Source organism: Lontra canadensis, unplaced genomic scaffold (assembly GCF_010015895.1).
Source record: "Lontra canadensis isolate GAN:19392208 unplaced genomic scaffold, GSC_riverotter_1.0 scaffold8, whole genome shotgun sequence".
Taxonomy (NCBI): Eukaryota; Metazoa; Chordata; class Mammalia; order Carnivora; family Mustelidae; genus Lontra; species Lontra canadensis.
This window is the reverse complement of record NW_022631002.1, coordinates 34038832-34142634: the sequence shown is the minus strand read 5'-3', so window position 1 is coordinate 34142634 and position 103803 is coordinate 34038832. Positions and strand designations below refer to the sequence as shown.

The window sequence follows — 103803 nt, the reverse complement described above, 5'->3', positions numbered from 1 at the left end:
GGCTTTAACCTTCTGAGCCACCCAGGCGCCCCTCCCATCCTAGTTCTAAGAGAAGAACAGGTTTCCCCTTCCCCTCAGCCAATGGGTAAATCTGTAATGGGGAGGAGAAATGAGTCTTCCATCTTTGGTCTGAAGTTCAGAAGCCAGAGCCTTCCAGCAAAAAACAAATCATGGCTGACTCTGTCCAGGGGCCACTGAGAGATACAGCTAGTGCTAGAGATGCTAAGTAAATGGAGAAACTAGATATAAATGCCCTGGCTTTTTTATCTTCCTGCCCTCCAATCCTAGAGGAAGAATGCAAATGAAGACTTCAAAATAATACAAACTCAGGGCACCTGGGTGGCTCAGTCAGGTAAGCATCTGACTCTCAGTTTCAGCTCAGGTCATGATTCTCAGGTTTGTGAGATTGAGCCCTACATCAGGGCTTCAGCTGAATGTGGAGGGCTACAAATATCTCAAAGACCTACCCCCATCTCTCCTACATTGAGCCCTACATCAGGCTCCAGCTGAATGTGGAACCTGCTTAAGATTCTCTCTCTCCTTTGCCCTCTGCCCACCCCCCTCTCTCTCTAAAAATAAAATAAACAAAACTTAAAAACCATAAACTCAGAGCCCTAATGCCTGGCCTTCCAACAAATATCCCCTCCCTAAATATTCCCTCTCCCAACCCCACTACCCCACCCCAACCCCACACACAAACAGAATCCTGATGCTGCTTTAGAATGTGTCCAGCACTGGGAAGGTCACTTCCCTCCATCCTTTTGGTGGTGGGTCCAGCCACTACACTTATTCCATTCACTGAGCCAGATATGTCCACTGCATTCTAGAAAAGAAGGGCTCGTTTGGCTTCCCTGCCTGGAAACATCTCAAAGACCTACCCCCATCTCTCCAGTATCTTCTATTCTCCTGCTGAAAAGCCTGTGAAGCACTATATTCAGCTCTGATTTTATGTCTACCTATTAAGTATTTGAGTCAGTTTTATTCAAAATTTGTCACAGTGTATGAATTGATGATCTTTGGCAGATACCGTCAGCATCCACCCATATCCCTCCCTCTCCCTCCTTCAGGGCACACCAGCCCCACTTCCATGGTCAATTGCACACATTTCTATTCCTGAGGGTCTTGTTTGATCCTTGGAACCCACTTTGCTTAGCCAAAGCAAGTAAGAGGTACTGAGGAATGAACCCTCTTGAGGAGGAGCCCTCAAACAAAGAGAGATGGAGTTGGTGTAGAGCTACCCCAGCTCTCCTGCACCCCCCTCAGATGGGATGACAAGCCCGTGTTCTACTGGCTGCAAAGGTCTGCAGTGGGATTAAACTTCAGTTCACAGTGGTAGCTGGTCCTCTAACTCATCCTTTACGGGCTGCTTTCCCTTTCCTGACTCACTTCCCCACTCTTGTTCTGCATTTCCAGGAATCAGGAGTCTATCGCAGTAAATGCTCCTGGGGAGCCCAAGTTAAAACACAGCCAGCTTGCGCTGTAAATCTCCATAGTCTGAGGCCTTTCCCAAATGTGTTTAATCGAGGAACTCTTTTCTCACAGTTCACCTTAGGGACCAGGGTTCCTAAGAACAATCTTCTTCGGGAAGCTTTGTTCTAATTCCTAGGTAGCACACACCTGTCACCTGTTGTCGAGAGGAAAGAAGTTGAGGATGGTTGCATAGGACAGGAATGATGCTGACTAGGGAATGTTCAGCCACCTAAAAATGCCTGAGATTAGGACTCCTCAGGGACAGAGCCCAGTCTGCCAGAAAGTGGCCAACGTGGTTGTTAAATAGGTTCATCTGTTGTTACAAGACCTGCTTGGAATTACTGTTCTCACACTTAAAGTGCAGGGGTGGACTAGGGTAATTCCTAGAAAATTCACACTTCGTGAAAAAAAGTTATATTTTCACTTTCTGTGAAGGAACTAACCTCCTGCTCTGCTTCTATCTGTAAGGAAATGGTACCAATCTCCTCCAGCTGCGAGACGAAGAGGCAGAGACACCCCAGGTTTGGGCAATTATGTCAGGAAATTTAACATTTGAGATGAATGGAAAATGGCTGGGGAGTTTTTTTCAACAACTTGGCTTGAGCAGGATTGATTCCAGGACTGAGAAGCAGTCAAGCAATACGGTGCCTGCAGTGTTATAAAATAGGATCATTTTATAGTTGGGAAATCTAAGGTGTGCCCTACCATCAAAGCACAGGCATTTAATAATGCTGCTTGAGAATGTGGAAGCAGTGAAGGGGGAAATCAACCATGAAACACTTGGTCAAACCTACATCTGGACTCTGAACCATCACAGGGGCACAGGGAGACATCCTCTAGATTTTGACCTGAAGTGGGAGCCTTAATTTTGGCCTAGAAGGACTGGAATGTTCTTTTTGGGACACTTTACACCACTCTCCCAGGAAATCTCCATGACTCAGGAGTGCTGTCTGAGCCCACACAGGTCCTTAGACCTCCACCAAATATTGGCTTCTCATTGGGCATTTGGTGATCTGTCCCATATGTGATGGAATATAACATTTGAAAGATCAAAGTTCCCAGTCTTCCCTGACCATTTACCCACTAATGAGCATTCTGGCTGAGCCTGCTCCCCATCCTTTAAGAAGGGCACCGCTCAGCAGGCCAGCTCTGGAGACTCAGTAGTGCAGAATCTGGAAAAAGGGAGAGAGAGGAAAATCCAAGGGGTCTTGGGGAGGCAGGGTTGAGAGACTGAAGATTTTCAGGGTGGCTTGGAAAATAATAAGTCTGGAGTGCTATAGCACATGAGCAAAGTAGATGAGAGAAAAAACAAAAATGTGTTAAGAATGACTGAGGTCAAACAAGTGCCCTCCTTGATGTCTGAAAAATCTAAATCAGGGATAGGAGTGCTTGCTTTGAAATTTCTCTTGATTGTGGTTTCTCAGGTCCTCTAACCCACCCTGGCACTGGATTTTGTGAGTCATGTCTTAAAGAACTACACAGATGTATACCCAAACCCTGAGCCTGTAAATAAACCCACCCACCCACAAAAGCTTTGGCTAACGACCAATAAAAACAGATATTGGGACCTCCAGCCTAGTTTACAACTTAAGTGTCTTGGATCTTCTCTCTCCTCCCATCCTATTCCTCTAGTCTTTTACTGTTTAGTCTTTTCTTAACTTCTGACTTTCAACAATTTTCCCATTTTGGCCCTGCCCTTCCTTTTTGAACTTGAGCACAGAAGTTGACTTCCCTGATATTGATCCTTCCTGTCCATAGGAAACAGCTTTTTTGCCTTTATGGCTCTGTCTTATCCTAAGTCTCCAGTGTGAGCACCAACCCAGCCTGACTCCAGTCCCTGGGCCACTATGACACCTGGTATTAGCTGGGCTTGCTCCACGCCCCACTTTGGCCTTGAGGGATTATTAGATAGTGTAGAACATGGCTGTTTTCCCAGCACCCTGTAAAGATTAGCTGTAGTACTGTAACTACTGTTCAAGATCCCAGATAGGTCTGCTCTATCATGGTGTCCTCCCCACTCCTATCCCTGCACCTTGTCTAGAGCAAAGGCTTATCAAGTAGCTGTTGATTCCCAGACACAGGATCATCTTTAGATCTCAGCCCAGGGAAAATGCCAATAACAGCTGTGACACTTCAAATTTACCATTGAGATGTTTACATGTGTTAACAGAAATTCCAGAATGCCAGAGAGGTTCCTGGAGAAATTAGAAATTGTAGGAAAGAGAGATGGTCTTTTCTGGTCAATAGTCAGTACATAATGACTGAACAAAGTTAATAGCTTGTGACATCTCCATGACCTTACCTCACTAAATTACTGCCCCTCCTCTTGCTTTTAAAGATTGGTCCTTTCCTGGTTCAGCTGATTTTTCCCAGCTGGACTGCACCTTCTCTGGGTCCCTAGACTCCTTCCTGCCTTGTGTCATCCCTCCCCTCTGATCTCCTCCTTCTCATTACACCTAGAACTTGGAGCCAGACAGAAGCCAAATTTCCTTAGGTCTGCTATGAAATCTTGAGTTGTTTCTGATTGGATTATTCATTTTTCCCTGTTTTATTTGCTTTTCAAAAAAAATTTTTTAGTATGATGAGTAAGCCCTCTGCTGAACTCTTGGAATATAGTGACAGACCCTGACATCAAGGTTCCGACACACTTGGGAAGACAAACAAGATGGTGGAGAATTACGAAATGCTATTTTGGTGGGGCTGGCATGTTGCAGAAGCAAAGAGAAGAGCCACACAACCTGGCCTGGGGTTGGGGTTCTGTATGCGGTGGTGGGTGATGAGGGAGATAGGGGTCGAGGTGAGAAAGGCTTTCAGGGAGGAACAATGCCTGGGAAGATTTTAAAGGATAGATAGCAGGCAAGTTAGTCCAATAGAGAAGCAAAAAGAAAGTGTTCTAATCTTCCTGAGTTCTCTGATGTGCATGTTCTTTGAGCCTGCTTTACCTGATACATCCATATACTTCTTCCAAAGCCCAGCTCAGACATCACCTCTGTACAGTCTTCCTGACCCCCGTACCCTACCTCAGCTTCTGGGACTCAGCACTCTGATTTCCTCATGGTACTTTGGAATACAATGCAATAAAACTTCTCCTACATCATTATAATATACCCATGAATCTATCTCCCCAGACAAATGCAAAGTCCGTAGGTCTTGCTCATCTCAGTAGCCACAGGGCCTAGCACAATACCTGGAACCTAGTACATATTCAATAAGTACTAGTTGAATTGAAATAATCAAATCTTAAGACAGTTTACTGATGGGCTTTTGCAAGTATCCATTTGGATAGTGGTTGGTGCCTATTAGAGAGTGTATCAGTCATGGCCTAGTTTGCTACGGCATGATAACTGTAGTAAGATCTCTACCCAACAAAGGTTTATCTTATACTTAATATGGCAGAAATTTATTTCTCACTCATACCACCTGATTTATTCAGGTCTGCCTGTGGTAGGAAAGTGTCCTCCCTAAAGAAGAAGAGAAATTCTTTATCTACTTACTCAGGGACCCAGAATGGTGGAGGCTTCACCATTTGGAATGTGGCCAAAACAATGGAAGAGCTTTCCAGAGGGTTTTCCCTGGCTCTTCCATGGGTCAGTTTATTTTGACACGTGTACTTCCATTTAAGCCTATTAACCAAAATTGTGAAAAAATTGCAAAAATCTCTCCCTGATACCAAGGGAGCCAGGAATGGAGGGTTAGGGAGGCATAGATGGAATGTTTAGGGAGGCATAGATGGAATGTTTGGTGAGACCACTAACTCTGCTACAGGTGGAAACTAAAATCCCACCACCTTTTCTTCAGCAGGTGAGGAACCACTGGGGGAAAGTCACCAACCCACACAGTGTAGTCTGAGATCCCATTCCTGGCTCCAATTAATTCACAGAGAACTTGTGAAGACTGAAGCCTTAGGAAACACTTATGTTTGGGGAGGATATTTTTGTTTTTGTTTTGAAACACTCATGTTATATTCATCTTTCCTTGGAAATGCTAGCTACTGCTCAGATCTGACTGGTCCCTGGTCTTCTCCAGTACAGTCACCATTCCCATCAGAAGAGCTCCAACTTAATGCAGCTGCCAGAAGCCCAATGAGCAGTGCTTCTCTGTCACTGCATCCATCAATGTCCGGTGGAACTCTGCCCCCATAGACCCCACTTTGCACACCGTTGCAAATGCAATTTTGTGGAATCATGCTCTTCACTTTCTTGATTTTCAAATTTTCCTCTGCTCATCCTCAATCTCCTCCCTGGTGCCAAACCTTGAATACTGCCATGTTTTCATATTGACGTTTAATCAGATCATCTCTTGAGTTGCTGTCACCAAGGGCTTCAAGTAAATAACTTTTGGTAATCATTTTCAAAGTCTTCCCACCTCTCCTGTAACCCCTCCCCCACCTTTTATTGTGCTCTGCATCTTCTTTCTGTTGTGAGCTGAACTCATTTATGAAAGTCATTTGAATCTGTTTTCTGCTTGGGTCTATTAGTACAATGCATTTCCATGCTATTGCCCTCATTAATTCTACTTGTGTTGCTGACTCCGACTCGGGAGATATCCATCAATCCGCACATGTTAGCTCTTTGGAAGGGAAAGGAAAGAGCTTGGCTAGCAGTGGGAGTTTGCCTTGCCTCTACTGATCCACTTTCTTCATTACCTCTCAAGGGCACTTGATAGCTTTCATTTGTTTGGGTTTTTCCTTTTGACTATGGACTCTCCCTGGCTGTCTCCCTCATGTCTTCTCTGCACTGTGATACAGGGCTTGCTGGCTGTGGCTGCTCACTGGCCTGCTTGTCTGGCTGATTCACTCCCATCCTCCTCCTGCTTGGTTCTCTCAGTCTGTGGGGTCCCTTAATCATGTACTTGCCTCCCCCTCTCTTCCTTCTGAATTTAGAGGGTGGCCATTCTAGGTAGGGAGATACGGTGAGGGTAAAAAGGAGTAGTTTCTTAGAAGGTGGGTAGGGGCAGTGTGTCAGTGCGTGTGTGTGTGTGTGTGTGTGTGAGAGAGAGAGAGAGAGAGAGAGAGAGAAACAAAGGCAGAGAGAGAGAGTTGCACATTCTCCAAGGAGCACGGTACAATAAAAGAACTGGGAGATTAGACTCCAGACACCAACCTGCATTTAGGCAAACCTCTCTGTCCTTCAAGCCTTTCTTTCCCCTCCCATTAGATGGACAGTCAGAACTGGGTGTCTTTAGTAGTCCCTCCCAAGTCTGAGCTTCTGTGGTTTTGTGAATGAATGCTGACTTAAGACTCATAGCTTGACCATTGGCAATTTATCTCAACTTTTTATGCTTTTTAAAAAAAAAAATCTAAATGAGGGATAAAAATCCCAATTCTGGAGACTATTGTGATAATAAAGTAGGTTAAAGATGTGAAATCATTTTAAAAACTTAATGATACTTTAAAAATGCAAGATCCTTGGGCAAGTAACTCAGCCTGCCTATGCTTCAGTAAAATGTGGATAACAACCACATGTGTTCATCGAGCTCTTGTGAGAAGTAAATGAGGTTGTCAGGCAAAACTTGTGAAACAGCGTCTGGCACATGGCAAGCATTAAATAAGTGTTTTATTATTTATATACTTCAAGATGCTTATAGGACAGGGTAGCAGAGGGACCTCCCAGATTCAAAGACTATTGCAGGAGGTGGTCTATGCAAGGAAGGCCTGCATCTGGAAGAGCATCTAGCTCCTAGTCTTTCCCCATGGACTGGAGTGGGGCCACCTGGTGAGGGCCTTCTTCCCACTTAGGGCATGAAACATCACGGCTCTGACACAGTGGGGGCATTTGGGTCTTTAGGGGGTTAGGAAGCTCTGGGGATAGCAGAAGTCAGCAACCTAGGTAGGCCATCAGCAGCCAGTCCATCAATAGGGACTGTGCTACCTCAGAGCAGATAAGTAATACCCAGGGCCCAAGGTAACATTTTCTCCTTATCTGGGCTCTGCTTTCTTCTATATTGGCTTCACTCTCAGGCAGACACTCTCCTTGCAATATTGAAAATGGCATTTGGAATCTTTAAGCTAAAGAGATCTATGGACCTCACCATCTAAGAAGGAGAACTCCCTGTTTACCCTTTAGTTTCGGGGTTTGACCTTGACTGGCCCAGCTTGGGTCATGTGCCCAACTCAAATCTCTCAGAGCACCATGGAGATGTGACTCTTATCAGCCTGGCCTGGGTCCCCAGACTCACCCGTAGAGCAATTGTTGGGGTCAGCCTGAACTGCCTAGATCCTAGACTAAGAATAGAGTGGGTGGTGGTCTCCCAACAGGTGCTGGAGACTTGAAATGATGGATTTGCTTCTAGGCTTTTCTGGTTTTCCTCATGAGGGCTCCAGTAGTCCAAGGCAATCCTTGGAAGAAGAGTTAAAGGCACTCTTTAACTTCAGCGACCAAAAGCACGCTGAAACAAACAAGAGGGACCTGGGCAGAGTACTAACTACCCTTCCTAGAATCCTAAAGCTTAGGTTTGTTTCTCTATACCACATGTCCCTGTCCTCAGTTGGTCAATTCAGATGTTAACATGTTGTGTTTGCTTAGAGTGAGACTTGGCTCTAAAATCCCCTCGTTGGAGAAAATGGAGGAATTTGATTAGTGGGGTAGCACCATTATGACCACTTCCCAAAGAATCCCTTTGGCTGCCAAGCCAAATGTGCTCTCTGCAGAGTGGCCTCATCATTTCCGAAATGATCCTGCTGTGCAGATGATCTCTGATTTACCAGTTGAAGAAGCAACAAGGCACACAATTGATATGGATGCAGCAGAAGGAACTTGGCTTTCCTGTCTCTTCTACTGCATGCCTGAGACAGAGCTTCCTATTGGTGGGGGCAGAGTGCATGTTATGGACCAGCAAATGTGGCCCTTGTGTGCCACACTGGCGGTTTCTCCTTGGGATGCCCAACCTGCCCTGGGGAAGGGGGTGATGTGTTGGAACCAACCAGTTTCTGTCCCCCATAGCTTATTGGCTCTGCTGCAGTGGGATTGTCAGAAGCCCTGCTTTTCCTTGGCCAGACTCCCATGACTGCTAATGGTTGTTCCCAGTGCTGCCCTAATTGTTTCTACAACAAACTGTTCTCCCATCACCAATTGTATCCAAGCCATTGGTGGTCTCCAACTGTGTTTGGAAATGCAGACAGTGAAGTACCTGACGATTTTCCAAACAGTCGTCAGCCCTAGTTAGACAGTTGCCTGCTGTCTCCCTCAACCAAGCTAATCCTTATCTCTGGGACTCTAGATGATTTCCTCAAACAGGATCATATTCATGGCCCCTTCTTGTCCTATAAGAGCCATTGGTGATTTCCAGAATCATCTTCATCTGTGCCAATCTTCATTCATCTCTCCCTCTTTTAAATGGAAGGATGGATCATAAGAGTGAAGAATCAGATAAATGAATGAGTGAATGAATGAGTGAAAGGATGAATGAATGAGCTCACATCTAACCTTACACTCTCTCCTCCAGCATGTAATGGTATTCTCTTTGGCACTTTTAAGTCATCTCTCCAGTAATACTATAAACTACCTGGAAGAAAGTACCATTGTCTTTTATTTATTTTATGATTCAAATTACAGAACTGGGCCACCACTGGCCTTTTTGAAAACAGTCTATGCATCAATCAATGTGGAGTCATGGATATAACACTAGTTGGAGTTCAGGATACTAATCCTCCCCCGTGACTCTCTGGATGAGTTAGACCAGTTTTAGGCTGTGTTGGCCTTAGTTTTCTAATCTGTGAAGTGAAGGGATTGGGCTGAGAGAGTAGGCTCTGGGCTTTCCCTTACCTACCATTTAGGTAACCTTGGGCAAATTGCATGATTTCCCCAAGCAAAGAGGAAGAATCATTTCTACCCCGTGAGCTGTTGTAAAGACTTAATGATATGAAGTATATCAGGTGCTTAGCTCATAGTTAATAATTGAATTCTCTAAATTCCTGTCCAGATTCTGACTCAGACCATCCACTCAACATTCTGTATCAAAGTAACTTTGCAAAATGATAGAACACTGTCTCTTCTGTTAAGATTTTTACATGTCATGTAAATTTCCTTTAAAGAAATACAAGGCCAATAAGCACATGAAAAGATGTTCTGCATCACTAAATATTAGGGACAAATCAAAACCACAAAGAGATACCACTTCACACTTACTAGGATAGTCTGAAAAAGGAATGAATGTCGGACATGTACCTTGAGGACATTATGCTAAAAGAATTCTTCCAGTCACAAGAAGACATTATATGATTCCACTTTCATGATGCATCTAGAGTAGTCAAATTCACAGAGATGGAAAGTAAAATGGTGGCTACCAGAGAGTTGGGGGAGGGTGGAATGGGAAGTTATTGTTCAATAGGTAAATTCTCAGTTTGGGGAGATGAGAAAGTTTTGGAGATGGGTCATGGTGACGTTTGCACAACAATGTGAGTGTACTTAAATGTCACTGAGTCCTACACTTGAAAATAGTTAAAATGGTAAATTTTATATGTATTTTAACATAATAAAACAATGTTTTAAAGAAGTGTAAAACCAAAATTAATTTCCTTTGGGTGTAATTTTTTTGCCAGGTGAAGGAGGCACAGAGCTCCAGGGGCTCCCGGAGTTGAGGGTACAGATCACGCTGCCATACTTTGTGCTGAAACCCTAAAAACAGACTCAGCCTGGCCCTTTAATGCCGGTCCCACCAGAGAGAAAGCTTTTCAGCAGGAGCTATGAACAGGCACATTGTGAAGTCAGGCAGACCTTCTCTATGGAAATCAGCATTTATTTGAAGGTTTTAGTGCCCGATTTAGCCTCACCCAGAGGTGACCTTCTACACAGGGCCAAAAGAAAAGTGATTTCTTTGATCGTCCATTTGACCCCAAACTGACCTCCTGTGCTTTTCAATTCATTTTAAATCATGCTGTTCTGGCCAAAGCGATTCCAACTCTTAGCAGAGAATATTTCACATTTTTACCAACAATTCTGGGCCAATTTCAGATCTGTTCACTCGAATAGCAAGAACAAACTCTGTGAGTTCTTCCTGAGTCTTTCTGATCTTAAGCAGCAGGGAGGAAAGTTGAGGGCAATATTCATAAATGGCATGAATTTTCGGGGGGAGATGTGAATTGGAAACTCCTCCTGGCTTAGATATAACCTAAGGCTCATTTGGGCCACATCTAAAGGAAGACAAGCATGAATCCCAAGGCAGGGACCCAGATTCTCTTTCCCTTGAGTCAGAATCAGCAATATCCCAGGAAGGAAAACATCACTGTCCTCTGCATTGTTTATGATGTTGTGGGTTGCAAGTAACAACAAGCCAACTCAAGCTGGTTTGAACAATAAGGAAAAGGCATCTTCTGGCACAATAAGAGGTAGAATGAAGGCAGAGTTGGTAAGTCAGTGGATCAAAGTTGTAAACAAGGACCTGTGTTCTGTCCATCTCTCCACTTCCTCTGTGGTTATAAGAGAGATGCCACAGCTTCAGACACCATAAACACACGAGGCAATGGGAAAGAATGCTTTCCAGAACCTGCCCCCCAAAACCCAGTTGACTTCCCTCTCACGTCTCATTAACCTGAATTGTATCACGTACAAATGCCTAAACCAGGAGTGATCAGAATTTTCTGTAAAGGGCCAGGTTAGCAAATATTGTTGGCTTAGAAGACATGCATTTGGTTGCAAAAACTGAGCTCTGCCATTGGAATGTGAAAACAGCCATAGTAATGCTTTAACAAATGAGAATGGCCATGTTCCAATAAAACTTTATTTATAAAGACAGGTGGCAGGCTGGATTTGACCTACAGGCTATGGTTTGCCCACCCTATTCCAGATCAGCCATTTCACAATTAGCTTCAGGACCCAACTAACAGGGAAACATGTCACAGGCAATTTGTTAATAATTTATAATAGTAGTATTTGTAAGTGGTTTATTCTCTGCTAGTATCCAAGAAAGGATATTCAAGAGGTTCTAATTCACAGAAGATCACTCGGTGGGGAGGCAGATGAACAGAGCACAGTAGAACTGGGCCACCAAAATAAAGTGAGACTAAAATTTCAAAGAAGTTCTTACATGCAAAGAGCATCAAAGGAGGCATGAAGATTCAGAACTTGGTTAAACTTTGTTCAACTTATTTTAAAAATATAATCTTTACCAAAAATTTTTTTATTAGAGTTAGGGTTCATTGTAATTCTCCTAAAAGTCTAAATTTCACTCTTTGGAAAGTACTTTCATATCCTCCTTTTTTTTCTCCTCTCATAGTTAAGTCAGGACTGGAAAGAACACTCAGTCCAAACCCCAAATTTTACAGATGAGGGAATGGAGGCTCAGAGAGGGCAAGCTAATTTCCTCAGATCACACAGCTACCCAGTGGCAAAACCAAGACCCAAATTCAAGATGTGGTAGGTTGTAGTGTTATTCAGAATACATGCTGCCCCTCCCAAGAGGTGGATTATACAACTCCCTGAAGGGACAAATTCCACTATGTGTTTGTGGTGCACCTCCCTACTGTTGAGCCCAGGAGTAGCCACAGGACTTGCTTTGCCCATGGAACATGGCACGTGTCACTTCTGATTGTCACGTGTGTCTGCCCTCTGCCACAAGATTAGTGATGTGCTAGGCAGAGGTTGCTCTGTCAGCCTGAACCACAGAGTGAAGAGGATAAAAAGTACAGGCACAACTGACCCATGATGGACAGGTCACACACATAGGGAATATACCACTGAGATCAGGGGCTGTTTGTTACCACAGCATAACTGAGTCTATGCTGACAAATACATAGGCTTTACAACACTTAACACTGGGCTCCTTCTCACCTGGAGAATCTCAAGTTCCCAGCTGTATTAAATGGACTGAAAAACACACATTTTAGAGTTGGCCTGCCTGGGTTAAGATTTCACTAACTGTGTGACATTGGTCACATTGCTCTCTGACCCTCAGTTTCTTCATCTGTAATATAACACTGGTGCCTCCCCCTGGGAATATGGTGAAGATTCAATAACTAAGGCTGTGGTTTGAGGACTACTGGATAAATGTTGGTTACTATTATTCAGCATAGTCTCTCCCTGGGGACTTTTCAGCAGCAGTAATGTGTGGGTGGTGGGGGGCTCACTAAGACTGTTCTGTGTCATTATACATGAAAACAACAGCCATTCTTCCAGAAGTCACTCTCCCCGATGTGCAGTGCTTATAGTCATCGCTGTCCCTGCTACAGGCCAAGGGGAAGGGACACGAGTGGCTGTTGCAGAGGGGTTAGGAGCAGGGCTCCTAAGGTCAGCCTGGTTAGGGTTCAAATGCTCTCTCTGTCTCTCCTTCCTGTGCATCTGTAGCTAAGTTATTAACCTCACACACTCATGCCACTTATTCTTGAGTGCTCATGTGTGCCAGACATGTTTAAAAGGATGGGGAGAAGTGTGTGACCAAGACTAAGAAGGGGAGGTGCATGGGAGATATCAAATATAAGATTTACTGGCCATCACTGCCTTGTGCCACGTCTAGAGCTCAGACTGGGGGCTGGGAGGTGAGTCCAGAAAACCTCACCAAAACATCACTGGTGACTTCAAAGGTAAAAGAAGACAAAGAGACTGTATGTGTGCCCTTGGCAAGCATTGCACAAGAACCCTTTGGATATTTTTCTTCTCTTCTCTTTTCTCTTCTTTTCTTTTTTCTTTTTCTCTTCTTCCAGATGTTACCATGAATTAACAGCACTCACTCCTGGGCTATTGGACACATATCTTTCTTGCCTCTGACAGAGCAAACCTTGAAGTTGGAAAGCAAGATTTTTATTTGGGGAATGCTGTGGGGGTTTATGACCGAGTCACCACAGAAAGCAGTGAGGGTCTGTGAGAGGAAGAAGTACAGAAAGTGGAAAATCTTCAGTAAAATAATTGCAAGGCAACATTTCAAGGTAGTTTAAATTCCTACTGCATTTTAATGACCAATACAGAAGATATAAAAATGTCTTTTACAGAGAAACTCCAACCTTTTGTTTTCCTCATTATTCTAATAGATCAAATGAAACATATAATGTGATTTTTAAAAAAAATTTTTTTTCATCAAACACTGTAATCAATCTTTCATGCTACAGATCTGTGTAGTTACTGCTTATCACACACTCAAAATAGATGTGAACAGGACTTCAATGGAAAGGAAACTCTGCTCTTTTCCCTTCTGGTAACAAGGCAATAAACCTTTTACAAATTCCGTCCCTAGGCATTTTCCTATTCTGTTTGATCGGATTTAACTGGAAGTTAGTGTTTCCATTCTCAGGCACTGAGGTGGTATTGATGGGAATACACTGATGGGGGCCTTGGGGTTTTAGGAGGTGGGGGCAGTTTTTTAATCCATTAGATTCCCAAGCCCGCCAGATGAGGTCAGGAGGCATGGGCTAGGTAAGGCAGGACAGCAACCTCTGCCTCAGCTCAGCCTGTATGTCAGGGGTGGGAGGGACGGAGGGCCAGTGTTGCCTGTGGAAATGGCAGGCCCTTCTCCTGAAGGTCCTTCCAACTCAACTGAAGCATCCTCTAAAGTCAGGGGATGTGGCCCCCTCAGGGACTTCTACAGTAGAACTTTGTTTTCTGCGGCTAGTAACATCGCAAATGCAGAATCTGGCTTCTCAGCAAGGACTTCAGGCTTGTCAAACTCGACCACCTGAAAGTCAGAGAAGAAGATCTGAAACAGGCAGAAAATATGCACTCACCTAGAATCCAAACCACTGAAACCTCTGGGGAGGTTACGCCAACAACTTCCTGTACCTTCCCATTCTCCATGACCAGGACAATGTCACAGTTGAGAACTGTGTTGAGGCGGTGGGCTATGGTCAGTACTGTGCAGCCTTTGAAGGCATCTTTGATGGTGCTCTGAACAAGGGTGTCAGTCTTGGAGTCCATGGAGGCAGTGGCTTCATCAAGGAGAATGATCTGTTGAGGAGGGCACACTGTATAAGTTACATTAAGCCAAAACTGCGTCGGAGGGAAACGCACGGTCTTAGCTCTACTTATTTAAAAAGAAGAAGAAGGAGGAGAAGGAGAAGAGCTGAAAAGTCAGGAGCTGTGTGTCCTCTCAAACATTTAAAAAAATAATAAATAAAAATAAAATAATAAAAAAAATTAAAAAATAACAGCAAAATAAAAGTTAGTTCACACCACCTCCGTCTCCTTCAGAGGGACTGACTAAAAGAATAAGGTGATATATGATTTACTTCTCTTTGTAAATGGCTTATTGTCATCTTACAGACTGGTCGGAGGCTTTATCTACTGTGCTAACATGAATCAGCATGAGCTATAATAATTTGTATTTGCTTCCCATCACAGCTATAACAAATCAGCACAAACTTAGAGGCTTAAAAACAACACAAATTTAGTGTCTTGCAGAGCTGGAAGTCAGAGATCCTAAAGTAAAGGTATTGCTAGGGCTGCATTCCTTTTGCAGGCTCTAGGGACAAACTGTTCCCTTGCCCGTGCCAGCTGCTCTGGGCTGCTTGTGTTCCTTGGCTCGTGCTACCTTCCTGGCATTGCTCTAATGGCTACTTGGTCACATCTCTTCTCTTTCTGACTCTTCAGCTTCCCTCTTACTCAGAGCTGCAGGATTATACTCGGCCCACCCAATCTCCCCACCTCAAAATCGTCAACTTAATTACATTTGCAAACCCCTTTCCTCTCAGGTAAGGTGGCACATTCACAGGTTCTGGTTATCAGGACGTGGACATCTTTGGAGGAGGAAGGCACTCTTCTGCCAACTGCAATGCAGGTTTGCAAGTCAGAGGGCCTGAGCTCAGCTCTAACTCTGCTTGACCTTGGTTAAATTACTTAACTTGCCCCAGGACTCCATATCCTCATCTGTAAGAAGGGGTCATACCTTCTTCTGGGCATGAAATGCAAAGACAACACAACACACAAACCGCTTCGCAATGCATAGTGCCTCAGTCAGCATAAATGCCACATTCATGCTGATGATCTACCACTCCGGACATTAGGACATCTACACAACACACATGGTGAGTTACACTTTGATCAGGGTTGAGAGAATGGGATTTCTAAAGCAAAGGCCACCCGTTCCTTGAAATCGGTAACCAAGGATGACTAAGTCCCTAAGAAAAATGAGTACAAATTCTACAGTTCTCGTTTCTTAGCATTCTGAAGGTGTTCTTTAGCATGCTGGTATTGTTTATCAGGCCTCAGAATTGTTCAGGGACAAGACAAAAAAGAGTGGAGAGGCAGATTTCTTACACTCAAACCGCTTAGGAAGACAGAGAGAATACCTAAGCAAGGCTTCCCAGGGGAAGGCCCAAGGGAGGCAAGTGCTATTGCTGTAAATGGCTGTTATTTTTCAATTTTTACCCCTTACAACTCTGTCTTAAAAGAAAGTGATCGGTTTTTAAATGGCTCAATTGTTCTCTCCTTGCTGAAAGACAAACGCGGGGCTCTACCTCCTGGACTGAGGGGCGCTGCGGGAAATATCCAAAATTTGACCAATCCATTTTCTGTGCTGTTTCCTTACTTTTGAATTACGGAGAAGTGCACGGGCCATACAAAGCAGCTGACGTTCCCCTACTGAGAAGTTTTCTCCATTTTCTGTGACTTCTGCCTGTAATTTTTCCGGGAGTTTCATTATCTATAAAACACAGAAAAATGCCACATTTATGCTGATGATCTATAAAATTGTCCAGCATCGTCTGTATTGATTGCCCCCTGCTCATGCATTCATCAGCTGGCTTTATTTTACCGAGGAAAAGAAAGTACAAAACAACAATCATTTCAACATTGCAAACAGGCACCAGGGAAAGACCAGGGAGTAGGCGGACATTAATAATTTAAAATCACGGTATGATTCATAGAGCCCCGTAGACACCTTGCCAAAAGAGGACAAATGGTGCACATATGGCTCCAGAGAAACACAAACGAAGTGTAAATGGCTTCCAGGGTCCCCATTTCCACGGAGAGAATAGACATTGGATAGGAGAGTTTTCTAGTCATCAAAGAAAGGTAAGACATTGTCTGATTTATGCAGTCATAGTGGCACTGTGGCAGGCTCACCTTGGTACTGAGTCTTGGTAGAAACAATCCCCTCTGTGCTGCAGAGGTGGCCACACTCACCTGCTGACTCCCCCTGCAGTTCTTATAGGACAGGACCCCATCTCACAGGAAATGGCCGTATTTGCCATTCCTGGAGCATGCCATGCCCCCTCACCTTTCTGTGGCATCTCTGTCCCAGAAGCAAATGACACTACTGGCAGAGCAGCAGGATGCCCCATCTGCTCTAGAGTCATATCCAGTTGGGTTCAAGTCTCCATTCTGCCACTTACTAGCTTACACATGTTTCTTCCCTAAGTCTTCTTTCTGTACCTCTAAAAACCGGGATAGGAGTCCCAACCTCAGAGGGCTGTAGTCAGGACAGGACCAAATGAGATAATGCATGCAGAGCTCTTGACTGGACCACTGCAGAGGCCTAATACATGTTATCTATTGTTGCTTTTAACAACAGAGAGTAAATAAGGATCACGTTCTACTGACATATATGGTGCCAACAAATAAGCTTGGCCAAATGCTGGCCCAGTGCTTGTCCAGTTCAAACCTGGGCCAGGTATCTGGGGCCCTAGTGCTGGGAAACAGGTTCATCCCGGAGAGCCCCAGAGACCTACTGTGTCTCTCATGAATGTCCTCTCCAGAACCTGCCAGAGCATCTCATCCGAGTGGCTCTCAAAGGGATCCAAGTTGTACCTGAAATAAAGGAAAGAGCAGGGAGCTGGATTTCTGAGGAAGACAGGAGCGGGGGAGGAGCATGTTTTCTGCAGCATATGGGAGAGAGTAAGAGGTGGTGTGTGATGACTCCCCATGCCTCCAAAAGCAGCGCTTAGCCAGGACAATGGTCCATAAAATGACCAATCTCAGGCCAAGAGAGCAAGAACCCTCAGTTCAGTGATGGAATAGAGACCACCAAGGCAGGTGAGATAGTATTCAGGAAGACACATTGATTTGGTCCTCACAATGGCCATGTGTGGCAGAATGCATTGGGCCCCCTGCAAATTCTTGGTGGAGGTGAGGGGTGGGGATTCACTCTGGCATTGCATTCACGCCACCTTCAGAAGTAAGACATATAGCTGTGGCTCCCAGGCACTTGCACAAGGTGGCTATCCCACTGGCTGGGTGTGAGTCTAGCATACTACTTGATTGGGTGCTCAATGGGACAAATATCCCTCACATCAGAGGGGCAGCCCTTGCACTGGACTGAATGAGAAACTGGTTTTCTCCTTGTCCCTTGATATAGGATCTTGAGCCCTGCAGAAGTTGCAACCTACTGTTCTTATACTTGAACAACTCTCGTTCACTTCTCCGTGGGAATAAATCGATGTACTTCCCTATGGATGGCTACATGCATAGGGTGACCACTTACTTTATTTCACAAACTGGGTTCTTTTGAGAGTGGCCATTGCTAAACATGATAGGATGCTGAGACACGAGCATAAACCGGGGCTCTCCAGGGCCAACTGGGATATCTGCTCACCCTATGTGTAAGCTTCTTGCTTATTGGTGGTGTAGCTCATAAGATACAGGTAATGTTCATGTCCTTGGCTCCTCCCAAAGCTTCACTGAGGAGCAGGTACTATCAGTGCCTCATGATGCTGGTTCCCTCATCCCCACTGTGGGCACTTCACAAAGTTCCTAGCTGGTCTGCTTTTACTATCCAAAAAATAGGAATGCATGACGATCAAAAACAGCTACCTTACTGTACCTACAAACAGGACAGGATCCTGGGGGATCACGGTCAGTTTGGTTCTGAGGTCTTCCAAACCAATCGTGCAGATATCCACCTCATCAATGAAGATTGTACCGCCGGCTGGCTCCACCAGACGAAACAGAGCCATTCCCAATGATGACTTTCCTGGGAACAATAAAAGCGATAACAATAAATCAAACATCAGTTTGCACTTCCATCATATCCAAGAATCTTATCAAGGGAATTTGTGATGCAGTAAAATGGCTCCATGCAGATGACCACGCAGACAGAAAGGCCTCACTCTGTGGGAGCAATCTGCTGCCCTGACGCAGTTAACCTTCTCATCCCTACAGGGGCTCTTAACACAGGACTCATCCTCTGGGCCTTGTTTCACAAGAATGATTCTCATTTAATTACTTCAAAAACCGATGTGTGTTTGTTTCCAACTCCACACACCCATTCAACCCGAAATCCTAATTTACAGTAAAAAGATTTGAGGGGGAGGGAAAAAACAGCCAATCCGTCGCGCGCACACACACACGGTTGTGCACACACGTGTTTGGACACACACACACACCCCACCCTCTGGTGTGGCTTAACCAGCACGCGCAGTAGAAATGCAAAGGAAACTTGAAAAAAACACAGTCAGAGCTGATCCTTACCAGAACCTGTTCTTCCAACGATGCCAACTGTCTGCCCACTTTGAATGACCAAGTTCAGCCCGTCAAGAACCAGGGGAGTGTTGTCTCTGTATCTCATCTGATAGTCTCTGAATGTTATCTCCCCACGGCTGGGCCAGTCATGGGGACAAGTCTCCACTTTGAGGGGGTGAGTGCATTCAGGAACACAGGTCTGAAAAGCAGAGTGACCAATGACAGGTTCATAACCATTTGCTTTTCCATCCATTTCATTCATTGATTCATTCATTCATTCCCACCATTCTAGGTACTGGTGTTCATGGTTGTGAGCTAGACCAATAAATTTAGTCAAGAACTTATATTCCGGTGGGGAACTCAGATGATAAGCAAGAAATGAAATCAGAAATGAAGACAATAAAACAAAGTATTGTAGAATACAATATATTTATCTATATATATTATAGATACAATACGTGTATCTACAATACAACATTCTATTGTATTCTATAAAATACAATACTGTAAAAGGGAATATAGAATGTGTGTGGTAGAAATAGGTAGGTGGAGTGAAAGTAACTTAAGGGTCGAAGAAGGTTATCCTGAGGATGTGGCATACAAGCTGAGACCTGGAATGCTAAAAAGATGCCTGCTATAAGAAGATTTGAGTCCAGAGCCTTCCAGGCAGAGTGGACAGCTAGTGCAAAGGCCCTGAAGCCAGGGCAAGCTTGGTAACTTTGAGGAATAGAAAGAAAAGTCATGTGACTGATGCTTAGTGAACAGAGAGATAGGACTATTGTCCCTACAAGGGACAGCTCCTACTGGGCCTTGTGGGCCTGGGCAAGTGTCAGCAGTTTGACCTTGAAGCTATGTGATGAATCCAGACCAAGTCTTGAGATTTGCAGAATTCAATCAGATATAATTTCAATATCCGTAGGAGTCATCATGGTGTTCGAAGTAGGAAGATGACAAGGATGCAGAATGTCAGATTCAGAGGTCTTTAAAGTGACATGGAAAAGACATTTTAGTTTCCCAAGAATCCAAGAAAGGCAAAGTCTAAGTAAAGAGTAGAGCAACTTGACTGAGTTATAAGACCAATGCCTCCTCTGAAGTGATGAGTCTCTGTTAGAAATAAGAAGACCCTCATATGCCCTGTAGGGTGGCTGACCAGCCCAAATCTGTGATAAGCAACCACAATTAGCTGAGAAAATAACTGTATTCTAGACAGTGAATACTTTTAACCCCAGGTGACCTAGTATTCATAAGAAAAATATCTAAGAGAAGCTTGAGGCACCTGTGTGGCTCAGTCTGTTAAGCGTCTGACTCTTGATTTCAGCTCAGGGTTGTGAGTTCAAGCCTCAACTTGGGCTCCATGCCCAATTAGAAAATATATATATTTTAAATAAGTAAATAAATGTAATATATACATAAATAAATATATAAATAAATACATTTTAAAAATATATATTTAAGAGGAGCAAAATTGTAGTATTATCATTTTAAGGACTCTGCATATTTGATGTTTTAAGTATAATAATATTACTAACATAAGGGCCTGTGATTCTAATTTAAAATGAATAATTGAATAATTTATTTAAACATGATTTTAAGTTAAAAGCTTACTGTTCATCTATAGCATTGGGATGCAAATTTAAAGCTTACTGTATTTATAAGTGTAATTTATTAGATTTATATAACCTCTGGAAGGTTTTTTGTGAAATCAGATAGTCAAGATACTTAAGAAGGGAATGGAATGTGCTAAATTTTAAAGTACAGCTTAAAATGTTTTAAACTGTTTAAGTTTGTAAATGGGTCCAAATGCCATTCAGAGTCCCTTAAAAGTGATTGCTTGACTTATCTAGACTTCTTCTCAAAGAATTGCAGGATTTGTAAGTTGAACTTAAAGGTTTTTAGAGAAGGGGTGGCTGTGTGGTAGAGTTGGTTGAGTGTGCCGCTTTTGATTTCAGCTAAAGTCATGATCTCAGGGTCATGGTCTCAAGGTCATGAGATCAAGCCGCACATAAGTCTCCTTGCTCAGCAAGGAGTCTGCTTGAGATTCTCTTTCTCCCTCTTCTTCTACTGCCTCACACCCATGCTCTCTCTCTCTCTCAATTAAATAAATATATCTTTTAAAAAAAGCTTTTAGAGAATTCAACCATTGTTTTTTGCAATTTACAATTTCAGTCAATCAAATATTAGTTTTTAGAACTAAAGTTAGCCACTGATTTCTCTTTTTGTGTGCAGAAACTGCCCTTGAGGAAAAAAAAAAATGTTTTTAAAAGTATCTCTTCCTCAACCTCAAGAACTTTAGAGTAAATATGGGTTTTAAGAAGAAGGTTGTGGTCCCACTTCAGTTTTTAAAAAGATCCCTTTCACATGTCAAAAAATCAAACGCCTACATAAATTCTGCCAGAGTTAACTAGCCCCTCCTCTGGCATACACTAATTTCTTACCAAAATATACTCTCTGAGCAGCTCCACAGAGGTGAATTTGGCCAGGGTCTCTGTCCCTGTGCGCACGCACACTTGGAGCAGTCCGCTCAGCTATTGTAGAGAAGCAAGCAGCTGGGTTAGAGCACTTTCCTCCCTTGGGTTCCACCGTTCCACCTTCAGGGGCAGCCCTTGTGAAGTACCCCTCCCCAGTCTCACTCAGGGGAACACAGAAAGTAGGCCTGTATTCCCATCCAAGTGCCTAGAAGTGAAAATACTGGGGTATTTTGCCTTTAAACATTTCCTCTGCATTCAGAAACAAATGGGTAATGACATTTTCCCTGGCAATCCAGATGGCAAGTACCATCCCACCACAGTATCACTTTATCACTCTTAGTCTGAGCGACAAGGAGATGCTATTGAGCTGGAATCTCCCAGGGCTACAGAACTGCTGGGTACCCCCCCTCCACCTTGCTGCCATCTGGTGGGGTCCTGCACCTCTATGCCCTCTCTGCTTTACCCTACCCACAGCCAAGCAGCAACTGAACTCCAATCACCACAGATCATCAGAGGTAGAAGAAAACCATTAAGCCCATCTGTTTGCTTCAAATGTGAGAAAATCTAGGCTCAGAGTGGGGAATGCAGCTTGCTAAGGTCATCCATCTCAGGCCAAGAGCCCCCAGAAGCCAACCCTGAAATGTGATTGTAAGCAGTATATTAGGGAGATTGAATGGTGATCCCCCTAAAAGGTATGCTTACATCCAAATCCCTGAGACCTGTGAATGTTACCTCATTTGAAAAAAAGGATCTTTGCAAGTGTAATTAAGGATCTCGAGATCATCCTGGATTACCTGCATGGACCCTAAATCTAATGACAATTATCCTTCCAAGAGACAGAGGAGAGGACACAAAAGAGAGGAAGATGTGAAGGCAGAGGCAAAGACTGAAATGATGCAACTACATACAAGCCAAGGAATGCCAAGAGCCACCAGAAGCTGGGAGGGACAAGGAACAGATTGTCCTCTAGACCATTCAGAGGGAACAAGGTCCTGTCTATACCTTTGGGACTTCTGACCTTTAAAACTGTGAGAGAATAAATTTATCTGGTTTTAAGTCACTAGCTTATGGTAATTGGTTACAGCAGCCCTAGGAAATTAATCCAGGAGGTGGACCCCAAAAGTACCAGTAGGAGCCAGGAGAAGTGGGGCACAGAAGAGAAGGTAAGTCACAAGAGGTTCAGCTGTGGGTAACTGAAACTAAAACTTGATCCCACTGGAAGCTCTGGGACACCGTATGGAACACACTTGAGTCGTCCTAAGGGATTTGGGCTACATCTCCACTGACCCCCTTCAATCATTGCTGGGCCACTTCCAACTGGGGGAACTCCCCACATCTGTCACCTGCTCTGGGCGTGGACTGAGCATCTTCCTGTGGCAGCAGGATGCCAAGTGACCTGCCCTGGAAGGTTGGTGCACCAACAGCATCTGCCTCAGATGCAAAATAGGTTAGTCAGCTCAAGGCAGGACGAGGTCTTCTTCTCTAGGTGAGCAGTGGCTGTGGGCCAGGCACTGCTTGTTGGGGGAGGGGGATTGCTGGTTTCCCAGGGCTAAATGTGTTGAACAAAACCCCTGCCCTCATGAGGCTTATGTTCTAGTAGGCTGGCAGGATAAGACATGGGTAATTTCAAGAAATGGTGAGAATGTCAATAAAACAGGATGACGTGAAAGAGTGGCCAGGTTTTAGGGGTGGGGTTGCCTCAGGGAAGTTAAGGAACTGTGTGAGTGAAGGCATTTACAGTAAGAAGTCTATCAGGTTAACTCAGGGCTTGGGTAGCTCTGAGTAGCCCCAAGTGGCCTTAACGAGATGGAGGAGGTGGGCCCAAGCAGGTGAATGAGGGGACGAGTGGTATAGGTCCAGACCCTTTTCTGGGTTCCCTTCCTGCTTTCCCAATTAACACATGTCACTGGCTTTCCATTTCTCTTAAAGCAGTGGCTCTTGACTTGGGTGATTTTGCCCTTCAGGAGGCATTTAGTATCTAGAGTTACTTTTGGTTGTCACAACCTTGGAGGAGGGAGGTCCTATTGGGATTTCTTGGTTAGAGATTAAGGAGGCTAACATCCTATAATACACAGGATAGCCTCTCACAAAGACGATCGTCCAGACCAAATTTCCATAGTGCCACAGTGAAGAACCTTTTTTTAAAATGTAAACAACCCCCCTGTCATAGGTGACAAAGGCCTACAGAGTCTATTTCTGCCAATGCCTCAGACCTTATTTTCTATCAATCTGCTCAAACTACATGAACTTCTGAGTTCCTCAAATGTACCAAGCTCCTGCCTACCCCAAACTTTGCTCTGCCCCCTCAGCCTAAAGCACTCTGCCTTCCATCTTCTTTGGTTCTTTGTCATTCATGTATCAGTTTGGAAGTCACCTTCTGGAAGAGGTATCCTCTGACTATAGGATCTAATTTTGCTTCCCTACTGACAGTCACATTCCCTGCTTTATTATCTTCCTAACACTTAAACAATTTCCAAAGTCTTCTCATTGATTTACTTTGGCACTTATTTATTCCATCCCACATTCTATCTCTTCTTTTCTCATAAAGTATAAGCTCCGTGATGGCAGGGACCTGTCCAGCTTGTTCATTGCTGAATCCACAGCAGCTATCAGACTTCCTGGCTCATGGCAGGTGCTCAGTGGCTATCTGGTCAATGAATGAATGAGCCCTGCCCTTGAGAAGGGCTTATACATGTTTTGTTAGATTCAAGGGTATCAGCCGTCAAGGGCCCGGGCAACCCTCCATAAGTTTAGAACTCTCCTATCAGCACAGTGTTGGCCCAGTAAGTGCTCGTTCTCCTCCATGATGTTATGTGATGTCACTTTGCATTCACTTTCTGTTCTGTGGGACTTCACACATCTAGGGAGTCTCATCTATTCTCAAAGGAAGTTCTGTCATTTGGTTTCTGTGTTCTCCAAAGAGGGCTAATGCTCAACAAAGCCACAAAGCCAGCTAGAGAAGTGTTCCCCTAGATCTCAGTGTGTTCAAATTCTCTAGCCTTATAGCAATGTTGAAAACAATCTCATGGAAAGCTAATGATATCCCTAAAAAGCACAACCTCCGTTGAGGAAAGCTGTTTCACTTGGGCCAAGCTGAATCTATTCAACATTATCTGCTTTCTATCTTACTAGGCAACAACAGATAAAAACATCCATCAATGAGGGAAACTGGCTACCCAAGAAAAATTCATTTTTTCCCACTTAAGATAAAGATCTGAGAATATATTTGTATTCCTTCCCTTTCCCAAAATGCCATTAAAAATGATATCAGAGAGATTTTCAAAAAGGAATAGACCTTTAATGGCAAATGGGTTGGGAAGAGATATCTTTGAATGAAAGAGTCACATTCTGGAAGATGGAAAAGGGAAGAAAAGCCCTTTGACAGAATGGAGGCAGAATGTGCTGCAGGGGCTTACTGAGCCTTATATCTAGCTTATCTATCTAGAACTCAGACAGGCTTCAGGTGTGAAAAAGAGCCACAAAGAGATTTATTTGATTGGTAGTCTGTATAGACCCATCTATTTCCTTCCCCTCATCATTTTCCCAACCAGAGGTAGCTGGACACTTTATCCCCATACTTACACATACTCACACCCCACTCAAGATTCACATTCAGATGGGTATCAGACCCAAATGACCTGGGTTCAAAGCCTAGCTCTCACACATGACAGGTGTGTGAGGTTGGACAAGTCTTTCTGAGCCTCAATCTTCTCATCTATAAAATGAGGACTATGGCAGTACCTATCTCATGGTTTGTTATGTGAATAAATAAATTAATTTACATACAAAATGTACAACAGTGCCCAAAATGGCATGTGTTTACTGATTATTATTATTATCCTCTATTACTATTATTTCCCTATTACTGTTATTTTTCTAAAGAAAAACCCCAAAGCAACCAAAATGAGAAGTCAGTATTATTTGTCATGGACATCACGGCTGCCACTCCAGCATTCTTCTCCTGCTCTCTATTGTGGGGCAGCTGTGTGACTTGGGGGTCAGATGGGGTGTGACTCCATCCTTTGGCCTAAGCCAGTCATCCCAATTCTATCCAGGCACTAATTCTTGGATGCCCAAATTAATCCAGTAAGAGTAAATCTCAGGGCTTTTGTTCAGTGGCTAGTGTAGGAAAAGCTTTCTTCTTCCTTCCTGCCTGTTACAACCCTCTGACTCTCAGTCACCACTGTACAACCATGAAGGAAGTCATCATAGAAGAAAGGCAAAGCCAGGGGCTATGATTCAACTGTTCCTGAAGCCCACATAACCACCAGACCTTTGAATGATGTGAGCCAGTCAGTTCTTTATTCTTTGAACCCATTTGAATTGGTTCTTCTCTTACATCCATCCTCCTTGGTATACCCTATGCCAGGGCCTCCAGGTCAAGCCTAACCTTACATGAGGTGTTACCTGGATGATGTAAGACAAAGACAAGCCTTTGGAAGAAGCACTAATTGAGGAGAAGCTCAGGGTCACCAACAAGGCCACAATGAAGGTCACAATGTTCATGAGGACGTCCATTCTTAGAGCAAACCACCTGAGAGCACAGTTAAAGTATAGGAGGTGGCTGGAGTTTTCATCATTTAGCATCTTAAACCTAAAATTAAAAGATCAGACAAAATAAGAGATCAGATGCGCTTCCATAGACTTAGGGTTAGGGCTACTGGAAAATTAAGGCAAGGGGAATTTTTAATCAAGGACTAGTGCACTTTACATAGGACTCCCTTACAAAGTTGGGAAAATATCCATACTCTAAAATCTGCTGCCATAGGTCTCTTTGATTTGCAAATACCCCAAGTGACAGTATTGTGCTGAGTGGGTTCTTTCTCTTTCCCAGAAATGGCAACTAGAACTCACAGCTGAGAACAAAATGTGCTCAGTGTCTCATGCTCTACCATCAAAAGATCCCTATTTTGGAGTCAGCCACTCCCCACAAAGGACTGGTGGAATTGAGAGTTGGCCCCCTTGATTGTTAAGAGGGGTGAGGGTTAATTGTGGAGGAGGTTGCCTTCAGGAAGAATCAATGTTTATGATGGAAAGAGAAGGGAAAGAACTATGTTTGGTTCCCTCCTCCTCAAATCAGAGAAAGAAGAGTCAATGCAATTGCTTATAAAGCTGAGGGTCTCCTCCAGAAAAAAAGCTGACATCTTGTACCCCCATGTTTATTCACTGAGCAAAAGAGAAGGGCACAGAGTAGAGGGACAGAACAATGACACCACCAAGGATGAGGACAAGACCCGCCCCTGAAGTTGCTCATTCCCCAGATGTGTGGAAGGCAGATCCTGCCCATTCCTGCTATTGCTACAGTTGGGGGTGCAGAGACATTTGGTGCTGCAGTCTTAATGCAGTATTCCTCGGCGTGAGGCAAAGTGGCCCTACATCAATGGAATGCAGTGTGAGGCTGCCCTGGAAGAGCTCTCTGGAAGACCCAGGCAGGTCTTGATCATCAACAATGCCCAGCAGAGCTGCTAGGGATTTGGTCCTGTTGGACCTTCTACCTTGCCACACCACATTGGCACATTTTGCCTGATTAGCAGAAATAAGCAGCAGGAAGGAGAGAATGGCCCAAGGATGCATCTTCCCAACTCCATTCCCTTGCGCCAGCCTCAGGAAACCAGTCTCTGAGAAAAGGGAGAGGATTTTTAAAAGAATAGACCAGGGGCTTTCCAACAGCACACCTGGCCCCCACCCTGCACAGGACATACACATAGCACAGTATTACTACTCCAAGCCTCTGGGGGTGTTAGGGAGGGAATACAGTGAACCCTTGAACAGCATAGGTTTGAACTGCATGAGTCTACCTATATATGGTTTTTTTCCCAATAAATACAATGTGGTATTGTAAATGTACTCTCTCTCCCTTATGATTTTCTTAATAGCACTTTCTTTAGCTCACTTTATTGTAAGAATACAGTATAGAATACATATAACATATGAAATATGTGTTAATTCACTGTTTATGTCATCAGTAAGGCTTCCAGTCAATCGTAGGTTACTAGTCGTTAACTTTGGGGGAGTCCAAAGTTATATGCAAATGTTCAACTGTGTGGGGTATTGATGCTCCCAAAACACACATGGTTCAAGGGTCAACTACACATTCAAGATTGAAATTTTAACTGAGCTGAACAATTAACCACAAGAGACATCAGGTTCAACTGCCATTGGAGGTTCCCCTCACCTATTGGGAAAGAGGCTTCATCAGAACAACTGGTAGACATTATTGGGAAAAAAACAAAAACTTTCAATGTTTAAGCCCCTACAGAGTTAAGATTCCTCCACTGGTATAGTCACAAACATCCTCAGGTATTGCTACTCCATCCTGTTCCAAAACTCCTCAAAAGACTCTGGAAGCACCTCTGACCAGCTATATCGGGTCCTGTAGCACCCTCCGCCTTGTTTCCACCCTAACTTATTTTCCCCAGAGCTTAGTTAAAATATTCTTCCAAACACCATGGTGTTTCTATCCTACAGCTATAAAGCCTACAAATTCAGCTGACGGTTTAAGTGACTTAGGAATCATGTGTGGTCTTATCTGTGTGGTTGGTTAGACTGCACAGGAACAAAAGAAACAGACTGGAATTTGACCTTAAGGATCTGTTCAGTCCCATGACATTTTTGTCTGGTGACAAGAGCAATACATGTCAGAAGCCCAAGCCCTCTGTAAAGTCCACGACAGGAAAGAAAGTATAAAAAGAAGGGGACCCCATCAATCATGTAGGACTCAACTGTCCCGTAGGATTTCCTTGGAAAACTTGATAAAGAATCTGCAGGAAGACAGAGCTTGTATCTGTTTTGTTTGTCATGAGTAGGTCGATGAATGACTCCATGGACAGGAGACTTTCTTCATGACCAGAACATGGGAAGGGTCCATGTGTGACACAGGACTCTTGATAGATGACATTCAGATTAAACTAGGAATAGCACAGTCACCAATTGAACTTAAAGGCAAGCTGGCATGCCAAGTCTACACTGAAATCCTAGGTGGCAAAGCATGGGAAGAGAGAGAGGGAGAGAATTATACCCAAACTTGAAGTGTGTGTTGGATTTGTTTGTTTGTTTGTTTGTTTTTTAAGATTTATTATTTGACAGACAGAGAAAGACAGCGACAGAGGGAACACAAGCACAGAGAGTGGGAGAGGGAGAAGCAGGGCTCCCCACTAATTAGAAAGTCTGATGTGGAGCTCGATCCCAAAACCCTGAGAGATCACGGCCTGAGCCAAAGGCAGATGTTTAACCAACGGAGTGAGCCAGGTGTCTCGTGTATTAGGTTTTGTTTTTTTTTTAAAAGATTTTATTTATTTATTTGACAGACAGAGGTCACAAGTAGGCAGAGAGGCAGGCAGGGAGAGAGGAGGAAGCAGGCTCCCCGCTGAGCAGAGTCCGATGCGGGGCTTGATCCCAGGACCCTGGGATCATGACCTGAGCTGAAGACAGAGGCTTTAACCCACTGAGCCACCCAGGCGCCCCTGGTATGTTAGGTTTTTAAGGCAGGAAAATATAGGGAAAAACAAAACAAACAACAACAGCAACAAAACAAAATAGAACACCCAATGTGGCAGATACTGCTATGGATTCAGCAAACCCCATTTTCTTTACCTCCTGTGGGCACAGCTGGACTCCATTTCCCAGCTTCCCTTGCAGTTTGGTGAGCCCACGTGAATGAAGACTGGTCAATGAGTGTGCAGAAATGATGAGTATCTTCATTGGAGCTAACCCATAAAAATTTCCCATGAGGTCCTGCATTTATTCCTCACCTTATCTTCCAGTTAGACACAGAAGATCCTGGAGTAGAACCTCAAAGCCCTCAGGATGGAAAAGTCCCAGTGAAACAACACCCCTTTCCCCTGCACTACGGACTCTCGTTAAAATGTGACTTGAGGAAAAATAAACATGTACTATGTTAAGTCGCTAAAATTTGGAAGTCTTTGCTACCATGGTGAGCCTACATGGTTGATACAATTTATACTGTATTTTAGAAGTTTGGAGCTGGAAGACTCTGGAGAAATTTACTCATCTAGTCCCCACATTTTAAAAAGAAGGGAAGTGCTGTATCCATCAAGTAAAATATAATATGGCCTTTAAAATTTATTTTTATGAGAAATATGTTATAACATTTTAAAAATGCCATTTAAAAATAAAATGAGACAAACATGATTATGAATACTTAAGAAATAGAAAAAATGAAAATTGAAGGAAATATATGAACATACTAATGAGATTTGGGTTGGAGACTTATGGGTGATTTTTTCCTTCTTTTTCCTGCTTTCTCCTACTTTCCTGAATTGGACGCATTTTGCTTCTAGTGCAAAAAATAAAACATGTAAATTCACATACCAAAGTTGTCATTGAATGAGCTCACAACTTTTGGGCCCCAGATACTAGGGAGAAAGGCCTAGTGCCTTAGACTGCTCCTTCTTGATTCTGCCAGCAATTCACCTACAGTGAGTCCCAGCATCCCAGACTTCCCTTTTATTCTTATGACCTCCCATTCAGGGTCAGGTGTGAAATGGGGAGCCCTGGAGCAGGATCCCAGCACTGGACTCACTTGCTAATGCAGTCCTCCTTCTTGTCATAGGCGTGGATGATGCCCAGGCCCTGCATGGATGAAGTGATGTGGGAGAACCAGGGAGACCGGCTGGTGTTTTCCACCTTCTTGAGCTCCTGGACTCCTCTATGGAAAATGCTGTGGGGAGATCAAGAGGGCCACAGAGTAGGGTCTCTAAGGCTCTCTCTTAGCACACACAGGTCTGACTATGCACTCAAGACAAAGTTTAAGTCAGATGGGTGCCATATAACTGGGAGAGGTGTTGGCCCACCACTCTCTAGGACAGGCCATCCCAGTTGTGGGACAGATGGGGTCTCAGAAATGTGTGTCCAACATGAATAGACATTTTTCCAAAGAAGACATCCAGATGGCTAACAGACACATGTAAAGATATTCAATATCACTCGTCATCAGGGAAATACAAATCAAAACTACAATGAGATATCACCTCACACCTGTCAGAATAATAAAATTAACAACACAGGAAACAACAGATGTTGGCAAGGATGCAGAGAAAGGGGAACTCTCTTATACTGTTGGTGGAAGTGCAAACTGATGCAGCCATTCTGGAAAACAGCATGGAGGTTCCTCAAGAAGTTCCAAATAGAACTACCCAGCAATTGCACTACTAGGTATTTACCCAAAGGATACACAAATACTGATTTGAAGGGATACTTGCTCCATGATGTTTATAGCAACATTATCAACAATAGATGAATTATGGAAAGAGCCCAAATGTCTGTCGACTGATGAATGGATAAAGAGGATGTGTTGTGTTGTATTGTGTTGTGTGTGTGTCTGTGTGTGTGTGTGTGTCTGTGTGTGTGTACACATATAATGGAATATTACTCAGCCATCAAAAGAATGAAATCTTGACATTTGCAATGACATGGATGGAGCTAGATTGTATTATGCTAAATGAAGTCCACCAGAAAAAGACAAATACCGTATGATCCCACTTATAAGTGGAATTTAATGAACAAAACAGATGAACATGGGGAGAAATAAAAGAGAGAAAGGCAAACCATAAAATAAACTTAACTATGGAAAACAAACTGTTGATGGAGGGAGATGGGAGGGGGATGGGTTGAATGGGTGATGGGCATTAAGGAGGGTACTGTTGTGATGAGCACTGGATGTTGTGTGGAAGTGATGAATCACTGAATTCTGCTCCTGAAACTAATATTACACTATATGTTAACTAATTGGAATTTAAATACAAACCTGAAACTAAGGAAAGAAGGAAGGAAGGAAGGAAGGAAGGGAGGGAGGGAGGGAGGGAGGAGAGAAGGATCTCAGAAATGTGAGCTATTCCTTGCTGTGGTCTGTTTTGAGTGCTTCTTGTAGCATATCTCGCTGCAGGAGATGTGATTCCAGTCTTTGAAGAACAGAAATTTTCATACAATGCAGCTCCTAATACAAGCCAACCACTTTTTGGGACCCAACCAAAGAAAAAGTGATCTGTTCCAATTCTGGAAGAAAATCTGGTCCGTCAACTGCCAATGCATCGTTTTCTAAAGGCACTTTCAAAGGTCATTTGAATCATAGCCTCAGGAGCTGACTTTAGAACAAAACCCCTCCGCAGGATGCAACTCCCCTGGGTGCTGACGTTCCAGGACCCTGCTGAGCACCAGACTACTGCCCTCAGGCAGGCACATTGGCAGGCTGGCCCACGACAGGGAATCTAATCTGCCCTCAGACTCTCAGCTAAAACTCACTCGGGGGAGAGGAAGGAAGACCTCATTAGCTCAGAGCTCGAGTGAGTTAGCTGGAAATATTTAGGTGATTCAGTCATAGCCAGCCATGGTCTGGCCTGTCTTTGTAGCAAGAAGTAGGGGTGCAGAGCAGAGAAAAACCATTGGCTAAGTAAGTCAACAGCATAAACTGGAGAACGGGTCAGTCAAACACAGGGATTACGAAAACAAGCATCAGGCCAAGGAGTCCCTTTTAAGAAGTGGTATCCAAGACATCTTTATCTTTGCAAAGGACTTGCAGAAAGTATTTTATTGGGTCATCACAATAAACCCTTGAGGTTGGACAGTGAGGCCATGTGACCTTTCTTGGAGTCACCAGGGAGACAATGGGAAACCAAAGAGAGAGCCCAGGGCACTGGTGCTTGTTCCCACAGTCACACCAGCTCCTGCACAGAAGCCAAAGATACAGAGTCCACCTTTCAGCCGCAGTGGAGTCCTATGTCCTCATTTCCCACTGCCTGTTGGCATCATCTGCAGACTTGACCCACAAACTAGAAACATCCAAATGTAAGCCCACAGACGTGATTACCCAAACTGCTTCTCTTTCCATATCACTCATATCTCTTTTCATGTCCCTCCCCATCTTGGACACATCCTTGGCCTCTCCCATCCCCTAACTCCAAAGACCAGCTCAGAAATGGCTCCCAAATCCACCCTTTTCTGCCCCCTACTGCTGCCACCTGTCTCAACTCTCATTCAGCCTCTACATTTCAAGAATCTCTCATCCAATATCCCTGATCCTGGTCTTTCCGTAGCTCCATCCATCCTCTACACTGCGGCCAAAGTGCTATTTCAAAATCTCAGCTTTGAGTCCGGTGTCCCTAGATGAAAACAAATGAACTTGCTTACAGGTGGAGGCAGGTCCAGGATTTGGGGGCTGAATCTTTTACAATTTGGGGGGCCCTCTTTGAGATCCTTAGTGTCCGGCCCAAAATTTGGCACATCTAGGAGGATAATGAACATATTGTTGAGTCTGATGAAAACTCAAGTTCTTATAACATGGTACAGGTGATCCTTGTACAGTGCAAGGGTAGGGGAGCCAACCTCCCATGCAGGTAGAAATCTGCATATAACTCTTGACTCCTCAGAAACTTAACTACTAATGGCCTACTGTTGACAGGAAGCCTTACATAACATAAACAGTTGAGTTACACATATTTTATACATATTATATTCCTACAATACATTCCTACATTCCTACAATAAAGTAAGCTAGAGTAAAAAAAGTCATTAAAAAATCAAAGTGAAGAGAAACCCCATTTATAGTATGGTGCAGTATTTATCAAAAAAAAAGAACCCACATATAAGTGGACCTGTGCAGTTCAAACCCATGTTGTTCAAGGTCAGCTGTATTCCAGTTCTAATTTGTAAGTCACTCAGAGCCCTACAGTTTCATTTGATACTCTTAACAGCCTCCTGGTTCATGTGCCAGGTGTATGTTTTAGCGATTACCTTTAGGGATAAGAAAATAGGCTTGTCCCAATGTTTTCCAGCTAGTTGTGCAGTAGGGCTGGGGCTCTGGTGGAAATTTCTCTGATTTCCAACTATTTGGCCTTACATAATACGCACCATGCTGCCTGCTGAGAACTCCAGCTCACCCCAGCAACAGGGTAGAACTGCGTTTCTCGAGGGCTAGGGTCAATCCACCCTCCTGTTTCATTCCAGGGTGGGTGAGGTAGTGCAGTGGGGCACAGCCGCAGCAGGACTCCCCAGTGCCTAGCTGCCTGAGGCTTTCCTCTAACCATATCAGTGGTTTGTGGGCGGGGGAGGGGGGATAGTTCCCAAAGCTCAGAGTAACTAAGGACTGTCTTCTCTCTCTTCTCCAGCAGCAGGATGGCAGAGAGAGCTCAGCTCCATGGTTGAGAACACAACAACAGACAGACAGCAACCTTGGTTATTAGTTTCCTGGCCTAGGACCACCAACTTGAACTCCCAGTCATGCCTACCTCTCAGGTTACTCGGAGGCTAAAATGCCAGATATATGCAAAGCGCTGAGCATAGCACCTGGCATTTCATCAGGACTAAAAATCAGTATGCTCCCAGATTCAGAGAAGACAGCAAGGATTTAGCATCACCTGATAACCCCAGCATTGTGCAGAGTTAACCAAATACACAACGGTTTCATGGGCTCCTTTTTAAACAGCGTTATCAACCTACCGTAAAAGAATGAAGAAGCCAACAGCAAGGCCAGCCAGGACTAAAAGGATGGCAGGAAACACAGCAGCCAATATCACAAGAATAAACAGCACCATAAAAAACTGCTGCAGAAAATTCTCCGCGTGAAACGGCAGCCGCACATCCAGCTCGTCCATGTCCTTGGCAAAACGGTTCATGAGCCTGCCAGTGGGGGTCGTGTCAAAGAAGCTCATTGGGCTCTTTAGGATCTGTGGATAAAATCAGAGAGTCCACGATGAGGTGTGTGTTTAGGGAACACTGACCGCTCCGCCAGGGCTGGGATACTTTGAGCAGCATGAGCATTTTTCCGGGACCCAACACAGTGTCCCGGGCCAGCCATCGTGGGAAAGTGAGGATGTCCCCCATTCGTATGGCCCCCCCAAATGAGAGTGTGGGGGAGATTCAGCCTTTGTGTGGAGGCCCAGGAGAGCCCCTGCAGGTCAGACCTCCTTCCAAACCTGGGATGCAGCCTGGGGGGTCAAGGAGGAGGAGGAGATTTTGCACTCCAGGAACAATAAAAAGCTAAGGTCCCCTGTGTCTGCCTGCCTAGTGTGAGCCACACCTGCGGGCTCTGGCCATGGCCCAGGCAATAAAATTAATCAATAAAATGAATCAATTCTGCCTATTGCAGCAGTGGAATGAGGAGGTGAGGCCCTCTGTGGACTCAGGGCTCTTTGGAGCTAGAGATGGCCTGCCGGCCAGTACATGTCTGTCCCAGTGCAGTGCGGTGTCCTCAGGGAAACCGTCCTGACCACCTTCACCTACACCCCTAGTCTGGCCTGGTGGCCCACGGCACATTCCCACAGTCCCTGGAGTTTGCCTTCAAAGTCGACAGTAGGTATCTCGATAGCTCACTCAACCATAAGCTCCTTGAGCATTGTGTCTGTGCCCAGAGCCCAGTACAGTGCCCGATGTGTTGTAGCGGCTCAGTAAATGCCATTGGCTGAATGGTGGAATCGCGTGCAGCCCCCGGGAGCAGTACCTTGTCAAACACGAGGTCGTGGAATGAGGAGGACGCCATCAGTGTGGTCTTGGTGAAGGTGAAACCTTTGATGACACTAAACACCAGTACAGACACCATGCTCCCTGTGTACACCCACTGGTACACACGCTGCCCCGTGTCTGCCAGCACTACACCAATCTCACATGCGCTCTTGTTGCCCTGGGGCCCACAGGTCATCTTTGGAGAAAAACAAGAGAAGCACCAAGAATTGGTAAATTGTCAGGAAAATAGGAATTGGCCAGAGGATCTTTCCAGAGAGAAGAAACTAAAGGCAGGTGCATAATTGTGAAGAATGAACCAGGTGGTAAAAATCAGATCATTTCCCTTTGAGGACCTCTGAGCTTCGCATGGGTACTCCTGCTGGGCTACCTGCCCCCAAGGCACCTGACTTATGAGACTCAAGGCTCGAGCCTCAGCACAGTCAGTGGGCAAACAAAGCAGACAAAGCAGGCAGGCACAGGGTAACCAGATAGCTTCTGTCCCAGAAGCAACTATGCCTCAAGAGACAAGATGTGATGTCGGGCCAGAAAAATTATAGAAGCACAGGAAATCTGGATTCCATGAAGTTGGCAGAAGAGCCCTCAGGCAGCCCATACAGGACCCGGTATCAGGCCAGCCCCACAGTCCCTTCCCTTTCCTTTTCTCAAGGAGCATCTTGGGGGATGCTGGTCCACTCTCCCGAAGTCCCTGGTAGGGAGGAGGGAGTCTGGTGAACCACAGAGTTCTGGGAAGAGTCAAGACCACACGCAGCTCCATCCTGCTGGGGGGAGAACACACATTTCTGCCAGCATTTCTGGGGAGAGGCCATCTCCTCCTCCCGAAGAATTGGCAGCTTCATTTTTCTCTGAGCCATGTGCTGAAAGTCAAAACTGCCCTTGGGGAGCAAACAAGCATCTTTCTTTTAAATGTCATTTTGCTGATTACAGCAATAGAGGAAATGTAAACCAGAGGTGACGGCTGATGGATGAACATCCATAACAGCAAAAGCATCCCTGGGGAGCTAATTGATGAGAGGCCTCACTTGAACAGGAGGCTTCACTGTGCATCAAGTTGTGTCCACAGTGCCTGGGGGCAGGGCAAACACCTGGGTCTGCCATTCCTGCTGCATGCTCAGTTAGCCAATGGCACTGGCCCACTGGTGAAGCACCACACCTAGGACGAGGTTCCATTCTGACCAGAAACCTTGGGCTCTCCAAGAAAAGAGCTCTTAATGAGCCAGGGAGGATCTGGGAATATTCTAGAGATGGTGCTCTTCCTGCACAGTGCAGAGCTCCCACTGGCTTCTCCCCTTGGGAAAGCCCTCAGGAAGCTGCGCCAACCTCCAGGAGAGTTATAGAGACCTCTCCCCTGACCACAGCTCCCCAGTGCCTTCCCACCTCAGTTGTCATAGCAACAGAAATATACCAAAATGTTATCTTGCAGGATGGGCCCACAGCATTCCCTGGGGCTCCAGGAAAGCTTAGAAACTACTGGCCAAAAGCTGGGAGAATTTTTAGCAAGCTCCAGCAAGAGCAGAATTTTCAATCCTTCCCAGGAGGGACCCTGGTATAGAGGAGACCTTTGGGTGGCAGATACGTGGTGTCTGAGAAAGATACATGGTAGCTCTGCAGCACAACCAGGAACTGAGTCTGGCTTTTGCATGTCTGGTTCCTGCAGAGGGACTTTGGAGGGCAGAGAGAGGTGAAACCCTCTGACCCCTGACAGTGTCAACAATAAGAGGTCGGTTTCTGTTCAGAGGCAAGAAAATTAACAACCACGCTAGGTTCCCCCAGCCCCTCAGGGCTATCCTCAAGGTGCATCACAATGGAGGCTGCAAGACCGACTCTATTCTACACAGGCTTGACTCCACAGACGTGCTGCATTTGCCTGGCACGATCACAATCTTTTAGTCAATCCTTTAAAACTTGAAGGTGGCATATAAAAATCCAGATGTCCTGATTGTCTTGCAAAATCAAAGGGCATTTCAGGAATTGAGCTGTGCAGGCAACTCATCTCAACTTCATGGAAAGGGGCAGTGGGAGGTTCCTTGGGCGGTGCTGGGGGCATTCATGCTCTCCGTCAGCAGCTGACTCAACATTTTCCAATGCCAAAGGGAAACTCACCTGGGAGCCCTTGTCTAGCCAGAGACCCAGCCACCAATTGCTGAAGGCAGAGCTGCCGATCATCAGGAGGAAGAGGGATACCGCGAACAGAGAGAGGAGGTACCCTACAAGAGGAGGGGAGATGTCCAGGGGGTTACAGAGGAGGGGGTCGCAGTGGGTCCAACCCTCATAAAAAATTCAAAGCCTGCAGAAAGAGGGCCCCCACCCCTGGGAAACGCCTTCCAGGCTGCTGTCACAAGTCTGGGTGTTGGGACCCTGAACCCCAATGGGGACATGTGTTCCACCTGGTTGGAAAATGGGTCCAAATTGCCAATATATTGGGGAAAAAAAAAACACCAATATGCACCTTAATAGAAGCAACTCAGTATTCCTCAAAAACAAACAAAAACTCAGTCTTGCTGGGCAGAGACAGGGAATAAAACTGTAAGGTATTTTTGCACACCAAGATGGGAACCTTGCACTGAAGGCAAGCCATGAGTGGATCGCTGTTGTGCTCAGTGAAGAGGCAGCGAGGTGCGGAAGAACCGTGGCTGGTTCCTGCTGCTGCTCACTCAGTTTCAATAAATAGAGTCTGGCAGCTTTAATGGAGATAAAGGGTGATTCCATTTAAAAGGCTGTATTATCACACTTCGGATGAAAAAAAAAAATAAAAGCATTGATAAATGGCTCTAGCATAAAAGGAGTAATTGTTAAGGAAATCATAAAATGTGAACCCAACAGTTTGAGAAAGGATTTTTTTAATGCAAATTAAATCAAGAAACCCGTTGTTTTATATCGAACCTCCAGAAGCCTTAATGTACGTGTGATACGTTTTCCAGGTCACAGTTCCTTCCTGGGGGGATTCAGTCTGGACAAGCTGCTGCAGAGGAACTACGGAGACAGACACAAGTCCTGGGATGCCTGCTGGCAGCGGAGGGGAGCCCAGTGGGTCGGGCACACCCCTCCTACATACCCATTCCCACAATGGGGGCAGTTTTCCACCCTCCCTTCCATCGTCCTACACTTTGAAATTCCCAGCACACTTTTGCTCATGTTATTTGATTTGATCCTCATCACAGCCCCTTAAGGCAGGTGGCTTTCAGTCTTGGGAGAAATATTTATGAAGCAACTACTATGTGCTCAGCCCTGAGATCAAGGGGTTGATTGGGTCTAGTTCTCCAGAAGTAGCTCCTGAGAAGGGGTTATGTGCATGGAGCTTATTCAGGAGCTGTAGGGCATAGGAAAGGGAACAATAGAAGGCATCTCATCAAGCCAGTGACCTCTGTAGGCATCTGGAGCTTAATGTGGAGAAGGGTCGAGCCAGTGTGGAACACACACCCACCAGTGTTCACCTGACCAGAGGGTAGAGGATGTTTCTACAAATCCCATTGTCCCCTGGGTGAGGGCTCCTCCCTGTGAAGGTTAATTCCCCAGCTCTGCTGGCTTGACCTAAGGCTGGCAACCTGCAGAGAGAGCCCCCAGGCAAAAGAATACAGCTGGGAGTCCGGCTTCATGCACTGAAGTGCTAAAAGCACCCACAGCAAATACTGCAGGGTCAACCAGAAGGAGGTAGGAGCTCCTGTCTTCTCAGAGCTCATGCCTCACACATTAAACCCAGGACCTCCTCCTCAGTCAGCCACTGCCTGGACTCCCAATTCCCTCCACGGGGATGTTCCAAGTCCTCTCTGCTTTCCAAAGGGAAAGGAAAATGACTGTTAAATTCTCCAGGAAAGCACATCCAGAGGTACAGGGATGCCGGCTAAAGCAGCGCACAGCAGTCAGAACTGAGTACTCGTCCCCTTCCTCTCCTTCACAGAAAAGCATGAAAATGTCATCTCCAAAGCAGAATCCTAAATCAAACATGGCTTTTATTAACAGAGATAATAAATAGAGCTAGACACAGGGGTGCCCCTGCACATGGGCTCTCTGCACCTTGCTCCAAGAGGGGTAGCTGTCACACCTCAAAGGCGCCATGAATAGAGCTACTGTTATACCCTCTGCCTGGGAAGCTTCATGCTTCTTTGAAAACGTTCAGCCTGACTTTCTTTCATTGTGTCTCTCTCTGGGCCTGCAAAATGAGGGAGATGCCCAGCGGGTTGGCGGAGCCTACTGAAAGACATCCTGGAGCACAAAGGGAACTAGTCAAATCCCACAGTAGCCCACCAGCCCAGCCAGGCATGCTGATGACGCTCTTCATCTTGCTGTGCTTTAGAAAATGCCCTGATGCCGGGCGTGGCGGGCACCGCCTCCTTTAACTGGATCCCTTCCTATAGCTTTGAGGGCAGGTGATTTCACACGCTCAGTTTCCCCTCCAGAGTAGGGAGGGTGAGGAGAAAAAGAGGAGCAGGGTTTACTTTCTCCACAGGACCTCACATCCTAGGCAGCCTGGAGCTTTCCTGGGAAGGCATGGAAGAGATGGTGGGCCCCTCACTTCAGCTTTGGCCGCCTCCAGAGCGATAAAAATATGTTGTCTTTCCAAACGTGCATGCGTTTGTCAGAAGCACCATTATTGGTGCCAAATTTCATCGATTCAAAGACTCACATTTTTTTTTCACATTTTAACATCTCTGAAATCATGATGTGCCTTCCATTCGGTAGTATGCCATATCATCTAATTGGCAGAGATTTTTCTTTCTAAGTGGTACCTAAAACGATGGTGATCTTAAAATGGATGATATCTTAAATTTGACAAAATACACTGAGGTGTGGGTTTTTTTTGTTTTTTTTTGTTTTTTTTCCAGCTACACATTATTGAGGAACAGAGCTCTAACTTGGAAAGCCTCCAAGGGCACTTTGAGGAAAGAGACTGTGGATCTGGATCCGGATCCGTGGCCTCTTGGTGCCCAGCCCCAGAGAAGGGCATAGAGTAGGTGCTCAACAAATGTTGATTGTATACAGGGGTGGAAGGGAACAATGTGTGGGGAGGAGAAGAGGGAGCTTGACAAGGCTGGCACTCACCAGATTTATCTCTTCTCTCTGCCTTCCTGGAATTCCGACCTGCCCTCAACCTCAAAATCCTCCCTCTTCCCCACCTTCTTACCACAGTGCCTCCCAGAAAACTCCTACATATCCTTGAAGGACTAGTCCCAAGTTTGCCAGCTCTGCGAGGACCTCCCTGACTTGCTATGCCCACTCCAACGCCCATTACTTTTATCCCAGTTTCCCATGATTACCGCCTTGCCTGTGTCGCCCACCAGACCATGAGCTCCTAAGATCTCATATTTTTGTCTGTGCAGATGATTGTGGGGACCAGCACATAGCAGAATGCTTCGTCCTCCCACCCAGTCTCTTCAGTGCTGCACATTCCTTTCTCAATGCTCCCCATAAAGAGTGTGACACATCTCTCTTGTGTGTGCCTTTGCCTCTAACCAGTCTCTGTGCACTGCTTTGACCTAATGAATAACAATAATAACTACTGTTGAGAGTTACTCTATGTCAGACACTGGGCTAATCATTATATGTGCAGTTTCTCATGTAATCCTTATGGGAACCTATGAGGTTGGTTATTATTTCCCCATTTTATGGATCAAGAAACTAAGGTTCAGAGTAGCCTATTATCTTGTGCCAACTCATATAACTAGAAAGTGGTTGAGCCAGAGCTTGGACTCAGGCAGTTGAACCCCAAGGCTCACATGATAGTAAGTTGTATTAATTCTAGTTGCCCCCAGAGGACTTAAAATGGGCCTACATTTCTCTATCCAGAATGTTCCATAAATATTTAAGACTATTGTAACTGAGAGAATGAATAGCAAATACCTTTCACGTCTAAAAATTCTGAGTCTGTTTCAGGTTCTTTTCCTTCATCTTTCCCATCTCTTGGAGCCAAAACTAGGGTGAGAAATAAAGAGAGATCTGTGTCTGCTCATGAGCCATGGGCACCAAAAGAGGAGTGTGGTTTGAACTCGGACTGTACCAGCATCTTCATCTCTCTCAGCGGGGCTCTCCTTAAGGGCTTCCACCATTGCTGCATTGTAGATGTGCTCAGGATCCTAGAGACAAAATGACAGTCCTTCTGAAAGCTACAGGACAGGCCTGCTCCCAGGCTAGAGACCCAGACGGAAGGACCCCACCTTTTGCACCCAGAGTTACCTTGAATTGCAACCCTCGGAGATTGTGAATCAGTTTGGCATAGCACCCTCTCTCCTCCATTAACTCCTTGTGGGTTCCCTTTTCACAAATCTCTCCATCTTCTAACAAAATGACTTCATCACAAGACTCTAAGAACTGCAAAGATACAAAAACGGTCTACAGTGAATTTCTGCCTGGTAAGAGAAGAGAGCCATGCCAAACTCCCATCCAGTGGCACCCCAAGCTCCTCTAGTACAGAGGTTCTCAACCTTGGCACTGTGGGCACTGAGGGCCAGATCATTCTTTGTTGTTGGGGCAGGGACAGTGGGCTGTCCTGTACATTGTGGGATGTTAGCAGTCTCTTCCTTCCTCTACGTACTAGATGACAGTAGCAATCCCCTGCTCTACCTGTGATAAGCAAAAACATCTCCAGATATTGACAAATGCCCTCTAAAGGGAAAAATGGCCTCCAGTTGAGAAGCACTGATCTAGTGCCTACTGGTGTCGTGAGTCCAACAGGACCCTCTGGTTGTCACTGTGAAACACTGTTCCCTAAGTGGGCCAAGAAATCTGATCGGGGGCAGGTGGGACTTGGAATATGAAATTGACAAGTTACTGCAAGACAAGATCTGGTGGAGAGGGGAAATATGACCTCAGCAATGGCCTTCCTTTGCTAGAACGTTACAAGCCCACCTCATCACCCTCATGTAGCCCAAAAGCAGAACATGGAGCAGTCCTCCACCACCAGGCCCCACTCCTCCCTTGATCACAACCCCCTCCCTCACTAGGCCTGAGGAGTTTACATCAGCTTTATCTCTATGATAAAAATATAGCTTCATTTAATATGGCATCCCACATTTTGCCCAAAGCACTTCTGATTTTCTAATTTGAGCTCCCTTCATTTACATATCACTCCTGAGATCAAAGAGTTCTGCTAATAGGGGTTTCCTCTCATTTGGAACAAGATCGATTTTTCTCCATAGGATCAACCCATCTAAGAGCAGGAAGCGCCTCCTACAGGAGCAAAATGCAGTGAGATTTAAGATGGCTCAGCCTAACGAAGCCCTTGCAAAACAGCCCAGAGGTCTTCCCCTATATTGAGGGTCCACCCAAAATCAAATTAACGTTTGAGGCTCTTGACTCAGAGTTTGAGGGAAGCAGCCACATTTGGTCACTGTACTCCTGACAGGATGTTGGGGGAATGGGGGTGGTGCCCAAAAGGCCAGGTGACAGCGGTTCTGGCAGTTTGGGCAGCTCCAGCCTTTCCGCCTCCCTTAGACTAATGACTCAGCTCCTTGTCCACTTTCCCAGACAGCTAAGCAGAAACAGCCTGGCTTGTCATGTCCAGAGGAGACACTTTCTGAGAGAACCTTTTTCCAGAAAATAACCTCTCACCTTTACGTAGCCTATTCTAACTTTTCAAAACCTGATCTTGTTCGTCTCTTATGTGTCAATGTCCCACAAGCTAGTAAAGGAAGTGGCAGCTTTGTGATCAGCCCATTCTCGAGATAGGGAGATTGAGGCACCAGTGTGGGGTACGTGACAGCCTCACAGCCTTTTCTTTCTCTGTGGGGAAGTTCCTGGTGAAGGCCCTCTGGCTAGTGAGTTCCCCAGTTCATGCCAGTGAGATCTGCTGTGATTTGAGCAGTTTTGTTCACAAACACAAAATCTGACCCTGGGTTGGTTTTCAGTGGCAACTGCAGGCCTCATTTCATTTGTTTCCTCAAGTAAATGAAGAGCAATCGTCCAGCCCAAGCAATGGGAAGCATCCTGATTGGCTGTGAGCCCACAAGTAAAAGCAACAGAGCAATGTTCTGGAAAAGCCCTGGGGTTCCAGTTCAGGGGCTTGGAACCCCCTCCTCCCCAACAATGGACAGCTGGACTGAGACTCCAGTGCCATCTGGTGGCTGCTTACATTTTTCAATATTCAAAAAAAAAAAAAAAAAAGAAAAGAAAATGACCTTGGTGAAAGGTAGACTCTTCCAGGAGACAGGCCTGGGGAAGAGATAGTTCTTGCCTGAGGTCATGCAGCTAGTCATCAAGGTTCAAAGACTGGACAGGGCTGAGGTGATTATTTCCCCCAGTAAAGATTCCTTCAAAGACAGCTATGACTCACAGTTGTCAGGGGCCAGAAGTCCCCCTCCAGATCCCCAGGACCCTTCAGAAGGACAGCCCTCCCCACTGCAGGAGGTGTCTAGGGCTTGGACCCTCACAATGTGATGCTGTGGTTACAACACTTAGCACCGTGGCTGGGCGAGACCCAATTCCCACTGACCTCATGGGGGTCCAGAGGAAATCCAAACTTCTCCTCCATTCTGATGCCTGGCCAGCAGAGCAACTTGTCTATACCACTAGATGCTTCCTGGAGGTGATTGAGCCCACTCAATAGAAACCCAAAATTCAGATGCTTGGAGTTTATTCTGAGAACTCCAGTCCTCAGCAAAGAGACATAGGCTGGGGGCAGAACTACAGTAATGGGAAGGAATGGTTTTCCTGGATCTTTAAGAAATGTCTCCCTCTTCAAACTGGCCCTTCTGGCCACTGATAGAAGATCCTAGAAATGCTGCTTAGAGCACCCTGTAGCCATGGTGACCTCATTTGCCTCCCCCTCCCCTAGGTTGACTTACCCTTACAAAGACCATGAGGTCTGTCTCTTACCCCCAGACAAGGCCTCTGTTGAATATTTTCCCCACAGGTGGCACTAGAGGAAAGAAGACAGGACTTCTGCTCCAACAGTCCTCTCAAGGCAGGTCAGTCCCATGGGATCCCTCCTTCAGCAGGAGATGCACACATGTATATACATACACATATACATGGACACATACCCACACCTATACAGACTCACTGTGAAGAGGGGAGATGGAGGCAGGAGGAAATCTGGTTTGTCTCAGGGTACAGGGGAGCCTTGTATTCCTACCAGGTATTCAGAGCTCTTGATGAAGCTGACACTGTGAGCACTCTTTCCACCCTGCCTGATTCTCGAGCCCTCTGGGCAAGCTTAGTAACTCCTCAGTAATATTCATGTTCCTAAGCCTATGAGAGCGGCTCTGAGAAAGGAAAAGAGTCTTGACTTAGCCCAAAAGTCCTGGTCTCCAGCCTTTTCCCCCTGGTGAGTGATGCCAAGAGCATCAGAGCCCCTTATCCCCCTCCTAGGCACCTGTCCTCAGGCCCACCTAGCACTTGCTGAAGGAAGGGTGGGGACTGAATTTTTTCTACCTGGCTTCCCACCTCACCACCATCAGTGGTCCAGAGCTGGAGGAAGTGCCCCATGTCCACCCCATAGATAGGGGTCATTTGCTTCTGGAGAGTCTATCCTCTGGTGGAAGAAAGGTCTTAGTTCCACTGAACCCAATAGAGTCTATGCCCAGAGAGGAGCAGGCAGGGCTATGTGCAAGCTGGGATGGCTAGGGAGAATCATGAATGTAATCTACACATCTTGCTTCCTCCATCCCTGACTCTTGTCTCAGCCATGGATGGGACAGGTTTAGGTAGAAAAGGAGACTTGTGAGCATTAGACACCACACCCATCCTGTGACCTCATGAATCCTGCTAGTTCCAGTTACCTGCAGCTGGTGGGTCACCAGGACAATTGTCTTCCCCTTGAGTGTCTTCTTAATGCACTCTTCAAAAATGTGCTTCGCCACGTGGGCATCTACTGCTGACAGGGGGTCATCCAGCAGGTAGATTTCATGGTTTGAGTAGACAGCGCGGGCCAGACTGATCCTCTGTCTCTGCCCCCCAGAGAGGTTGAGGCCCCGCTCACCAATCTGTAGGCAGGAACAATGTTACTCTCCATCACTGGGCCCCATTCCCACTCTGCAGTCCTCAGGGAACAAGAGCTTCCTGAAGCTTCTCAAGACTCTTTTGCAAACTGATCATTACTACATTCCAGTTCCTCCACCCCCTACAGGGACCCCCTGACTGTACCAGATGCCCTGGGAAGTGAAAGACACTTCTGTAGGCAGCCTGGTGGGCAATGGCAACTAGGGAAAAACTCCAGTGTTGAGTGAGGGAAACCTGTCTCACAACAGCCTCATTCTAGTGCATATCCCATAGAGAAGGGCTATGTCTTAACCACCAACATCAGAGGGAATTGTTGAGCAGAAGCTCTGGCAGGGTGGACAGGTGAACAGGAGGGAGCAGAGCCTAGGAGCAAATGGACAAGGAGGCTCTCAATTTGCTTGCTTGTGTACCAACTCCTCACCTCCACTAGGACCTTTAAGCTCTACAAAGATGAAAGGCATGTTTACTGTATTTAACACTCTATCCCTAAGGCCTGGCATCACACCTGACACAGAGCAGGTGCTCAGTAAGCATTTGTAGAAAGGATGAAAATCTAGATAGCCTACTTTAGGTTCTTCTGTCCAACTGACCCCAAAGTAGGTCCCCATTATGTTCAGCCAGGCACTGGGGTGAGCACAGAGGAAGGACACACGAAGCTGGACAAAAAAATTCCCTATCTACTGGGAGCTCACATATCGGCAGAAACTGAGAAGCCTAAGCCAAGTATTCTGGGGCAAACCACTGCAGACTGTGGGATTCAGGAAAGTCTCCCTCAAGGGGGTAGATTTGCGGTTGGAACTTGAAAGGTGGTAACAATGGCAAGAACAGAGGTCTGGAGGCTGGAAGGCAAGTGTACACTTAGGCAAGTAGGGATGAGTAGAAGCAGACCCTGGGGAGGTGGGCCAGGGCTGCAGCAAGAGAGATCTTGAATGCCAGACCATGATGGCTGTGGTATCCAATTCCTTGACACAGGCACATTGAGGGCCCTAGCAGAGAAAGGCAATGTTTTCTGAACTCCTCTTTCTTCAAGATTCTTTAGCTCTTTGGTCTCCTCCTTTGCTTTAGGGCAAAACCGAAGACTCAACAGAGTGCACACTGGGATGGGGAAACAGAAAGATGGCATGATGACCTCCCTCCCTGAGTCACCTGAGTTGGCAGGCTCGACCCTGGACCCAGGCAGGTTTTTAGACAAGCAGCTGAGAGCAGTGTTAGGAGGGCAGAGTAAACGAGGCAAGAAGGAGCCCTAGAGACCAGTTACAATGCAGCACCCCCGGACCTCTGTCTTTGGAAGACAGAGCCAGTCCATAAGCTATGGAAGCAGATTTAACCAGACACCTTCTCTAAGTTAACAGGTGGTTTGGGAATGACTCCAAGAGTTACCACACTGAACCTAACACAGGTAGAATTGGTACCATAACCATTGTTAATATTCCCCCAAGAATAAACCCAGATGAGGAATTCAGGGTGGTAGAACTTGGCTTTTCCCACACTTCCTGGGACACTTCTGTCCTTCAGAGCATCCAAATGTGGATGGAACCAGGGCCTGCCAGCTTCAGCCCTTTCATCCTGGGCAGCCAAGCTGCCATGTTGCTACAGTGCAGCTGAGCTCCTAGCTCTGCTCACCTCAGTCAGGTCTCCATAAGGAAGGCTGCTCAGGTCTTCCTGAAGGGCACAGACACGAACCGTGTGCTGATACCTGTGGACACAAATGACATAAGTCAGCATGGTGACAAAAGACTGGATTGCCTGGAAAGGTATCACTGAAGTAAGACAAGGAGTTGGCCAGTTGCTTCATCTTTGATGTCTAAATGCAGCTTCCCCTTGACCCCTAGGCCTTCCCCACACATCTGATGCAGAGTTTACCTAGGGATGGCTCCTTTCCTCACAGGTTTTCTGCCCTGAGAGGAAGATGATTCAATGTACACGAAACCTCTAAAGGGAAGACTGGGGATGCCAACTGCTAGCACTGCTCTTAGGAGTCAAAGAAGGGAGTGACCAATATGAGCTGCGGTCACTGTGGGAGGCTTCCCAGAGGATGCAAGACCATAAATGGAGAAATGTGTGTGGGTAAAGGGTAACAGCAGGGTGCTGGGATGATTACTAATGATGACCCTGACCTCTGCTCCAGGATTCTCCTCTATCCACCAGTCACTCCTACCAGGTTGGAGAGAGCAGGGTTTTCTCCCCCTGAGACACCTGAGTACACTGGGCACAGAGAATACTGCCTGAGGAGCAGAAGCCAGGAAGGAATAGGATCTCAGTTCCTTGGATCTCCTAGCTTCTTGGTTTTATCCCTCAGCATTGCCCACTGTCTAGCACTGGGCCAGTCTGTGGGGAATCTAATGGACAAGGCCCTAACCAACTCTCAGCACCCATGCTGCCAGGATCAGCACCTCATCCTGCAAAGGACAACAAAACTGGGGTACCCATGACCTACCAGGCATGACTCCAGTCTCACTCCATGGAACTTCTGACAGCAAGGGATCCAAGAAAGTCAATAAGTTAGTGAGTATGAACTCGAAAATGCTTAGGCCTCAAGCTATGGGAGAATTCCACACCCTCCTCCCTGGGCTTTCTCTCTACCTCATTCCCACTCAGATGGCTTCCACCATAGATAGAATCTTTCCCAGGGGACCACATTGCTGCTTCAGAAGTTAGTTCCTGCTCTGATTTCCCTGATGTTCCTGGTATCAGTTCAAGGTCATGCCCTATGCAAGGCACAGTCAGTTCCCATCACTGGACCCTAGGTTTCTGTCCCTCTTGACAGGCTGCCTGCCTCCACTTCATTAGTTGACTAATTAATTGATTGATTGATTAGCTGATTGATATCATCAGCATTATCAGCATCATTGGGACCCTTTCTTCTCAATGCAGGACAGTGGACAAGCCTCACAACTGAGACTTTGCAGGACACACGTCCCCAACAAAGGGCACCAACAAGAGAGTGAGCAGGCAGATCATGAGGTGGCTGCCCTTCAGGTGGCGTGCTGACCCCTGGCGGCACTTAATATCCTGGAGAATCACACCCATACACCAACTTCAGGAGTGGTACATATGGTGGTTAAGACTGGGGCCTTTGGCAAGGTTAACAGTATTTACATTAGACAAAATAGACTTTAAAGCAAAGACTGTATAACAAGAGACAAAGAAGGGCATTATAGAATGATAAAGAGATCAACCCAATTAGAGGATAAAGCAATTGTAAGTATCTATGCACCCAACGTTGGAGCACCTAAGTACATAGAGCAAATATTAATGAATGTAAAGAGAGAAACTGATGGTATTACAATAATGGTAAAAGACTTCAACTGCCCATGTACATCAATGGATAGATAATTTAGACAGAAAATCAATAAGAAAAGTGTCTTTGAATGATGCATCTGACTGGATAGACATATAAAGAACATTCCATCAAAAAACAAGAAAATGCACATTCTTTTCAAGTGCACACGAAACATTCTCCAGAATATGTCGCATGTTAGGCCACAAAGCAATCCTCAATAAATTTAAGAAGATCAAAATCATAGAATGTATTTTTTCTGATCACAACAGTAATACAACTAGAGATCAATCACAAGAAAAAAAAGTAGGAAAAACACAAACACATGGAGTCTAAACAGCATGATACTTAACAACCAATCAAAGGAGAAATTAAAAAAAAAATACATGGAGACAAATGAAAATGAAAACACCAAGGTTCAGAATCTCTGGGACACAGCAAAAGTAGTTTGAAGAAAGAAGAAAAAGCTGAAATAAACAATCTAAACTTACACTTCAAAGTAACTAGAAAAAGAACAAAGCCCAAGGTGAGTAGAAGGAAAAAAAATAATAAAGATTAGAGCAGAAATAAATGACATAGAGATGAAAACAAATCAGAAAAAAAATCAATGAAACCAAGAGTGGGTTCTTTGAAAAGATATATAAAATTGATAAACAGCCAGATTCACAAAGAAAAAGAAAGGACCCCAAAAATAAAATCAGAAGTGAAAGAGAAGTAACAACTGACACCACAGAAATACAAGATATTATAAGAGAATACTATGAAAAATCATACCAACAAACTGGATAACCTAGAAGAAATGAATACATTTCTAGGAACATATAATCTTCTAAAACTGAATCAAGGAGAAATAGAAAATTTTGACATACCAATTACTATAACAAAATTAAATCAGTAATAATAATAATAGTAATAATGATAATAATAGTAGTAACCTACTAAAAAATAAAAGTCCAGGACCAGATGGATTCACTGGTGAATTCTACCAAACATTAAGAAGAGTTAATACCTATTCTCAAACTATTTCAAAAAATAGAAGAGGAAGGAAGGCTTCCAGATACATTCTATGAAGCCAGCAGTACCTTGATACCAAAACCAGGCAAAGACACCACAAAAGAAAAGAAAACTACAGGCCAATATTCCTGATGAACACAGAGCCCAAATCCTCAGAATATTAGCAAACCCCATTTAACAGTTCATTAAAAGGATCATTCACCATTATCAAGTGGGATTTATTCTGGGGATGCAAGAATGGTTTAGTATTTGTAAATCAATCAACATGGTACATCACATCAACAAAATGAAGGCTGAAAATCATATGATCATCAATAGATCCAGAAAAAGTATTTGACAAAATTCAACACTCAGTCAAATAAAAACTCCCAACAAATTAGGTTTAGAGGAAATGCACTTCAACATAATAAAAGCCATATAAAAAACCCACCCCTAATATCATACTCTATGGTGAAAAACTGAAAGGTTTTCTCTAAGAACAGGAATGAGACAAGGATTTCCACTTTTGCCACTTTCATTTAACATAATCCTGGAAGTTCTAGCCACAACAATCAGACAAGAAAATAAATGAGGCATTCTTATTGACAAAGAAGAAGTTAAACTGTCACTATTTGTAGATGACATTTCTACTATACATAGAAAATCCTAAAAACCCCACCAAAAAACTACTAGAAGTAACAAATTAGTTCTGTGAAATTGCAGGATACAAAATTAATACCCAGAAATTGGTAGCATTTCTACACATTCATAAGAAATTAGCAGAAAGAGAAATTAAGAAAACAATTCTATTTACAATGGCACCAAAAAAATAATAAAATACCTTAGAATAAACTTAACCAAGGAGATGAAAGTTCTGTATTCTGAAAACTATAAAACACTGATGAAAGAAACTGAAAATGACACAAATAAATGGAAAGATATACAGTGCTCATGAATTGGAAGAATTAAAAACGTCCCCACTATCCAAAGCAATCTATAGATTTAATGTGATCACTATCAAAAATACCAAATCATTTTTCACAGAACTAGAATAAATGATACTAAAATTTGTGTCTTTGTATACAAAAGACCCCGAGTAGCCAAAACAACCCTGAGAAAGAAAAACAAAGCTGGAGGTATTACAATTCCAGATTTTAAGATATACTACGAAGTTATAGTATTCAAAACAGCTTGGTACTGGCACAAAAATAGACACATAGGTCAAAAGAACAAAACAGAACGCTCAGACATAAACCCATACTTAAAGCGTCAATTAATCTATGACAAAGGAGGCAAAAATATATAATGGGAAAAGACAGTCTCTTCAGCAAATAGTGCTGAGGGGCTCCTGAGTGACTCAATCAGTTAAGCATCTGCCTTCAGCTCAGGTCATGATCCCAGAGCCCCAGGATGGAGCCCTGCATCAGGCTCCCTGTTGAGCTGGAAGTCTGCTTCTCCCTCTGCTCCTCATCCTGCTCATGCTTTCTCTCCCCTCCCCCACTCTCTCAAATAAATAAATAAAATCTTTAAAAAAAAAAAAAAACAGTACTGAGAAAACTGGATGGCTAAGTGCAAAGAATGAAACTGGGCCAGGTTATAGCACCATACACAAAAATAAACTCCAAATGGCATAGACCTAAATGTGAGACCTAAGGCTATAAAAATCCTAGAAGAGAACACGGGCAGTAATTTCTCTGATATTGGCAGTATGTCTCCTAAGGCAAGAGAAACAAAAGCAACAATAAATTAATGGGACTACATCAAAATAAAAAATTGCGGGGGGGCGGTGGTGCCTGGATGGCTCAGTCAAGCATCCAACCCTTTATCTCAGCTCAGGTCTTGATCTCAGGGCTGCAAATTTGGACCCACAAACAAACAAACAAACAAACAACCTTTGCACAGCAAAGGAAACCATCAACAAAACAAAAAGGCAACCTACTGAGTGGGAAAAGATATTTGCAAATGATACATCTGATAAAGGGTTCATATCCAAAATATTATAAAGCACTTCTATAATTCAATACTAAAAAAACAATGTGATTACAAAATAGGCAGAGGACCTGAATAGACATCTTTCTAAAAAAAAAGACATACAGATGGCCAACAGACACTTAAAAAGACATTCAATATCATTAATCATCAGGCAAATTAAAGCCACAATGAGATATCACCTCATACCTATCAGAATGGCTAAAATCAAAAAGGCAAGAAATAATAAGTGTTGGAGAGGATGTGAAGAAAAAGAAACCCTCATATGCTGTTGGTGGGAATGCAAATCGGTGCAGCCACTCAGGAAGATGGTATAGCATTTCCTCAAAAATTGAAAATGGAAATACCATATGACGCAGTGATTCCAATATGGGGTATTTACCCATAGAAAACACAGACACTAATTGCAAAAGATATATGCACACCTATATTTATTGCAGCGTCATTTACAATAGCTAAGATATAGAAGTAACCTAAGTGTCCATTGATAGATGAATGAATAAGGAAGATATGATTTGTGTGTGTGTATACATATGCACATGTGTGTGTGAGTGTGTGTGTGTGATGTGATAGAATATTACATAACCTTAAAAATATGAGATCATGCCATTTGCAACAACATGGATGGACCTAGAGGAGATTATACTAAATGATCTAAGTCAGACTGAAAAAGACAAACACCATATGGTTTTACTCATATATGCAATTTGAAAAAACAAATGAATAAACAAACAAAAAGAGTCAGACCCATAAATACAGAGAATAAATTGGTGGTTGCAGGTGGGGGAAGGAAACGGGCAAAATGGGTGAAAGGGGGTGGTGGGAGGTACAGGCTTCCAGTTACAGAATGATTAAGTCATGGGGATGAAAGGTGCAACACAGGGTTTCTAGTTAATGATATTGTAATAGAGTTGTATGGTAACTGTTGGTAGCTACACTTGGGGTGAGCATACCGTAACATATAGAGAAGTTGAATCGCTATGTCATACACCTGAAACTAATGTAACCGTGTGTGTCGACTATACTCAAATAAAAAATAAACAAAAATTAAAAAAATAAAAGACCAAGGGCTTTGGAATCAGAACAATCTGGTTTGAATCCAGCTGGGTAACCCTTGGACGAGTGAAAGTACTTCCCTGATCCTCACTCTCCACTCTATAAATTGGGCTCATAACGCTCACTGGGTTGTGAAAAGGAAACAAGAACACATATCTGAAGCCAATTGCACAAATCCTGGTGCACTTCAAGTTCTTCATCAGTGGTGGTTATTATTAACATCATTACCTTTGTCAATCCTTAACTATGACATACAGAGTGTTCAGCACATCTTCATCCCTTTGCCACTTCTCCCCCTGCCATCTTAACTTACCTTCTACTCTCTTGCTTCCTATGGCCTGAGAGCCACCATGGTCACCCTAGAGATGCCACACACAAAGGGGGCCTGCATCCACCCTGCCAGGCCCAATTCAAGCAACACACCTCTCTTCCCTCTCATGATCTCTCCTGCCTCTGAATAATCCAACAGGGCCTCCTGGAACTTGGCACAGTCCTTCTTGGTGCACTGTTATTCTGTATATCTCTTACAGCTCCTTCCCCAGACTTGAACACCTCAGGGGCAAAGACACATCTGAACCACCCTTCTTTCTCCCCTCATCTTGCATGGCCCTGCAAATTCCAAGTATTTGGTAAATATTTGCCCTGACATTCTGCCTGATGAAGGTAGGAATCCTTTTTCCTAGCTGGCTACTTACAGAAAGAGAAACCATTCCAGGTAGGGTGGGGAGGAGGCCAGGAAACACTGAGCAGAGCAGTTCAGCTGGTGCCAAGGACTCCTGCACTGATCAGACCTTCCTGCTGCTCTTGAGCCTCCTAGCAACAGGATGCCATGGCCAGGGAAGAGCGGGGGGAAGTAATAGACCCCTTGCTGGGGGCACACATGCTGGCCAATGTCAGCCAGCAAGGACAGTTTCTGGGTTCAGACAATAAAATACTAAAGTCCAGATCATCACTGGAGATCTGACAGCCAAATTAAAATAAACAAACAAACAAATAAGCAGCAATTCCACTGGTCTTTACTTCAGCATCAGGGAGCTTGGAGATGCTTGGGGGGACCCAATGTCATGGAGGCTCCAGTGAGAACAAATGATGCTGGCCTGGCATTCAAGACTCAGCCCTTACCACTTAATAGCCTTGACTTTGGGCAGGTCAATTCCCCTTCTGAGCTTCAGCCTTTTTGTCTATAAAATGGAGATATGATGCTAGGATCTCCCTAAATAGATGTTTATAGAACTCTAATGAGAGAAGGTACATGGCAGCATACCAAATCCAGGGAAGAATCATAGAAAGCTATTACTTTCCAGTGCTTGAAATAATGATCCAAAGTATATCCAAAAATTATGACTTAAACTTTGTTTTTCTTCCATTAGATCATTTTGAGTATATTAATGGGAATATGTCCTTATAGATCTGATGTCAATTAATAATGTCAGGACTGATTAGGTTGCATACCTGCTGCTCATGATTTCAAGCAGTTTTGATTACTTGGCCTAAAGCAAAATTGCCAGATATATCTTTCTCCAGTCAGACAACATATGCACTGTTACAGAGAACCTCAGAACATATGCTACTCTGCACTGGGAATGAAGTGCCAATTCCACCCATTTCTTGGAGTGTGATTACAGGTCTGCAGAAGGTGCCTCTCCTGAACTCTTGGGTCAGGAAGAGAAAAACCAACACCCATTTGGATCTGACAAATGTTTAATCAGAATTCATTAAAGAAACCCACTCAGCAAGCATTACGAATGGCATCAGCCTCTATAGCAGAAGCTATCAAATACTAAAGTGCCTCCTCATTTCAAAGTTAATATTACCTTTGGTGATCATACTTTTCTCCAAATAGTATGTTTTCTCTCACATTTCCATGAAATATCCATGCTTGCTGGGAAACATAGGCCACAGTCCCATTGACTGCCACGATCCCTTGCTGTAACTGCATCTGGAGCAAAATACCAGAACACCTTCAGAAGCTAAACCTCACAGATATCTCTTTAGGGGCCCACTGCACCCTTGCCACCCACTTATTCCATGAAAATTAACTATGATGGTGCAAGAGGGTCAACAAGATGTCTTTTTGCCCACACTGCAAAGCACAACGGTAGTCTGATGGTCACAAAGGTCAAAAATCTATGAGCAGCCAGGCAGGAATGTCACAGAAGAGGCATTGGTGAGCTCTACTGCAGGCTGGAGAGACCACATGGCAAATCTGTACAACCAGAACAAAATGCCCTCTGAGAGGACCCATTACAAAGGCTCCCCTTTCCTCCAGATGCACCAGCTGGATTCTACCCTCCTCAGCCAGGCCCCAGGGGCAGGATATAGCCTGTACAGCTGTGAATGGTGGTCCTGGCATGCCCTGTCTCAAGAAAGCAGCCTCAACTCAGTGGCACAATTGGTGCAGGGCCTGGTACAAGGATGCAGGCTCGGTTGCAGCCAGAACTTCCCATTCTTCAAGGGGAGTGGAAAATCCAGTTTCATGTGGCACATCGAGCAATCCAATCAGAAACTTTCATGAGCTCTAGTGTGTGATCCTGAGTACATAAGTTCACTTAGGATGATCCCACGTGGTGGGTATCTAACAGGTAACAGTGGACACTAGTGATGATGCCCTGTTCAAAGTTGTCAGGAGACGGGATTTGTGAGAGATGGCATGGTGCTCAGGGATAATGAGCGGTGGCACTGTGTCATGGATAGTGAAGAAAGATAGTCAAGGTCAAGTGACATGATGCCATTTCACCTCAGGAATGGTCCAAGAGAGGGGAACACTAGACTTGGAAAAAATGATAATGACAATAATGGTAATAAGAATAGCAAAATGAATAGGGGCTATGCCAATCACCATGACTGGCCCTGGGAATTACCCTATAACTATTATATACATTATCTTGTGTAACCTTCACCATGACCCTGCTAACCACCATTTTACAGATGAAGACACCAAGGTTCAGAGAGACTTAGTTACTTATCCAAGGTTAAACAGTGAGCATGAGGCTGAGACAGGTGGTAGACACAGGCAGTACAGAGCCCACTCAAAAGTCACCCTGCTGCCTCTATCCCAGTGACTATGGTGAGGCATATGATCTTCCCAATGTCACATGGGAAATAGATTCTATTTTTTCTGAGACATTCCAAAGGAGCAGACCAAAGGGCAGAAGTTAAAAGGAGGCAAACTTCACTTCCATATACATCAAAACTCTCCAGAGGGAACTGGTTGTGAAATAATGAACTCCCCATTGCCGAAGATATCCAAGCAGAGGCTGTCTCATTTCTTAGCGGATGCTGTGGAGAGATTCCTGTTATTAAGTAGAGAATTGGGATGCGTCACCTGGAACACACCTACTGACTCTAGGGTTATGACAGAGATACACACACAGAATTCTAGAGCATAAGGGACCTTAGGAACTCACTGGATTCTGCCCCCACATTTTCCTTCAGACAGGGAAGGAGTTGTTGCTCTTTCTAAAAATAAGTTAACTGAGGCCAAAAGAAGTCATTCTGGTCTTGCGGGCTCTTCTGAACCTAGCATCCTTGTTTTTTCAGAGGTGTCTCCTCTCCCTACTATAGGCATCCAAACTTCTCTTTAGGGACAGCAGAATGGGGAGAAAGAGGACTTAATATTCATTCATTTGGGATGAGAAACTGTATCAATTTAGAGCCCTATGAATACAATAAATGGCTTGGCCATTTCACTGGGGTCACACAGCTAGAAACAGCAAAGGACAAGAACCCTGCACTCTTCCCTTTTCCTACCAGGAGGTCTGCAGAGAAGCTGAGGGCACATTGCTGCTTTAGTTGATGCATGCATTCAGCCACTCCATCAAAGAAGGCCTGACTAAGCCAGTGCACTGGGCAGACACTAGAGATTAGAAGAAGGACAAGGGGAAAAATAATCTAGAGTCAGGGTGAGTCACAGGTGCCTTACTCCCTCCCTGCAAAGCCACCTTGCTGGCCTTTCTAATCAGAATGGCCCAAGTCATGGGAAACACCATGTACTTAATGACTTGTCTCTTCCTTTGACAAAGATGGCACTCTAGGCAAGGAAACAGTCATTGCTTAACACATGTCCTTGGGAGGCAAACCCAAGAGTGTATGAAAAGCTCAGTGTCACGTTGACAAGGGGCATGGAGCTACTGAGCACATTAACTTCCTGGAAATCACTGTTAACTGTGTGCACAGCATCAGTGCAGCTGAGCCCAGACACTGGGTCCACTGTTCTTGAAGGGCCCCAGGCAGGGCAGGCAGGGGACAATTTGACTCATGTCAGTGCTCCAACTTCACAGCTTACCTGTCCTAGGAGAGCTGCAATGAGAGAGCTCTTTCCACTTCCAACATTCCCACATATTCCCAAAACCTTCCCCTACCAGAGAAACAGAAAAAAGACACAGTCATTCCACCAGTTCTTAAAGGGTCTTGGGCCAAAGGTGTTGCCTTTGGCAACTGTGCTAGCCAGGCCAGGTGGTAACCAAGAGGTCAATGCCGGCTCTAAGAGATGGCAGATACAGTCTCACATCCCAAACCTGATATGCAGCCTGGGAGGAGGCAGGAACCTAAGTCTTAATTAAGTGCTTTCCTTGGCAAAACACAGCGGAGTGCCCAGAGGACTTCCAGAAATCATGTACAAGCACTGATGCGAAACAGCCTTGTGCCGGTCTGGGACACACAGGCCCTGGATGTGAGGACTGTCCCTTGCCCACACTCCAGGAAAGCAAATCTAATAGAATTGAAAGGCTGCACAACCCAGGGGGACAATGGTAGCCTTTGAAATACAGAGAGCCAAGTGTTTTTCAAAAGTCATTCTTTAAGTATCCTTCCACCATACCGAAGCATAATCTGAAATTACTGAGCAATTATGCTATTCCAACACATTGGGTTAATGGGTTATTCTACAGCTACTAATCTATTAATTCAACCACAAATCATTGTAAGAGACTGCTATGTGCCAGGTGCTGTTCTGGACACTAGCAATAGCACAATACAGTAATGAACATGACAGACAATAGTTTGGCTCTGCCCTCAAGGAGCTTGTGTTTTAGTTGGGTGGACCAAAAGTCAATAAGTAAGTAGAGTATGGAGTATGTCAGGGACATGCCATGGAAACACATGAAGCAGGGAAGAGATATGGAGGAGATGAGGGTGGAGGGAACCTTACTGAAAAAGTAAATGTCTTAGTTTGAGCTCTCCCAGAAATGGGCCCTGAATCAAAAGATTTGAGTGAAGGTAGTTTGTTTGGGAGGTACCACGGGAAGGGGAAGGTGGCCCATCAAGGGTGTACTATTATGTCAGCACCAATGGGAGGCAAGTGAAGTTCAATCTTGCTGGGAAATCCTGGGAAACTGAGGGTGGTTCTATACCCCCAGCGGCTGAGGGAGTTGGGGGTAAATAACCAACAGCCAGTGTTGGAGAACAGCTCCCTTGGCTGTGGATGTCCGCCTGCTTTGTGGGTGGTGGGGAGGGCCCTAGGGCACAGATACAGATCCAGCAGTTGGAAGATGGCCAGGGCACATGGATGGGTCACCGGTAGTATCTGCTACAGGTGCCATTTGAGTAAGACATGAAGGAGGTGAAGGAGTGAACCATATAATATCTGGGGGGAAACTACTGTAGGCAGAGTGAGAGTCCATACAGAGACCTCTAGGCTGACATGTGCCCACTCTTGTATTCAAGTGAATACAGTAATGCTGCGGTTGGACCATCTAAGAGCATTCTCATTAAGACCTGCTTTCAGTGATCCCTTAGTGAAAAGATGGTCCTCGTGGAGCTAAATATTTCTCCTTTCCCATCTGAGATAGACCAGAAGGGTCCTGCCTGCCACCCCCAGCACGTGAAGACTGCTTCTTGTCATCATGAATTTCTTTGACAAGTCTTTATGGAACACCAGGCATCATCTAGGCACTGGGCATAAAGTAGTAATCGAGGCAGATGGGATCCCTGCCTTATGCAGCTCACACTGTCACTGAAACTTCAACTCAGTGAAGCTCATCCATTTTAATCCCATTAGAAGGACTTCAAAGAAGTGGGACACTTCAAAGACTTTGGGACAAAGATACCACGGGGATGGATTCAGCTTCTAGGCATTTGGCTCCCTTTTGAGTTCTGTCCACTCTCTGGGGCCAGGTCTGAGCCTTCCAGAGTCATCCTTGTCTTCAGGAGAAAATCCACGTGGCCTGCACCCCCAGGATTTCCAATTATTATTTGTTCATTCCAAAAAGAGTCTTGGGAACCTATACCGTGCCAGGCATCTGCTTTGGTGCCAGATCACAACTGTGAATGAGACAGATACATGCCTGACCTCAAGGAGACTATAGCCCAATGGAATCCTGAAATTAAATTTGGGAAAATATGGATGCTCTGAATTTAAGATATTTAAGGGCTGCTCTTAAGATGGACTTGGTTGTGAGAGGAAAAAGGCAACAATAGCTAACATCAGTTGAGAATTACTATTGGCTTAGTGTTTTTGTATGATATCTCTCAATTCTCACAACCAGTCTATAAAGTGCTATTATTATTAAAATATCCATTGAACAGGTAAAGTAGGAGAGGTTCTAAGAGGTTAGGTGGTATATTCAAAGTCACACAGCTACAAGTGGCTGGGACTGGAACACACGTACACCAGGTTCCAGAGGCATACCCTTAATCCACACGATGCTGTGTTGTCCCCTTGTTTAGGAAAACATTGACTCTGTCCTTGATGCACAAGCCCAAGAGTCACCAACATAATGAGAAGGAGGAAAGCAATGAGGAGGGTAAAAGGCAGCTTCTTTAAAACACAAGAGTACTTCACTGAGGCCTCTCTAGAGAAACTCTAAAGGCATGGTTAGAGCAACCCAGGTGCTGCACATCACAGGCAAGGGAAGGGAATGAGAAAGCAAAATGGTTTGCACCCAGCAGGACTTATCTGAGAACCTAGCTCAATTGCACTCAGCCAAACAAATACCATTTCCAACAAATACATGGCAGCCAGTCTTGTTAACGACAAGAAGTACCACCCTACACCAGCTCTTGAACTTAGCATCACATAATAAATAGGAACCTCTCCTTCTATAGTGCTCACATGGCAAAAGGGTGAGTCAACAGCATGGGAGATTAAAATACTAGGCACAAGATTATGGCGAGTGCTGTGAAATGTGTAAGCCTGATGATTCACAGACCTGTACCCATACATTATATGTTAATTTAAAAAAAAAAGAATACCTAAGAAATAATAAAATAAAATAAAATATTAGGCACAAGATTAATGCTGAGCCCTCTGCAGCAAAATCAACAAACATTGCCATCCCCAGAGCACTGCTGCTGAGTTCCCAGTGCAAGAGAACCACATGTAGGAGAAGGCCACACATTCTGTAAATGCAGAGCTTTGTCTAAACACTCTATTCCCCAATCCTGAAGGGGAGCAGCCAATAGATTGGCTGGCTTGCTTTCCTCATTGCTTGTTGATCTCATTTGCTTTTAACAAGTGTGTTGCTGAAGATCATAGATTCTGGGGCCAGGTGCCCTCGGTGTGAAGCCACTTGCTAGCAGTGTGGTCTTGGCTGAGTTATTTAACCTCCCTGTGTGTCAGGTTTCTCAACCATCAAGTGGGGGTAGCTACAGTACCTACCTCTTAGGTTATTGGGGTGGTTAAATGAGTTAATTATGCACCTGGTAAATAGTAAGTGCTCTTAATTGTCAGTTATTATCCATCATAGTACTCCATTGTGAAATTAAGAACAAATCTAAAAAGATTTATAAAAGATAGTCATTTTGAGCCTAGCCACCTGAAATGGATTATTCATTCAACATTAAAACTGGCTCCTTTGGAGTTTGAAGATCAGTACTAACATAACCACCATCTTCTCTAAGCTCGAAGAAAATGTCTCCATTAACCATGTACATAATTTTAAAATTGGGGAAAGAAAACAACTTAGATACATCCTCCCACCACCATCACCACCCCCAGTTCAAACGGAATTATGTTAGGCCTTGATAAGACCACAGCTGAGTGATACAAGGAGGAAAGATGGAAGCCACACCTGTAGAACACATACTCACCTTTCTCACCACGAAGTTTATATTGTGCAGAACTGATTTTGGGGAGCTACCACTTTGCTCCTCTGGGCCAGGAACTCCGTGGGCTGATGAACTCAAACTGTAGGCCTCTAGCCTCTGTTTCTTGACATAATGTTTTTGGTTCTGCACTTTCCTTAGGTCACTTTTTAAGCTTGTTTCTTGATCCCATGTCAAGGTGGCATTTGCTAAAAGCAAGACAGTATCTGGGTCTTCTGGTTGGGTGATGTAAGATGGGGGGCTTTTATCTAGGAGAATTTTCTAAGATTAAAGAGACAAAATTAACTGGGCAGACATTATCCATTTGCAAGAACCATCCCAATATATCTTCTGATGACCCAAAATCATAATCTTGGCAATTTTACTTAGGACATTCAGAGAAGTTATCCTGAAGATATTTCCCCTACGAGAAGCTGCAGCAGAAATAGTCTACTAGCTCATGCTATCTAGGACAGATGTTTCTTTAACCACAAGGTCTATGTGGGTCACCCACATTGGAGAATGCTAATATCAGGTACATTTCTTCTTCATGCCCAAGGTAATAAGTTTTTGCCAGCTTTGGATGGTGAGCTTCATTATCTGGCACTGATACTTATGAAACCAAGGTCACATGCTCAGCCTCTACTGTGTCTTCTTCCTAAGTTCCCACTCAGCTAAGTTTAATAAAACATTTGCCAAGTGCCTACCCTCTGCCATTCTGGGGTAAACAGCAGAAATACAATTATGAATAAGACAAGATTCCTGGCCTTGAAGAGATTACTGTCTGGGGGAAGATGGGAACATAATTAGACATTTCAGGGAAATGTAACAAGAACAAAACACTGTAACTTCCAGAGAAGGGAACTCTACTCCCCATTCTGAAGGCCATGTATTTGAGCCAAAGCTGAATCTGTATAGGTGCTATACAGGCAACGATGAGGGAGGGAAGAGGAGATGGAAACTTTTTAACAGAGTACATTGCATAGTAAAGGCAAGGAAGCATGCAACACCACAGTTTATTGGGGTGGGGGCATGAAACAACCAATTCAGGGTTATGACAGAGCTCAAGATAGGAAGGGTATAGGAAATCAGGTGAAGACATAACTAAGGACCTGCTGATGGAAGGCTCAGTCTCAGTCCTAGAGAGAACAAGTACTCAAGGATTTCAAGCAGGTGAATATCAGTGGTCAGACCAATATTTAATAGTTCTCTGGGGGCTGAGTGTGGTATGGATTTAAGGAGAACAATAAGGGAAAAAGAAGATAGGTTCATAAGTCACTGTGATGATTCAGAGGATAGATGATAAGGTCTTGAACGAACATGATGGCAGTAGGGACAGAAGAAAAGTTGAGAAGTCAAGAAATAGCATTATTCCTCTAGCCTAAGACATCTGATATAATATATACCATCAATGTGATGGTGTTCATGCTTCTGTTTTGTTCAAGAAGTGATGAGTCAACAGTGCCACCTTCCAACCCAATCTTACAAATAGCACTCTTAATATTGAGGAAATACAGTGAGCAGAAGGTGACCCAACAGGGCTCTTGATCAGTTGAATGTAGATAGTAAGGGAGAAGAGGGATGGATACAAGCACCTCAGATGCCTAAGATGACTTCCAGATTGCTGGCCTGAGTGAAAAAAAAAAAATTCAATTAATTCACACATGTCTGGAACACCTCCTCCTTTTCCTTCCCTTGCCTGAACTTCAAAACCACTTTATACACCCTTTTCACAAGTCATGTATCCTTAGTGCATACATCAATTCCTGGGATACCTGGTCCTACACTAGACTGGAAGGCTTTTGAGAGTAAAGGCTCTCTCTTCCTCTTATTTTCATTTACCACAATGCCTTATATACAGGAAGGACACAGTAGATCTCTGATGACTGACTGACTGACTGAATAAATAAAGTAACTAAATGTATAAATGTGGTGCCCCACCACCCTCTTTATCACTACCATCACCACACCCATCATAGGACAAACCAGGAAAGTAAAGGGGAGGAGGATGGCTCAGTGCAAACTTAGCCCCATTCCTGGGACAACTTAAGATTTATAGCTTGGAAAAAGAGGTTCAGGAACATCATCTCCATGTATGGAGATTCTATTTCATTTTTACTAAAAGGGCAGACCACCTTATAAAGCTCTCCTTATATATCCTTTGATGCACATTTATTGATCCAACTCTGAATGCAGGATCTTCTCCCAATGTTCTTCAAACCAGTGACTCAGCCCTCCAATGGACTGACACAGCTTCCCCATATCTGAGAATTTTCCCACCCAAAAATGAGATCTCTCTTCCCTACTCACCCAGCATTAGTTATACCTTCATTCTCTTCAGAGAGACATTGGCTTCGGCCATTGCTTTGACAGAGAAAGGCAAGATTGCAATTGAAAACTTCATTACATTAAACATGGCAATCACACTAAACACCTGAAGAACAAAAGAGAAGTATAGGGTTTAGGATGAGATGTTGCCTTGGCTCTGAATCATTGTATCTATGGGAATTATATTTGTTGAGATGAAAAATAATGGCACAGTTGGAGTTCTTACAGGAACTTTTTTTTTTCCATTTCATGGCTCACAAATCATGGGCTGGCAAATTAAGGATAACAATATCTTAATCTCTTTTGCTCTGGATTTTCATCAGAATGGTGGAAGATTTATCCCTTGTCTCTGTCAGTACAGAGAGGATAATGTCCAAGGAAGTCCTCTAAATGAATGTGTTTGGAAGCTCCATCCACATCTTTACAAGGCCTAGACCATTCACTCAAAACCCCATGGATTGTCCTAAGTTATCCTCTTTTTCCAGTTTCTTCAGAGGCCTCTGGCCCTTCACATCTAGAGTGTCCTTATCCGTACCATATTCAGCCCCAAAATGAAAGCAGAAGTTTCCTGGAAGAACCAGTTGGCCCATGCTGGCGGGTGGAGAGTGACTTCTGGTTCTCCTGCCCCTGGGGTCTGGCCTCCACACCCTCACCAGACGTCTGAGACAAATTTGAAAGCCTCTGTTCAACTGCCATTCCCAAAAAATCACCTCCCCTCCTTACTGGGACCTTTCTCACTGAGCCCTGCCTGGTAGGTGGTTAACATCATATAGCCTCAATGAAGATAAGTTTCCTCACTCCATCTGTGCCCCAGGGGTGCATGATCTCATCTCTCAGATTTCATCTTCTCATCTGTCCAATTTGTAATTAGCAACTTCTCCCTAACCACCCATTTAAGAAATTAATAACACAACTTCCATCAACAAATCCAGAGTGATCCTTCCTGCTGTTGTATGGGCCCCATGGACAGAGCCCTGGGCTTCAACTAATCCTCAGTAGTTCTGTAAGGGGACAATGTAGAATGCTGTCTTTATCACATCTGGTCCCAAATCCATCCCCAGAGAGAACTCAGCTCTCCTAAGTCCCCAAGCACTATCTTGGCTCAGAAAACCCAGGCCTTGGTTGACACAGCCTGATGTGAGCCAGCACCTGGGGGCTGACCTCCTACTAATGTGGCCCTGACAGAGAAGACAAAGGATTCTGAATCTGAAGAAATATGTGCCTTGCATTTGGGAGAATTTGTTCTTGGCCTACATTTCTTCTAAATCATCATTTTAGAAAATATTAACCACGTGCACTCAATTTGGTTTTAAATTTGCTTGATGTATTGCTGGGGAAAGATTCTTTGTCATCGTTTGGGATCATAGAACACAGTCACAATAATTGAAAAGCATTCTGTTGAGGCTTTGGTATGTCATTGCCATCATTCTGGCTTTGGGTTCATGGCTGAATTCAAGCCCCCAGAGTGTGTGAGTAAACTGTGTGTGAAGAACCCAAGAAAACAAAAAGCATATCACAAGAAACACAGGGAGGTTCTAGGACTGACAGCGCCACAACAGATGCCCCCTCAGCAAGAGCATCCTGCCTTCTCACACATCCCCCTTCCCCTCAAAATCTGTGATTTTTGGTGCAACTATTGCACTGTGACCCCACTTGCTTATTTTGTTCTCTCTCTCTCTCTCTTTTTCTTGTTTTTATTGCCCTTCCTCCATTCACTTACCCTTCAGATACTGGGTTTAATAACTCAGTTGTTTATTTCAGACAGGAGCTGTTTCCCATCTAGCCCAGAGTTTCTTTACCTTTGAGTGCACAGACCCCCTTATAAAAAAACCTGAGCATCTCACATTCATTCTAATTCTCCCTCGGAGGCTTTCAGCCCAAAATCGCCTGGCCTGGGTGAGCATCAGGCTAATAAGAACAACAAACACTTACACAGCATTTACAACATACCAGGCGCTGTTCCACATGCCTTCTTTTATAGAACTCCTTCAGTCCTCACAACCACAGGGACTATTATAACCCCATTAGTAGATAATGAAACCAAGCAAGAGAGGTTCAATGAATTGCCTCTGTCATGGTAAAGTGCCAGAGTTAGGATTTTGAAAAGGGGGATTCTGACCCTTGCATCTCCCAGTACCTACGACTCCTCCCACCAAGAGAACTCTTATAAGCCTCCCTTCTTATAAAGCGTAGGAATAATTGTGAATAAGGCAGCCAAGTGCTTGTCTGATTCCAGTTTTGTTTTCCAAATGTCAAATTGTGTTCCAAAATTAACCACTACTCCTGCACTGACGTAGACTGAACAAAAGTCACTGTTGGGCTATCCTGGGCTCACCGCAGCCCAAGGACTTGTTTTTAAAAGTCAAGATAGAATTCTGGCCCTTCCAGGATTGGGTATTCTGTGCCAGTCCAGTCCCGGGCCTCTGCAGGCAGGGAGACGCTTCCCACCTGGCACTTGCCAGTGCTACAGTGTGAAGGAGGCCAATTCTGGAGATGGTTCTTACCACCGGGGCAGTGAGCCTGCGTCTGAGGAGGATGTGGCAGGTGAATGTCAATACAACGGCTATTGTGGATGCAATGGGGGTCAGGGCTGAGTTTCCACTTTGGACAAATCCAGCTTTTTCCAGTAATTTCCTTTCCCGCTTCCTTATATCTGTAAATAGAGAACAGTCCATGATGGATTTATTTTGCAGCACTAAGAAATGTATTTACCCCTACCTGATCCTCCTGTTAAAGAGAATTTAGGATTCCTATTGTGGAGTTTAAACTAGAGGAAATGCAGAAAGTCCTGGGCACAAACTGGGAATTCGGTGCATGTCAGCTGCCATATTGGATGGTTTCTGGGGTCTTTTCCAAACCTGATTCTGTGTCAGGAAGTCCTACACATGGATGCCTACAGGAGCTAGGCAAGTAAGTAAATGAAGGCAGTGGGCAGAGAGTAAGACCAGAGGGAAGGTGTGGAGTGTAGCAAAATGGGGACCACATGCCTCAGTGAAAGGGGCCACAACCTCTCAATGCAGGGCAGCCCAGGGTCATCAGACCTTTAGCTCTTCCGAAGACTGGGATCTGGAATTTTGTGGGACACCCTTCTCCTTGCAAATGTTGGGAACTGATTGGAAAGTTTCTAAATACTATAGAAACCAAATAAAACACATGTGCCAAGCCTGGAGATGGCCAGATTGGGGTTCCTGTCCTGTGTCTCAGTAACAACTACCAAAGCCCAAGAGCATTTCTCCCTTTCATGAGTCCAGATGGGGTCCATGCCTCTGCATTGCTCACAAGTTAAATTCAAGACTCCTTCTCTTGGTGTTTAAAGTTCTTAACTCCAATTCTAGCCTCTTCCACAAAAACCCTTTCACACTGGCATCATGGGGCCATCACCATTCTTACTGAGTGTTCGGCTGAGCACTGCATAATGTTCTCATTTGATCACTCTCATCACTGTGTGACAAGGGAGGAGCTATTATTATGCCCTCTGGCAGGACAGCAAAGCCATCACAGGTTAAGTAACTTGCTTTTTAATTGGTCATGGCACAGTTGGAACCCAGTTCTACTACAGTCTGAAGTTTTGCTGTCCACATGCCCTTTACCTCTGCGATACCACGCACCTCCCTGTCCCCAAGCACAGCCTCACATATCTACCTCTAGGCCTTTGTTCCTGCTAGGGGTCTTCCCCAGTTCTGTCTATGTCTGAATCCTTGCTATCATTCAAGGCCTTTCTAAAATGCCATGTTTGCCATGATGCTTCTCCTGATCTCTCCAATGGGATGTGCTCACCCCCTCACCCTCCTGGAGCTTCTCTCCATTTCCTTTGTGACATTTTCCCCATTTCATCCTACGGTTAATTCCTGTGTTCACTCATTCAACAAATTTTAACCTGATGTCTACTATTGACCAGGTGCTACACTTGGTGTTGGACAGCATAAGAGTCAACAGAGTCTCAGCTCTCTTTCCACTGGGGAGACAGGCAATAAAGAAATAAACAAACAAATCCTGTCATTACTAATTTGTTGGGCGATATGAAAGAAATGAACAAGATGAAGTGATTAAAAGGAATTGGTAGAGAATGGGCCTGCTTAGAACTATAGTCAAGAAGGCCTCTTTGAGTCAGTGACATTGAGAGGAGTCCCAAAGTCACCATCAAAATCTAGCACAAGAGCACTTCTTCAGGCAGAGAGAACAGCAACTGCAAAGATCCTGAGGTATGAATGAGCCTGGATGTTGTTCTAAAAAAAGACAGAAGGTTCTCATGGCCCAAGCGAGTTATCAAGGGTTAGGACAAGATGTGATGAGATCAGAGAGGTCTTCAGGGGTCAGATCATGTTGGATCCAACAGGCCATAGAAAGGAATTTGGATTTATTATTTTTTTAAAGACTTTATTTATTTATTTGACAGAGGTCACAAGTAGACAGAGAGGCAGGCAGAGGGGGAGGGGGTTGCAGGCTCCGACTGAGCAAAGAGCCCGATGTGGGGCTCGATCCCAAGACCCTGAGATCATGACCTGAGCTGAAGGCAGAGGCTTTAACCCACTGAGCCATCCAGGCGCCCCAAGGATTTTGGATTTAAATCAAAAGTCCTAAATTGGAATAATCTAAGTGTGATAAGAAGCCACTAAAGATTTTTTCAGCAGGGAGGAACAGGATCTGACTGACATTTTTCAAAGGTCACAGTGGTTTCTGAGTACATAATGGATTTTAGGGGGAGGGAAGAAAGCAAATGTTGCATCTGGAAGTTCTTTGCATACTCCAAAAGGGAGAGAATATTGGCTTGCACTAGGGTGGCAGCAGAACGAAGAGAAGCAGATTCCAGACATATTCTAGAGGCAGAGCCAAAAACTTATAGCTACTGTTGAGTTTAGTTAACTCATTGTTCCTTCATCCTAGAAGCAGGAGCACTTTCTCTTATAATTCTATGTAGCTCCCATGACCTTGCACATAGCAGGAAGCTGATAAATATTTATTGAGTTAAACTGACTCGAATTAAAATGAGTTGAATTAAATTGAACTAAGTCAAACTAAAAATCATTGTGCTAAAGTGAGTTCAAGGTATAAGGGAAGTATTTCTGGGTCTTCAAGGAATGTTCCGAAGGGTTGCCAGTGTCCCAAACTGCAGCATTTCCTTGGGCAATCTCAGAAGCAAGTTTTCTAAAACCACTCCCTAAAACACAGATACCCAGCTTCAGGGCCAATTACATGCTGATCTAAAAGTGTAATTGTAGATCCAGAGAGTCAATTGTAACAGTGGTTCAGATCATTAACCGGCCAACCACCTGAGTCTATGTCAGCAATTATGTAAATGTTCCTGCAATTAGATTTGCATTTATATTTGATTGTAATGGTTTAATATCATCTTTTTTAAAAAGCTATGTATGTGTCCTCCTATCTGTGCAAGGAATGTCAAGTCAGGGGGTCCTCCAATCATGATGATGTTGCTGCAGGCAAGGAGATATATATACATATGCATGAGTGTGTGCCTGTGTATGTGTATACATCTTCTAAGTCAAGGAAATATCTTGAGATAGTTCTTCTCCTTAAATGTTTTAGTGGATTACTTTTGTGAAAGGTAACTGGTCAGTACCAACATCCACATGCCTTCATAAAGGCTAGACCTTATATCTCTCACCTGTTGAGCACTTGGGTTCACCAGAACAGATGCCTGGGTCTATTAAAACCTCTGCGATCCTTTGAAAAGCCTGCAAAGCAGCTAAAGGGGTCCCCACAGCCCCCTTTCTGGAATGCTTGGCCCCAGGAACCTTAAGAACACTTTGGAAGAGCACATTCTACAGAGTAAGTGGTTCTTCAAGCACCAGCACGTCCTACCTTGAATGGTATTGGTAAAAGATTTTTCCCAGGCATACATTTTAATCAGCTTTATGCAGGTCAGAAACTCATTCATTGTCTGAACTCGCTTGTCTGTCACTGAAATTGCTGATCGTCGGAAAGCTGAATTGAGCTTAGCCATAAACATCTGAAATCAAGGTACAAACAGTGTTTAGAGAGAATTGCTGAATTGCAGTTGGCCTAAAAATCCAGGGATCAGAGTATAAGTGCCAGGAAAAGTTCAAAGGGAAGTTGGGCTAAGATTCTCAGCCATCCTTCCCTTGAGTTGTGGCAGCCAATGTGAACCAGGGGACAACACTGGAGATCAAGCAGGTGATACAAATACATGAGTTATTAGGATGCAAAGAGAGTGTTGGGGACTTTGACAAACTGGAAAGCATGCCTTTCTCCCCCAGGGCATTCAAATTCAAGTTCTTAAAAATAAAATACACTGTGCCAAGAAAAGAAAGCACATGCGTGAGCACGAAGTGAGGGCACAGGCTTCAGGTTCCTGCCCTGGAAATGAAACCTTCTATCCAATTCAGTGAGAACATGTGTGCAAAATGCAAGCATACAGCAGTTACAGTTGCGAAGACCTGCCATTACCTGGATGGGGATGAATACGATGTACACAGATATCCCGATGAGGGCTGTGGGGCCCAGAATGAAAAAAGCATACACTGCACAAACAGCCATTAGGATTGGGATGGTGGCTGGCAAGGGACAAAACAAGGCAGCTTCAAACAAGGAATAACTATCACTTGATAGTATATTGAGCACCTGGAAAGAAAGCACATGGAATCAGGCTTTGGAAGCATCACCCAAACATCTCCTCAAGTGAGAAGAGAAGGAGAGAAGAAACTGCCTTAAGGGGGAGGGGTATTGCCAAGGGACAAACATGATGAATTTTGTGGCCCTCATGCTGATCTCATTTTGGAGAGGCCAGTATTTTAGGACTGAGAGTCCCAGTGAAGAAAGACATAAAGAGTAATAAATATTATCATCTAACAGCAAGCTGGAGAAACGGCTAGCTGCCTACCCTTTATCTATCTCTCCTTCTTCCTGCTTTATTCAGAGCACAAATGTGCCCAGCCAAAAAACTACATTTTTTAGTCTCCTTTGTGGAAAGAGTATGGCCATGTGATTATGTCAAGGACAATGAGATAGATATAAGCCAAAAGTGTCAAATGGGAGTTTGGAAATGCATTCTTAAAGGAGCCAACTCAACTTAGAGGACGTATATCCTTATTTTTTCTCCTTCCTTTTACCAGCTATCTGAAACATGACTAGCATGACTGGACCTCCAGCATCCATCCTAAACCATTATGGGAGTCATGCACGAGGATAGTGACAAAGAAAAGAAGATCCAGAAATCCCCGTACCAGCTCTGAATTGTTCTCTTCCAGATTCCTTTTGCAAAATGTGGAATAAATTCATCTTGCTTAATCTACTGTTACTTTATATTTTCTTGTTCTATGCAACCAAGTTCATCTTAACTGATCCAGGATGCTTTGGACATAATGAAAGAGCAACTGTAAGACAGAGGCAAATCTTCTCCCTTACCTCATGCCACCTGGAATTCCCTTGACTAGGGAAATTTTATTGTGTAAATGGTGAGGATTTTATTGCTAAGGTTCAAAGGCTTAAGAAAATATAAATTCAGGGCACCTGGGCAGCTCAGTCAGTTGTGTCCAACTCTTGTTTTTGGCTCAAGTCATGATCTAAGGGTTGTGAGATCGAGCCCCATGTCAGGCTGTACACTGGGTGTGGAGCCTGCTTGATATTCACTCTCTCCGTCTGTCCCTCTCTCTGACCCTCTCTCTTTCTCCCACTCGAAGAGAAGAGAACAGAAGAGAGGAGAAGAAGAGAGAGAGAGAGAGAGGGAGAGAGAGGAAGGAAGGAAGGAAGGAAGAAAGGAAAGAAGGAAGGAGGAAAGAAAGAAGGAAAGAGAGAAAGGGAAAATATAAGTTCTGAAGTCCAGTAGTCATAGTCTTTATTATGGCCTTGGCACCCTAAACTCTACACAGTCAGAATTACTGGATCAATTCCTCACTCATTTTTTTAAATGCCTGTGGTGTATCCCATACTGCCTCAGTGTCCCTTTTGACAATCAAAGGGATTGAACGATGTCATCCCCCAGCCCTGAGTCAGCTGGAACAAGAAAGCCTTTCCAAATTCTCCAGCTTGAATGGAGCCCTCCTTTCACTGAATGCCTCTGATGTTTTGAGTCTCCCTCACCTCATTTAGCATGGAAATAGGATATAATGGGCAGGACATTGGACAAATAAAAAGAAGGCATATGCACCATCCAGGAAGTTTCACTCACATTTCACTCATATTCAGAAAAGCCAGGATTTAATTTTCTAAAATGAAACTCTGGACCCGCTTACCTCACCAACAGAGATGTGTGCCAGCATCTTGAAGGACACCAGGTTTTCAAAAACCAAAGTGGAGACAGCCACCTTCAACCGGATTGCAGTGCGGTAATTTATGGCCCAGGCAAGGGCCCAAAAGAGCACTTTGGTAAACTCAGTAGCAAAAAGGGCTATGCACAGGCCAATGCCAGCCCAGACATTCCTAGAAATGCTCTCGGTATGTTGGAGAATTTGGTGAATGAGAACCGTCTGCAAAACAGCACAATGGAGAGAGAAGAGGGCCACTGGGGGTTGAGGTTTGTATAGGAAGCCTCAGATAATGTCGGCAAGCTGACTTTATGAGGCAAACTTTTTAATTAATTTCAGTGGCGGCTGCTGTGCTTGACAAGGATTAGCTTTATGAAAATTTGCCCCCAAGGAGCTCAAAGATAATGACAATGTACTAAACCCACCAGCTCGTAGAGAAAGTAACTAATGACATTCTTTGCCAGTCTAGGGACCTGTTTGACAAGGCAGGGGAAGGGCCACCCCCACTCACCGGCCCTATGGCCGCCATGATCACACACAGGATGTTGGCCACAATATCCATCAAAACACGTGTCCTCTGGAATTTCCAGACTACTCGGCCCAGAGAGGCTTGCTCAGGACCCACTCTTTCTACCTCTTCATTCCAAAGGATTCGAAATCTGTGATGAAAGAACAGGAAGAAGGAAAGGGACTTACATTTCCATTTGCTGTTTGAAACTACTTGGCTGGACAAACCTCTCAAAGGTGCTCAACACAACCCTCATCCCTGGCCGTCCTCGCTCTACAGAAGCAGCTCTGATTCTCTTTTCTTCCTTTCCAGGGCAGATGGGATACAGGAGGGGCAGGAGGGCAGAGCCTCGGCACAAGCACCAGCTGGTACCTGGCACTTGGGCACTTTCCAGGCCTTCATTTCCTGCTCCTACTGCCCGTCTCTGGCACAATACCAGTTCTGATTTAAAAAAAAAAAAAAAAAAAAGACAGAGGCAAAAGAAAAATGACAAAAGTAGTCTTCCCCAGAACAGGGAGGAGTTAGTCCATTTCAAAGATCTGAAAGAAGGCAAGTGTGACAAGAGTGTGGTGAAGGAGGAGATAGGCTGACATGACACTGGGAGGAGAGGCAAAGCCAAATCCCGTGGACCTCATAGTTCTCAGAAAGGAGTTTAGGTTTATTTTCTGGAGCAAAGGAAGCCATTGAAGGTTTTTAAGCCTAAGTGATAAGATCATTTTACATATCTAAAAGAACATTCAGGTTGGTGTGAGAATAGTGGATTATAGGGGGAACAAAGGCAAAAGCAGGGGGACCACAGAAGGAGACTGGTGACAATCAGGGGAGAAGTGGTGGTGGTTTGACACTGGATTTAAGGAACGTGCATTTGAGAAAGAATGGACAGAGACAACAGGACATATTGATGAACTAGATGTGAAAGAAAAGGGAGGGAGGATCAGGGACCCCAATTTTCTGGCTCAACCAACTGTGTGAATGGAGTTTGTCAAGAAAAAGAGAAGAGCATCATCAGGTTGGGGCCCAGAAGAAAGCAGCTTTAGATACAAGATATTTATGAGTCATACAAGTCCATCTGTCCAGTTGGATGCAGGACATATGAATTCAGAGTCTGGAAGAGAGGCGTGGACTGAAGTGGCATATTATTAAAAAGTTGTATTTGGTGTTGAGTCTTTGCAAGGGATAAACTCACCTAGAAATAGGCATAGCATGGAAGAAAAGAGGACCCAAGTTGATGTTGGGTAGATAGAAGGAAACAAAAACAGAAAGAGAAGTTCAGACCAGAGAAGTAGAAGGAAAATCCAATACTCCACAGGCACTGGTCCAGCTCCTTTTCTCTGATCTCACTGGCAACTTTCTCTGGACTATAGATATGGGAAATTACCATTGAATGAGATACCTGCAACACATGGGTGAGGGGAAGCACAACTGTAGAAACAATTGCAAGACCATGATTAACATTCCCAGTCCTTTAAGCACATACTCCAGACTATACTTTGCACTTTACCACATGTGGCCAAAGATAAGAAGACTCCCAAAAGAAACAAGTGCAAAAAAGTCTTAGAGAAGTTCCCCATTGTTTAAGACATTATGATTCATCACAACCTCAAAGGTCAAAGCAGCTGGGAGAAAGAATGAAGTTAATGTCTTTATCCTTATGCTGACATGGAAAAATCTTTATAAATGCTTACTGAAAATAGCAAAATGGCCAACCATTCTATAACACATCACTTTATTTAAAGAAAAAAAAAACATGATATGTAAATGGGAGGAAGAAGAGGTACTGATCCACAGAAGATGGTACAACAGGGTATGCTTAATTAGAGTAGAAAAAATTCTGGACAGATCAACATAAACGTTTAACAATGCTGACCTCTGGGTAGCAGAGCAGGAGTACAGTAGGGATACTCTCATGGCTTAAATGTCTGTTGCTTTAACATTTTTAGAATTAACATGAATTAGGTTGAACCAATGACATTTACATTTTTTGCAAGTCAAAACTGTCAAATATTGGCAGTTTCATTTGACTCAACTTAAACATATTTTACAATATAAAAGCCCAATAATGATATTTAAAATAAAACAAAACTTGATGCCTGGAGCTGCACTCAGCAGCAGCCCAGGTGGGTCTAGCCAGCACAGTGCAAAGTGAAATTCTGGCCGCCTTCATCCCGATGTAGTGCTTCTATAAATCAGCGACAACCCAGCCAATATGCTCCTAAGCCTTGGGCTGTAGCTCACAAGCAATCCTTTTTCCACACCATCTTTCCCCAGTCCTCACCTCCCCAGAGACTGGGTCAATAAATTCAGTCAGCCCAACTCATGTTTCAGGGAGCACCCATCAAAAAGGACCCCCAAGGACCTGGAGGTCCTTCCATACCAGGAAAGGAGAGCACTCATAGGGCACATGGGCCCCTGCATAGGATGGGCTCCTCTCCTGAGGTGACCCACAGAATCCTGATACCTTTTGGCATTGGTGTCCGATGAGTCATATGGTGACAACGGGGGCAGGGTATCCACAGTCAATGCGTGCTTGTAGCCCCTAACCATCACTGGTGTGATCCAGGAAAATGTAGCAAAGGAGAGCAGTCCTGCATCATCCACAGGGTTGGGTGCCAGCCTAAGACAAATGAGACACTCTGTGTTCCAGGGCATAGAGGTCATTGCCCTGAGTCCCTAGCTTGTGCTCTTAACTGTAGTAATAACCACAGCCACACTTAGAAGCCATGATTCCCACCCATTAGCCATTTGAGCAATGGCAAGTGCTGGGACCGGCTCGTATCAGTCTGTGATAACTGATTTTAAGATTTTTAGGAGTTTTGCAAGTTAGTTGCTAAACATGGCCAGTATTAAAAATTACTTAATTTTAAGTAAATTGTCTTAAGGACAAAGGTAAGTACTTGAAACTCATCACTTCTTTATTTTACTAGATTTTGCTAGTATGTATGGTCACTAGATTATATAAATCTGTTGCATCTATACAGTAGAAATACAATGGAACAGGGTGCTATGCACATCTCTTCCCAACTTGGCATTCAGTGACATCACATTGCCTTGAAATCAGCCATGGTAGGCCATAAGAACTGATAAATGCTACCCACCATGGAATTTTTTTAGTGAGCCAGTGCTCAAACCTCACAACCAACCCATGGGAACGAAGGCACCTGACCTATTTGTCGTGAGGAAATGAAGACCTGGAAGCTGATTATCAGAGGCTGAGGTGCATGTCTTGTGCTCCCAGGAGGATGGGGAAGGTACAGAGCAGGGCATGACAGACACCATGGGGATGAAGCAGGGAGGTTACCTAGGCAGGCACATGATGGAGGCAAACTCATGGTTCTGCAGATCAGGAGGATGGAATGAATTAAAGCATTTAAAGTGCTCTGGCTACATAAATACCAGCTAGCAGATATAAAAAGGAGGGTGGAGGAGGGGAAAGAAGGAGGAGAAAGAAATGGAAGGAAGCAGAAGGAAAAGGAGGAAAAAGAAGTAAAAAGAAAAGGAGGAGAAAGAGTAAACAGTCGAAGAGAAGGAAGAGAAGAAAAGAGAGGAAGAGGAAGAGGTAATGAAGGAGGAAAAGACCTTGGTTTTGCCCTTGAAAAATTAACCAATTAACCACCTAATACAGAATAAAGTCAGAGACAATGAGTAATATCTACTGATTACTCAGCCATTAGTATACTCTGGACCCTGTAAGAGCTTTATACTTGTAGCAGATGTTGCAAGGATGCCGTGGGTCACAGATGCTTGGCTCAAGCTGACAACGTCCCATCTTAAATGTGAGCTATGCCCCTTTTCACCACCTGTTTCAGTGCCTTCTCAGGAGCATAAGTGCAGCCCAGAATTGCAGGACACTGATGCCTCCAGGGACAAATCTTAACAAATGGGGAATATAGGAGCCCATGGACAAATGCACCCTCCTATCCTTTGGATGGAAAATTGTACACTTTCCCAGGAGGACCTAGTAGAATCCAGTCCCTATTCCTACAGCAGTGACACTGATGACACCATGTTGTCCTTCCCTGACCCACTTCCCCTAAATCCTCCCTCCTGCTTCCTGGGATCACATCCTGAATGAGCCACCTGCATCCAAGTTCTTAGCTCAGACTGCTTTTGGAGAACTCAAGCTAAGAGAATATTAACAATGTACCATGTACCTGGCACATAGTAAAACTTTCTAAAAGGTGGCTTTTATGATACAGTCATACATTACTTCATAGAATCATTACAACAAATCATTGGAATGGACAGAAGGGTGGAATAATGACACCATTTCATAGGCAAGAACATAGTGGCACAGAGAAGTTAAAGTCCTTGGCCAAAATCTTAGAGTTGATAAGTGGTGGAGCAATGATTCAAACCCACTGCTTGCTGACTCCAAGGTCCCCATCATTTTCTTAAGCTCTACACCACATTGTCTCTCCACAAAACAATTATAACTCAGCCAAAACAGTGGGTAGTTAGCGCTTTCCTGCCTGGGGCTAGTTATGGTAGCCTATTCCCTCACCTTTCAACCTTCACCTCTCCCCTCAGAGGGCTCAAGGTGCGTCTTCGGTCCAGAGATTCTAGAAGAGAGCCAATGCTGTGTCACCTCACTATAGAGATGCCACTTGGCCTTCTGATATTCAGAGGACTGGACATAGGGCCTTTTCCACGTAGAAAAGGCAACATTTTATGATATTGTGACTAGTATAATATTAATAATATCACATCATATCATGTTAGAGTTAAGCATGTGAGCTTGAAAGTCAAGCTACATGTGTTTCTATCCTGCAGTTCATACATGACCTAATTCTCTCTCCCCATCTGTATAACAGCCCTTTGGATTGTGAGCTTGCAACTGCTTCCATCAGTATGTCTAGTCTGTTTCTCCACTCCTAGAATCTGAGCTGACTTGTGCTTCAATTTGGTCAATAGAATGCTATGAAAGAAATGGTGTGCCAGTTCTGAACTTGAATCTCAAGAAACCCTATATGCTTCAACTCATCCTTTTGGCAGTCTGCTCTCCTACTAAGTGATCAAGCCCAGGATACCCTGATGGGGATTGATAGCCCATATGGCCCACTTGTTCCCATTGCCCCAGTCAGCCGCCACCTTGCCGACCAGAAGATTTATAAGTAAGCCTACTCAAGACCAGATGAATCACCCACGTAAGCCCAGCCCAAGTTGCTGGCCCAACCATAAAGTTGTATGCTAACTAAATGGCAATTGTTTTAGCCTTTTAAGTGTTAAAGGTTAGAAAGTTTGTGTGTTACAGAAAAAAAGCTACCTGGTGAACTTTCAGCAAGTTACTTAACTTCTCTGTACCTCATTTGCCCGCCCATCAGATAAAGATAATAATACCTCCATGGCGGCTGGGAAGAGCGAATGAGACCATGTTTGTAAAGTACTTGGACAGATCCTGGCACAATGAAAGCTCTCCTTAAACACTAGCTATTGTTCTCTCAGCAAAGGATAACAGGAGTGGCTAATGGATGGATGGATGGATGGATGGATGGAAGACACAAAGACAAGAGAATACAGAGCAGCAGCATGGGGAGCAGGGTCAGCACCTACTCTCCTGATAGGCTAGAAACTAATTCTGGAGGTTCTCCCCCGGCCCTCCATCCAATCCTCCTCCTGGCTTACCTTGCATAGGGTCTCACCGGAATCATGGTTTTTAGGCTGGGGTCATATCTTTCTATAAAGGTTCTCCGCTGGCCTCGCCGATCCAGATCTGAGATAAGGTAGGGGCCTTCACCTACCATCCTGATGGCAGCCTGGAGCCCTGGCCTATTGGCCTAGGGACACTTTCACTATGTAGCAGAAAAATGAGGAAGGTCACTGAGAAATGAGGACACTCTGGAATGGGTTCAGGCATTCCACCCATACTCTACCCAGATCAACTTCCTTGCTCCAACCCCTTAGACAGTTTCACCAATTAGCTTTCTATATTTATGGGTCAGGTAGGGGTGGAAGGTGAGGTGTGGCCAGAATCCCTGCCACATCCTTCAGTTCCACTTTGAGGTGTCCTTATTAGCCAGGACATTCTGTGCCTCTTCTTTTCCATTTTGGGTTGACTGGGACAAAAAAGCCTATCATAGATTGTCTGTTGGGAGCTAGTCTGTGACCAGCCCTGAATCCCAGACCAACAAAAGAGCTCCAGGAAGGTATGTTTGCTGTCACGCAAATTTGCTTCACACAGAGTGAAGTTTGTCACACACACCTCTTTTTCTTCCTGCTTCTTGTGCGTCCACATTGCCTTATACCCAAGGGCTAGAGACCTCAAATGAGACTACCTCTCAGGACTGGGCACATCTGGACAAGCCCACATTCCCCCCTCCACTTCTCGGACCACTGCCCCTAAGGAAAGCCAACAATCTATGTGGAGATAACACTTTTTGGAGTGCCTGTCCAGTCCATAAACCAACCACCCCGTTCACCAATCACCTAAACCTAATGAATAGAGAATAATCCTTGAAGGTTTGCCTATTCTTGGTTTCAGTCCTTTCCTGAATGAAACCCCAGCTCTAGTCTTCCCCTAGGGTTCCATAACATCTTCCTCCCTATATGCTAGAGATGAATTCTCCCTTTTACCCAAATTATCTTAAGTTGTTTTTTGTCATTTACCACCAGAGGCCTCACCACTAATATATGTATATGTGTATGTATATATATACATACACATACACATATGTGTGTGTGTGTACACACACATACATGGAGATGCCATTCCCATTAATTTTCTCAGGAAGTTTTCATGGCTAGAAACATCAAATAAACCAATTCCCATCAAGGTTTTAATGACTGACAATCAAATGACAGAGTTGGAAATGTTCTCAGATTCAATCTTTTACAAACTCTTCATTACACAGAAGAGGAAACGAAGACCAAAAGAAGGGAAAGGACTTACTCAAGAATATATGTGGTAGTGACACTAGCATCATGGCTGAATAAGACAACTTTTGTTTGTGTCTCTCCTACTCTCCACAACAATTTGGCATCTATTCACCAATAAAAGTGTCCTTCTGGGAGCTGTGGGATCCAGCACCATATGCCAAGAAACCGAGGAGTCTTGCCCACCCATGTATCAGGTAATGGACATAGAGACCTTGTTCCTGGCTCTGGGCCTTGAAGTGGTCCATGAACTAGCTCCAGACCTCCTTGGCCATAGTCTAGGAGTCCCTGAAAAATACTGCCTTAGACAATCACTAAGGACAAGAGAGCTTTTGGGGAAGTCCAGATTCCCAGTGGAAAATTTCCAGCACACCATTCAAACAAAAAAATATATAAGTCTGGATGTATTGGAGAGGGAAAAGGGAATATTTTGACTTTATCCACACTACAACTCCCCCAAGGCAGCATAGCTTAGGGCCAAAAGAGATTTTCTCAGCCCATGATTTCTCTTAGAGGGGAAAGTGAAAACTGGCTTCCAGAGCTGGCATCCAGCTGTACAGGGGGCTGATAAAGAAGCCTATTTCTCTTTCACCATATATACAGGACTAAATTCTGAACTGCATCAGTCTGGCAGTAAGAGGCTTCAAGAGAGGCACATAGGACTCTTGGAGGGCATTAAAGGAACATGAATCCTACTAACTGCATCACAGATTACATCAAGAAACCTGCTTTTGAATCGTTGAGAATACCTCAATCACACGTGCTTCCAACTGGTTCACAGGCACCCCTAGCATTCCACATGCCTCATCTACACATATACCCATCCTGTGGCCAGCTCTCTGTGCATGTTGCCAGTGGCAGCAGTGAGAGGAAGCTTTGATGGATAGCTAGTGAGCATCATGGAAAACCACACCACACCAAATCTACGGGTTAGGGACAGACCACAAACTTGAGATTTAGCACCAGTTTTGGGAAAACAAAAGGGAGGCTGTCAGCATCCAGGCGGGCACTTTGCAGGATTGATAGAAAGCATATAGGCTTAAGAGGAGCAAGGAAGATCTAGAAATATGGGGCAAGCATATCCATAGAAGGTCTGAGAAAGCCCTAGACTCCCAGCAAAGATCATGGAAGGTCTTTCTCTCCCAGAGGCTGTTAGTAAAGATTGGAGGAGGTAAATGATGTTTCAAGTGTGAAGACAGCAATGCAAAACTTTAAGGAGCATGAAAAATTAAAGAAACATGACACCACCAAAGGACAATAATAATATTCTCAAAAATATGGAGATTGCAAGTAACCTGGTAAAAAAGTGAAAACATCTATTTTAAGGAAACTCAAGGAATTACAAGAAATTCAGAAAGACATTTCAGATAAATCAGGAAAACAATACACAACCAAAATGAGAAGTTCAACAAAGAGACAGAAATTATTAAAAGAACCAAACAGAAATTCTGGAAGTGAAAAATACAATGAATAAAATGAAAAGTGTAATAGGATTAACAACAGAAAGAATCTATGAGTTAGACGACAAGAAATTTGAGATTATCCAGTCAGAGGAGAACAAAGAAAGAATTAAAAAAGAGTGATGAAAACCTATGCAATCTATAGAATACCACCAAAAGAAACAATCTGTTAATTGTTGGAGTTTCAGAAAAAAGAGGAAGTATGGGACAGAAGACTTATTTAAAGAAATAATGGAAGGGCACCAGGGTGGCTCAGTCAGCTATGTATATGACTTTGGCTCAGGTCATGATCTCAAGGTCCTGGGATAGAGCCCTGAGTTGGGCTCCCTGCTCAGCCAGAAGTCTGCTTCTCCCTCTCCCTCTGACCCTCCCCCTTGTTCATGATCTCTTTCTCTCAAATGAATAAATAAAAAATCTTAAAAGAAAAGAAAAGAAAAGAAAAGAAAAGAAAAGAAATGAAATGAAATACTGGCTGTGACAAACCACTGAATTCAATTCCCAAAACCAATAATACACTATATGTTAGCTAACTAGAAATTAAATAAAAATTTAGAAGGGGGAAAAAAAGAAATAATGGCTACAAACTTCCTAAATCTAAGTAAAGATTTGAATGCCCAAGTTCATGAACCATATAGATCACCAAAGAAACTCAAAGAGATTCTTTCTAACACACATTAAAATAAAACTGTCAAAAATCAAACAGAGAGTATCTTAAAAGCAGTAAGAGAAAAGAAGCTTGTAATTTACAAGGGAACTCCAATAGGGGTATTAGTGATTTCTCAGCAGAAACCATACAGGCCAAGAGAGTGGGATGATCTATTCAAAGTGCCAAGAAAACAAAAACAAAAACAAAAAACTACCAACCAAGAATGCCCTAACTGGCAAAGGTATTATTCAGAAATGAAAGTGAGATACTTTCCCAGGCAAAAAAGATGAGGGAGTTTATCACCACTACACCTGCCTTAACAAGAAATGCTAGAAGAAATTCTTCAAGCTGAAATTAAAGGATACTAATTAGTGACATGAAAATTTGTAACATACTGACTAATGTAAGTATGTAGTCAAATTCAGAATACTCTAATACTGTAATATGGTAATGTGTTAACAATTCTAATAGGAAGACTAAGAGGTAATAATTTTTAATAAATACATGATATAAAAAGGGACAAATTGTGACATCAATAACATAAAATAGAGGAGTAAAATGGTAGAGTTTTTGTATGTGATCAAAATTAAGTTCTTATCAACATAAAATATATAAAAAAATAAAGAACCTAACTTTACACTTCAATGAACCAAAAAAAGGAAGAATAAACTAAGCCCAAAGTTAACAGAAAGAAATAATAAAAATCAGGAAAGAAATAAATAAACTAGAGGTCAGAAAAAAACAATACAAAAGATTAATGATACTAAAAATTGGTTTTTTGAAAGGATAAGCAAAATTAACAAACCTTTAGCTAGACTATAGGAAAAAAGAGAAGACTTGTAAATAAAATGAGGAAAAATAGATACTACCACTGATACTACAGATATACAAATGATCATAAGAGACTACCAGAACAACCATACATTGACAGATTGGATAACTTACAAATAATTGATAAATTCCTAGAAAAATACAGCTCATCAAGGCTGAATAATGAAGAAAAAGAAAATCTGAACAGAACACATGACCCAAACTATCCCCCAAAAAGAAAATCCAAGACCAGATGGTTTCACTAATGAATTCTACCAAACATTTAAAGAAGAATTAATGTCAAATCTTCTCAACTTCCTCCAGAAAATTGAAGAGGAGATATTACTCAAAACTTCTAAGACAAAAATTACTCTAATACTAACACCAGATAAGGACATTACAAGAAAAGAAAGCTATAGGTCAATACCCTGATGAATATAGATGCAAATATTCTCAAAAAAATATTAGCAAACTGAATTCAACAACACATTAAAAAAATCACACATCAAAATAAATAAATAAATAATAAAATAAAATATCATACACCATGATCAAGTGGAGTTTATCCCTGGGAAGAAAGGATGGCTGAACACATGCAAATCAATAAATATCATACATCACATTAATAGAATGAAAGATATGTCTGTCATATGATCATCTCAATAGATACAAAAAAAAATTCATCTAATACATTAAGATACATTGCAATAGATGCAGAAAAATTACTTGATAAAATACAACATCTGAACAGAATGTTCAAAGCAGGAATAGAAAGAATATACCTCCACATAACAAAGGACATATATAACAAGCCTGCACTTAACGTCTTACTAAATGGCAAAAGTTTGAAAATTTTTCTTCTAAGATCAGGAAGAAGACAATGATGCTCACTCTTATCACTTTTATTTAACAGAGTACTGGAAGTCCTAGACATAGCAATTAGGTAAGAAAAGGAAATAAAGTGTATCCAAATTAGAAAGATGTAAAACTGTCTTTGTTTGCAGATGATATTATCTTATATATAGAAAATCCAAAAAACTACCAAAAAAAAAAAAAAACCTGTTAAAACTAATCAACAAATTCAGTAAAGCTGCAGGATATGACATCAACATACAAAAGTCAGTTGTATTTCTATACACTAAAACAAAACACATGAAAAGAAATAAAGAAAACAATCTCGTTTACAACAGCATCAAAAACAATAAAACACTCATGGCTAAACTTAACAAAGGAGATGAAAGATCTGTACACTTTGAGGAAAGAAACTGAAGACACAAATAGGAAGCTATCTTGTGTTCATGGATCAGAAAAATTAATATTCTTAAAATGTCCATACCATACCAGTTATCTATATATTTGACACAGTCCCCATAAAAATTCTAATGATATTTTTCACAGAAATAGAAAAAACAATTCTAAAATTTGTATGAAATCACAAAAGATCCTGAATAGCCAAAGAAGAAAGAAGAACAGAGCTGGAGGCATGACACTTCCTGGTTTCAAACTATACTACAAAGCTATGGTAATCAATGGTGCTGGCATAAAAATAGACACATAAAACAATAGAACAAAATTGAAAGCCCACAAATAAACATATATGTATACATATATAAATGCATATATAGTCAACTAATATTTGAAAAGGGATCTGAGTATACTCTACAGGAAAAGATATTCTCTTTAATAAATGGTATAAGGAGAACTGGATAATCACACACAGATGAATAAAATTGGACTCTTATCTTAACACTACTCACAAAAATTAACTTGAAATGGATTAAAGAAATAAACATAAGAAGTAAAACCATAAACTCCTAGAAGTAACCAGAGGGAAAATCTCCTTGTCTTGGCAATAATCCCTTGATATGACCTCAGAAGCACTAGCAAAATAAAAAACAAAAATAATTAAACAGAACTACATCGAGCTAAGTCTTCTGCACAGCAAGAGAAAAAAATCAACAAGATGAAAAGACAACCTACAGAATGGGAAAAAAAATTTGCAAATCCTGTCTCATAAAGAGTAAATATCCAAAGTATATAAAGAACTCCTACAACTCAAAAGCAAAATAAAACAAAAAATCTGATTAAAAAATGAGCAGAGGAACTGAATGGACATTTTTCCAAAGAAAACATATGAATGACAGACAAGTACATGAAAAGGTGCTCAACATCACTAATCATCAGCGCAATGCAAGTCAAAACCACAAGGAGATATCCCTGAATACCTGTTAGAATGGCTATCAATAAAAAGACAAGAGATAACAAAGTGTTGACAAAGACATAGAGAGTAGGGAATTCTTGTGCACTGTTGGTGAGAATGTAAATCAGCATAGCCACTACAGAAAACAGATGTAAACTCCTCAAAAAGTTTACAATAAAACTGCCATAGGATTCAGCAATCCCAATTCTGGGTATATATCCAAAGGAAATGAAATCAGGATCCTGAAAAGATACCTGCACCTTCACACCCATTGCAGCATCATTCACAATAGTCAAGATATGGAAACAATTTATGGATGGATTAAAAAGAATGGGTTAAAAAGATGTGGTGTACATATACAATGGAATATTATTCAGCCCTGAGAAAGAATGACATTCTGCCATTTGGAACAACAAAGATGGACCTGGAGGAAATTATGCTGAGAGAAGAAGTCAGACAGAGTAAGACAAATACTGTAGGATACCCACTTATATCTAGAATCTATAAAAGCTAAACTCATAGTAACAGGGAGTAAAACAATGGTTGCCAAGGGTTGGATGGTGGAGGAAATAGGGATATTTTGGTGAGGGTTAGGTAAAAATTTCTAGTTATGAGTAAATTCTGGGCATCACATGTACAACATGGTGATTATAATTAACAACACTGTATTACATACTTGAAAGTTGCTAAGAGAGTGGATCTTAAACATTTCACTTCAAAAGAGAATGATAATTATGTGAGATGATGGAGGTTTTAACTAATGTTATTGTGGTAGTCATTTCACAATAAAGTCTATCAAATCTGCAGGTCATACACATTTATATGTATAATATGATAAGTTGTATTATATGACAATTATATCTCAATAAAGCTGGGGGGGGAAGCAGAGTCTACATAAAATGAGTGGTACTATCTCATCTGGGACAGGCTAGATATAGAGAAACTGACATGTCCACTTTTTTCCAATTACTCCAGAAAACCCCTTGCATATATTATATTACAAGAAGCACCTCTCTAGAATAATATATTCTTTATTACAATAGAATTTAAAAATTAAAATGGCTTCACTTCAAAAAGACAAATCCCCCAAAATAGAAACAAGCATTACAAACAACTGGAGGGGAACAAATGTTTTGTAGGCAATAACTCTGCTCAAAATCTCTTCTGTCATTCAATTAATGAATATTAAAGACATGAATACCATGGATCCATCTCTAGATTTCTAATTCAAATAGGAACTTCCTAAACTTCTTGTCAACCTGTGCTGTACTCCAAAGCCCACCCTCCATTTCCACTACCTAATACTGCACTCCAGCAACGTCACATGTCTGAACAAATTGCCAATTATTTCCACCTCTTGGTCACCACTGTTACAACCTGGAAAAATGTAACATCATTCCCTTCACTTGATCACTTCCTGTTCAGCCTCAATTCAGGCTCAATTCAGACATTTCTCCTCTGGGAAAACTTCCCTACTTACTTATCTATTTTCCTAAACAGACTGAAAAATAAGCACAAAATAACATACATGAAAATGTAAATCGCAGCACAGTATTAGCCCTGCAGCTGGGGGTGGGAGGGCAGGGAGGAACACAGAAAGAAAACAAAGACTTAAAACTAAGAATTCAATCAAAGAAATAAAATGGGGGGGTGCCTGGGTGGCTCAGTGGATTAAAGCCTCTGCCTTTGGTTCAGGTCATGATCTCAGGGTCCTGGGATCGAGCCCCACATCAGGCTCTCTGCTCAGCAGGAAACCTGCTTCCCTCTCTCTCTCTCTGCCTGCCTCTCTGCCTACTTGTGATCTCTCTCTCCCTGTCAAATAAATAAAATCTTAAAAAAAAAAAAGAAATAAAATGGGGCATAAAATAATGGATTAACCCCAAATAGTTTTATTGACATATGACATCTCAATGCCAGCCCTTGGTAGGCAAGGAGGAACTGAAACATAAAAAACAGAGGGATAAGTGGAAGACAAATACCAAGCTGATAGACTTAAACCCAACCACATCAATAATTACATTTAATATAAATGGAGTAAACACTTCAGCTAAAAACTAGAGATTGTCAGACTGGGTGTAAAAGCAAGATGCAATGATATGGTACCCACAAGAAATGGATTTTAAGTATAAAGACACAAATAGATTGCAACTAACAGGATGAAAAAAGAACTACCATGTTAACAGCATCAGAATCATCAACTCTGTGAGCAAAGAGTTTATCAACTAGAATATGGTACTTCTAAGAGTATAGTATAGTATGAAAAAGGCAGAAAAGAATAACTTTACAGTAGAGAAACCTGGCAAATACTTTTTCACACTAGGTGATTAAGGTTAACATCAAAAGGAACAAGTCACGGGTGTTTGTTTTTTTTTAAATTTTAGTAACAAGTCATATTAATCAAAAGACATAAATTTTTAAAAGATCAAGAACAAACTGGGTTTCAGGGTGGGTGGGGGAGTGAGTCTGGTGGTGGGTATTGTGGAGGGCACGGATTACATGGAGCACTGGGTGTGGTGCATAAACAATGAATTTTGGAACACTGAAAAAAAATAAAATTTAAAACAAACAAATAAAAAGATCAAATTTTTTAAAATATTGTTAAAGACTAAAAATGAAGTAACATGCTGGCATAAATGTGATTCACTTAACTACAAAAAATTAGTATGCAAAAGTTACAAAGAATGCTCTATATATCAATAACAAACGGACAATAAATTAGAGAAATGGGCAAAAGATAACAACAGGCAGTTCACAGATGAGCCAAATAAACAACACAAAAATGCTCTATCTCTTGAGTATCAGGGAAGTGAGCATTAAAGCCACAATCACAGTAAGAACTATTTCTCATTCTTCATATAGGTAATACTTAAGTCTGAAAATTTTAAGTCTTGGCATGTGTGTGGATCACAGCAGTTCTTAAACCCTGTTAATAGGAATATATATTGTTTAACTAATTTATAAAGCAATTTGGCATTACCTGATCATGTTCAAGATTATTTTACTAACATAGCCAGCATACATAAGCCTCCTTATGTATTTAAATGCTCAGAACCAATTCTGTCTATTCAAGGAGTCCTATACAGAGTAGCCACAAACCTTGTGAGCTTCCTCTCACTGTCGTCACAAATTCTCCCCTACCTCTGTTAACCCCTTTTCAATCATGCTCACTAATATCAACACTGAATTTCAATCTAGAAAAGCAATCCATGGAACTAGAGGGTATTATGCTAAGTAAAATAAGTCAGTCAGAGAAAGACAAATACCATATGATTTCACACATATGTGGAATTTAAGAAACCAAACAGATGAACATGGGGGAAGGGAAGGAAAAAAGAAGTAAGATAAAAACAGAGAGGGATGCAAACTATCAGAGACTCAAGTATAGGGAACAAACTGAGTGTTGCTGGAGGGGAGGTTGCTGGAAGGTAATTGGACGGTGGACATTAAGGAGGGCATTTGATGTAATAGCACTGAGTATTGTACGCAACTGATGAATCACTAAATTCTACCTCTGAAACTAATAATATAGTACATGTTAACTAAATTGTACACTGTATAATACACATATGTATGTATAAATTGTACAATATAGAAAAGAGGAAAAAAGGAATGACTCGACAGTGGACAAACCTGACAAATACTACCTCAACAGGTGATCAGGGTCAACATCAACAGTGAAAAACCATGGTGACAGCATGTGTCCCTCATATGACGGGATGGGGAGGGCACTTTACTTCTGTGGTCCTCCTCCTCAAAACCCATAATTCCAGTCTAATCATAGGAAAAAATAATAGACAAGTCCCTTGAGGGACAGTCTACAAAATACCTGAGCAGTACTGCTTAAAACTTTCAAGGTCATCAAAAAACAAGGAAAATCTGAGAAATTGTTGCAACCAAAAAGAGCCTAAGGAAATATAATGACTATATCCTGGATGAGATCCTAGAACAAAAAAGGGACATTAGATAAAAACTAAGGAAAGCTAAATGAAGAATGGATATTAATCAATAATGATGTACCAATATGTGTTCATTAATCTTAACACATATGTAAGATGTTAATAGTAATGTAAGATGCAGTAATCCTCTGTACTCCTTTCACAACTTTTCTGTAACAAAAAGCTATCCTTAAAAAATAGTTTACTTTTTAAAAATGTGTAAGAAAGGGGCACCTGGGTGGCTCAGTGGGTTAAAGCCTCTGCCTTTGGCTCAGGTCATGATCCCAGGGTCCTGGGATCGAGCCCCACATACGTCTCTCTGCTCAGCGGAAAGCCTGCTTCCCCCTCTCTCTCTCTCTGCCTGCTTCTCTGCCTACTTGTGATCCCTCTTTCTGTCAAAAAAATAAATAAAATCTTTTAAAAAAAATGTGTAAGAAAATATACACCAATTTCAAGATGGTGGTTACCTCCAGGAGGCAAAGGAATGAGATCTGGAAGTTATGCAGGGATTGCCCTTGACATTGTAACATTTAACCATATATTTAAGAATGGAAAATCTGAAACCAGGCTGTGGGGTTAGGGAGAACCTCTTATGGGAAGTGACACTAGAGTTGATTGGCTGCAAAAGAGAAGAGAGTTGAGAAAGAGAGTTTGAGAGAAAGCCCAGGTGAGGCATTCAGCTGAGACTGGGTGGGGTGCCTGCCCAGTGAGGCTCTTAAGGTCACCATATGGGCAAGACTAAACCCTAGGCAGAAGTTCCCCAACCCTACCTCAAGAGCCTTCCCACAAGATTTCCATTTAGCTGTTTATCAGAAAGCCCTTCACAGCTTCCTCTACCCAAAGCATCATGCGCAGCCCTGGGACCTCTCGGCTTTTCCAGATTTGCTGGAAGACAATAAAGAGGGACGCTTAGGGATGCTTAGACTGAGAAAAGTAAAGAAACTGGCTTCTCATCCTTGGACAGGTTCTTGGCTTCTTATATAAATGCAATCCAGCTCTGGCCAGAGAGACAGGAGGAGGGAAATCTGGACATGGTCACAGCCTTGCATACAGTCTTTATATTACATTCTTACCCTCCCTGCTAGTGTCACAACATGGCATGAACAGCTAAGCTGTGGTCCCTGACCAGCTCCCTGTGGCTTCCCACTGCCTCTGGGCCACTTCCCCTGCCTGCAGTGCCCTTAGGGCTGCACAGAACTTAGTCTGAGCAAACTGGAGGTAAAAGGCAGAGTAGCTGATAAAGAAGAAAGGTCACTCCAAGTTCTGAAACCCAACTGAAATTATTTGCGGGGTTGGGGGGGAGAGAATCACAGAATCCAAGAATTAAAAGAACTCAAGAGGACATCATCCACAGAAAACTCAGTGTTTCCAGTGGGAATTTCCTTTTAGCCAACCAAATCATGATTCAGCAAGCTGTGGCAACAGACCTCGGTCACCCCTCATGACTGCCTGCATGGGTATTTCAGCAAACAAATGGATAGCCTGACTCTAGTCATGAGGAAATATCAGACAAACCCAAAGGAACATTCCACAAAACCACTGGCCTGTGCTCTTTAAAATTGTTTGCATTATGAAAGACAATGAAAAGAGGGGAATGGGTTCAGATTAACAGCAACTGAAGATACCTGACAGCTAAAAGCAATATAATCCCACACTGGGTCCTGGACCAGGAAAAAAAAAATTAAAGATTATTTTGGGACAATTAGGGAAGCCTGAATATGGACTGTAGGGTACATAATAGTATTATATCAAAGCAAAATTTTCTGATGTTGATAATTGTACAATTTGACAATTAATAATAATGATAATCATGGCTATATAAGAGAATGTCCTTATTCTTAGGAACTATATACTAAAGTATTTAGAGATAATGGAGTAAAATGTCTGCAATTTACTCTCAGATATGTCAGAAAAATAATAATTATGCACAGAAATAGAATGTCGAAGCAAATGTGCAAAATGTTACTTTGCAATTTCGAGTGAAGGGTAGTTAAAATTTCTTAGCATTATTGTTGTTACTTTTATGTCGTTTAAAATCATTTGAAGGGGTGCCTGAGTGGCTCAGTGGGTTAAAGCCTCTGCCTTCAGCTCAGGTCATGATCCCAGGGTCCTGGGATCGAGCCCCGCATCAGGCTCTATGCTCAGCAGGGAGCCTGCTTCCTCCTCCCTCTCTCTCTGCCTGCCTCTCTGCCTACTTGTGATCTCTGTGTGTCAAATAAAATAAATAAATAAATCTTTAAAAAAATCATTTCAAAATAAAAAGTCGAACCCTTTTTTTTTTTTTTTTTTTTTAAGAAAAAAGCTCTAACGGGGCCCTAAAGGGAATGAATTGTTTTCTTTCTCTGGAACTGAACACGATTTTCCTACAACAGTCAGTCTGCGCTCAGGTGTCATGTAGGCTACATTTATCCCTCCTTACGTGCCCTCAGATGTGCGAGGACAATCACTGTGTCCCTCTGATCACCCCCAGCAACCCATCTGCAATTTCTCACCTGTCCAAACTACATGGCTCCAGTCTCTAGGATCCAGATTTCCTCTTCCTAAGGGTGTGGGTTTCATTATCCATGGAGAACCGTTAGTATGACCTCTATAATTTTTCTCAGTTTCCTAATGGCAAGTAATTCTGGCAGGAAGCTGTCATCAGCCCATCTTAAGGGGTCTGGATTCCAAGATGCCAAACAGGAGACCAGGCCTCCCTGGCCATGTTCAGGTAATCAGAGTGTGTAGGAAATTGGTGCTGGGAGGTAATTTCCTTGAGTGCTCCACGGGGAATGCAGAGTTATGATTACCTAAGACGGCTTGGAAGCATTGCAGCAGGAATGGCACCTTGCTAAATTTGGCAGCCCCGGGGGGAAAATGAGACTTTTTAATTCAGGAAGTCTGCTTTGGCTAACGTCTCTATCCCCGTCTGTCGTGGCATCCTCTGCCAGGAGTGAGGAGCTGCCTGGAGTGGCAAATCTGCTTGCTGGCAGCCAGTGGGTGGGGGCGGGGGGGCTTTGATGGGAGCCGAAAGGAGTGAAGACAGGACCAGGCCAGAGCCCCTGCAGCCATCATGACTCTGTTCCTGGCAGCTTTCTTCCACTCAGAGCATCTGAGTGTTGGGTTGAACTGAGGGTTGGGTTGAATCTGAGGGTTGACAGGGGATTGAAGAAGGTCCCTGGTGCATCCCTCTGCTTTCTGGCAGGGCATTCCCAACCTGACCTCAATAGACCTGACAAGGTAGAAGCAGGAAGGTCTCTGTTTAGAGCAGTGGACACAAACTAGTGGACCATGCACCACATATGACTTACCGGTCCATTTTATTTGGTCTGTACAGTTTTTAAATTTTTTCTGAATTTGAATTAGGACATATCATATTAAAAGAAAAAAGACCTCTGACTTGTGACAAAATATCAAGAGCTCTCCATGCCCACGTGGCTACAATCCCCTCACACTGAGCAGAAGCACCCCTTTTCTGGCAGGGCATACATGATTTAGCTTGCCACAATCCTCACTACACCTTATTGTCTCCCCATCTCTGGGGTTCTGGGGGACTCAGCATTTATCCTCACCTTTGCACTGCTGTTTTCCTTGTAGTAGATTCATTTTTCTCTATCTTTGCTCTCCAAAGAGGGAGGACAAAAGGTATCTCGAGGCCGTTTCGAGAAGAAATATTTTCCACATCTACTTACTTTGCTCAATTAGGTTCCATTTCTGCCTCCCTGACCCAGAAAATTAACAAGTGGCAATTCATATTTGAGAATTGGATCCTTAGTTTTCCTTTGTGCCCATGAGGGAAATCCTTCCTTGGGACTCCCTTCTATCAGTCAAATGCAGATACACCGTTAATGATAAACTCCTTCCCAGGTAAGAGATTAGGGCCCCTGTGGATTTCTTGATAAATCCATTCTTAATTTCAAGCCACCCCAATTACCAATATCCACTGGTCTCCTGTCCTCTCCCCAACTCCCATAGCCCTGGCGACTCCCTCCAGGCCCTGGCTAGCCTCCCGCTCAGAGAAGCAGCTCTGTCTCGCTGTCCCCGACACCCAAGTAGGTAGCCAGACCCGGGCTTTGATTGCTGCTGGAGAGGGAGGCAGGAAGTGGAGAGAGGGCAGAAGGAAGCACAAACGGGTGAAAGGATGCTAAGCCTAGGGTACAGGAACGGGGGCAGAGGTGTTGTCCAAAGCCTCTCTTTCCCAGAGCGTCCCACAAAGTGACTTGTGATAGGTTTCCAAATGAGGTCACCCATTCAGTTACAGAGATATTCTGACAAGATGGAAGGAAGATGAGAATGCCCATCTCAGACCTGTGTGAACCACGTGGGAGTACATTGTGAACTTAAGTTTTTGTTCGTTTGTTTGTTTTATAAATCCTGTGATTAAATAGTGAATAGGACAGGCTGTCTATGTGTGTGTTGAAGACTTTGTTTATTCAGTGTAGGCTTTTGTATGTCACAGATTTTGATGTCCTGGCTTGGCATTTCTACTTTTTCTTGTACCTACCAGTGGGCTCCAAGAATGGAAGTACCCCAAGCCTCCCTTCTGCTCTGGGAGGCCACAGGTCCCTGCTGACTCCCAGGTGGGCAGCCACATTTGATGTGGTGTCACCCACCACAGCCTGGCCTGGGGAAGACAGACAAGGGCACTGGGGGCTGATTGCTACAGAGAGAAGCTCTACCTGGGCAGGAAATGCTAGCGTCCTGGTCCTGAGGAAGAGAAGATGAGGAGGAAGGGTCCAAAGTCATGGGGCTCGGTTCGTGCTGCCGGCTGCCTATTAGCCTGAGACTTCTTCCGTCCACGGACCTCAAATTCAGCTTCCCTGTCCCACCTGCCTTGAGCCCTCCTCTCCAACTGTCCCATTCAACTGTCACCCTCACCACGCCTGTGGAGGGAACTCTGGGGGACCAACATTCCCTCTGCCACATTAAAGGGCACTGCCCCGTCCCATTCCTTCAGTGACAGCCAAAGTTCACACAGTGTGCTTGCACAGCCACCCCTTCCTGGCCTGTCACATCACAGCTTTCTATAAACAAAGGAGAAAATGCCCCCCAAAAGCCCCCATTCTACAGGTGGAGAGTGTATGGAATCAGAGGCTCTCCATGACTGGCTTGGGGCAAGGCTGAGACCAGTAGCCAAGTCTCCTGACCCCCAGGGAGGGACCTCCTTCTCCATGGTCCTTCAAAAGTAAAGCAACTCTGAGGTCAGGCAATGAGATGTGTGTGTTGGGGTGGAGGGTAGCCAATCTTCAAAACAGAGAAAATCTCATTTATTGAAAAATGAAAGGTAATCTGAGCTCTTTTTTTTTTTTCCTTAAATTAAGTGAAAATTAGGTCAGGGGCTGGCACTGACAGCTAATTCTTGCATATAAAATTTCCCACTTACCTCACTCCAAGCTTTGCAAACTCCAGAGGGCAGGACTCTTTCCATGTCTTGAGATCCTTCAAGTGCCTGGCCGCAGGGCTTTGCTCAGAGTTGGCTGAAGAATTCCACAGTGGCCAGGGAATGGCTGGGAGCAAACAAATCTCCAAATTCAGAAGTGACAAATCCGAATTCACTTTTAAGAATTATTTGGACATTGGGCGCCTGGGTGGCTCAGTGGATTAAGCCACTGCCTTGGCTGAGCTCAGGTCATGATCACAGGGTCCTGGGATCCAGTCCCACATCGGGCTCTCTGCTCAGCGGGGAGCCTGCTACCCTCTCTCTCTCTCTCTCTGCCTGCCTCTCTGCCTACTTGCGATCTCTCTCTGTGTGTCAAATAAATAAAGTCTTTAAAAATAAAAAAAAAGAATTATTTGGACATCTTGGGGCACCTGGGTGGCTTCAGTTGTTAAATGCCTGCCTTAGGTGGTGATCCTGGGGTCCTGGGATGGAGACCTGCATTGGGCTCCCTGCTCAGCTAGAAGCCTGCTTCTCCCTCTCCCACTCCGCCTGCTCATGTTTCCTCTCGTTCTGTGTCTTTCTCTGTCAAATAAATAAATAAACAAAATCTTTAAAAAAAAAAAAAAAAGAAGAAGAAGAAGAAGAATTATTTGGACATCTTAGAAGACCTCCCCCTCCTAATTCTCGTGGATTTTATCACACATTTTACTGTAGTATTTTCAAGCCTGCCCAACGCCGCCTCCTCCTCTTACACTGGTCAATCCCGCCCCCTGCTGGCTGTTTCTGGCTCCTGCACTTCCTAGGGATGCAGTTCCCAGGGCAAGCAGCCTCCACCCCAACATGGTACTTTGCTTCCTGCCCAAAAAGGAGGTTGGAAGTGGGGAGGGTCTGTATATGATTGCCAGGTAGAAAAAGATACAAGGAGGAAGGCTTCCTGGACTCAGGGAGAGCTGGCCTGCAGAAGCTGTCCTTATCGGTCTGTGTCCCCTTTTGTTTGCCCCCATTCCTTCCTCCATAAATGCAAATCCCTGCTAATAAGATCATTTGACATCTGTAGAGCCCTTTGTGCACCATGATGTTCTTCTCCCTTTTATCGCTTGATCTTCACCCCCACCCCAGGAGGTCTCTGAAACGCAGCCCAGACTCGCTTTCACAATTTCCAAGCAGATTTGAATGCTGTCACGTTTATAGCAGATTGATGAGTAGCTTTCACCCCCCAAGTTCGTTGAAGGTCGGGCAAAGACGGATCTCTACCGAGATACGCAGTACATAAAGGCGATTGTTTGGGCTGTCAGGCCACTGATTCTGGAGTGAAATGATGGAGGAGGGTTGTGCAGTCTCTGCCAGGGGGGCCTGAAGAAAGGAGCAGGGAAGCTCCTGTCTCAGACAGCGTGGACACCCATGGGAGAACAGGACACTGAGATCTGAGCAGGGCATAGACATCCCCAGGGCTGAGGGGGCACGAGAACCCACTGGAGTACAGAAGAAAATATTAGAAATCCCTTCTAGGGTGCCTGGGTGGCTCAGTCAGTTAAGTGTCTGCCTTTGGCTCGGGTCATGATCTCAGGGTCTGGGAATCAAGCCTCGTGTGAGGTCCTCTGCTCAGTAGGGAGTCTGCTTCTCTGTACTCTCTCTCTCTCTCTCAAATAAATATATAAAATCTTTAAAAAAAAGAAAAGAAAAGAAAGAAAGAAATCCTTTCTATTCCTTATCTTTACAAAAATGATATTTTCCTGTATGAACATGATGGGATAGTGATGTACGTGCATATGTTACACATCATTTGTGAATAAATATATACGCATGTATCAGGACTCCACACCCCCAAACCCCAATAGTGGTGCTGGGGAGAAGGTTTCAGGATCATGCCTCTTGATCATTTCCCCAGCTCTCCAGTTCAGTGAGGCCTTTATTCCAAAGCAAGTCTGTCTCAAATTCTCCCTATCCCATCCTTTACTGGTATATCTTCAATAAACCATAAAAGACATAAGCTCAATCAGCCTCAGAAACATTTTTGTAAATGACTTTTTTAAAAAGATTTTATTTATTTATTTGAGAGAGAGAGCAAGAGGAGGAGGAGGGGGAAAAGGAGAAGGAGAAACAGAATCCTGCTGAGTGAGGGGCCCAGTGCAGGTCTTGACCCCAGGATCCTGAGATCATGACCTGAGCTGAAGGCAGACACTTAACTGACTGAGCTACCCAGGTGCCCCTGTAAATAACTCTTATATGTGTGTGTGTGTATGTGTGTATTTCTGTATATACACACAGAAATCAGTGTGTGGCATTGCAGAATCAGTAGCATATAGTGGTTAAGGATGGAAACCTTAGAAACAGATCCCAGCTCAAACCTCTAAATTACAATTTCCCCAACTATAAAATGAAAACACTAACTTCAAAGCTTTGGAAGTTAATTGAGGATTAAATAATGTATGGGAAGTGCTTAACACAATGTCTTAAACATTGTAAACACTCAATACGTGGTAGCTATTATTTCCAAATTTTATATATATATATATATAGATAGATATAGATATATAGATATATAGATATAGATATATATTTTTTAGTTAGCAGGATCTTGGGAGAAATAAACATCCTGCCTTCTGGGTCACTGTTAAAATCCAGTGGAAGTACACAAAGTATTTGCTAAAGGAAGGGGCTTGAGTTTTTCATTTTTGTTGGTTTGCCTTATGAACTAAGGAAGGACTTACAGAAGGAAGAGCAAACTATGATGATGTCAAATGAATTAGGAAAGTAGTTTGGAATCTGAAAGGGCCTTTAAAACAATAGGTTAGTGAAGCAGAAACACATGTGGACAACAATGAGAGAAGAAGCTCTCTAATTAAAGACAAAACCTGTTCTTGGGCAGAAAGCTTGAGTTCTGGCCTCAGCTTCAACCCTCAGAGCTTAAAACCCTGAACAAGTCCCTTGGCTCACACACAGAAAAGGTGGTCGTCCCTTCTCAGGACCAGAAAAACTTGGCTTAGTGTGAACAACTTTATTTTTTATTTAAATGGCTGAGTTGTAAAGATCTTTTTTAAAAGAATTTATTTGTTTGACTGGGGGCGGGTAGGGAGAGGGTTGGGGAGAGCACAAGCAGGGGGAGCAGCAGGCAGAGAGAGAGAGAGAAGCAGACTCCTCGTTGAGCAAGGAGCCTGATGAATGTGGAGCTCGATCCCAGGACCCTGGGATCATGACCTGAGCCGAAGGCAGACACTTAACTGACTGAGACACCCAGGTGTCCCCCAAGTTGTGAAGATCTTGTAATCCATCTTCATTCTTTCCTCTCACTGAAGGAGCTCAGAGAGAAAACTCTCAGCTATCTCTAACAACAGATGGTACACAATCCCATGGCATGCATTAGCGGGAAATGATGTCTGTGGAAGTGTTCTGTAAGCTCTAAGTCATGAACCAGGCACAACCCCATGATCTAGCAGTAGATCTTAGAACTACTATAATTCAAAGCAGTGATGCACATGTTATTTCCAGATACCTGAAAAATTGAAATGAGATTTGAGAATGTCTATGATTCTGTTGGTGATAAAGTCACAGGTAGTAATAATACTATTATAGCTTTTTACCTCCTTCATAATCAGTGGAAATGCTAAGTTTCAATTAGTAAAAATAAAGACAATTTTTCCTTAACCAAATTCATGGGTCCTCTGATTCTAGCTCAGGAGTCCATGGACCACAGGCTAGGCAACATCCAGACTAACAACGTCTGAAGTTGCTTCTGACTCTGATACAGTTGAATTCCAGAGAGTTATTTAAGGGAGGGGAAGGCAGTAGGGGACATTTTGGGATAATGGGGTGAAATTTTACTATCTTAACAGCTGGAACCATAGTGTATCACAGGGCAGAAACTGGTTTTGTTTACAGAGTGCTTTGTTACATATCCTGGGATAGACTATGATATCCTCATGACTTGTCTGGCAGGAAAAGTCATCAAAATCAAGAACTGAACTTCTCTGCATAACACATGTCCAGGAACCAGGAGCCTGGGGCAGGGAGAACTCAGAAGATGGCATGAAGGATGCCAGAAGTCTGAGGGAGTAGACATGGAGAGACTCTGTTAGAACATGGTGCCTAATATTCAATTGGAAGTTGTTGAGTTACTGGGATAGAAACCCATCTTTTGGGGCACCTGGGTGGCTCAGTGGGTTAAAGCCACTGCCTTTGGCTCAGGTCATGATCTCAGGGTCCTGGGATTAAGCCCCACATCAGGCTCTCTGCTCAGCGGAGAGCCTGCTTCCTCCTTTCTCTCTGCCTACTTGTGATCTCTGTCTGTCAAATAAATAAATAAATAATATTTTTAAAAAAGAAAGAAAGAAAGAAACCCCTCTTTTGGCCCAAAACTTCCTTGAAGTTATCTACAAGTACAAAGGAAATAAAGGAAAGTACTGGGTTCTCCCAGGTCAATGTGATGGAGGAAAGGAGAGTTTATATTGCCTACTGAAATGCTCAGGGGGTCACAACCAAAAGAGGTCATGAAAATAAAAATGCCTTGAAAACACATAAACTTTGAGGAACACATTAAAATGAGGGTTTAAGAACCCTCCTGTTTTGGGACGCCTGGGTGGCTAGTCTGTTAAGCATCTGCCTTTGACTCAGGTCATGATCCCAGGGTCCTGGGTCAAGCCCTGCATTGGGCTCCCTGCTCAGTGGGGAGCCTGGTTCTCCCTCTGCCGCTGCTCTCTGTGCTTATGCTTTCTCTCTTTCTCTGACAAATAAATAAATAAAATCTTAAAAAAAAAAAAAAAAAAACCTCCTGTCTAGATCACATAGGACAGAATAATCTTGGCCAACCTTTGAGTTCTCAGAGTGTGGTCCCTGATCAACAGCATCAGCAACATCCGGAAACTTGTGAAAAAAGCAAATTCTTGGGCCCTAGACCCACTAAAGCAGAAAGTATGGAGGTAGGAGCCAGCAAGCTGTGTTTCAGTCCTCCAGGCAATGCTGGTGCTCATTCAAGTCTGAGAGCCCCTGCCATGAGGCAATTTTATGTTCATAATTGTGTCCCAGCATCATATACCCCATAGAAGTTATTCAATCCAATTTCCCACACATACAGAATCCCTGCCAGCACTCAGCCTTGGAGGAACGCTCCAAGCGTGCGGGTATCTGCTATGTCCCCTCACCCCACACCCAGGAGAGGTGTCAGAGAAGGCTTCCAGCCATTGGGAGCTCCCTGCCCCAAACCAGCTACTCCCTTAGTGGGACTTTTCCAATGACCTGAGCATCTGTGCCTTCTGCGCCTGGGGCTGACTTTTGGAGTGACTTCTAGAGAAGCCCTTCAGGAAAAGGAAGAGTGATCCTGGTTCCCTGGTGGCTATCCTGTGACCAGCCTCCATTTAGCAGCATTTCTCTTAAAATGGAGGGTCCAGAGCCGGGGACGAAGCAAGGTAGGGCCAGGGCCAGTGACACTATTGCTTCCTCCCATCCATACATCCACCTGTGGATGATGTCACTGTGGTCACACAGCTGGGTGGAAGTCCTTCACTGCATTTGCCCAGGAGGAAGGCTAGTTAGGAGAAGACTAGATGTGGGGCACCTGAGTAGCTCAGTCAGTTGGGCATCTGCCTTTGGCTCAGGTCATGATCCCAGAGTCCTGGGATCGAGCCCAGCATCCGACTTCCTGCTCGGCAGGAGTCTGCTGTCTCCCTCTGCCTGCTGCTCCCCATGCTTGTGCTCTCTCTCTCTCACTCTCGTTCTATCTCAAATAAATAAATAAAATCTTAAAAAAAGAAAAGAAAGGAGAAGCCTAGACCTGAGGATAAATTAGGTCCATTAAAACCCCTGGGCACCTCTTAACTCTAGAGAACGAACTGATGGTTACCGGGGGGGGGGGGGGGGCAGGGGAAGTAAGTGATGGAGATGAAGGAGAGCAGTTGTCCTGATGAGCACCGGGCAATGTATGGAAGTGTTGAATCATTTCATTGTACACCTGAAACTAATATTACGTTGTATGGTAACAAACTGGAATTTAAAAAATTAAAACAACAACAAAACAATTAATTAATTAATTTAATTAAGAACTAAAATTTAAAAAAAACAAAAACAAAAACCTGGGCACCAAAAATACTCTGATCTCCTCCCCACCGGAATGTAATTGAGAATACACATAACAGCAAACCATTACGTAAATATGAGAAAGTAGAACCAAGTTCTACACTCACTCATTACAGCGATTTTCATATTGTTTGCAAAATATCAAATGTTAATTTCTAAAATTTTATTACAAAATAGTTCAGATGACCAAAAATACATAATTAAGAATTATTGAAAGAAAACAAAGTTATATACTTAACCACTCAGCTTAAAAAATACTACCAATATTGTTAAAGTATACATATAATTTTTCAAAAAGTTCTGTTTTATCGCTGCTTGGAACCAGTGTTCTCAGGTTTTGCTTCACGTTAGATTTACCTAAAGCTTTAAAAATCCCAAGGCTCAGTCTCCACCTTAAACCAATGAATCAGAACTCCAAGGAGTGGGCATAAGTGTTTTAAGGATTCCTTGGGTAATTCTAATCATTCCAGCAGGAGGGGCTGCTTCAAGGGATGGTGGAGAAGGGCTCTGTCTTCTTTGGGCTACCTCAGGGGCCCACACCTCCTCTGGGGATTCTCAGCTGGTCTGGATCAGAAACCAACAGTCTCTCCCTTCATTTTTGGGAAGAGCCTGCCATCTGCTGGCCAACTCAAGGAAAATATGGCCTCTATGGCTGGCCTGGGGAAGGTCCCTTGGGTCAAGTACCATGGCTAAGTGGCACTGATTGTGGAACTCCTTCTCACAGGTGATACACACAGTCATCCCACAGCAGCTCTGGGAAGATGGCAGGGCAGGGCAAATAGAGTCAGTTTCAACTTGCAGATAAGCAGCTCTATGACCCCAGGGTTTGGACAGGATGGGAGCCGAAGGGGTCCCCAGGCACTCTTCAGGGCCTAAGAAAAAGGACGCAGGGAAAGGGATAAACTGGACAAAGATATTTTTAAGAGAGAAAAGACATCCACCTAGGGAAAGGCCTTGGGAAAAGAAGCAGGGGATACCTAAGAACCTCAGGAAGGGAAGAGAAGTTGATGCACACATCTCACTAACTCCAGAACTTTGTCTTTTTCCTGTTTGGTCCAAAGATTATAACAGCCTGTCATAGTTCTTTCCCGAGGGGATTTATTTGCTGTTCTATCTGCCTGGAACATTTTCTCTTGCACCGGCAAATATTTGTGCAGGTTTCAGGTCAGTAAATCACAAGCTTCCTTCTACCTGGAAGCCTACTGTCCTCACCTCCTGCCACTCTGTCCTCACCTCTTGCCACTCAGTTCTGGAACCATCTACTTACTTGTTCGTTGTTCACTCATTCTCATAAGATCTCAAATTCCATGAGGAAAGGGACATCATTACACTCCCAGCACCTACCCCAGTGCAAGAAACAGAACAAAAAATATTTGTTTGCTGAATTGATTTTTCTTATGGCAAGACCAGACACTGTAATCTGAAAACAAAAAGAGAATGCCCTGAAACCTATTTTGCCCCCAACAATGAGTTCTCCCTGGTGGTAAAGTGAAAATAATTATCTTTTTCTATGTATGTCTCTATAACCACTTGGGCAAGTGGGGAGACCAGTAACCTTATTTTCAGTTGGCACACGTTACAAACTCTTTATTCCATCCATTTATGCTCTAATCAGGAAGTAAACATGGTAGACAGCTACATTTGGGGCCTGCCCAGTGTCCTTATCCATTTCTCTTTCATGTAGTAAGACCACCCCAATTTTATTTTGGAGAAATAACCCCTTCCATTCTTAGCCCATGTGATTCAGGACAGCTGACCCCATCCCCCGGTCCAGGTGTGGGCATGGGACTTGGGCCTGGCTAGTGTCTGTATTCTAACAGCCTAGCATGTGATTGGTTCAGGGAAGAGCACATGACCCAAGTCAACCCAGTGAAATTTAGCCATGGGACTTTTGCTGGGATCATTTGGGGGAATGAAGACCTGGGGCAGCTGAGCTGGCAGTACATGAGCCTAGAGCTGCTAGCAGCCTTGCCACCACTATGGCAAGGTGGTCTCCTCTCTCTGAGGAGAGAGGGGGCCAAAGAGTGAAGCCATAAAAAGAAAGTAGAGCTGAGAGAAGAAGAAGCAGAGCTCATAAGACATACATCTTTTAGATACTGGCACCCAACCTAGAATTTTTCTGGACATTTCCATTCCATTAACCAATGAAGCCCCTTTTCCAGAAGTCAGTATGAGGGACTCTCTCCTCCCTGCAGCTGAATGAGTACTAGCTAACAAGAAAGCAGAACACAGAATGCGACTTTTTCTTGTTTGTTTTTTTTTTTTTTACAAAATCAATACAGCATTTGCAATACTTTTAAAACTATAATAAGCTTTCACATTACTATGAAGTTACTCAACATGTCAGTTAAAAAGAGGCACATGATAATTTGACCACATGGTCTTAAGTGGTGCAGAGTGGCCTATTCCAGGTTTTGCTCCCATAATCTTCTTTTCCATCCCATTGCCAGCATCCCTGGGTACATTTCAGGCTGCCTTCAGGAGAAGTAGCCATCTCTGCACAAGAAGGTCATAGACCACAGGCTCACAGCAACACTTGGCTCTACCATCAGCCCGCACAGTCACCAGTCCTCTTTAACTCAGTGAAGAATGGGCTGTTGCCAGCAGGGCAGCAAACACTGACTCAGGCTTCTGCTTTAGGACCTCGGGCCTGTCAAACTCCACAACCTGAGAGATGGAGAAAGGAGGGGAGGGGAGGACACCACTGAGATTAACCTTGAAGGATCCAAAGGCCTCCTGGGACACTGGCCTGAGCACATGTCCTCCCACTGGCCCCAGGGACGTGGCTCTCACCTTCCCGTTGCTCATGACCAGGATGCGGTCACAGTTGAGCACAGTGGTGACACGGTGTGCAATGACCAGCACTGTGCAGCCCTGGAAGGCTTTGCGGATTGTGTGCTGGATCAAGGTATCGGTTTCCAAGTCAATGGAAGCTGTGGCTTCATCAATAAGGATGATCTGGTGAATACAAAACAGGGGTGAGGGCAGATTGCTTGGGCCCTGAGAACTAGTCTTGGGTCTACCACTAATCCACAAGTCCCTTAGCTGAAAGGGGAGAGATATGGATTGAGTTCAAACCCACTTTGAGCTCTAGTTGTCCATTATGTTAGAGAATATTAGGTCTCAACCAAAACCGCGTGTGTGTGTGTGTGTGTGTATTTGTAACCAGAGAATTAAAATCTTGAAAATGAAAATATTCTGGTGCGTCTAGGTGGCTCAGTTGGTTAAGCATCTGCCTCTGGCTCAGGTCATGATCCCAGAGTCCTGGGACTGAGCCCCACATCGGAATCCCTGCTCAGCGGGAAACCTGCTTCTCCCTCTTCCACTCCCCCTGCTTGTGTTCTCTCTCTCACTGTGTCTCTTTCTGTTAAATAAATAAGATCTTTTTAAAAAATGAAAATTAAAATATCCCAGTGACAACTTATTGTTTTATGAACTGCCTTCTGATTTGCCTGAATTAACATAGCCCAATATTTCCCAAAGTGGGGCACGCGCACAAACTTGGATGGCACGTAAGATGGTATGGCTGGAATACAGATAAACTTTCTCTTTAACATTTTTATTTTATCTTATTAACAATATGCATTAGAAAAATATGACTAGCGCAGAAATATGATTTCACAAATGTTACTGTTTAGAATGAGACTGTTTTTAAAAAGAGGGCCTCATGAGTAAGCCAAAGGAGAGATTCGTGCACCGATAGTACAAAAATCATACAGTGATGACTCAGATTTGGGAAACAATGGAGAAAGCAACTTTGGCACCAGTGTTCTGGTAATTGTAAAAGAAGGAACTGAGGGGTTGAGAAAGTGCTACATGCGTATTGCAGATCCTGTCTTTCATCTCTGCTAGAAAGAAGGGTATAGTCTTCCTTCCTGTGAAATCTTCTCCCCAGCTTCTGACCCCACTGAGCTCTGTCTGCTGTTTTCCCAGAGCTCTGACCATCTGTATCAACAGTTTTTGCATTTATCATTAATTAACCATGGTGTGTGCTGTGAGTGCATGTGAGTACCCGTATGCACAAATGTGTGAGTGTGGAGGTGTACGTACATATGAGTATGTGTGTGTGGCCTCACTTATGAAAGTTTGCTCCCTACTAGCCCAGGTAGTCAAATAATCTAAAATTACTGACACCATATTTGGAAACTTCAAGAAGCGCTGTCTGAGGCAAGGGACTCAGAAGCAAAAATAAACTATTGGGATTTCATCAAGATAAAAAGCTTCTGCACAGGGAAGGAAACTGTCAACAAAAGTAGAAGTCAACCTGTGGAATGGGAGGAGATATTTGCAGATGACATATCTGATGAAGGGCTCGTATCCAAGAAAAATAAAGAACTTAACAAACTCAACACCCCAAAAACTAACAACTGGCTAAGAGACACATGAAAAGATGTTCAACATCTCTCATCATCAGGGAAATGCAAACCAAAACTACAAGGAGATATCGCCTCCTATCTTTCGGAATGGCTAAAATCAATAACACAAGAAACAATAGGTGTTGACAAGGATGCAGACAAACGAGAACTCTCTTACACTGTTGCTAGGAGTGCAAACTGGTGCAGACGCTCTGGAAAACAGTATGGAGGTGCCTCAAAAAGTCAAAAACAGAACTACCATATATCCAGCAATTGCACTACTGGTTATTTACCCAAAGGATACAAAAATACTGATTCAAAGGGATACATTCACCCCAATGTTTATAGCAGCGTTATCTACAATAGCAGAATTATAGAAGGAGCCCAAATGTCCATCTACAGATGAATGGATAAATAAGATGTGGTATATACACACACACACACACACACACACACACACACACACACAGTGGAATGCTATCCATAAAAAAGAATGAAATCTTGCCATTTACAATAACATGGATGGAACTAGAGTGTATTATGCTAAGCAAAATCCACCAGAGAAAGACAAAAACCATATGATATCACTCATATACAAAACTGAAGAAACAAAACAGATGAACATGGGGAGAAGGGAAGAGAGGCAAACCACTAAACAGACTCTAAACTATAGAGAACAAAGGGAAGGTTGTTAGAGAGGAAATGGGCAGGGGAGGGGTTCAATGAATGATGGATATTAAGGAGGGCACTTGTTGTGATGAGCACTGGGTATTTTAAGTGATGAATCACTAAATTCTACACCTGAAGCTAAAAAAGAGGAAGAGGAGGAGGAGGGGGAGGAGGAGGGGGAGGAGGAGCCCAAATGTCCATCGACAGATGAATGGATAAATAAGATGCGGTGTGTATATGTATGTATATGTATACATATATATACACACACAGAAGAAAGAAGGAGAAGGAGAAGGAGAAGGAGAAGGAGAAGGAGAAGAAGAAGAAGAAGAAGAAGAAGAAGAAGAAGAAGAAGAAGAAGAAGAAGAAG

At 43.6% G+C, this 103803-nt stretch overlaps 2 protein-coding genes across 10 annotated transcripts in view; both read right to left on the bottom strand.

The window, feature by feature from the left end:
• Positions 1 to 13779: 13779 nt before the first annotated feature.
• ABCC12 (ATP binding cassette subfamily C member 12) lies at positions 13780 to 91716 on the bottom strand. Of its 9 annotated transcripts, none has more exons than XM_032854553.1 (30): positions 91640 to 91716; positions 76683 to 76849; positions 73519 to 73674; positions 71064 to 71211; positions 70541 to 70774; positions 68757 to 68930; positions 68151 to 68298; positions 64835 to 64983; positions 62329 to 62436; positions 60009 to 60284; positions 56266 to 56337; positions 53795 to 53919; positions 46286 to 46358; positions 44443 to 44646; positions 40901 to 41035; positions 40725 to 40800; positions 40568 to 40639; positions 37613 to 37702; positions 36833 to 36936; positions 34710 to 34907; positions 33710 to 33936; positions 29799 to 29936; positions 25664 to 25850; positions 21224 to 21313; positions 18798 to 18987; positions 18141 to 18300; positions 17060 to 17138; positions 15919 to 16032; positions 14175 to 14339; positions 13780 to 14070 (listed from the first exon to the last, which is right to left on the bottom strand). In XM_032854553.1, the coding sequence occupies exons 2-30, from the start codon at positions 76799 to 76801 to the stop codon at positions 13978 to 13980; spliced, it is 4104 nt and encodes a 1367-aa protein (XP_032710444.1). In that variant the 5' UTR covers positions 76802 to 76849; positions 91640 to 91716; the 3' UTR covers positions 13780 to 13977. The 9 variants fall into 9 exon arrangements, with proteins under 9 accessions (XP_032710444.1, XP_032710447.1, XP_032710445.1 ...); XM_032854556.1 differs by having other exon boundaries at positions 14247 to 14339; XM_032854554.1 differs by lacking the exon at positions 91640 to 91716 and adding an exon at positions 89771 to 89807.
• Positions 91717 to 100808: 9092 nt separating this feature from the next.
• The window catches only part of ABCC11 (ATP binding cassette subfamily C member 11), a 67573-nt gene continuing 64578 nt past the window's right edge, over positions 100809 to 103803 (bottom strand). Inside the window, exons 29-30 of the mRNA XM_032854551.1 lie at positions 101203 to 101367; positions 100809 to 101076 (exon numbers count right to left, since the gene is read on the bottom strand). Coding sequence (XP_032710442.1) covers positions 100984 to 101076; positions 101203 to 101367 — 258 coding nt within the window. The 3' untranslated portion in view covers positions 100809 to 100983. The remainder of the gene's footprint in view (positions 101077 to 101202; positions 101368 to 103803) is intronic.

What these genes read in the sequence shown, in the direction of transcription:
- ABCC12 (XM_032854553.1), bottom strand. Translation starts at nt 76,801, where the DNA reads ATGGTAGGTGAAGGCCCCTACCTTATCTCAGATCTGGATCGGCGAGGC. An exon ending in GGCTAGACAAGGGCTCCCAG is followed by an intron (nt 34,908 to 36,832) that starts GTGAGTTTCCCT and finishes TTTTCTCCAAAG; the next exon opens with ATGACCTGTGGGCCCCAGGG. An exon ending in CACTTCTCCGTAATTCAAAA is followed by an intron (nt 14,340 to 15,918) that starts GTAAGGAAACAG and finishes CCTCCTCAACAG; the next exon opens with ATCATTCTCCTTGATGAAGC.